General features: G+C 38.1%; 4 protein-coding genes across 5 annotated transcripts; 1 reads left to right on the forward strand and 3 right to left on the reverse strand.

The window, feature by feature from the left end:
- Positions 1 to 8,513: 8,513 nt before the first annotated feature.
- On the reverse strand, positions 8,514 to 13,797 carry LOC105440279. 2 transcript variants are annotated; one of them, XM_030975478.1, is made up of 5 exons: positions 13,419 to 13,797; positions 12,278 to 12,346; positions 11,868 to 11,936; positions 11,131 to 11,226; positions 8,514 to 10,406 (listed from the first exon to the last, which is right to left on the reverse strand). In XM_030975478.1, exons 3-5 carry the CDS (start codon positions 11,924 to 11,926, stop codon positions 10,142 to 10,144), a joined length of 420 nt encoding a protein of 139 aa, XP_030831338.1. In that variant the 5' UTR covers positions 11,927 to 11,936; positions 12,278 to 12,346; positions 13,419 to 13,797; the 3' UTR covers positions 8,514 to 10,141. The 2 variants fall into 2 exon arrangements, with proteins under 2 accessions (XP_030831338.1, XP_030831337.1); XM_030975477.1 differs by lacking the exons at positions 12,278 to 12,346; positions 13,419 to 13,797 and adding an exon at positions 12,199 to 12,270.
- A 20,713-nt stretch (positions 13,798 to 34,510) lies between these two features.
- Positions 34,511 to 38,955, reverse strand: LOC105436801. Its single transcript, XM_030975639.1, has 6 exons — positions 38,633 to 38,955; positions 37,566 to 37,653; positions 37,038 to 37,273; positions 36,366 to 36,530; positions 35,723 to 35,851; positions 34,511 to 35,388 (listed from the first exon to the last, which is right to left on the reverse strand). The coding sequence occupies exons 2-6, from the start codon at positions 37,604 to 37,606 to the stop codon at positions 34,511 to 34,513; spliced, it is 1,449 nt and encodes a 482-aa protein (XP_030831499.1). The 5' UTR covers positions 37,607 to 37,653; positions 38,633 to 38,955.
- A 13,114-nt stretch (positions 38,956 to 52,069) lies between these two features.
- On the reverse strand, positions 52,070 to 57,357 carry LOC577148 (uncharacterized protein C20orf85 homolog). The gene is made up of 3 exons (XM_777397.5): positions 57,213 to 57,357; positions 56,275 to 56,356; positions 52,070 to 55,314 (listed from the first exon to the last, which is right to left on the reverse strand). Exons 1-3 carry the CDS (start codon positions 57,284 to 57,286, stop codon positions 55,057 to 55,059), a joined length of 414 nt encoding a protein of 137 aa, XP_782490.1. The 5' UTR covers positions 57,287 to 57,357; the 3' UTR covers positions 52,070 to 55,056.
- Positions 57,358 to 57,728: 371 nt separating this feature from the next.
- LOC100889835 lies at positions 57,729 to 111,573 on the forward strand. Its single transcript, XM_030975640.1, has 5 exons — positions 57,729 to 58,341; positions 62,904 to 62,936; positions 75,859 to 76,251; positions 89,465 to 89,581; positions 111,419 to 111,573. The coding sequence occupies exons 1-5, from the start codon at positions 58,209 to 58,211 to the stop codon at positions 111,571 to 111,573; spliced, it is 831 nt and encodes a 276-aa protein (XP_030831500.1). The 5' UTR covers positions 57,729 to 58,208.
- Positions 111,574 to 136,701: the final 25,128 nt, after the last annotated feature.

Below are 136,701 nucleotides of genomic sequence, written 5' to 3' on the forward strand. Positions count from 1 at the left end.
AGCACAGCTAAAGCTGGGGTAATAATCTCCAAGTTTGGAAGTGCTTAGTGATTCTAATAAGTGCTATATAAAAACTGAGTATTATTATTATTATTTTAGCTCTGAAATAATGTCAGAAATAGATATACGCATAAGAAATTGTCATCATGTTGTGTCGTAGTAAGACTGGGTTTGTTCATCATGTCTTTGAATACAGTGACCCAAATTCACAAAGGAGGTTTGTCGACAAACCTACGTTTATGAATTCGGGCCAGTATGTTGAAATTGTGTTTGATACTGTGTCGTTTCGTACGTGTTTGATGCTTTATAACTTTTCATTTTATTCAAAATAAAGAAAAAAGTCTGTCTCTGCAATAATTTCAGGTTTTTCTCTGTATTGGGCTTTCGTGAGTTGTGTTGATGGCATTGTACATTTAACTGTCGACTTGTCTCGCACTCTGACTCTCTCTCTCTCTCTCTCTCTCTCTCATATCCATACTCCTTCCTCCTTATACCCATCTTTTTCCCATATATGTATATAAACCCAATACTTCTGTATCCGTTCTTTCTCTCACACTCTTAATCTTGTTCTCTAAATCATTCCAATAAGGGAGTTTACAGATAGCACATGGTACAAATGACCCCCAAAGATCCACAGATCTTTTACACATGGAGAAGTTCCACTTTGAGCATCTTAGAATAATAACTGCCAAAGTCCTAGATGTGCTTCGTGAATACCTTTTGTTTGCCCTCTTGAAAAGAATACTTCCACCTGCATATCTTAGAATGTACCGTTGGCGCATAAATGAATAATGTTACATAACTTTCATGAGTGCATATCCAGTATACATCTCTATGGGTTTTACCTTTTTGGTACAAATGACCTTTATCTGCTCATGACTGCAACCGTAAACAGGCTTATAGTGGTGAAATTTATCTAAATGTTTGTCCGTGTATTCTCTCCGTATCTGCCTTTTTATAATCATTTTATTTTAAACCCTGAAACAATATCTTTTTCCTCGATGCCCTGGGGTAGTCATCAAAATTACTGTTACTTTCAACGAGATATCTATCTCTGAAATTAAAAATAGAATGGATGAAACAGATGCAAGGGTCTGTCTGAGGCATACATGTGAAATACTACCATCAGGGACCCGTTTCACAAAGCCTCAATGACAAATGACAAAAATCAGTGACAAATCTGCTGATAACCAATCGGAAGCAAGGATTTCAGTAGCTTATAACAAAAACTGTCATTTGTCACTGATGACAAGTTTTGTGAAATGCCCCCTGGCCGCCTTTTTTACACCAATTTGATGATACTCTGTGTTGGAAGACCACCTCTCTATAAAGATAATTGTTGCCCCTTGTTGAGAATTTGCTATGGAATCGTGTATTTAAAAGAACCTGTGCATAAAGAGCAGCTTCCTGCAAATAAACTTTTTCGTGTCTTCCTTGAGCGGACTTTATAGGCAAGTTTCACTGTCTGTATTTATCAATAAGGGCCAGAAAAGCCCAACTCGGACACGGAAGAAGCCTCCGTTTATATGAAGGTGACTAAAGCAAGCAAGGGTGACGCACACTGTAATTGTTTAAAATATAGAAGTTTATGTTTACATTTCGAAATAATGGAGTGTTGTGCTCTTATACCTCTGTTACACTGATCAAACCGATTATAGAAGACTGGACATAAAATCAGATTAGTCCAAACGGCCAAGATTTGTCGATATTCAGTCGATATTCAGTTGGTTCGGAGTCTGTTAAGCGGCCGTGTGACTGGGGGCAGTTGCGGCGGAAGGGACCCGTTAGCGTTATTTTTTTATGCGGCACAGATTGGGGCTTTTTTTAAAAAGGGGTCTTGATTTACAGACTAATACTGGTCGTGTGCGTACGAGAGTATAAGTAGTAGAAGTCTGTTTTTAATAGTGTTACATTTAATCCACTACCGCATGGAAAACCATTACATCAACAATTAAAATCAAATTGGAAATCTGAAGAGGAGGCAGCACGTCAATAAGGAGAACATTATTAGTCAATAAAACTTAACTAACTTAAACGAAGAGGAATGTTATCTAAACACATAGTTCGCGATGGATATACAAACTTCTTCGCAGCGCTATTAATGCGCTAGCGAACATGACTAGTCTCACGTACGTGCAGACACTATTCAGAAGGGAAAGAACGTACTTCCCATAGGTTTAACACGCGCCATGCCCCAATCTGTGCCGCATAAAAAAATAACGCGACCCGTTAATAGCGACGAAACGGTCAATTTAGAGTTAGGCAAACATTCGTCTGGGCCGGACGCTGGAGCACTTCGGCCAGCCCGGAAGGAAACTCGGTGTCAACGAACAGACGGACACTTCCACGGCTATAAATGAACCCCTGTCACTTACTCTCCCGCGCTCCAACCAAAGCAGGTTATGAAGAGCAGTTTTGGGTCAGGCTGTGGATAACATTTAAAATCATAGAGGGGGGGTGATGTCTGAAACTTTTATCTTGTCGCGGATAAAGATTTTACTTTAAAAGACTGAGGTGATCCTTAGCGTAAATTTAACAGGGAAATAAATCAAAATGTAGCCTTTTTTGATCGTATAGATATGGGGCACTTATACTAAGATCTCGCTACATACTCTACATGTACCATTAAAAAGAAAACATCAACCAACAAACATACAAGAAATAACATAGCCCCCCACGATAAAATAGCTGCTGTATGAATCATGAAACAAACAAAACATTATTATTAGGGGTTCTAAAATAAATCACAGCCTTTCAAACTAGGCCCATATATCTTGAACATAAAGTGATGAGGACGGACGATAGTAGAGAAAATGTCACCAAATAATTGCTGCACCATTGCCATGGTAATAGTGTATTGTGCTGTCACGTTGATTAAGGACCACTAGACTCGTGGCGTATCCAACTCCAGGTCGAACGGGGGTCTGCCCTCCCCCACCCCACCCTTTTTCTAACCCCCACAGGAGATACAACGTAGAAGGAGGTTTACGGTAGGCAGTTCTTTACAAATACATTCATCATGTCCTTGTCTCCCCCACCCCCCCCCCCCCTGTTTATCTGTCTATGGAATATAACGACACTTCGCGTTGATGCCTTTGGCATAAATATGTACCTTAACTTTTTACACAAGTTTTTTTTACACAAGTTAAGTTAAATTAAAATGAAAAAAAAGACAAAAATGTGCCGGGAAGAGGTTGATCAAGTTGACGGGTTTAGACCTAGCCTATATCTTTTACTTAAAAAAAAAAAAATCTGATATGTTTCTTTCCAAGCATGATGTTCTGTGCGTGATGAAAGCTGAAATAGAACGATACAAAAGAGGGTCAAAACTCAAAAGTTATCCAGGGGCCTATAAATCTGAACTCTTCATTTCAAGAACTGTATAAAGGCCACCAAAAAGTGAAAGACACTGGGATAAAGATCGCATTCTAAATTCTGACAATTCATTTCCGTTTGCTAACTTTGACTAGACAGTCCTGTCGCGGGGGACAATGCTATTGGCTCGCGCCAGTTTATTTTTCTTTTGTGCTTTCCTCAGTCGAGCAAAAAACTTTCTTCTTTGGAATCTGGGGGTACGGGTCAAGTCACTGCTTATTAAAGGTTGCACCTCTTATGCATCCAGACAGAGATTGTTAGAAGGAATATTATTCTCTTTCCAACACGGAATAGTTCATAGCTATAATTGTGAAAGAAGAGCTGTGTAAGAGAAGAATATAAACACAAGAGATGAGAAAACTTGTAGACACAAAATTGTAAACATTAAACCAATATAATTAAATAATAGGAAAGGGTTAGAATTAACTCGAACAAACAATGGAAATGAAGGATGGGAAAATTTAGGCTGGAGAAGTAAAAGAGAGAAAATAACCGCAAACGAAAAAGAACCCCCAAAAATGAAAATGACAAAAAACAAGAACAAAATAGGGGAGAGGAAAAGAATATGAAATTCCAGGCGAAAGGTTAAACAGGACAATGCAATAAAAACAATATCCATGAATTGTCTTAAAAAGAGAGAAGATTTAAAGGATAAAAAACGAACCCATTTTCACCTTGATGAAACGTTTCGAGATAAAATGAGAGTAAAACAACCAAAAATCAAACAAGCATTAAAGCTAAAGCATCGTATACTGAACACAAATAAATCTTCATGGAGTGACGACTATTTAAAAGTTTGCTGATGGATATATATTTATTTTTTTCTTCAAACCAACAACATCGTTTTTGTACAAAATTGAATTGGAAATGTTAACATTTTAGCTCGCCCGATTGCCCAAATAAAATGAATGAATAAAAAGTAAGTAATATTGAAAGTTCTTGAAACTGTGCGGGGTAAATGAACTCCAAATATAACTCCAACGTTCTGTAATGTGTCCTTATAGTCTCGAAAGGCTGTTCGATTGAAAACAATGATTATAAGATCTATTCAAACATTGGTTCAAATTGAAATCACATATAGAATCTAAATTTAGTTCATTTTCCTTTTCCCCGTCATCTATCATTTTACATGTACTTACTTCTTGGCTTGAAGATGCCAGACACAGACTCGTTAAAAATACCTCAGAAGTCCTCAACGGAACCTCTCGTCTCAATCGGTTTCCCCGGTGAGCAGTGCCAATGGTCATTAGAACGTCCACAAAAATATTTAAAATGAGGGTCAGTCATGACTAAGAACGCCATACATCTAGCCTAAACGTTCCCGCCAAAAGAGAACCAAAAATTATAGATTTCAATCCATACAATGATTCATAAAGCTCGTATGATCGTGGATGAATAACGTCTGCGAGAGGTCTTTTCTTTTTTTTCCTTTTTTCCTTTGTTTTTATCTCTTTTTTAATCGCAAGCGTGTAAGAATTAATAAATAAAGACGTTTGTAGCCCGACAATATTCTTTCTTGTACAAAATCGCATGATTTACGAAATAAACGCAATGTCCACCTTGTCCAGCAATTATGTTAAATTTTCCAATGAATTATTATGCGAAGTGTTCGAAATTTCATTTTTTATTTTGGAGAATGTTTTGGCGAACTTGTTTGCAAAATGATTTTTATTTCTGGGGGAAAAAAAGGAAGAAGAGAAATATATTTGTTCTTATAAGAAACAAAAGAGCCTCATTTAAATTGCTTTATTCCTCTGGTCCCCCTGGTTCGAAAATCGAACCACGCAATATAGCCTGAAAGTTAACTTATGAAGTCGGTCGGGTCAAATAAAGTCTGCGCATTAAAGCTGAAGGATGAGGAGGGGGAGGGGGAAGGGGGGTCCAAGCGAAATGATTATCAAATGCTTTGCTTTATACAGGTTTTCACAACGTTTCTCCTTGAATTCACGAATTTTGCAAGGAGTCTTTATATTAAAGGAATAGTTGAGTGTTGGTCAATACTCACATTAGCGAACGAAACTATGATCTAAACATAAAAAACATACAATAAATGTCTAAGAATGCATCATTGAAGATATAAATCCGAAATATTACATTAGAGTGAATTTATATGCAAAAAACCTGTTCGACTGCAAATGATTTTATTTATCAAAAATTTTACTTTCGAGGCGTGTTCAGTGTAATTGTATAGCGCCACCTCTCGGTCAAGCGGCAGCACACCGTGAATTTTCGCCAAGACGACGATCGGATATGGGCGTGCAAGTAATATCCGAACCATGTCTATAGCGCGCTGACTGATTTATATTGTACACATTATGGTATGCGAGGCCTGCACATAATTGCATGGTCTGTGGTACTGGTAGCGCTATTGTTTTTGAGCGCGATATGCGAATACTGTATGTGTATGTAGTGCGAGTACGCTCGACCTAGTAGTAGTGTATGTGTATGTATTGTACGTCGTATGACCCAGTTGATTACTTCTACAGTGTAAAGAAAGTGGCTTACTCTATCTATCAACCAATATGTGAGACAACGCAAGGGCAATTTTGTATTTCGTTTGTAGGAACAAAGCTGTGGAATGATCTCCCAGATGAAATTAGATTAAAAACATCGAGGTTATCTGTCCACCTACCTTCTATGTAAATGACGTGGGCCTTCGTTTTTCCTTTTATATTACTTGTCTTCCTTTTATATGTGAAGAGTTTCATTCCAAAAGGAGCCAAATCCACTTTGGGTACTTCTGAGTAAATTGCCTTTTTTATTTCTCCACTTTCCCTTTAGCCATGTATACCTTCATGTTGTTATATATGTTAAAGGTGTCACCCTGCATGGACCTGATTATCTGCCAATAATGATAAGAAAAAAATCTTCCCTTCGGCTTTTCTGATGTTTACTAAATTTTTAGATTTTTTATTTTCGTGGATTTAGCTCCTTTTGGAATGAAACATGTTATTGTACCTAAAAAAATAAAAAATAAATCATATTTTCTCAATAAAGTCACTGAAATTTTATTCAAATTTAGCAGCAAACCTTTCCTTTTAAATAATAATAGTGAAATCACACATAAATATAACCTTTCGAAAAGAAAGTAAACAACATTATTACAGTTTCATTCCAAAAGGAGCTAAATCCATTCAATTCCAAAAGAAGCTAAATCCATGTTTCATTCAAAAAGGAATTACTAAATCCACATTTTTTTTTTGGCACATATCGCACGACAACCAAATGCCCTAAGATGTTGATACCCACTTTGATAGAAAAATAAGGTTTTACAAAATGGAAAAATACTAGAAGAGAAAAGGTAAGAAAGAGTAAAGACGGATTGAGGACGGTAAACCCCAAACAAGAGACTCCAAAGATCTACCCCAGAATCCTCTCACCGGCACCAGAGTTGCCTAGGCCAATGATGGCCGAGAAGATTGCGCAATGTACCGCGCCGGTCTGGCAGGAAGGTGCCAATTGCGGTGAGGGGTTTTCATGGACCAGTAGATCTGAGATTATATTATCCAAAAAAAAGAGATGAATATGAATTGACAAATAGTACCAAAAATAGAAGAAAAAAAAAGAAATAAAGTGAAAGGCGTAAATATTCTAAAAAAGAATGAAACGCCGATAATACCAAACAACAACAACAACAACACAAAATCTAAAAATTTGATAGAAATCAGAAATAACTGGTGGATTTTTTGTCTTATCATATGTTATAGGTCCAGAGCGACACCTTTAACATATATAACAACATGAAGGTACATGGCTAAAGGGAAAGTGGAGAAATAAAAAGAAATAAATTTAAAAAAATATTAAAAATTGTTGTATCAGTATACTATAATGAATAACAGTAGTGAATTAATTTAACATCTTACTTGATTCATACTTGTCCATAATGCAGTGTTTTTTAGTATTTTTATTTTGGTACTGCATGCAATTGTAAAGTTTAAAAAAAAAAGTGATTGTAACTTCTTGTAAATAAGTTGTGTTCTACAGTGCCTGTGTATTGCATGACCTACGTCAGTACGTGATAACTTGTAAATGTGTAAAGACATAAGATTTTAATATAATTATAGTAATGCTAAAATGAAGATACATAACATATTTTTATGGTGTACATTGAAAGCTTTATTCGGCCATAACTAACAGTTAAATTTACACAACATTATTCAGATGAATACAAATTATACTTGCTGTACTGAAGGCAATATTTAAACGTGATGTTGATTCCAACCATTGCATACAAACAGATCATGTGTATTAAAAAAGGCACATTTTTATTTAGCATCTATCGCTATGACAACTTTAACCGTCGTCATTAAGAAGGAGCAATATACTTTATTTGTATACCACCATGTCTTGTTACTTATTAGTTACTGCTTATTTATATACATCTTATCTTGTGTCTTTCATAAAAACTTGACATTCTCTATAGGCAATGTGTAGATAAGTTTACCAAAGAAAAGTATCTATAACAGTAATGTTTCTACGCGCTTGACAAATATACTATTACCCCGGTCATTTGATTCAGTGCTTGCCCGCACACAATGTTTTGACTAGTACGTGATCATACAAATTTTGCCGAGAAACTGCCTACTAATTGATATATTTGGTAAATTATTATATCTATTTGGACTTGATAGATATAACGCATGTGTCGCGCACTTGTGCGTAGTCCCATATACATCTTTCTGTGTACAGTGCTTGTAACTTTACCAAGACTGGGCCAATCTTTTTATCATTTCGATGATTCTAGAACCTTGCAGTACACACCAAGACTTATATGCTAGATGATCAACCTTTTCTGATCGATTCCACAACAATCCTTTCACAATGCAGTCGCATGACCATAACTGGTTTTATCTTTTAAGTTTCACATCTTACTTTATATATAAATGCTTTAAAAATTGTCTGAATGATTCGTACGAGTATACATGTATACATACTCCATATCGATCTCAAATCCTGAATCACATCAGTTTCAGCACAAAATTAAGTATAGTTAGGTATATATGTCTTTCATCTTCCCTAATGCTCGACTATGAATATCACCTCAAGTGATTAACATCCAACATAAGGTTTTTCAAAAAAATAGCACAGACATTTCAAAACTGGTCATGTCCTATACGCACACAAAAGACAATTCTGCGTTGTGTGTACTGAGTTTCATATGAATCGATCAAACTACTTCCAATAGTTTGCTCACATACTTATTTTACACACTGCACATGCATTGAGTTTTATACTGTTATTATAATGCCTCATCAAAGATACCAAAACTATAAAATTGCTAAAACTTGGAAAGAATATGCTCCACAAGATTATTAAAACAAAATTGTATTCTTTGTGCAAAGCTTGGTTACCATGGAGGTACCTTAACAGACAGACACAACAAATGTGTCTTGCACACCCTCGGGTCAATCGGTATACCAAGTTTTATTACAATTTGCGTAAAAATTGGAAAAAATTTGACCCAGTTTTTTACAATAGACCAACAGAAAGACTCGCCTGCCCAACTGTATCCTTATTCCTTTATACACCCTTTCAAACTACAAAGTAGTTACAGGCAGCATATCTCTTGATGGTATAACCTTGAACCGCAATACTTTGGCGTTGAGCTGATTCACGTTCATTGATTCAAATGATGCATGAAACCAACTGTTTTGCTGTCTTGTGATCATTTCTCTTTTTCGCTTGCATTATTTTAGTCACATTGATTGCATTAAACAAAAAATGAAGACTATTTACAATAAGATATTCTACAAATCTTTCTTCTGTCCATGTTGATTTTCAACAGGTTCCGAAGTATAGTCTTTTTCATGATCGACTGTCACCTCAGTTACATGCACAGTCACTAAAACCAAACACATTGTTGACTCATGGTTTGACCTCTTGGCTGTAAATTTTATAATTACTACCGTAACTTCTTCAAGGAATATAGGTTGCCAAATAGATACAAATTGAAATATCCACCATTTCCACATGAGCAAGCACTGATTTTATCACAAATTATGAATTGTATAAATCACATAGAGCTTTTATACACTGATGTCACAATTTGTCTTTTATATTCCTACATTTCTTCCATTTGTAAACTTGCCAACCTCTTATTGTAATACAATATACAAGTGCCAAGCATGGTGGCTAATCTAGCAACAATAACAATTTATTTCTGGTACATGTATATCATGCGTTATGTGACTTTTTTTTTATACTGATAGATAACCACATCCCCATGATCCCCAGGGACACTCTAGTATCAAGTTTGGTGGTATTTTGTCAAAGGGTCTCTGACATATCAAGAATACATGCTCGTAATGCTAAGCCATGCAATCTTTCACCTCCGGACCACAAAATCATTAGCAACCAAATGAGTCCAAAATGTTAAGTTCCAACCAATCCTCAAGATAGCCTAAAAACATGCCACATGGACAAATTAAATCGAGGCGATTAAGAGTCTTGCATGCAATCATGCAATCATGCAACAATGAACCTCATTTGACCTTTGACCTACTTATGTGACCTTCAACTCCAGAATATCATGGAGGCCAATAAAGGGCATCTACATGTACCAATCAAGTATGGTTACAAACAGATGCAGGGTTGGAAAGTTAGCAACCCTAATTGATTTTTGCAGGTAAGATTTCACATTAGACTTCATTCAAATTTGTGTACAGTCACGGAGGATGGACGGAAGGACGCCATTTGGATCCCTTAGTCTCTGCTCGAAAAAAAGCAGTTCTCAAGTCAGACAATCCCAATTGTTCACTACAGAGGATTACATGGATTTCTCTAATCGGCCTAGTCTCCTGGCTAGGATCACATCAAGTTGTGGTGGAGGAAATGGTGCAAGCCTGGGCCTTGTGTGTCTAGGGTCATCAGGGAGCAGAACAGCCTTCGAGAACAGTGGTCCTTGGTCCTGTTCTCTGCGTTCCAGTATCGCACCGATGAGTCCTTGTACATACATGTAGGGGTAGGTCTTGGGGACCTTCTCCTTCCGGGCCACGTAGTTGTTGGCACGCTTTGACCATACTGCAACATATCTGTATCATAAAATAAAAGAACATGCAAAATGTAACAAGTTGCATTATATTGCACAATCATTCTTGTCAATTGGAAATGATTCATATCTCTTAAAGATAAACTTGAGTTCTGGTAAAAAAAGAAAATGAATTCTCACAGAATCTAACGAAACTTACACTGAATGTTCAAGATTACAAATAAATGTCATGTGCCAAACAATTTTGGAAGAAAATGTATACTGGCTGAGTAATGAGCATAGAAAGATAAGGAAATCAGGGTAGTACTAGCCCCGACAGGCCGACACCATGTGTGTTGTCCCATATACATCTTTCTGTGTAAGTGATTGTTACTTTACCAAAACTCTGCCAAATTTATGATGATTTTGATGACTCCAGAACCTTGCATTACACACCAAGTATATTATTACACTGAATCCAAGTCCGCATGTGCGTCGTGTACAGGGACAACTTCTTTAGATGACGTCATATTTTGGCGATTTAAAAGGGGCGTTCCCAGGAAGGACAATTAGATATTTAATAATTTCCCCAAAATTGATAAATTTCATGGGAAAGAACTGCCAATTCGGATTGCCCTGTCCAACTACACAGGGAAAACAAAAAATCATGTTTTTTTTTTACTCCACCCACTTTGGATTGCCTTGTCCATCTAAAAAAAAATGTCCAAAAAAAATAGGAAAAACAAGAAAGAAAAGAAAACCTTTTTTTCTTTCTAATTTCCACTCACTTTGTATTGCCTTGTTCATCAATCTGGTCGGGCCTGTCCTTGTGTGCCATGTAGTCGATGACCGCAAGCAAATTCCTTGCCCGGTTTGCTGGGTAGCTGGATGGATAAGACAAACAATTGGTATTACCACTACCATGATGAATGAATAGTAAATGCTTTAGACAAATCTCAGACTCATTGGCCCGTAGTCACAAAGGAGGTTTGTAGGAGGTTTGTACAAACCATGGTTTGTACAAACCATGGTTTGACGATGGTTTACATCTATGGAATGCTGTTCGCATACCGTAAATTGTAAATTAACATTGTTAACAAGTATGGAGTTTACATTCCTTCTCCATCAGTTTACAAATGGCATTCCATAGATGTAAACCTTGGCCAAACCATGGTTTGTACAAACCTCCTTTGTGAATACGAGCCATTCACTTCAGTTCTGGATTTGTGTTGTAAATTATTGACTCTTAATTAAAGGTAGTTACATTTCCCTGCTACAACCACTCCAACTTGACTTAACATCAGGTACCGACACAAGTACGATACAAAGTCTGCTGTTTCAAGACTCTGCATGCATCCAAAAGTGATTTCAGCATTTATATAGATGTCATTCATAATTTCTCATTAACTTTGCTATTTGCTTCAAAATATGATATTGTAACTGTAACCGTACTGTAATGATATGTTTCAACTTTTCCACAGACAATCTTACTTCAAACATACAAAATGATACTAAAAATACTTACTCAAAGGAATACCGCTTGGAAGCATACATCAGTATGTGGTTGTGGAAACACTCGAGCATGCTGGTGTGCCTAAGGAATTATGAAAACAAAATAAAAACTGATATAAATGATAGGGCATTTCATTATTTTCATACCACAAAATCAATATTGAAAATCCCATGTCATACACATGAGCAAATAAGATGCATTATCTTGACCTGCTGATATGTCCCAATTTTATAGGTCATAACCGAAAAAGAGCTCAATCTTGCAAACATGTACGTAATGAACGCATTCTCATTAAATTCCTCTCAATTTACAGAGCCTTTCGTACATGTATACAGAATCCTACCTGAAGCGAGCAAATCAGCAGAGTAGGCCAAGTTCTCCATGAATTTGCGGTCAAACGTGACTTGTACTACCGTATTCACCTGCTAATTCCCCTACTGCTGCTTGGAATTTCTTCGCTGGGGATGGATTGTGTTGTCTGTTCTTCATATCTGTAAAAAGTGAAGAAATGAAAGTCATTCACAAAGTAAAAAACATTCAGATTTTAAATCACCAAAAGAAATTATTTTGAAGATGGCATTCTCTAATAATTATCACAGCTAGCCAGATTTGGAATTTGCATGACTAATAACTGATGCATTGGTTCTCTGTCATGTATGTGAAGTTGAGACACTCTTTGGTAGAGATAAATATAGATGAGACAGTCACATCTCAAGCAAGCTATAGTACAACCTTGTCGACTTTTAAAAAGAGCAGGATGTTTACCCGGTTGACTAGCCCTGCACGTCATCATTACGAAGAAAACTGCAGTTGTAACGAGGGACATTAAAGGTAGGGTCTATTACAAAGTTTTGGGAAATTTTGAAAATTGGGTGGATAGTGATTCTTTACAATTTTGATATATTTGGATGCCCCTGTGGAAGTATTATAAGCACTAGAAAATTTAGCTCCTAAAACACTTCTGCTTTCGAAAAAAATTGAATATAAAAATTTACCGGTGCTCCCGGTAAATTTTGATAAATTTAAAATAGCGCCTACGGTCGTACAACGGTAGCTGCTACCATAAAAATCCCGGAATATGTAGTTGTGATATATAATTTCAAAAAGGTAATAGCCAATCGGTCAATTGTAGCTTGTTGTATAGGTGAATTAATATATTGACCTTGAGAGAGAGTTATAGTATACCCCATAAAGAGATTATTATTTACAATTTCATCACTTTAGACTCGATTTCAACGCGACAACGTTCACTGAATATTGTAGGATCGCATATGCTTCCAATATTTTCATTTGAACCAAATTCATCCGGAGGTCTAGTGGAGCCAGACGTAGTCTCAGTGGAACAACCGACGATATAGAGACTGAAGCTTTCGGTCTACTGTAGACCTAGGCTAGACTATCAATATCATATGATTCATGAAATCTGAATTAAAAATCCAAGGCAAGAGATAACAAAACGTAATTTCTTAAATTTGCCGATTCCATGCATCTAGTCTCTAGACTAGATCAAATTAAAACGGTAGGCCTACCCAATGCAGTGGGGCGTATATCATTTCAACTTACCTCTCAGTGAGCTGGCATAGCCATAGGGTCTATGGCATCCTCTAGACTCGGCAACGAGAAGGCCGCCTGCAGCTCGCGAAGTTTCTCCGCCGTACCCTGGCCTTGTTCACAGCCACTCCCGCGCCTCCTCTGGGCCGGATGGTCGAGCTGCCATTGCTTGTTTCTCTCCTTCCTCTTACCGTCTTACTTAGTCTTATTCCGATTTAGCGTAGCCTTAGCACTAGCTGAGTCCGAGTCGGCCATCGTCCGTGACCTCGAGCTCCTTTTCCAATCTCGATCTCGTTATCGTATTTCAATCAAAGCTTGTCTGTAGCTGTCTAGCGTTCGATCGGCGCCGGTGATAATCTGATCTGAGCTGTGCGTGTTATACTTTACGTGAAAGCAGCGTATTGGCTGGATCAGCTGTACTGTATTACTAGCGCGCGGTCGGATACCCGCCTGCTAGCTACCTGTACTGTACGTACCAACGAACTCAAACACTCGTTGTAAATACGCTGGTTGTTTTGTTAAATGACATAGAGGGAGCTAAACACGTAAATTCAAAAAATAAACCGTCGAAAGTCAAAAGTGATGTCCGGACGTCAAACACTTTTATATAATGTTTTGAAAGCAAATTGCACAACAATTAGAGCATTTGATTTGGAATTATTATCATCTCCCATGTTTTTTTCGATGATCTTTCATATGGTACTGAAATAAACCAAATCTGTTTTGGAGGGGCACTTTGGAAATTACCAATACTCAACTATACCTTTAAACTTTGCCCACTCGCTCATAGCAGATGGATCATTTATTCGACTACTCATTTTCTGTTTGATTATCAATCGTCAGGATGGAAATATTGGCTTGTAGACTTTGAATGTTATTACATTTTACGTGCATGGTAACATAATCGCTATTTCTTATAGATCAAGCGATATCATCAATAAAACTTTTCACATTGTTATTCTTGTTCTTGTTTTGTTATTTGTTTTTTACTTCAATTTTGCGGTTGTACTATCGGATAGATATTTTCACCAAAGTGATGATTAAACAATATTTTTAATGAAAAATATGCCTATTTATGTTTACCTGGGTATCCGTTATCTGTATTAAAACATAATGATGCTTTTATAGCTACGAAAACACAGTCACATCACACCAGTCATCAAATCACTCCATTGGTTGCCCATGAGTGAGCGCATTGGTTTTAAAATTCTTTGCTCTTATTTTTCATGATTCTGCTCCAATATTACTGTGATAAATCATTAAAAAATTTGAATTTTGTATCATTAACAAATCATTAACAAATTTGTATTTTGTACATTATAATAATTCACTTTTTTTTCTTCTTATTCTTCATAGTTACCCATACCAATTATGTTTTCCTTTGTTTTGATTTGATTCGTTTATTTTGTATAATTTAATATAATTATGTTCATGTTTTGTTATCTTTTGTTACTGGTTTTTGTTTGTGATATAATCTGTATATTTTTTATTCAGTTAACACAGACTTTCTGAAAAGTCGTTTCTCTCAGCCTAAACGGCTGTTTTCAGAAAGTCCATGTTAACTGGATGGAACTGGATAACAAAATACCGTGTTTAAATAAATAAAGGAAATGAAATGAAACATTCCGTTCAGATCATTACGCTCTCTAATAATATCCAGATATCTTGTTGGTCATAAGCTAAATAGTAATTGGAGGAAAAGAACCTTTGGTCGCGAAAGGCCTTATCTTTGGAATGCTCTCCTTCAAGAGACTCGTATTACAGATCAGTTGAAGTGTTTCAAAATAATCTCAAAACATGTATGTTTAATTCGGCATATATAATTAATGTTCAGTCATTTTCATATATGTTCTAAGTTCTGTTCCTTTGTTTATAATGCAGATGCCTTTCTGTATTCTTATTTGTTTTGTTTTTGTTTCACGAGTGCGCCTTGATTGAGCATTTTGTTTTCAAGTGGATTCGGCGCCTTACGAATCTCATATATCATTATTATTATTAACTTAAATCATGTGATGTTTTTATTGCGTAAATCATACCAAAGATTTAGGATTGACACAACTTCATACAGCTCCACTTTCTATATTGTTCGCACACTCACGTCCTTCCATGTATGCAGATAAAGGCATCATCCACCCGACAACATCCCTTTGCTTGAAAGTGATTTTTCTAACAAGCATTCGTGTTTTACTGAGTTTCTAATTGGATGACATGAGTTCCTCGTTGGCTAGACGTGCTTTTTACGATAATTAGTTTACCGTGGAATAATTCGCTAACGTTTGCCGCCAAAAGCAAGTCGATTAATGAATCGAGAAAGGCGGGGTGATTGAATCTTCGTCGAAGTTGTAAAGCTGTCAAATCAAGTTCATAGATGTTGTCATTTTAAAGCAGAGAATTCCTTTCACATGTTTCACTATGTTGCGCTGTAAAGGAACTTCTTCCTCAACAATTTAGTATGTATTATCTACTCCTCCAGCCGTTAGTTTTCGCCATTCGTATCATTATCCTCCTCATCATCGTCACCACCACTACGCTCATTTTGACAACGATGATGAGGGCGACGATAATGATGATGATCATCATTATCGTCATCATCATCATCATCATCATCTTCGTCACCAAAAGAAAGGGGGTCACGTCATCATTTGAAAAGCTTATGAAAGTGTCAACATTTTCCGAAAATGTTAATATTGTGTTTTTTTTCGAAAGAAAATCTTTTACAAAAAAGAATAAAAAAGAATTGCAAGCAATATAAAAATGATATGCAAGTTCGTATCTTCAAATTTAGCCGTGAGGCATCGCAAATCAATAGAAATGGGACTCGAGAGATCCTGTGAAGATCACTGTCCATGATTGTGATAAGGTTTCAAAAATACAAAGTGCGGTTACTTAATTCATCTCGAAGGCCGTCAAATTGAGGAGGGGGGAAGGAAACACCCCACACCACACCCACTCATCAGCTTAGTCTAACCGTTCAGACCCAAACTACACTGTTGCTCATAAAGTTGGAAAAAAAATGTTTACCCCAATTTATGGAATTATTTTGACAATGATTTATTCCTAACAGATCTAGATAATACTATACATTCTCAGATTTTATTGAATAATAATTTGTATAATGTGTATGCTACTATGCTTATCAACTAGGGGACCCCTACGCCCTTAAGTCATAAATGACAGTAATGAGGATTAATGCCCCACAAATGTTATCTATCCTTCTCCTGTCCTTTTCTGTACAATTTTAGATTTGGTGATAACACCCAAAGACTAAAGCAAAAGATTTTCCCTCTTTAAATTAGATTATATGAAATTAAAATTGACGCACGAAACCCCCAGTAGTTTGTGTATTGAAAGCATAATGTTTTGTGCCTCTTTACTTCCAATTTCAAAAACGGTCACTCAAGTTTCCTCCCATGATTCTCTTGTAAATGATCATTTTATTTTTGTCAATTTTGGGTTTTATCTGTTTTGATATAATATATTATACTTCTTTTAAATCAGTAAACCATCTGAATATCTAAAAAATCTAAAGAATTAAAACTGAAAACAAAATTGATTTTCACCTTGTTCCTAAATACATGATAAGTATACCTACATCATGTCTGTCACAGACGATGGATGTTTAGCCATGGAAGAGGACTGTTATTGAACTATTTTATTATTTTTTTTTTTTTTTTTTTTTTTTTTTTGGGGGGGGGGGGGGGGAGTTAATATTCATTTCTTTGCATACACATTTCAATTAGAATTGTTATTCTATGAGGATTTTCATCCTACAATATCAGTGTAGTACTTTGAAGTTGTGAAGCATCTCACCGGGTCTAATGTGATTTAGACTATTATTCTCTATCACTTCCCTCTGTCTCTTTCAGTCTCTTTCAGTCTCTTTCAGTCTCTCCTAATTCTATCTTTAGTATTCTCTTCTCTGTCCTTTGGTTGCTCTTTATCCCTTCTCTTTTTTCTCTCTCTTTTATTTTTGTTGGGGGGGGGGGGGGGGGGGGTAACTGTATCGGTCATTCCATTTAACTCGTGAATATTAATCGTATATCCAACTCTCTTTCTTTCTCTACACCCTCCCTCCTCATCTCTCTCCTTCCTAACTTCCTTTCTCCCCCTACTTTCTGTCTATTTTCTCTCGATCCTCTTTTACCCCTCTCTCTATCCCTCTCTCTATCCCTCTCTCTCTCTCTCTCTCTCTCTCTTTCTCTCTCTCAGGCTCCCTCTCTCTCTCTCTTTTCTCTTCCATCTCCCTCCATCTCCCTCTCTCTCTCCCTGACTCTCTCTCCTCATCTCTTCTTCGCATCGCGTGCCGTTCATATTTCCACCTCATCCTCAGACAATAACAATAGGCGTGCGTGTCGGGCATTGCTCGAGTTAATTGATCTCCGTGAGTAATGTCTAGACCACGACTTCCTGATAATGAAAGGGGAAAGCTGAGCAAAAACGAAAAAGAACCCAGACTGCTTCAAGAAGTCGACAAGAATGGAAGCCTCGAATATCGTGAGGTAATTTCCCGGAAAATCGGACAAGGCTCTTGGCATCTTGCTCCGCGAGCTGCCAATGAAACGCATCATAATCTGTGCGCCTTCCTATTCAGCGCGCTGAGACGGGTATCCAAGATGTTGTGACGACATCTTATCGTTAAAAGTTAAAAATACTCTTCCGTCTTCACCGATAAGGAAAATATACGTGTTGTAGACTCACGTATTTCTCCCCTCGAGCACAAACGTTGTTTTGCCCTGGTGTGACATCGTTGCTTCAATATTTCGCCAAATTCGTGTACGTGATAGTCTGACTGTTTAGTGGGTGCTAACCTAAAATTATCAATGGAATTCCCTGTTGTTTTGGGAACTGGTATCAAGTTATCAAGCAAATCTTTAAGATTCTATTCGTTGGTCCTTCATAAATCATAATGGTAGAAAGTGGTTTACACCGTAACCGCCAGATAATTATGTATAGATAAAATGAAGTGTTATAATTTATGTAATCTTTGGAAAATGCCCCAGTTCGTCAACTGGTCATGATAAATGAATAGACATCCACGAACATGTATATTTCCTAGAGGTTCAGTGTCTACTTTATTTCAAGGACATAAGACACAGTATACCAAAATCGGTATAATTAGCAAATTTACTGGTATTACCATATTTTGATTATTGCTGCACCTCATGGTCAAATTGTAATCAAGGTCTTCGGGATACACTGATTAAGTGCAAATGCACTGGTATTACCATATTTTGATTTTTGCTGCACCAGTGCACCTCATGGTCAAATTGTAATCAAGGTCTTCGGGATACACTGATTAAGTTGCATAAACAGATGACTTGGATTGTTCTCCAAATGAATGTACTTACACCAAGTTCAGAAATGTTCTCAAAACTCAAGTGGATGAACATGGAAAAACGTTGGCAATTCCATAAATGTAAACTTATGTTCGATATTGTAAACGGTATTTCCCCCTCATATCTTCAAGCAGACGCGTACACAGGGGGGTGTTTGGGGGGTTAACCCCCCCCCCCCCCCCTTGGTATTTTTTTGTGTGTAAACCCCCTCATACCCCCTAAACCCCCCCCCTTGGATTTTTTTTTTTTAATTAAAAAAAAAAAAAAAAAAAAAATTATTCCCGTGGCTGACCTAAAAAAGGGTGACCTCTTACCTCTTAGGTCCTCTTACCGCCCGCCCCCCCCCCCCGCTTATTTAGCGGTCGGCTGAGTCGTTGCGATTTTTTTTATGGGACAAAAAAAAAAAGTGACCTCATACCCCCCCCCCCCCCCGCGCTTATTCAGCGGGCGGCTGAGTCGGTGCGAAATTTTTGGCCCGATTTATAAATGTTAACCCCCCCCCCCCCCCCCCCCCTCTTGAAAAATTCCTACGTACACGCCTGTCTTCAAGACATGTTTACTCAGTCTGCAGCAATACATCGTTATAGCACTAGAATCGCTTATACTCGTAGATTAGTCATCCCCAAAATTAAAACTGAAAATGGTAGAAGGGCCTTTTCTTTTGAGGGTGCAATGACATGGAACAACCTCCCTAGTGAGGTACGAAATGCCCAAACCAAGCAGTCCTTTTGCACCAGTTATTTTAGAAAAATGTAAATATAACCCAAGTACATGCAAATAAGTAGCCTCTATCACAAACATCAATATTTAGTAATTACCTATTGCAAGATCACAGTATTTCTCATAAATGTCCTACAAATTACAAATAATTATGTTTAGACACACTGTCACCACAATATAATATTTTATCTTCTTCAAAATTTGTTTATGTATGATTTTCTTGAAGACTTGATTTTGTTTGTATTTTTTTTGTTTACTTGCTGAGTTGAAATTTAAACTTGAGATTTAATCTGTATTCTTTCTGGTATGTTTACTACTCACCACATGATGATTTTTTCATGTATATGTATGTCTTTATATGTATTTTATGTTATGCAGGGCCCCCAAGAATGAGTATTTTAAGTACTGATGGGGCTACCCTGTTGAAATAAAACGAAATAAATAAATAAATGTTATATCAAACAAGATTACAGCACACAGTTTACAGTGGCGAAAATGATGTAACCTGCACATGGAGTTTTGCAATGTGTTCAAAATGAGTCCATGATTGAGGTTCGAACCCTGATCAGGTCCCGCTCAAATCATCACGTCTACTAAGAACGCAAAAGTATGCGAGACTGTCGTTAAAATAAAAAAGTAATGCGTATAAGCTCATTACGTATCATTATGTTGTGTGATGATAATATACACTAAATAAAAACGGAGCACACTGAATGTGCCCAGTCCCCCCCCCCCCCCCCCGAGGTGGGGGCTTTACTCAGATTTAGTTTGGACATTTGGATGTGGCTGAAGCCTTCAAACCCATACCCACTTTTCAAGGGTAATTTTGGCAAAAAAGGGTGGGACTTTAGATGAAATTTAGCGATAGCTCAGTCGGTAGAGCAGTGGTCTCGTAATCCGGTGACACGGGTTCGAAACCACATCGATGCGCTAGTGCCCTTTGGTAAGGCATTAATCCTCATTACCAGGTCCCTCGGAGAGGACCTAAAGCCGTTGGCCGTCTGGTTGCTTACTTACAAGCATTTATGTTTTCTTAGCAGTCAGGTAAACAAAATAACTACCACCACCACTTTTGTATCTAGGATTTACACTTTATCGAGAATATGGGTGATATATACCGCTATGAAATTGAAATGGTCAACACGAATGAGATACAAAAATATTATTCAATTCAATTTATTTATTTTTCTTCTTTCAATGATTTACAATGATGGTACATTTTAACATATTCACATATTTATATACATATAGATCAATTTGCACAATACAATACATTAAAAAAATAAACATGAAATTGAAAGGAAAGGAGGGCCGACTAAAAAGCAGAGCTTGTAGGGTGTAAGCCCCCCTGTAAAAGTAATTATCATGAATTATTTTATGATGTCCATATGCCCGTCATTGAAATGGAATTAAAAATAAATACATAAATCATGGCTTTGTCTAGACAGATGAAAATGGGAGAATATACGAAGCCGTTTTTTTTTTACTGAATTTGTAAAAGCTAAACATGCACACGCTGGCGACTCGTGACAGCAAAAACAAACAGCGATGTATTGCCAGTTTTACCCACTTTCATCAATTTCTAATAAAATCTACATGTCTGGCTCTAATATTGCCTTTGGTGTCAAAGTACTTTCTTGGAATCAGTTTTACAAAGTTTACATTTGTCAGACATCCAATGGCGGCAGCAAAAACACATCAACAAAATTGTCAGCTGATCATGTTTTATCTTAATACAAAATTCAACAGATATTGATGGTGGTGAGCAGTGATTCGAGCTTTTCTAAATGGGATGATCGAAATGTTCGTGGAGTAATGACGCATTTGTAATCTGTATATCATGTAATATATAAAAGGGGTGCTAGTGTTAGAAGCTGGCAATTTTAATTTGCACAGGGGCATTTTCATGAAGGGGCACTTCGTATTTAGGAATGTAATGTTGCAAACCTATCGATAAGTGTTACGAGGAGAGTCAACTGATCAAAATAGGACGATTACAGAATGTTGCTTCTTAGATATACAAAAAGCTCAGAAATGTATCTTAAAGGTATATTAAAGTAGTATTTCTTAGAATTATGTCACAGAAGTATATTTTATAAAATTAATATATTATATAAATATATCATGGTGCAACCGCAAGCCTACTGTATATCTAAGAAGTTTATCTGAAAATTATATCTTAAAGCATATCTTAGATTAGAAGTATACCATAGAATTATATCTTAGAAGTCTTTCTTAGAAGGATTTTTAGAAGTATATCTTAGAAATGTACATTAGAAGTATGTGTAAGAAGTATGTCTGGTAAGTATATCTTAGAAGTATACCTTAGAAGTATAACTGAGAAGTTTAGTTTAGAAGGACATCATAGAAATGTATACTAGGAGTATTTATTTAGTTATATCTGAGAAGTATATGATGTATATCTTAGAAGTACATGTTAGAAGTTTATTTAAGATGTTCATGCTTTGTTAGTATATCCAAGAAGCATATGTTAGAAGTAAACTCTAGAAGGATATGAAGTATATCTAAGAAGCAAACATTAGAAGTATTTCTTAAAAGTATATCGTTGAAGTATAACTGAAAATTATATCTTAGAAGTATAGCTAAGAAGAGTATCTTAGAAGTATATCTTAGAAGTATATCTTGAGAAGTAAATGTTAGAAGTATGTCATAGAAATATATCTTAGAAGAATTTTTTACAAATATATGATAGAAGTATAGATTAAGCTTTAAGTAAATCTTAGAAGTATGACTTAGAATTACATCCTAGAAGTATGTGTGATAAGTATATCTTAAAAGTGTATCTTAGAAGTTTATCTTAGGAGTATATGTTAGAAGTATATGTTAGAATCATATATAAGAAGTATATATAAAACGTTTATCTGCAAATTATATTTTAAAGTATATCTTAGATTAGAAGTATAGCTTATAATTATATCTAAGAAGTTTATCTTAAAAGCGTATCTTAGAAGTTTATTTTAGGAGTATATGTTAAAAGTATATGTTAGAATTATATCTAAGAAGTATATCTAAGAATTATATCTGAACATCATATCTTAGAAGTATATCGTAGTAATATTATTAGAAGTATATCTTATATAATTATATAAATATATCTTATAGGTATATTTAGAATTATATATATAAAACAATTATCATAGAAGAATATATCTCAGAGTTATATTAAAGAAGTATAGTTTTCCTTAGAAGTATATCATAGAATTATATCTTAGAAGTGTATCTTAGAAGTTTATCTTTGAATCTTAAAAGTATATCTTGGCATATCTTAAAAGTATATATTTGCATATTCTACAAGTATATTGTAGAAGTAACGTTTACAGTCTTCATTAAAGGGGGTTGCAAAGTCATCAATAAACGCAATGGGAAGTGGGGGGGGGGGGGGGCAGTTGCCCAAAATAAAATATTCACCAAATTGCATATTTTAGTGCATCTATCATTCAACAGAAATGCATATATTGAATACAATAATGGGAAAGGATACAAGCATTTTACATGACACTCCCACCCTTTCGAAACAAAATCCATTTTCACCCTTTGCGCGCATTTTATGAGAGTCGATATCTTGCTGTTCATAATTTTCCTTTCATCAGTCATTATCGTCTGACAATATTACAGCCTGCACTTTTTCCTGCGTCTATTCACCTATAAGCTTGGACAAAATTCTATAACTACAGAAAGAATGTGGGGGGGGGATGAAATATATGTCTGTATCTCTCTCTCTCTCTCTCTCTCTCTGTCTCTCTCTCTCTGTCTCTCTTTCTCTCTCTCTCTCTTCCCTCTCTCTCTCTCTCTCTTCTCTCTCTCTCTTCCCTCTCTCTCTCTCTTCCCTCTCTCTCTCTCTTCCCTCTCTCTCTCTCTCTCTCTCTCTCTCTTCCCTTCCTCTCTCTCTCTCTCTCTCTCTTCCCCCTCTTTCATTCTCTTCCCTCTCTCTCTCTCTCTCTTCTCTCTTCTCCCTCTCCCTCTCTTTCTTCCCTCTCTCTCTCTCTCTCTCTCTCTCTTCCCTCTCTCTCTCTCTCTTCCCTCTCTCTCTCTCTCTCTTTCATTCTCTTCCCTCTCTCTCTCTCTCTCTCTCTTCCCTTTCTTTCTCCACCAAGAGTTCGGTGCACAGGATCGTCTTGTATTAAACAAAATAGACATAAATACTGGTAAAGCGATATGGAAATGTCAAGTGATTTGTGCGGCCGTTTACCTTGCGACTAGCCAAACGAACTATTTAAGTAGGTCTAGAGACCATCGGTTGTTTTTTTTTTTGGGGGGGGGGGGGTGATCTATTTTCGGGTTTGATGATGATTTGGATTTTTTGGGGGGTGGAGAGGTGATCAGCTGGTTCTAACGTATTGACAATGATGTATCAAATAAGCAAATCTATGGTAAATGTTTTTTATTTTGTTTTTTATAAGTTTTAATTATTTTCTCACATTAATAACATTGCAAAAAAAGATTCACATTTCATACATTATAACAGATCCATTTTTAATTGACGTAAATGTTCACCTAAAGAATATTACAATTATAATTTTAGGATAGCTTTATCTTCCTTTATTTTAAATATTCTCGAGGATTTCATTTTGGAACGTTTTTTTTTATCTTACTGACGCTTCCATCAGACCCGCATAATTATTATTTAAATATTGTCAGGATATTCATTTTGAAAAGGCCATGGTAAGCTTGATTAATTACAAGGGTACGGGGTCTATGTAATCATAATGAAAGATTTTATATCATTAAAGTGTAGTTTCTCATTTTTTCCAGTTACCGATGGTAATTTTATTTCATGGTGATGGTAGACGCTTCGATTTCGAGAATGTCTATATATACAGCTGCTCCTATACTGTTGAGTTTTCAAGTCTCTTACTGTATTTCCTCCTGTGGCAGAGGCCCAACGCGCCACAGGTTTTGGGTTTGTGCCTCTGGTATTTCTTACTTCTCGTTTGACATCTCGAGCTTGGCCCTTCTTGGATTCGAAGCTTGCTGCACCCTTCCTTAAGGCTTGGCTCCATTTAGATCTGTCTAAGGCAGTCATGTCCCAAGTCTGGTAATTGATGTTGAAGCTTCATGATAAAAATTATCCATATACTGTGGGTAAAAAAAGTATATTATTATAGAGGATTAAATTAGTGTAAAATATATCATTGCGTAAGAAAAAATTATGGTAAAACAAAAGATTGCAAAAGCAAATCATTGTAAAAGTAATTATTTCAAAAAATTAAGTATCTTAAAACATTCACGGAATATGCACAATATCGTTTAAACATAGATAATCGAATGTTTAAAAACGGGATAGGGTTATACGGACATTATTTGGCCAAAGACGGGCCGACACATTTCTTTTCATATTTCGAGAGAGCAAAGCGAGCGAGCAAAAGAGTTGCTGTCCAATTATATAAGATCAAATGTTTTCAAGGGTTACAGCTTCAACGCTTCCGTCCGTTCGCCTCCGGCATGACCCCCCCCCCACCCCCACCCCCCCTCCCATGTGATCCAGTTCACAGACTTCACAAGGTCGGTAACCGTGGAGTATAATATTGTAACTTTCTTAATCATGTCTAACTTTAGACTGAATGTACGTCACACTATACATAACTTAAAGGAGTGCCTTTGCTCCGTTTACATGTCTTGTTTAATCAATCAGGCTTTGAAATGACATTCATGATTGATACGTCATTTTGAGCAGAAGAATATGACTTAACAGCCTCTATGTTTTTTTATTTGTGTCATTCATCAAATTCTATAAGATATACATGATTGTATAATCTCAAGTTATTAATCTATCCTCGACATATATTATCGCTAAAATATAACAATAATTTGACAAGAAAGGCAAACGATGGCGTGATAAATATCATTTTGACATTTTATTTATGGCAAATATCCATTGTAAAAATTTGATTTGACGGTTTTGAACAAACTACTTGCCTTTAACAATGCCTTTAAATCGGTTCCCGCCGCACCCCATTATGAGCTAGCGAGTGCCATTAATTTGTCTGAAATTTAGAGGTATAAAGAAAACATAGAATGTTCAATTACACGGTTGTTGCCTGCCTCTATCATCCGAAAAGTACAACGTAAGTATTTTTTTATGAAAGAGTTTTTTTTTAAAGAGAGAGTGGTGGAAGAGAAAGGGTGATAGAGGATGAAAAGAGCGGGTAAGAGATCAGAGAGAGGGAGAGAGAGAGAGAGAGAATGGCAGACAGAGGTACAGAGAGAGGAGAGGAGGAGAGAGAGATACAGAGGGGAAGAGAGAGTGAGAGAGGGGGAGCGAGAGATAGACAGACAGACAGAGACAGATGAGGGAGAGAGGAGAGAGAGAGAGAGAGAGAGAGAGGGGGAAGAGAGGGTGAAAGGGGGGGGCGAGAGATAGACAGACAGACAGACAGAGACAGGAGAGGGAGAGAGAAGAGAGAGAGAGAGAGAGAGAGAGAGAGGTGTCACATAATCGTTGACATAATCATCTTCGCCATATTTTGATAGTATCATTGGTAACCTTGCATGTGATGGCGGAACCAGAATTACCAGATCCATCATCAGAAACTGATAGGGACGAGATCAGAGTAGTGGTTCTAGAGGGGATTCGGGAGTAAAGCCCCCCCCCCCCCTCCCCCTTTTCAGAAAGAAAAAAATCTTCGAGCACCACCTCCCAACCCCATTTTCGTTATCTTGATTGTAAGTAAATTTGAGCGAGGCACATGTACAAAATTAATGAAAGAATTCCCAGCCAAAAGTCCGGCCGCCGCCCCCCCCCCCCCAAAAAAAAAAAAAAAAAAAAAACAACAACAACAACAACAAAACAAAAATTGGGGAAAAAAAGAAAAGAATCCATATCTAATTTGTTTAGATGTTACAAAAGTCTACTAGATCCAATATCAAATCATCTTCACTGAAATCATCTTGTTATTCCATTTCTCAAGAAACCACTCATAGATCCAACCCAGGTGGGACTACGTTGCAAATTCCCTGCTGCACAAGTTTTTAAAATGCACGCTTAATTCTATGGAGCATGGAAAAAACTACCGATGCATACTCGTGGGAATTCTAGCAGGGATGCAGGCAAGCTTGTACATCTCCCTTTTCCAGTTTAATTACAACAGATATTGGTTTTAAACAAATCCATTTCGGGAGCTGCCTCTTCTCGGCACCTGGCCTTGGACCCTTTATAATCTGTTTTATTTATCTCAGGACAAAGTTTGCGTGTCATATGAGGGAATATCATAAAGGTAACCTGTTAGAATTTGCATAATCATTATAATTTTATTTTTTGTGATTATCGTCATGCTTCACAAGCTTTTAGTCTGGGAGATTTTCGATTCCTTTGAAGAATGAAACTACTCCTATTCACAGCTTCTAAGCTCCATATCTATTTGAATATGGGGATTGTTGAAACCATAAGCATTTGAGAGTGTGTGTGAGAGAGAGAGAAAGACAGAGAAAGTAAAGAGGGAAGTTAGAGAGAAAGAGGAAAATAAAGAGAGAAAGAGGAAGAGAGAGAGAGAGAGGAGAGAGAGAGAGAGAGAAAAGAAATAGAGTAGGATGGGAGAGGGGAGAGAGAGGGGCGGAAAGAGAGAAAGGGTGAAGTTAGAGAGAAAGAGGAAAAGAAAGAGAAAGAGGAAAAGAGAGATACAGAGACAGAGGGATCAGGGAGAGAGAGAAAGAGAGAGAGAGAGAGAGAGAGAGCGAAACAGAAAGTAGGGTAGGAGGGTAGGGGGAAGGGGAGGTCCCTTCATGCCCCCAAACTCCCTGTTGGCACCACCTACGCATTTTGCACGACGTACTTGTCATGGAGTCTGCCCAAATTGTGTGAAATGGCTCAGAAAATAACATGTCTAGACAGATTCAAATCTCCCTGATCATAAAAATGCAAATATATGACGATAGTGTTAGCTTTAAATAAAATAGATGAAAATTTCTCCTCGATTGCTTTTTTTAAATGCACGAGCTTTTTCCTAAATGAGAAGCTTTCACGTCTCGAAGAAAATCACTGAGCTAGGGGTATTTCTATCTTCATAATAATCCAACCGTCTGGTTTAATGTCCTTTGATGAAAAAAAAATCTTACCATACATATTCTATCCCGTTAAATTCTGACGATTCTTTTCAGCCTCGTACATTTGAATTAAAAATTTTACTATGTTTGTTGTTTGTTTTTAGCTTTTTATTTCCATTTATTCAAAAAATACAAAAAATGTACAATTCAAAAGAAAAAGGAAATATACAATACAAGAGAGATAAAAGAGGAACCATACCGCTTGAGACCCACAATCGGCTGCAACAGTATGTTGTTGCTTCAGGGGGGTGTTTCACAAAGATCCCAATTCGAACTTAACTCTAGGTTGGACTTAAATATTATGGAGAGCCATCTGTAGCCTAAGAATACAATTTATTCAAAAGCAAAAATTCAAGTATTTTTATACTTTTTTTTTAAATTCCACATCAAGAACATGAACTCTCCTTGATAATAGAAAATATGAATGATTTGAATCAACATTTGTTATGCTTTTTAAAATAACTTTTACAAAATATTTGTATAGATGCTAACGGCTTTCCATAATTTCTAAGTCCAACTTAGAGATAAGTTCAACTTAAGATCTTTTTGAAACACCCCCCTGATCTTTTACGGGCCCAACACATCTTTAGTCTCATTTTCCCTTCGTTTATATCGTACGCACATCAATTTGTCCGCCCAAGTAAAATAGACAAAAGTAATACTCTTGGGGAAAAAATTAATAGAATAATACACTGTTGCTCATAAAGTTGGAATAATTTTTTTTTACCCCAATTTATGGAATTATTTTGACAATGATTTATTCCTAATAGATCTAGATAATAGTATACATTCTCAGATTTTATTGAATAATAATTTGCCAGTGTTTGTTTTGCGTGACTGCTAAAGCATGAGTATGCTACTATGCTTATCAACTAGAGGGACCCTACGCCCTTAAGTCATAAATGACAGTAATGAGGATTAATGCCCCGTAAAAGGGCACTAATATAGCACATCGACACGGTTTTAATCATGGGGCCTCACAGTTACGAGGCCATTGCTTTGCCACTGGACGAGGACTGAACGCAGCGAGGGCTTTAGGGTAGGGGGCAGTTCCCACAAATAAAAAAAAACAAAGAAAATGCAATAAATTATCAATAACTCATTGCATTTTATCCCTGTCCCCAAGATAAAAAATCCTCTGTACGGCCATGCATTATGGCTCAAGGTATAGGCACATAGAAGACCCTTAATAGTGGGGGATGCCCCTATATTAGAGTTGGTGAGACCACTTTCAGATTCTGATCGTGATGTCTTCTATAATTCCTTAAAAGTCATGATTACCTTTTATCGATTTTTGACACATCCGCCTTTTGTATTGCAAATCAAACGAAAATAAGCGAAATGACTTTACACGTGTCAATAAGGCCTAAAAAAAAAAGATGTTGTATTGCCCTTTAGGTGCCAAAACATGGGTCGGCCGGTCGGAAATCTTCTTCTTTTTAAAAAAAAATACTTTTTCCCTTTTTTTCCCTTCCCTCTTTGGGCTGATATTTTTAGTTTTGAATGCTTTAATATTTTTTTTCTCTAAAAAACGGTAGATTTAACGAATTCGTTTTCACTGATTGCCTGCCGTATCAATAAACGAAATTAACAAAAGACTTAACTCCGTTTCGTTGACAATCAGCCGTAGACGAGAGTCTTCAAGCATGGCTGATTGTCAACGAAACGGAGTTAAGTCTTTTGTCAAATCTGCTTTTTGCTACGGCAGGCACCCAGTGAAAACGAATTCGTTTGTTAAAATTATGAAAATGTAAGGGCTACTTTAAACAAACAGAACTTTGTTATTCCTCGCTCATTTTTCCTGATTGAGGTGTCATATGAAAGGGCAGAAACTCAACTTTCTAGAAATCGTCGCCTGCACCACGAACCGTCCTCTCTGCGCACTTTGATGCGAAAGTTAGTTTCGCAGAAAACGCATTTAAAGAAAAGCTTTTTTTAAACCGGCAATAATTATAACTAAAAGTAGAGCAAATTAAAAACCGATGACTTCATTCGATAGTTCAGGTCCCAAAGTTACATCCCATATCTTTATATTTTCTTGAACTTAATTATTTACGCCACAGCGAGCATTGTAACAGAGAGGACGGTTCGTGGAACAGATATAGTGCGCGATCGCGCCTCGCGTCTTTACCACGAACTGGCCGCTCTCCTGCGGACGGTTCGTGGAAAAGATGAAATGCACAATGCGCATTGCTATTTTCACCACGAACCGTCCGCTCCTATTACGCGCAACTGAAAACCGTACAAAATGAATGGAAGATGAAGTGACTGAGAATCGGAAAGTGTTGTTTACAGACATCGGTTTTCTAATTCACATTTTCAAACATTTTAGGGATGTTGAAATAATCCGGGTGATGATGAGAGTAAAGAATGACACATCTACTCTCACTCAATATCAATTCTTCAAAAATGATGAAATATTTTTTGTCCGTACTGCCTCATAAACAGAGAAGACGGTTCGTGAAAAAGATGAATTCCGTTACAACAGTAATCCATTTCACCACGAACCGTCCGCTCTAACAAGATGTGTACAAACCGAATGAATATTTAAGAAAATCTCAATTAAAGTATGATCTGTGAGCATTCATAGTTATTTTAATTCAATATTGATGATTTTTTTTTGTACTGAATAACAGGCAAAATCCGTTTATTGGAAATCAGTTCATTGCATGCAATAATTTGTCTTTTTCTTTTCTTTTTTCTTTTATTTGAAATTTATTAGTTAGTTTATTAGTATTGCTATCTTACTGGACGAAATCAAAATGCTCTTCTTTTAACATTGTCCAATTCTGGATTGATAGTAAATCTTGCTTTCTTTCTTTCTTTGCTTCTTCTTTCTTTGCTTCTTCTTTCTTTGTTTCTTTCTGCCTTCCTTCCTTCCTTTACTTTTTCGTCTGCCTTCCTTCCTTCTCTTTACATTTTCTTTCTTTCTTTCCTCCTTGCTTTCTTTACCAAATTTTCTTCCTTTCTTTCTTTATTTCTTCCGTTCTTTCTTCTTCTTTTTAAATTTGTCTGCAGTAATTTCATAAGGCACTTTAAATTAAGAAAATCAGATAAATCAGACATGCATGGAAACAAAGGATTTAGATACACACGTCCATTGCCTGCTTCAAATATTAAAAAAAATAAACAAACATAGATTATTTATCAATTGTGTCTTTTTATCTTTTAATAATCATCATATTATTTCATTCCATAGTATTTGCAACATATTTAACAGAAATATTTACAGACAGAACAAAATCTGAAATAGGCAAGACGAATTACAATTCCTTTAAAAAAAAAATCACACACATTGACATTTTGGCATAATGTTTGTTTAGATCTCATTGAGACAAAAAAGAATGGACAATGATGGAATGTTATTTCAATTTTGTTTTTTTTGTTTCTTCATATCCAGTCATAAAGAAGTCCTCGTGATTTGACTCTTTATATCAGTTGTATAAAGTAAAACCTTTGTCTCTATTAATGAAAAAGTGATATATTGGACATCAAATTAGAGGATTTTAATGATCCTATTCCTCACAACTCTGCATGAAATATATTCAATTATGCACATGTCTTAGGAATATTCAAAAGGATATATAACTTTTCCACATTCTATTCATTTTGATTTCCATAGAATCTTGTTAAACTTCATTGTTTGCAGATGGAAATATCAAAATTTCACCAAGATCTCTTTAGTCAGATTCATCACAATAATGAAATATTTAAAATTATGTATCACTTTTCTTCCATTCATGTAGTTATTCTATTTCCAATGTATACTTCATTGTTATTTTTTTAAACTACACTATTTACAGATAGAAACATTAAATTCTAGTCCTTGATACATCTCGTATTTTCCATTTCCAAGTTTACTTCATTATGTTATTTCTAAACTGCATTATTGACGGATATAAATATTAAATTTCAACACATCATTTAACAAATGCATTATTTATTTTTAATTATTGTAATTATTTCATATCCGTAGTAAATTCAGAGTTCTATTAAACTGCATTATTTACAGATAAAAAAAGGAATGAGCCAGATACATCTCATAGGAATGTATTATTCCAAAGAAAACATCATTTATCTTCAACACATGTTATCAAATCATTTCATCTTCATATAATTTTTTTCTCTTTAAAGCTGTATCATTTACAGATAAGAAATACCAATGTTCTGAAAGAGCCAGATACATCTCATAGAAATATAATATTGAAAAGAATGTATTATTTCTCATAAATTCATTTAATTATTTCAGTGTATTACATTTTGTTTTTAAACTGCATTATTTACAGATGGAAGTGTTAAAATATCACTTGTCTTGAGTACAATAAGTATCATATTGACACAATATTCAAAAGAATTGATTATTTCTCGTCAATTCATTTAATTATTTCAGTGTATTACATTTTGTTTTTAAACTGCATTATTTACAGATGGAAATGGTAAAATATCACTTGTCTTGAGTACAATAAATATCATATTGACACAATATTCAAAAGAATTGATTATTTCTCGTCAATTCATTTGATAATTTCATCTCTATAGTCTATTCCTTATATTAAAACTTCAATATTTACAGATGAAAAAAAAAAAAAAAAAATGAGCCAGCTTAATTTCGTAACTATGAATGTAATATCCCAAAGAATGCATCATTCAATACAAATCATTTAATTAATATGTCATTGATATATTATCTCTTGTGCTAGATACATCTCATACCAATGAAATAAGTAATTTTCGTTTCGATGTCATGCAAAAGTATTTTTTAGTCTCAATTGTGAATCATTTATAAACAAGTTCTTTTTTTTTTTTTAGATTTGATTTTCAACAAAAATTCAAATCACTCATATGAAAATACGCAAAGTATCATAATGACAAACACAGCTTGTCACAATCTAGCAGATTCAACTGCATTATTTACAGATGGAAATGTTAAAATATCACTTGTCTTGAGTACAATAAGTATCATATTGACACAATATTCAAAAGAATTGATTATTTCTCGTCAATTCATTTAATTATTTCAGTGTATTACATTTTGTTTTTAAACTGCATTATTTACAGATGGAAATGGTAAAATATCACTTGTCTTGAGTACAATAAATATCATATTGACACAATATTCAAAAGAATTGATTATTTCTCGTCAATTCATTTGATAATTTCATCTCTATAGTCTATTCCTTATATTAAAACTTCAATATTTACAGATGAAAAAAAAAATAATAAATAAAATGAGCCAGCTTAATTTCGTAACTATGAATGTAATATCCCAAAGAATGCATCATTCAATACAAATCATTTAATTAATATGTCATTGATATATTATCTCTTGTGCTAGATACATCTCATACCAATGAAATAAGTAATTTTCGTTTCGATGTCATGCAAAAGTATTTTTTTAGTCTCAATTGTGAATCATTTATAAACAAGTTCTTTTTTTTTTAAGATTTGATTTTCAACAAAAATTGAAATCGCTCATATGAAAATACGCAAAGTATCATAATGACAAACACAGCTCGTCACAATCTAGCAGATTCAACTCTACATTTCAGATATGAACTGGTCAGTGATTACTTTTTATGGAAACAAAGAATATGAAAGCATTAATTAACTGATATCATTTGGGTAGCATAGTTTAGTAGTGAGGCAGCTTATCATAAAAAGCCTGGTGGAGTGGGTGCCAGACTGCAGGTGTAGTGCCGCTGCAGAGGGCCTTGAGATCCTGATATTTACCCAAAGATAGCTTTGGAGGGCCATTCCTGTAGAGAGGCTCGGGTGTTACTTCAGTGACCTCTTCTACACCTCTCCGTGTCTGGTTTGTCCTGATCACATCAAATTCTTCATCAGTGTGAGAATACTTGAAGTACACGGAATCCACTTCACCTTTCACGACCTTCATAGCCATGAATTTCTTCCAGTCTACGGTTTGTCCACCCTCAGAGGTTCGGACTCGCAGAATACCTTTCTGTTGACCAACAGACTTCCAATCATCAATATCTCTTGATTGGACTTCTACTACATGATAAGGATGGGGGTGAAGACGAGCCATCGCACAAATGGTGCTCAATTGAGTCGGTACCATGACTTCTTTCACACGTCTAATGCTTCGTTCTATGACGCTGTGCATGGCATCACCCTCACTTTGTCCGTGGTTTGTAGGGAAGTAATTAACTGTGACCGATTCAACGGACTTAGCCTTTCCGATGAAATGTTGCAGCATTGTTGGGATGATAGAGTTCTTATTTTGACCGACACAGCCATCACAGTAGAACACTACTTGTTTCACACCCCTCTCATCTAGACTGTTAAGGTACCGATGGACGTGTGAGGCAATTTCACAGGATCCTCTTTTTGTTTCGCACTCGTGTGAAAGAAAGCACCATCCGTCCTTGCTTGCAAGTTCATATATCGTGAAGTTGTAGTTGCTGAGTCTACGTTTGTAGAAAATGTCAGATTGTGGGGACTTCGGCAAGTAAATGACCTGCTCCAGATCGAAAACTGCAGAGACAAATGTGTGGTCAACTGAAGCTCTTTCCTTAGCAAGACTCTTCAACTCTCTTACTTTTTCTTTTTCAGCAATGTGAACTTTGTATGCCCCTGCAATTTCTTCCCTCTCTTTGGGATTCCCACGTCTGTAGGTTTCGCACAAGGGGCACATGTCCTTTTTCGGATGATGGAACTTGATATTCATCTTCTTCAGAACCTTCCTGTAAAGAGATAAAGAAGCACATTCCTCTGTACCTTCTGTAGATGAATTGTCCATGCGATACATGATCTCAGGATTGAGATCTTCTGAAAGGTATTCACATCGACTGTTGGCCCGACAATAATGAGATTCTTGACGCGGAAATTGATTAATGTGCCGCTTCACCCCTTCACGTAATGGAGCGTCTCTGTCAGACGTCTGCCTGCCACCCCTTCCTTCACCTTCAAGGCAGCCGTATGGTCTCTTCTTTCCAAGCACGGTCTTCACTTGCCTCTCTGATATACCTAATGTTCCCACGAACATCGCTTTGCATACACGAACTTTAATGCATGGATCACCTGCATTGGCAGGAAATACGCACATTTTCTGATCTTTCTTGACTTCTTTTCTTGAATCTGTTCGGTGTGCCGTCCAATCCATTCTCTCTGCTTTGTCAGATCAGCAAGGTCATAAAAAGCTGATCTAATAGCTTCACGAGTGTTGCAACTAAATGTGTTGCAACTAAGTCCTCTGAAATGACACTTTTCACATGAGGTTTCGTAGCTAGCAAATCTCCTCGCCGCTTTTAGTTCCTTACTCTTTTCACTCTCATAGCTGTAACCAGCATTTCTCCGTTCTTTGACTAATTGATTTCTACTCTTCACCGTCTTTGGCTGCTCTGGCACTTCCAATGCTCTTTCCCCATCTACTTGAAATGATTCAGGAGACAGTTGACTATTATCAGCTGATTCCTGGGGAAGGCTAGCTTCTTCAAGATGCTCTGGAATATCTAATGAGTCGGTCGCATCGGATTGTTTTGATTCCAGAGTCGCCATCAGTACCTGATCTCCGTTCTCTTCAACTCTTGTATCCAATGAGGCTTGGTTTTCAAAGTTTCCTCTTCTTGATTCCATTAACGGCATAACCTCGTCTTCATTGTTCCTTTCTTCTTCGTTGGTGAGCCCTTGGTACTGTGATGCACTTGAACTGATGTCAAGTGGAATTTCACTGAGATTGAATGCAAGATTATGACAAAGGCAATCATCACGTAAGTTAAAATGAAGGAAGCATAAGAAACACAAGCACTCTGGACACGCTGCCCAAACTTCATCAGTACACATGAAATTGTCACATGTTTCAGGATTTCTCTGACCACACTGCATGTTTGGATGGAGCGGAGAATCTGGAGAAGATAAAAAGACAAAGGGAAAACAATGATAGTGAATGTAATGACATAATTTTCGGGACACAGGTAAAGTTATATTGAGCACAACAGAAACAATAAGTGTGATAATAATTGATCAGGATATTGAATAAATGAATAGAAAATCCCTTTTATATTCAGAACACGTACACAATCAATAAAATGAAGTGTGCTTTTTGTCCATTCTAACTGTATCAATATAATTTCACTTTAGTTATTATCATCAGTATAATTTCCTTGTACTGTGGACAGTCCTCTGATTTCTTTATGTTATTATGAATAGTCATGAACTATTATTGGAAGATATTTTTACCTGCATGGCTGTCAGACTGTGTTATCTGGTCACTTGCGATGGATATTGGTTCAGGCAATCCAGATCCACATCCTGTTGAATCTTCAGGAAGTGATGGCGATGATACGGGTAGAGGACCAAGTTTTGCTTCTGGGGTAGGATTACAAAAATTGAATATAAACACTAGTTTTAAACTCTCCGAAGAAGATGCCCCTCCCAAACAAAAAAAATGAATAAGACTACAATAGTGAAATATACACACTAGTTCCAATGCCTCCCCCCCCCCAAATAGAAGACTCATCCCAAACCTGCACCCACCCCTCCCCCCTAAAAAAAGATCTTACAAATGTAGAAGAATCCATTTATAATATTGAACATGCGCTTCGGTCTTTCCTCATTAAGATCTTGTAGGAAAGTTGGTCTAGATTGTTGTTGTTGTTATATTCTTGTACTTTCATAATGCAAACATTCTTATTCATAATTGTAATTAAGTTCATTTGTATATGCATATTCATTATTGTAAATATGGTCATTTTTTCATGCACAAATTCATTATTGTCAATATGTTCTTGTTGAGACTCTCATACTCCCGATCGGGGTTCGATAGAGTTTAATAAAATCTTATCTTATCTTATCTATCAAATTGGGAAAAGGAGTGTAATACCTGCATATTTGTCAGAAAGTCGTGCCAGGGGGATGTCAAATTCCTCATCAGACTGTGTTATCTGGTCACTTGCGATGGATATTGGTTCAGGCAATCCAGATCCACATCCTGTTGAATCTTCAGGAAGTGATGGCGATGATACGGGTAGAGGACCAAGTTTTGCTTCTGGGGTAGGATTACAAAAATTGAATATAAACACTAGTTTTAAACTCTCCGAAGAAGATGCCCCCCCCCCAAAAAAAAAAAATGAATAAGACTACAATAGTGAAATATACACACTAGTTCCAATGCCTCCCCCCCCCCCCCCAAATAGAAGACTCATCCCAAACCTGCACCCACCCCTCCCCCCTAAAAAAAGATCTTACAAATGTAGAAGAATCCATTTATAATATTGAACATGCGCTTCAGTCTTTCCTCATTAAGATCTTGTAGGAAAGTTGGTCTAGATTGTTGTTGTTGTTATATTCTTGTACTTTCATAATGCAAACATTCTTATTCATAATTGTAATTACGTTCTTTTGTATATACATATTAATATTGTAAATATGTTCATTTTTTCATGCACAAGTTCATTATTGTAAACATTTTCTTGACGAGACTCTCATACTCCCAAGAACTGGTTAACACTCAGATGATATCAAATTGGGAAAAAGAGGAAAAGGAGAGTAATACCTGCATATTTGTCAGAAAGTCGTGCCAGGGGGATGTCAAATTCCTCATCAGACGATTCTGAATCTTCAAGATATTCTGAATCGAGAACGATTCCTTGCCACAGAGTCCCTTCATAGTCCATGATCACCTCTTTCCCTTTTGTCATCTTCCCTGTCCACTGAAGGAGTGGTGAATGAACAATGTTGTTTGCACCATTCAAATGCCATTGCACCAAAACATCATAGCCTTTATCCGGTCTAAAAAGGAATAAAAAAAAGAAAGAGAGATTTCAACAACCTTATTTTCATAACAATTTTGCATACCGGTATGTATTCGGTAATAAACATACATATTAAGCTGTTCCATGAGAGATGAACTGGTAAAGAAATTATAGCCTTATTTTTTATAATTCATGAAGAAATTATTATTCTGCATTAATATTGGCCCAACACTTGAAATTATAAAGTCAAAGACATCACCTATATATTGTTTTTTAACACCATTTCATTATTTATAAATATTTATTCTGGTAAACATAAGAATTCTTACCTTGATCCACTTTTCCCTTTGCTCTTCTTTGGTCTTGGCATACCTGCTTTGTTTTAGATATCTCCTTCTCTAAGTTGCACAGCCACATCTGCGATAATAAAAACAAGAAAAAAAATGAGACAAAATATTATAAAAGTCAATGATATACAAATCGGTTTCACAATGATTTGACACATAGGTAGAGATTAAAGTTACAATAATTTTACTACACCATGCATTCAAGTACATAAATAAAAATGTCAACAAGAACATGAACATGAATACCCTGGTCCCTGCCAATTTTTGGGACTGAATAAGACATTTTTTTTGTAATGAAAAAATGGTTAATCTAGATGAAGTCCAACTATTGTTCAGTACATTAATTGTAACTATCTTGATTAGATTACATATAAAATAGAACTTTCAGTTTTGGTCCCCGAAATGGGCAGGGCACAAATGACTTAAGATCTGCTAATGGTGGAGCTCCTAGGTAAAACCTTAACTATCTAGTCCAAATGTTAGTCTAGATAAAATCTATAAGATAGGTTAGTTAGTAACATTATACATCTTAATAATACTAAAAAAAGTTAGGACTAGACCTAGACTCTAGTGTAGATCTACACTAAGACTAAGTTACATCTAGGTCTAATTTGTGTCTTTCTTTGATCAGAAATAGATCTGGTCTAGGCCTAAATCGTCGTCGTTAGTAATAGTATTGTAAGATAAAGACAAAGTAGATCCTAGGTCTAGATCTAGAGTTAGACCTAAATTACTAGTGTTGAATTGCTCTTGTTCTAGTTTTTCCTGTGTTTATCTAATCTACAGACAGTATTCATTAAATAATCTTAGAAAGCAGATATCTTCAGTAGATCTGAAGTTAGTTCTTATTATCAACAGTCAGACAGGATTTCGTGTTAGGTCCAACCAAAAACTGAATAGGCGGGACTGTAACATAATTTTTCGTGAGAATTTAATGATAAAATGAACTTTTTAGAAAAATATAATTGCTATAACCGAAGGAAGAATCTCTTATTGTTTTTTGAAAATATTTTATGTTTTAGAAAATAGATCTTAGAGCATATACTTACGAAATAATTGGATCCGGGCAAACTTTCCAGGGAAGCGGCCGCTTCGTGGTGCAGCAGACGGATCAATTTACGTCAAATTCTTCACCACGAAGTGTCCTGAGCGCGCGAGCGCGAGAGAGGACGGTTCGTGGTACAGAAATATCCAATTTATTGCAAGAGGACGCTTTACGATGACGTCGTTATTACGTAACCGCGCAATGTTAGACTCGGAAATTTTCACAAAATGTAGGTATTTATTAGTACATGAAAAAAATGCAAAAAAATAAAAATTGAAAAAAATGCCGAATTTGGCCAGAGAGGACGGTTCGTGAAACGGGTGACGAAATGTGAATTTTTCTTCGAAATTCAGATACCGCCCGCCAAATGTCTTTTTGGTTTCCTTCCTTCAAATTGCTTTTAATCACTCATGCGTGAAATATGCATCATCTAAGTAGCATCACATGAAAGAGGAGACTCTAAGCTTTCCAAATATGTATCATTCATTAATTATAGTTGTAATTAAGGTATGATAGAACATCGATACTTCTCGGTTTCGTTTTTTCTGGGACGCACTGTATATTATGGATAAAGGGTCTAATTCATTAACGGGGGGGGGGGGGGGCTATGTCGCGACAGGTGTGTAACTATGAACCCACCTTCGATTTTATCTTAGCATAACGACATAAGGACAAGGAACCTGATTTTATGGAGGAAAAAATGCTCTCTCTCTCCTTCTCTCTCTCTCTCTCTCTCTCTCTCTATCTGCTTCTCTCTCTCTCTCTCTCTCTTTCTCTCTGTCATTATGTGTGTGTCTCTCTCTCTTTTCCCGTTTGATTTAGGGAACACCTATGCCATGCACCCCGATAACGCTGCTGCTTATAGTACACACGTACACACAATGGCGTAGCACGGGTCCAGCCATTAAGGGGGGGGGGGGGGGCTGGTACTAGTATCGATTTTGGTTAACGGTTTACTAGACGCATAAAAGATGACCGAAGAACCAGTCCATAGAGTAATGGGAAAGTATGGGAGGGGGTCGCGTCATCTTTTTTTTCAAATTCTTCTCCTTTCTCTCTCTCTCTCTCTCTCTCTGCCCCTCCCCTTCCCCTCCCTCTCTCTCTCTTCGCCATCGATTGTCGGCTCGCAAGTGCCCCATGCACCTAGATATGCCACTGCATGCTCTCATGCATTCGCGGAGGGGGGGGGGGGGCGGAGAGGGAAAAAAAGGTCGTCTCACATTTGAAAATCACCTTGATAATTTTCGTCCAGACGGTGTTTGTTATCTTTTTGTCACTCCATAATTCACTCTGTCATAAATATTCGACTGACGCGTTAAGGGCAATTCAACCCTTGTAATAATTTTATTTGCATGAAAGAGGGAAAGTAAGCGAAACAGAACAGCGAAAGTTAGAAATAAATTGGGCCGATAATAATAAAAAAAGTAATGAGTGTTTGAAATTTGAATCACCAAATCCATGCAAATCACAAATTGGCAATTTGGTCACTGGGTTGTGACGTATTCACGGCCTATTCTCCCGTATGTCGTGTATAAAAATAACATAGATTCATATTTTCTCCCATGCGCCTTCTCTAGGGGCACGTCTCAAAATATGTTGGGGGTAGCATTTATAATGAAAGGCTCTCTCCAAAGAAAAGACCCTCATCAGCCATGAATTGTAAAGAAATGACTATTTAGTAATTGCGTGTGTTGGAACAAATTAAAAAAGTTGTTCAACCAAACAGCCAATTTTAAGTGCCCATATACGTATAGTGATTACAACCTTTACCCCAAAATCATAACTTTTTCATTTTTTGTACGATTTCTTTCAAACTCTCATCAATCTGCTTTTCTGATTTCGCGTTCTGCTTTCTTTTAGGGTAGTTTACTATCAAGATTGGAATTCCCTTTAAACACACCTGTAAACTTTCCAGACGGCCGTCTGCAAACAGCCGACCGACACCACCAGACGAACATATAGGAACATATAAGTGAACGTTTCTTACCGATCTTACCGATTATAAAGAAAGTACTTGTCATTTTACTAGTCACTTAATTTGCGTCGGTTCAGATCAATGATTATAACCATTGTTCGTCGGAACATTATCATTTTTTCACAGTATAAATCTCAAATTGAGTTTTTGCATCATCAAACAGAATATTCATTTTGAATAATTATACTCATTTTTTTTGTCCAGATTTTATGGAAATGAATAATGTTATCATCTTTTACGCCAAAAACTAAATATTTTCAACTTAATGCAAACAAAAATGTTATCAATCAATCCTTTTAAATGTATGATAAGATTATTATCGTTCATTAGAACATTACACCTATGTTAAAATCAGGGGCAGATCCGGCCGGTGGCGAGGGCGGGGGTCCAAAGAGAGGCCCAATTCATGAGAAAATATTAAGCGGCAAATCAGCCGGCGAATAACCGGAGGGGGGGGGGGCGGGGCGGTAATGAGCACTAACTTGTTTGTGTTGCTCAACGGGAAAGGGTGTAGTGAGTACTATTTTGTGTTAATTTTTTTAAAACCGAGTGGGGGCCCTTCTTCTCCTTTTTTGTTTAAAGGTGTTTTTACTTCTTTTATTTTGTCAGGGGACGGGGCCCATGCCTCATTCCCCCTGGATCCGCCACTGGTTAAAACAATAAGTTTACATCATCTGATAACACCCGTACGCGCTCGTACACTTAATAGAATTAGCCCCACAGAATTATAAGTTTTATACATCCTTGCTATACATATTTTAGGTGAATAGTAAAAGGTACAAATATACACTATGATCACCCTTTTTTGTTCGGGGATATCTACACGGGCTCTTTCAAAATGTATATATTAATATAAGAACTGTTAGAAAAGATGTTCCGGACAAAAAAGGGTATATCAAATAAAAGGCGATTTTTACACCTGAAATCCATTTTTACTAGAGAATGATTTTGATATGATTTATTTAAAGATCAACCCCCAAAAAAATAAAAAACGAGGCTCATTGTAGAGTTGAAAATTTGCGATGATATTAAATAGTTTTCCGAATCTTGACTGTGATAGCCTGCTAGAAAATAGGGCAATTAACAGAATAAAAAAAGACTCAGAGTAACACAGCCACTCTTTGTCATTGCGATTTGGCAACCACAATCAATGACAACTTGGAGCGGATGAGAATTTGAAGAGGAAGTAGAAACTTGAGTTAGAGAATGAAAGACGACATTTTGAAAAGAATAACTATTAGCGTTGGTGCGAGAATAGGGGTAACAACCTATGCAGCCCTGGTTACGATCGATACAAAGTGCTGGGATGAATAGAAACAGAGATAGAGGAACAACATGAATGTCATTGAGAAAGGATCAACATAGAAAGTCGTTAAATGAGACGGCTTCTTTCATCCTCCAAACATAATCCTCTCTCCTCTTATCTCCTTCTTTCTCTTCTTCTCTCGGTTTAGTATAAATGGCGGGTTTGGGAATTTGAAAATAGAGGCGGCGCACCTCAATATCATTTTAGTGTATCGTGTGCTCAGATGCGAGCATCTATCCCTTCTAATTCTAAACTCCCCCCCCCCCCCCCTCTCTCCCTCTCTCTCTCTGTCACTGCCCCTGTCTCTGCCTCTCTCTCCCTCTCTCTCTCTCTCTCTCTGTCTCTCTCTGTCTGTCTCTGTTTGTATGTCTCTCTCTCTCTCTCTCTATCTATCTATCTATCTTTCTTCTTCTTCTTCCTCCTCCTCCTCTTCTCTTCCTTCTCTTTCTTCTTATCTTTCTTTTCCTCCTCTTCCTCGTTCTCCTCACCTTCCTTTCAATCTACATCTTTCCTTCTTTCCTCACACCAGCGGCGTAGTCAGGGAGGCTCTGGAACATGACCGTGCCTCCTCATTATCTTAGTTTCTCCCATGTGCCCCCACAACGTCACATTCCCAAATTCACTTTCTAAGTTTTCTTCTCAGTACCATACCAACTTTCTCTCTCTCTCTCTCTCTCTCTGTCCTTCATCCTTTGCCCCCTATCTCTCCCTCTCTCTTTCTATATATACCCCCCCTCTCTCTCTCTCTCTCTCTCTCTCTCTGTCTCTTCTTTTCTCTCCCCTCTCACCCTCTCTCTCTCTCTTCTCCCTCTCTCCCTCTCTCTCTCTGTGCAAGGATTTTGACTGTGTATCAAGGAAAGCTTGGTGTTTGTTATTCAGTATTATCCTTCACGGTCTAATCCTCTTTTAGTTTAAAATGGATATGGGAGGTTATCTTATTGATTGCTACGGGACAACACCATAACTTGATCCGTAGTTACCTTAATATTTCATCGATAATGATGCAAGGTAATGTATGTAGTCTGAACTGAATGAGATCAGACCTTAAGCTATATAAGCCGTGTTGAGTACTTCCTGATCCTGCGATTGCACTGTGTACTGTATTTCAATATTGATATTGATAAACATCGATATGCCGTTCATAAACATAATTCAATTATAATAGGTTACATCGTGCAAGAAACTTTTTTAAGAAGACACTGGAAGTGATCGATTGAATTGATTTCTCTATTGAGATATATACATTTTGTGCGCATGAATGTGAAAGTGGAACATGTTTTTGTTTTACTACAGTATACATAAGTTGAAAATGTGCACACACACACACACAATTTAGAGTTTAATACGCAGAATGTACAATAGACATTATATACATTTTGTGCGCATGAATGTGAAAATGGAACATATTTTTTTACTACAGTATACATATGTTTAAAATGTACACACACACAACATTTAGAGTTCAATACTCAGAATGTACAATAAACATTAATTATTTAATAATGTGTATTGTAAGGTTTGCAATCATCAGAAAGACAGGAGGAGGCCAGGGAAATAACAGTTCATTCAGGATATAGATCAGACATAAAGTGAAAGTAAAATAGGCAAAGGTCTCGATGACTCTTCGGCAAACATGCTTTGCAGGCATCTGCGAGAAGGGCATTTCGAAATGCCTTTTATAAAAGGGAGGTTGCACCTAGTCAAATATTGGGGTAAAAGATTTTTAATTTTTACTTAACCTTGCACGGTGAATCGATAACATCTTAAACATAAATAGGTATTCTTAATGGTGTCGTATTATTTAACTGATTTGAGAAGAAAATGACAGTGGTTAGTTGAATTAAAAAACGTGTTGGTTAGACACAGTGGCGTAGCTTGGGTCCATTCATTTAGGGGCACTAGCGCCTGGTGGGGGGGGGGGTTGCTCTTAAAGGATCGATGAAAAAAATATAAATTAGGAACGATAAGGGGGGTTCATAGATACTCTACAATCTCCTTTTTTAGGGAGTGTGGTTTTATTGTACGTTACCCTTCCCACTCTCTCTCCCTCTTTTATATCTCTTATATTTATTGTTTTACCATTTGATGGGAGTGGGGGGGGGGGGGGGAAGGAGGGACATGCCCCGTGGCCATCCACCATCCGTTCATATCTACACCCCCCCCCCCCTCCGAAAAAAACTTATCATTCAGTATGATAAATGAGTCTTCTGTATTTCGCATCATTTTGTTTATCTTTGTCTCCAGAGTTCGTTTCGTACAAGCACTTCTAAACGAATACTTCATCCCATGTTTGCTTTAATTACGTACCAACATTTATTTGGCCGAATAGGCCTACATCGTCACTGCCTCAAAAAATAAAATGATTTTCAAACCGCTTATGCTTGATTACTAGGTTACATGAGTGTACCATGGACCTACTACGAATTATTGTACACACTTTGTGAGTCAATAGGTGGTGTCACACAGAGGCCAAAAATCCGGATTTTAATTATCCGGATTTTAGTTATCCTCTTAATTGCTGTCTGTCATCAAATATTATCACATTAAAAATCCTCTAACGAAGCAAGAAAATTCTCCCTTTAAAGGATTTTTCAAGGGGTTTTCAAGGGGTTTTTCAAGGGATTTTTTAAGGGATTTTTAAGGGATTTTTCTGTGTGGCACCGCCTTATATCTTCGTTAGATGTAGATACCTCTAGGATGACCCGAAATTTTATGCCTCACAAAGAAGAAATAAATTCCCTCCCTCCCTCTCTCTCCATTTTCCTTTGTTGTCGTCTCTCTCTTTCTCTCTCACTCACTCACTCACTCTCTCTCTCTCTCTCCCACTTTATTTCAGGAATCTTCCTTCTCGTTCTTACTAGCTCTCTATGAAACTAAACCATGTATTAATACCATCTTAGCCGATAGTTTGCCATATTACTTGTTCCTTTGACACATGTGCACCCCTTCTTTTTTCTTCTTCTCTCTCTCTCTCTCTCTCTCTCTCTCTCTCTCCTCAATTGCTCGCTATTTCTCTCTCTTTATACCACTATGTATGACGTATACATCTGCCAATATGTTGCTATCGATCCAAGATGAGCTGGACATATTATTCCCTACGCCAGCGTGCTCCCGGCGACCCTGTTTCATATATAGACCGCCAAGTCAAAAATTAAACGAGAAAACCACCGTCTCAAAAAAAAAAAGATATAATGTCTCTTGTTGTCCCGCGAATTTACACTTCTCAGTCTGATATCGATTGATAAGTTAACTTCTCAGGTGAGTGAAATCGATTGGCTCGTGTCTGGGGGCATAATTAGTCGTGCAGTGGCAAGGTCGAGTATTTTGGCTATAAACGGCGAGAGACAGACGGGGTGAGAAAACACGAAATAAAAGGGATCTATATACATCGGGAGCGAGATTGCGGTAGATAATGGCTCTGTCATTAGCGATCCGGGAAATACTTATTTAATTTCGTTCGTTTAGTCGGTGTCTATTGTTACGTTGGTTGACGTCCTTCGCACATTGGGCTCATCGGGATTTCTCGGCCCTCCCCGTCAAGAAATTGATCTTTGTTGGAACGTAGCTATATACTTAGTGAGCAAGTAAGGTCACGCCACGTTGAACAAATTAATAATAATAAAAATATAAACCACACCACTCTATTTCAAGATAGGTCCTATTTTGTATCCTTTGACTCAAAAAACAAAAAAGCCTCTAAAGCCGAGCTCTTATGCTGATTGAAAAATAAATGTCTGTCCATACATCATACTTCCCCAAATCTCTAATTAGAAAGTCCTTACTGAATCACTAAACATGAGACAATCGAGAACGATCGATTTCTTGTTATGTTCATAATTTTGTTGCTGGAGCGTTATCATTTCCATTCGAAAGACGAAATCTTCTCGTTGTTTTAATCTCGGCACAACAGCTCTTGATACTAAATATAGCGTCCGACAACACTTCTGCGCATATGCCTATCGTAAATATTGAATAGATAATTCAGTCGAAAAGAAGTAGCCTACTTCCTTCCAATATGAATATTCGTTGAAATATATTCTTGATTCTTATCACAAGTTCGCAATATTTTCAACTTTCCTAATCGAGGCGGCCAAAAGTTGCCCAAGGCCTAACAAGGAGAGGATGGGCATTACATTTCATATAAGTAAGTTAACAAAGATGTCGGTTAAGAAATGTTTATTTTTAATATATCATAGGATTAGCTGTGCTACATGTTACAAGGTTTTGCATCTATTAATAGTATAACAGAATTAGGGAGTTAAAATATCTCAAACACTGACATACATTTTCTTGCAAGACTGCACAAAGTAATGGCCTAGAGTTGTTGGCCTATAAGGGAAGGGACCATCTTTTTTTTAATCTTCTCATGTCACATTGCTATATCAGTCTCTCACATGCTATGGGAATTTTTTTTTAAAGTCTGACAGAAAAAAGGAAAAGAAAAAGAAAAGAACAGAACAGAAAGAAGGGGGAATAGGGAAAGCAAAAAAGAAGAAAGAATTAACGACCGCTCGGAGACGGAGGGGGGGGGGGGCGGTGGGTGGGGGCATCGACCCAGTGGGATTTTCAGGTCTACTGGTCGCAGATTACAGACTTTTGTTCTTAAACTATTTGGTTTGGATGCGGTTAAGATAAAACGAAGGATTTTAATTATTCTGGAAAATGGGGGGATCAATAAAACGGTGTCATTGAAGATTTTGTTTTCAATGTAAATACGACAACAATCGAAAACAAGATAGGTTTGTTGTTTCACGATTTTCTACTTCAAATGCTAATTAAAACAAGAGGGCAGTTGCGCAGTCGTTATTTTGTTCATTTATCATGTCTTTGTTTTTGTTTTTGGCCCGTCTGTTTTTGTAAATACATGTACTATATAACACTACATTATACATTTTGTCATTGTGTACAATTATCTCACCTGCCTTCCCCCTCCCCGCTCGTAAATGGGTAATTCCATAATTTAGGGACCCACTTTGTGACATTGTTGGTGTCCCAGTTACATAAGAAACCCACACGTATTTGTTGTTCTCAGTAAAGATTTAAATAGTGGAGTGAGATTGTAAAGTGATTTCCAAGCATAGTAGTGCATCCTCATACCTAGAATCACTTAACAATCTCGCTCCACTATTCAAGTCTGTAATCAGAGCCACAAATACGTGTGGGTTCCTTATGTAACTGGGACACCGAAAATGTAACAAAGTGGGTCCCTCATTATTTTATGGAATTACCACAATGTTAGAATGTTAATCTATATTCAGTCGTGAAATTAGTCACACGACGAAGGGTAATATTTAAAATTAAACAAAGATTTGGACCTCCAGAGCTGAAATCGATTGCCTGGGACGAAGTGTTTTTATCAATCTATCCTAGTATTACGCCTCACACTGTAGAAGGTTGGACTCGGTATAGAATCTAAGAGTCAATGTATGAGTGAATGACAGCTATAGGTGGCAAATGATAGATGATTTCAGAGGATCAGGAGGGGACTAAGACGGAGACGAGGTGATGGATTATCGGTGAAGGGCATTGGCGTAGCCAGCATTTAGGGGGCGTAGCCGGCAAGCACCCCGTATCGCCATTTTTGCAGGCACTGACATTGAGACAACTGCTAAAAGGAAAAACATGTTACTTTGGATAGCAATTGGATTCTGAAATTGAAGTGAAAAGGCTTAAAATATTCTATTATTTTCTGTAATTCTATAATTCAAAAGACCTCGTAATAACATACTCTTTACCGGTTTTTTCTTTACCGGTGAATCCTCATCAGCATCAATGCCGTTCTTTCTAATGCTTTTCTCCTTTCGGCCTTAGAGTCCTGCAATTATCATTGCCAGGTACCCATTTGCATTTGGGTGGAGTGCCGGGAAAATAATGTGGATTAATTTCTTTCAAGGGACCAGGCTGGGATTCGAACCTTCATCCCTATGATTGAGCATGTTGAGAATCAATTGAATGAACCACTCACTGTACCACGAGACCTCTTGCTGAATGATCGAGGTACGGGCCTTACACCTACCCCCCCCCCCTCACCCGTTCATCAATTTCGGGATACGCCATATAAGTGCGTGATCGGCAGAAGATTATTTTAAGAATGATTTTGACATGGCATTCTAAGGGTTGAGTAAAGTGTTACTGTTGTTGTTGTTGTATGTGTTGAAAAGGATTTTACACATTCACACCGATTGATATCAAAATGTCTAGGTCTTCTCCCATACCATGTTTTTTTTTATACACCTCCTTTAGACATAGCCCTAATCCGGGAATTAAAGTCTAGACGTTTCCACATCACAAAGTAAGAACATTTTGCAAACACGAAATGCTATCATCTTTTTTTGTCCTTCTTTTTTCTCGTCTATATTTTTGAGGTCAAACGCGTTCAATTCTCTAACCTTTTGGTGCCTCTATCATGTTAACGCGAAATATTAGTCTTCGTCCTCCCTTTCTGTGTTTCTTTCTTTCTTTCTTTCGTTTTTTTTTTTTTTTAATTACTATAAAATAGCAACTAAAACGATTTCACGAGCGTGGGATGCAGATTTTTCAAGGCATAGTGGGATCCATATAATATACCGACTCGCCGCCCCCTTTTGACAAAAAGATATATAGCCGCTAGCTCATATAAATGTTTGCAAACATTCGCCCCTCTTTCTCTTGACTGACAGTCCTGGGCCCGCCCTTTTAAGGGCAATGCACTGAAGAAGAAAGAAAGAGAGGGGAAAAAAAAGAGAACCTATTTGACTTCCTTTACTGTCTTGGCGCCAAGGAACCAAGTAAAATAGATATTATCACTGCAGTCGTTTCGTTGTCTCCGCCGTATCTTTTGTTTCAAGCTATAGCTGTATTATTCATTGATTTTTATTTTTTTTAAATCGGGGGGGGGGGGGGGGGGAATCCTTTTTCTTTTCCAATAGAGATAAGATTCTGAAGAAGAAAAAAATCACTGTTATCTCATTTTGTGCAATGCAGGGAAAGTGTTTTTTCAACTTGAAAAATCTGAAAGTAATGAAAAGACCCCCCCCCCCTCCCCAAAGAAAATAAAATAAAATGAAATACAAAATGCGATGATTTGTTTCGTTCTAATTGTCTGTGATTTTATGACATCCCCCCCCCCCCCGCGCCCCCCCCCCCTGCCTCAAACGCCAGAGAAGCTTATTTGCCTCTGAAACTGTAATACCTTATCATCTTACTCAGTACAATTCATTCAATCTGTCCATAAATGCCACCTAATGGAAACGGAAACATTCACTGTAGTCAGGTGACCTTTCTAGGAAGGGTATAACACGTATATTTCTTCCTAAATGAGCCAGTCAATATAAATGCCAACATTAGTCAGGTGACCTTTATAAAGCGTTTGAACACTGTGACAAATTCGTCTGCACATATTTGTATGTATGTTCAGATCACAAAGATTTCATTATCTTAAGCCCCTTTCACACCGGGCCACACGTAGAATTGCGTAGTGTTGCGTATCGACTACGCCGAGGGTACGCTGCCCTACGCTGGCCTACGTAACTATACGCTGAGGGACGCAAAGGGGTACGCGAGATGGATGCAAAAAAAATAAACATGTTTAATTGTTTTCGCGTACTTTTGGCATATAGACGCAAAAAGTAAGTAAGTCTACGCAACACTACACGGCACTACGCTACTACGCAATAGTACGCAATAGTACGCTACCCTACGCCAGTCCGACGAAGCAGTAAAGGCGTCCAAGATCCTACTTGCGCGCAGCCTAGCCACGGTGACTCTTTTACACCAGGCCTACGTAAACGTACGCAACCCTACGTCTGTTATACGCAACCGTACGCGTAGGTACGCTAATTACATACGCTGTAGGTACGCGGTGCCCATGCACAAGATAGGAAGCCATCTGCCATCGTTAGCCCGCCTACGCATATCCTACGCAGGGACTACGCCGAAGCAACATTTTGTTCATAAATACGCAGCCTAATTTCGGCGCATTCGGTACGCTACACTATCGCAACTCTACGCAGATCCGGTGTGAAAGGGGCTTTAGCCTCAACGCTGCATATAACCTTTTCATGGAATTACGAGGATTGAGAATTCACCGGGAGAACTCTATCTGGTAGTCATATTAAATCCAGAAAGTAGAATTGATGGACATTGTCTCCAAAATTAGGTTCATATATCGGTCATGGAGTCAGTCTTTAATTAGGATTTTTAATTTATTTATTCTCTTTCAAACTAGGGCTGCATTGTTAGCAATAAACGTCAGGGTGAAATCTATACATATTTTTCGTCATATAAACATAGCCTGACGCCAATATTCGGCATGGCGGGTGTCCGAGCTCGCACTGCATGGAGCCTTCCATGTACAAGAAATGAAGAATGCAAAAAAAAAAGGGGGGGGGAATAGAGACAAAAGCGGAATGTTACATGTAATTTTGAACAGTTTTCATGGTTGTGAAAATGATCGTTGTGTGAATATATACGAGTTGTACCAGTAGAATGCTCTGACTGTCAATAAAATGTTATTTTTATATTCTAAGCACATGCATGACGACGCGCTAGGTTATGGATTTTTTGTCAAATTTCGTATTTTTTCTAATTCTTATCTTTAGGAACATTTGGAATCGTCTCATCCTCTTTCATCAAATTTCTTACCATCATGAATTCAAAATATTAAGCCTCTCGGGCATAAATGTATTGATTTATTAAATCTCAGTTGCCTTTACTAGCTGCCTGGGCCATCAGGTACATATCTGACTAATACGATACAATACATATATTTCACCCCTCCCCCCCCCCCCTCCACAAAAAAAAAAATGCTTATTGATATTAAGGGACATTAAAGGGATTGGGTAACTTTGCCTCAGATTCTAAAAAAAATCCTGGATTTAGCTTATGCTGCAACCATAATTATAAACCTTAGGTCATACATGAAACCCATGACTTTTACAAGCCTGTCTGATTATCAAGATATCTATGATTGGAATTCGAAATTTCAGAATTTGTTTTCCTAACGGTTTTCATAACACTACAGTCTATTGGGGGAAAATGAGTATGGTAAAACCGGTCACACAAAGATTTTTTTTGGAAGCACTTCATGATCATTTTCAAGCGCATTTTGTTTAGGGCTTCAATGTTACACCGTATCACAGACACTGATAACACGTAGGGCCATGCATCTCAGATTTAACATTGTTAAACGATGGAAATGATTTCTGTGTAATGTAGTTATCGACTACTGATCATAGTTCGAGCACGATCGCATCTACTTCCGCAAAATCAACTCAAGGGCAATATCGATACCCTCACTATGAACATGACTGACAAAGAAAGCGGACAAAATATACAGTTCCTCAGGTAGATAAAGGAACATCCCTTCACTGCTATTGTGTAAAAATGTGTAGAACAGGTGTCACATGCATAATTCACTTTTGCATAATAGCAGTGAAGGGATGTTCCTTTGTCTACCTGAGGAACTGTATATTTTGTCCGCTTTCTTTGTCAGTCATATTCATAGTGCCTATTGTATGTCCCATAGAAATTATGTTCGGATTACGTAATACATCATTGTCCTGTTAGTACATTTCAGGAGGTGACGCACGAGGCTACTGAAATTGATTTTTTTTATTCCCAAAATAGATGCGATCGTGTTTTCGGCACATTTTTATAGCCGCCTGTGGTTTTAGTGGGTTTTGGTGCGATTGTTGGATATACACTAAAGCACGCCACTATACCTTAGAAACATAGGACATAATTATTAGTTATATGAGTTTGTCCTTCAATAAACTAGAACTTTTGAATGCATTAATCATTACCCTATCAGTTAACTTGTAAACACTTCGCGTACAGCTAGCAACATAGTCGAAAATGGCGCACGTGATGCTTACTTTTTCGTCACGTGACCTCCTGGCTGGCGCCGCGGCTTGGCGGCTTAAAGTTCATTGAAATCTTACCCAGGACTGACACTGTGTTTTGCGCGAGATTTACAAGTGTTTAGAAATATCTTCCCAATGAAAGCATGTCCAGATAAATCAACTTCACAAGCACATGTTCGGCAACAGTCAAAAACCGTAATTACTCTCTAACATTACACTGATCTCCCTTTTTTCATCAGTAATTTTCACTCACAAATCGCACTCATCAATGGGGGTAAATGTACAACTGATGATAACAAGACAGACAGTCACAATGTGTATTTTTTAATGGACGGTGCCGCTGATTTATTCATTCATAAACTTCGCAAAACACTTCTCTTCAAAACCGGCTGAAGAGATAAATATCACAAAACATTTTCTTTTTTTTGCACAACAAAAAGTGACATTTAAAGCAAAATAAGTCATCCAAGAATGAAGATCTTCAGTAGTACAAAAATAAAACAAAGCAAAAGAAATAAAATAAAAAGTGAAATGGGAAATAAAAGTAGATTCTCCTGATAAAAAGTATACTATTTAAAAATAAACCCAACAAATGTTTTGTAGTAGTCAAATAAAATGACCTTCAAACACTCATCTTTTCTTCAATTTCCAAAATTAGGTGATTTCATCAGGGAGGTCGCGATGTTATTGTCACAAAGAGCCAGCATTGTAACACATCTGCAATTTAAAACAGATTACAAAATCAAACACTGCAAAAAGCAACACAATTTCACCCCTTTCTTGGTTACAATCATAATGCAGTGATTGATGATATACTGCGGTCCAATCGACAGATGTTTTTGGTTTGTTTATTTTCCGTCTTTCTCAATATTTTGGGGATTGATGATTTTAGGAAGTGTGAGTTCTGTGATTAAAATCCCTGTAATAAAAAAAATAAAGTGGTCTCTGTGCAATTTATGATACCTAAAGAGTGCATCTGGCAGATATATCTGGGATGATCTATGAAGTGCTAAATACATTCCCTCATTTGTTTACCTTTGATTTACATAATCCTTAAAAAAAAAACATTTTTTGTTCAATGTAAATATTCTTGCACATGGGCTTTTCCACTATTCTGAGCCAGAGGGAGATAAACTCATATGCTTTTAACACAGAGTTTAATGTCTTTCTGGCCCTAAGCAGATGCATGTTGTTACTGACCAGGATAATATGAGACAAAGCCTAACATGTATTAAAAAACCCATTCAATTAGCCAGAATGATAAAGAACCCAGCTATTAGAAATGATGAATAAATTTATGATCAAGATTATTAGTAGGGCAATTCATTCCCAGCATTACAGTTCTTCATAGTTCATGAAAATATTGATGAATGTATTTACTATACTTTATCAATACATTATCAACTCTTAATTAATCCTTTAATTGCATATTATAACACCTTATACTACATTACCAGTACATATTCACTACCTATCAATATTAGCCATTACATTTCACTAATTAATATCACATATACTTAATATTTTGTTTGAAAATAACCATATCTTGCAAGCACACACATAGCCTGCATACAACTGAGAACAATGAAATAGCATAATATAATTATGTGAAATTGTGAATCCTGTTATAACAAAGCGTAACTGGCATTGTAAAATGCACTTGTATTAGGTGATGAACATTAACAAAGAGAAAATGTTCAAATTATGCAGCATTTTGTTATAACAAGATTTCCATGCATATTGCATAACAATGTGTAAACATTGTATGTGGAACATCAAATCCTCAATTTCAGTGTCATAAAAACTTCTTTATTGGACGGTTCGGTTGCGAATTGCATAACTAGTAGAGAAAATATCATACAGCTATATTTGAATACATGCACATGAATATTCATAACACAATATATAACTACTGTAAGTACCATACAATTTTTCAGTTTAATATGTTAATTCTAAGACAAATATTTTAAAATTACAATTGCATACATATTTTTTTTATCATGAAAAAGATTTGGAGTTTGAGATTACTCAGAGCGTTTTTTGGGAATGCCAGAACTTCTTTGTGCATATCCAGTAAAACAAACAACATGATTAGTTACTGAATGATGTACATGTAGATTTAAATTTTATGCACAAAAAAGAGAGGGGAAAATAGGGCAAACTTCAGGAAGATGCATGTTTGCAATGAAACATTACCTAAACTAGAAAGTTTCTTTGGAATAATGAGTCACATAGCACCAGCTTATGCCAATGAACTTGGTGATCTGAGAAGAGAATGAGGGATTTGCCATGAATGACGATCGATAGCAGATTGGATAGCAGATTGGATAGGTATTAAGATAGAACGACAGGGAAGCTTTTGTCAGGGGTTAAGAGCTGTGAAATCTCCATCAACTGAAAACTATAATCATCTTGTGAGTACTTCCTGATAAAGATGGAGAAGTGGATGAAGAAGAAGAATGATAGCGAAAGTCACATGATCAATATGGTTTCTTGTGAGAGAATGAAAGAATCAATTTTCCTGGTAAAACAATCGTTCTGAGATTTTAAAAAACCATAAAAAAACCTAGGTCACAACTCACAAGTATTACTTTCTCCCACATTAAAGATGTTAAAGTGATGAGACTCGTTAATTCTCTGTGTATCGTGTATGGGATTGTCCATGATTTATGTTTTAAGTTAAAATTTCATGACATAATTCAAAACATTAATTCACTTATTTATTCATGTTTTATCTAAAATACATAAAAAAACATGTTTAAAGCATTAACTACACAATTGTACATAAGACACAAGTCTTGAAAATAAAAAGTTTTTCATAAGGCCATGTGCCCATGTCCATGATAAGGTTTGGTCATTTCCTGTTATACTGCCCTCACATGGCAGCCATGTCAATTTGGGAGAATTAGAAATGATTGAGATTCAAAGACAAAAAAAATATAACCCCACGGTAGCAAAAGATTGATTGATTGTTATACACAGTGACTTGCTCTCTCATCAACATTGTAATAAATTAACCATCTACAACAAAAACATAAACCTGAATAACAACATTCGTATTTATGCAGGTACATGAGAGACGTGAGCTCCCATATATTAAACTCCTTGATGCATAGTTTATTTTTCCTGATGCCTCATGGTTTGTTATGAAGCCTGTACAATGTCATCCCACCATGCAATGTCAAACAAGATACAGCACGTATGGGGCATCGCCGCGGTGATCAAAGTCACGCACAAAGTCATTCTGAATGTCGAGATAAAGAGGCTCGCAGACAATGGCAAGCGCACAATGCACGATGTCTCCTTTATATAACCCCTTCAGGCGGCCAATTGAGCTGTCGGATCAGGCCTCCCTTGGGTCGGGCATACTTGCCGTAGATTTCAAGAGAGTGCTGCGTCTCTGACGATCTCCAACCGATCTTGCCCGCCGTGGTCTTGGGGAAGGGTTTGGGGGAGGTGTCAACCTTGATGTACCTGGAGATGGGTGTGATCGGAGGCAGGACCAGGGGTGGTGGAAGCTCAATCTTCTTCACGTCGCGCTTCACAAAGTCGTCTTTCACAAGCTAAAATGATGACAAATTAAAAGGAATTATCAAATAGTAACAAAGGATATATTTTTCAACCTCAAACTTCACAAGGTTGTCTTTAGCTTTAGCAAACTACATGTAAAAAGAATTCATAATGACAATGAAATTGAATGTGTAGGATGAAAGTAACTCCACATTGTTTTGATATATTCTGTATTATAGTTACGATAAGTATTATACAAAAACTACTTACATAACAAAGAGTTATGTTAGTGGGGATAACTAATGATATCTATTAACAATGATAAGAATATAATGAAATATACTGCAAAAGTTTTTGTAAAGAAGGATATATATATAGCTGTTTGAAATACTGCATTTTACAATATATTATGTAATTCATACTGACAAATAAACAATTTTTTAATCATTCTATGACCCTTCATTAATAACTTTAAAAAGACTGAGCAACAAACTGCATTTAAAGACCACCTGTTCATTACGACTAAAGTGTTAATTAATTTTTAGACATCAAACATCTAGTGGGGAAAATGCAGTTCATGATAATAATCACAATTTTAAACTACATGTAAATGCACATGTCAGTCAAAAGTATGAACTAAACTTCTTTTTGCTGACATAAAAATTACCCATTTAAGAAGTGAATTATTAGCTCTTCCTTTAAGCAGCTTTAAATCTACACCTGTTAGAAATAATTGTATTTCAATAGTCAGAATGCAAATTGTATACATTAATTGTTGGTAAGTGAGACAAACATTATGGCTTTTCTACCTAACAACAAAGATGTATGGAATATATATGTAATTTACATCCTGGCTATTGAAAGACAATCTTTTGAAACAGGTGAATGAAATAATTTGTAATGAGGCACTTAACACAGATTTGTGCATTTAATTTAACTGTATTTCAAAAACAGCCTATGAGTACAGAGAACATAGATCATATATGTCACTCAGTGTCAGAGGTCAAACTTACATCTTTGTAACTGCCTCCAAGGAAGCCCCAGTATTCTGGCCATCTCTTTGATGCTGTTTCTTCATATCTGATGTGGTCCTTCCTAGAAACAGATTAAAATAAGACATACAATGATTTATGATGATTAAAAAACAAATACATAAAAGTTTCCACATACAAGAAATACTTTAGGTTATGTTTACAAATCCACTCAAAGGTACCTCTCAGTTGCACGCTGCTTCTTGGATAAGATTTGTTTAGGATTAAGATTTAGATGGGTAGATTGAGAAGGAAAAATAATAATCTAGCCACAGGTCGATGATGATGATGATGATGATGAAGAAGATGTAGAGATATACAAGTAACTAGAGTCAGAACATGGCCATTGCCAAACTCTGATTAATAAATTAACAAAAAAATGTATAGCTAATGAATAGACCCCTACTTCAATTTTGTTTTAATCCTTGTAACTATTAGTATTAGTTGTACATGTCCTGAAAATTTGTCTCCACTTAATACAAAAAGTATCAAAAATATGGCTTAGGTAGACTATTCAGAATCACCAAGATATTAATATTTTCATGATATTTGTGACCGATACTGTCAGACTTGTAAAAAGGGAGGGAGGGAGGGAGAGAGAGAGAGAGAGAGAGAGAGAGAGAGAGAGGGGGAGAGAGAACAAGAATATGCCATGACTGTCCAATATGGCTTTACACTATCTACAGTACACAAAACTAAAAAGTTATTGAATAAAACATATCAAAATTATGCTGTAATAGGTATAGACCCTACATGGAATAATATATTTTTATTTCAAGCGAAAACATGAGTATATATCACACAAAATGAAGTATATAGTTCTACCACTACCCGGTATCATATTGTAGGCTTTGCATTTATGTTACTCGTGGCATTATAAATACAACAAAATTACAACAAAAATGCAAGCTAATACTCACCAAACTTGGTCATTGGCCACGAAGTTGAATCCAGCAAGGGCTTTGCCGGTCGGTTGAGAAGGTTTCTCCGCCATTTTAGTCCCCGAAACCAGCAAAAATCACAATTTTCCTGTCGAAATGAATCCTCTGCCACCTGCAAACGCACAAGTTGTTATCTTCTACCTTCTATCTTCTACCAAGAATGCATATACACTACACTCTATTTGTATGCACCGCATGAGTATCCATAACAACTGGACGCCCATCAAGGTCAAATGGTCCGTAATGAATTGATAGACGCCTCCATTGCGTGCAGGGGTGGGAAATTCAACGGAGGGACAAACTTATGGACATAGTGGTACAATCGAAAACGATGTATTGTATGATTAAAATTTATATGAAATAACGATGATGAGATATGTGTAGTTAATATTTCATCAATAAAAGAAGGACTTAATGTGTTTTCTTGGAATGATTTTAACCGTCTGCAGTCCTCTCTGTGGTTTATCGCCAGACATTTTTATACCTTACCTGTCTGCATTATGGTAGCCACCCGTCTGGAGAGGCTACTCATTTTCCACACTCGGTACTCGCCCCATTTGCATCGAAAAAATCGCCTAATACTTAGGAAGTATACCATCTGGTCGTACGAATTGGATAATTTCATGTTCTGTGGTATCGCAGCTTGGTGCTCCTACTGTGAATTAACGGGAAAAGGGATCAATTTTGCCATAATTCTCGACTGAAACTGGGAGAGGTGTGGACTATCGGGACGTTTCGGCTGCATTCGGAAAACCTGGCTAGACTTCGGCCTTGCAGATATTATTAGCCAGACTGGTGCAAATATACATGGCATGTATGCACATACAAACGTGGGTATAGCAGAATGCACCCCTTGTAGCGAGCTTTCTACATAGCTAGCTATCCGTGCATGTATAGTGTGTGCGCATGCAGCAATGTGTGCATGCAGTAGTATCATCGGTCCAGAAATCATGGCAGGCGCTTAGGTGAAGCCACATGAGAGGTTGTAACGAGCGGAGGTTTCGCCGTTTTAACCCGGGGAAGGTGCCTAGCCCGGCGATTTCTGCATACATTTGTTACATGAGTATGGACCGCCAAACCGAGTCTTTTGTATGCCTAGGTTTGATAGGTAAGTTTCTGAACTAATGAAGGTTTTTTCATCCCTGTCCCTGTTTACAGTGTTTACTGTTTTTCTTTTTGTCATGGATTAGAATGAAGACTGAGCTGAATGAATGACGACTTTTCACGCACCTGGGCCGGGGAGCGCGAGCCTGGACTAGAGCATTGATGACGTGCGCTATTGTGTCTGTGGACAGTGGAGTTGTCCAGGCCAGGACTCAAGTCGGCCTTATCCTGCATGTTGCAGGCTAAAAAAAAAAAATCAAACATTAAAAAAAAAGTAAAAATAGAGGCTAGATCTAGAATAGATCCTAGATCTAGCCTAGAATCTAGGCGTTTATTAAAGACAGGTGAGGTCTGTCGAAATCTAGCATAGATCTAGATCTAGATAACTAGATTAATACTAGATTCTAGATTGTCTGATTTTTATTACCGATACTCGTATAGAATAGACCCTAGATAGACCTACTCAAGGAATTGTTATCGCCAACCGATACCGATATGATCGTGATCGGGAGTTGTAAAAATGGAGTTGCCTGTGAGATTCTGATCGTTGTTTCGGAGGTCGTTGTCGCCCGATTAAAGGTGTTTTAATCTCCAATTCCTGTCTGATCTCTGGTCATTCCTGTTTGTACTTGGTGAATCCCCTACATTGGCGTAATCAGACAGGAATTGGAGATTAAAACACCTTTAATCGGGCGACAACGGCCTCCGAAACTACGATTAGAATCTCACAGACAACTCCATTTTTACAACTCCCGATCACGATCATAATCATATCGGTATCGGTTGACGATAACAATCCCTATATTTGGAAGGCCGATTTATTCATTAAGTCTATTCCTATGGCTAATATCCCATGATGACTCTTCTTTTCAGCATTTTAATGTTGTTAGATTTAATATTTGTGTTACCTAAAAATGCAACAAACCCCCCCCCCCCCACCAAAAAAAAAATAAATAAATAAAAATGAATAAACACAAAATGAATTGCGTTAGGGGAGGGGCAAAAAACTAACCTAATAACGTAGAACAAGATGGAAATAGTTTTTTTTAACTGAGTTGATTGAATTTTTTCTTCTTCTTCTATCGCCATAAACTACCTTAGTAACAAATACTGATCTCCAATGTCCAACACGCGACAGGAAAGAGGTGAAAAAAATTATGCTAGTAATGCAGATCTGAATCTGTCTTGTTCCTGGTCCAGCTTCAATTTTTTTCTAGTCTAACTTAAAAGCTTGAAAAATTACTGAAAGTGGTGAGCGTGATATGGCCCTTCAAGGTCAAAAAGAGCTCTGGTAAAAAAAAAAAATTCACAAATTTTTAGTGATGAGACCAACTCTGGTTCTGTATTGAAATCTTCACTTTTTTTTTATTACACTGGCGAGAAGGGACTTCACTTTAAAAGAAATTTTTTAAATAGCTTGTTATTATTCTTATTGGAGAAAAAAATCAGCTCCTCTGATTACAGATCAGTTTGCTTAAATTAAATGTGTTAGGATCAGTTCGTTGTAACTTGTCTGGCAGAATGCTGTACAGTACATCTACAAATTCCATGTCAAAAGATTTGACCATCTAAAATGAAACAATACATGTGTAAGATGTAATGATCAACAACAAAAAGAGGGTGTATAGAAGTGAAAATTTACACAATGGCTTAAATGCTCTTATTCTCTCTAGTAAGGCCAAGTTGGAGCACTTGTTTTGTTAGATTAAGATCCTCAGAGCCAGTCGTATTCATCGCCAGTGAAATTGTCTCAAGGCAGCGCTGAAATGGTTCATCAGAATTAGGTTTGGTAAGCTGAGCAGCATACTAGTTAACACGATGATAAACAGTAGTCTGCTATCAGAAAGAAATGAAATTGGCCAGATTGACTACCTGATACCATTCACAGCTCACACCAGTGATTTATCTCAATGCAGTGCCTAAGGTTCATTGGAAATAACTTTGGTAAAGCAAAATAATAGTAATAATAATAATATTTAATTTTTATATAGCGCTTATTACAAATGTCTCTAAGCGCTTTACAAATATACTATTACCCCGGTCATTGGATAAAAGCAGGAGTTTGTGAGCAGAAAGAAGAGAGTTGGCCAGGTTGACTGACTAGCCATTACCAGCTAAATCTCATGTCAATGACCGTATCGTCAGGCGCCGCTGAAAAGGTTTGTTGAAAATAATTTTGGGAAAGGCCAGGTGAAAGCAGGAGTCAGCTCTCAGAAATAAGAGAATTGTTCAGATCGACACTTTTTTACATGTACCGGTATGTACCTTCCACCAAAGGAGATGAACTTACAAAGTTGTCCTCTTCATTCAGGTTTGGCAGTTGTTGCAACCAAGTCTCTACCTGCACCCAGGAGGTCACACAATAAGAAATATTCCTCTATATTGAAAATCAGATCTTCTTTTTATTCCTTGTGAGGATACATACAGACTGGAAACTCTTTATCATGTATTGTGCAAGACCCCAAAGCATGATTCAATGCTCAATTGTGACAGCATTATCAGCGATGGTATCTTCATCACCAGGCTCGTATTTCTGTCAGTGCGTCAACTTGTATTAATCCCGATCGATTCCCTAGAACAGGTCTCTGTAAATTCATTGTGTATGCACAGAACATATTACCGGTATGCGAAACTTTCACCCCTGAACAGCACCAACTTATTTATGCAATTTAGGTTCTGGCCATTGGAGTAAAAACAATAATAGCAGGTGAATTAAAAAGAAAAAAAAATTGCAGGTGAATGAAATGCTTCATCACCACAAACACCTGGGAAGGAAGCATCCATAAATTTGAATACATTTAATTGATAAACGACTCCGCATAGTAAGTCATGCAATCAAGAAAATGGCGATGCCCATGTCTTCCTGAGAAACTGTACTTTATTCTTGCTTTATGCCTTTCTCATACACTTTGGTGGGGAATCTTGTAGATTGATGGGCAAGAATGCAATAAATCTCTCAGATCAACAAAAGTTGTTTCTTTGGGGTTAGTTCTCCATTAATGTGCTCGCCTGTAAAGCCCAATTGGTTAGAATGTTTTCTGAGTTTAAATGGAATGCAATTTGTATGCAAACATGTACAGTAGTATAATCAAATGGTGACACAATTAAGTTTCACAACAGGAACAATGATAATATTCATAATCATAATCATTACTGTACGAAAGTTCACAGGCAGCATGCATGTGCAGATTAATTTGTATGGACAGACATGTAATGGAAGGAGCAGAAAAACAGAAAACATATCCCGACATCATGGTGGTATCCTCTTCAATATAGCTATTGCTTTTCTCAGAATTTTCTTGTTTTTTGTTTACTATTCTACATGTAGTACAAGCATTTGTGCTGCAATTAAAGAGCACAAATGGGTCAGTTTGTAATAATACTGGTATAGCTGCTTTCTCCATATTTGCCTTTTTTGCAGCTCAGATTGAGAACAAAGAGCAAAGACACAGTTTGCATTTAACTGTTTGCAGTTATTTGTCAAGTGCAAGTTCTTTCAGACTGGAATTGGCTTTTTTATCCTCTTGTCTAGGTTTGAAATGTCACAGTACTGACAGTAGTGATAGCACCCTACAGTGTACGCAGCGATAAGCCGATAACCTGGGTATTATCGTCAAGACACCTTAAACAATTCCAGATATGAGCAGCCCTTGATGTAATAGAACCATGGACTGATTTGACTTTTAGCCTGTTTAAAATCCTGAACTTTCTGGTTTCTGGTTGCCCAAGATATGGTAGACATTGTGGCTAATAGTAATGGCACGCTGTAAATGATTCAGTAATTCGTCCCGTCTGTAGACTTGTCAGTACTACAAAATGGCAAATGAATCATGGAATTCTGTCGAAACTGAAAGTCAGCATGGACCGCTCAGAAAGGCATTTGCCACTTGAAGAATCGTCTAATAATGTGATGTCAACAGCCATTCTGATCTTTATGCGATGACCTAACAGTAGCTATTAAAGCCTGTGGCATCATTTGCTATTGCGACATTTGCTGTGGGCTTTCTTACATTGCAGATACTAGGGCTAGCATGAGCGTTGCAATCGGTTTTGGGTTTGGGACAGGGTTGTGTATAATATTTGGTCCATGGTTGAATTTTGGAATTTGCTTTGTGTAAAAAAGTTAATGCAGAGCATCGTCACTGAAGCATGTGTGTTACATCTATTAAGTGCATATTTGCATCTTCATTCTTTATTTTTGTTTTTATTTCTCCTGGTATTGACTCTAATTGCATCAAACGTGTGAGGGAATGAATGAAGTACCATAGTAAATAATAATAATAATAAAAACCTTGCTTACACATGTAAATTTTGAATCTTTAATAGTAGGAGATAACTAGGACTAGCTCAAAAGTGGTTAAAAATGCACTTTATTCAATTTTCACTTCTGTGCAGTTTCGCCAGAAGATGTAGATTTAGAATAGATACCAGTAAATATATATGTGGACATGAAATATAACCTTGATAAATGAGTCAAGAGCTCTCATTAACATCTGGTTTAAACAAAAAACATTACTAACATGTTTTTCATTCTTTCTCTCTCTCTCTCTCTCATTTTATCCACAGTTATCCTGCTACAAAATACTGGTAGATCACAAGGTAAGATTTAAAATAGATTTAATATTTATTCACGTACCTCGGACGATTAACGGATTTACATAGATCGCTATTGTATTCTTCCCTCTTTTGCAGTTGTGCATGTAAATCTCAATTTTTGTTTCCCCCGTCCATGAAGGTGCCCCATTCTCTGGCTAGACAGGCAGCGTAAGGCATTTATTAGCATGCAGACATTTTACACTGGATCAAGCCAAGTGTAGGATGCCTACACACTGACTACTGTACTCTAACCCCCGCGAACAGGCTGTCATAATTTTTCTTGGCTAGACGGGGTCGGGTCGAGAGACGTTATCTCTCCCTTATCCCCGCTCTGCTCAGTCTGGTCCATGGGATTTGGATGTTCGGATTGCGACTCGAAAGGTCTATCGCAAAGCTTTATTCAACGGTGCTAATCCGTTCCGAATCCTTACATGTTCTATTCTCATATCAGACTCTCGATTTAAGTCACTGACAATCTTAGTTTTATATACATGTAGTGCTTAGCTAATGGGTATAATAGCACTTTCTATTTTTTGTTTATATTTTTTAAAGCATTTGTGTTGTTCAGTGGGTGTAAGGACGCCTTCCTGACATTTCCGGATTGCTATTGTTTTATAGATTCATATTAAAGTAAGATTGCAAGGTACTCCTTTCACATTGTTTATCTTATATGAACCTAAAAGCTGTTAAATTTGTATTATAATCGCTAATTTCTCATATTCTGTAGTTGAAAAAAAATCCTACTGTACGTTAAACCGGCGTGATCAGTTCACGTGCTAGATTGATCTCTGCAATATGAAAGTGGGCATGGTCTTATTGTATTTGGTTGATGTATGTTCCTGTCCCTTGTGTGATTAATCCTTTAATGTGAAAGAAGTCTTATGACCATGTATGAAAGGGGTCGTTTGAAGCTGTGTCAGCCCCCAAAATTCTCTTCCTCTGGAAACTGCATTTTTGATGTGAAAGGGGCATATTTCTTGTACCATCAACCTTCTTCCTCAGACAAGAAGCCAAGAAAAGAAAGGGAAGATGAGTCGAATCGGGTGACATTTGACAGAGCACCAACTTATTCATGCCATAATTTCCTTTCAATCTGGGCTGTTGCAGTTTCCTTTTAAATTCTCTGCTAGTCGTATTCCATGATAGCATCATTGTATAGATTTATGGAATTATGGAGTTTCAAGTAGGAATCTGTTGAAGATTACCTCATATTCTTCTTCATTGCTCATGGAATTGAATTGGTTGCAGGGAAAAAAATACTTTATAAATTTCGGGGACTACTTTTCAAGCTTGCTTGCATGAAAATAACACTCTTTATTTTGTTTTGCATTTAACTCTATGCAATTTTGGGGGGCTCTTTTATGACTTTCAGGGGCTCTTTGGGCCATTTCAGGGACATTTCGGGGGCTAATTTTCCTGAGCCCCCATGTATTTTTTTTCCTGATTGGTAGCCTCTGATTGGTATATTTCCATATAATCCCAATTTGAAATGTCAATGAATATTTCATACACATGTAATTGTGCCATATAATTTGTTTTCACAAGAAAAGTCTAAATTTGCAAGCAAAAACAAATTTTGTGTTACATACCGATACATATTATAATTAAAATCCTGGATAAGAAAGAGATTGTGTTATGCAGAGCAAGGCAGTGCAACAAAGGAGATGATAATTTAAGCACCATATAGTCTTAAGAACACTATCCGTTATTTTTTTCTTCTTCTTTTTTACTTTAGTGTCATATAAAAAAATATGTATTGATTACATACCACTTATTAAACACAGAATTCGTCAGATTTCACCCATATAATATAACTTATAACCAGTACAGGAGCCTAATTTGTTGAATAAATCAAGAATTTTCTTTAACAAACTTTGACACAAATGGACTTTAAGTAGTCCAAGTACGGGTGATAACGTCAGTTGCTTATAACATGTACATTGGTAATTGCTTGAAGCATGATAAAGGGGCATGTACCTTGCAGAGGGTGTTTGGATAGAGGATTTACTCATTCTTGAGGATGTTTCACAAAGATCCTAAGTTGAACTTATCTCTACATGTAAGTTGGACTTAACAAATATGGAAAGCCGTTAGCATCTATGAAAATATTTTGTAAAAGTTATTTTAAAAGGCATAAAATCATACATGTTTTTTATCATCAAGAAGATTCCAGGTTCTTGGTGTCGAATTTATATATAATACAAATGGCTCTCCATAATTTTTAAGGCCAACTTAGAGTTAAGTTCGACTTAGGATCTTTGTGAAACACCCCCTTTGCCGCCATCATACAAAGACATGTCTCCAGATCCCCTTGGGAAAGTCTACATGAAGTAATAATACATACAGAGATTCTACATACATGTATATAGTCAAACCTGCTTTTACAACCACCTGTATAGAAAGACCACCTGTCTACAAAGTCCACATCCCCCTTGAAAATGGTTTCTCTTTGAAACATACAAAGGAACCTGTACTTAAAGATCATCTGCCTATAAAGGCCACTTTTCTTCTCTCCCTTGTGTGGTCTTTATGGACTGGTTTCACAGTACATGTATTCTACCTCTTCATTTAATGTGCGGTCAGGGGGGCAACTACTACTAAGTTTGTGTACACTTATGGCATAGCCCAGATATGTGGGAAATTAATCTGTTTTCATTCTTTCTGATTGAGGAATATATCTGTATATTTAGGGGGACTATTTTTAGTCAAGCACCTTCCCCCATTGTAATACAGGCTTTTTTTTTGTTGGTGGGGGGGGGGGGGGGGGGGAAGGGGGGTTTAAACCCTCTTTGTTTAAAGTGTACCGGTAAGCCAAAGTGCCAGGGTAAAAATTAAAATTTAATATTTATTTTTCGGGGGCTTCTTTTCAAGCTTGCCTGCATGAAAATAACATTCTAAAATTTGTTTTGCTTTTTGCATTGAACTCTATGCAAATTTACAGGGGCTCTTTTCTGATTTTCGGGGGCTATTTTGGGCATTTCGGGGGCTAATTTGCAAAGTGCAAAGTGCCCTACTAACATGTGAGGTGTATGATAGCAAATATGAGGTCATTCAGCACACAATTATTAGAGAGGGAACACAATTTGTACATGTATGTGTCTATGAAAGAGAATTTTTTTGTTTGTTATAGTGTTCATTTTCTCTCTCTTTTTTATAAAGTTTATATTAACGTATTGAATTAACTTAACAAAGGAACAAAAAACAAAAATAACTCAATGTTTTTATTTAGATTGCATTGTTGTTTATCATTATCATTATCATGGTTACTTTAATTATTCCTTCCTTCATTTGCTTCCACAATGGCAATATAAATTTCATTTCATTTTATCATCATCGATTGAAAAGGGAAAGAGAGAAAAAATAAGGAGTTCTGTCTGATTGTATTCAAATTTGAATGCCGTTGTATCTTAAGGGATTCTGAGTGAAATTATATTTAGCGACGACGATCGACTTTCAGACTTGCGTGAGGGGGCACCGAGTTCACGAGTTTGGTGTCATTCAAATATCGCTGCGTTGCTCAAAAAAATATTTCCCTGTCAAAATTCATTTGCAGCTACTCCAAGACAAAATGAGAGTCTTTAAAAATCGTCGACCAAGCAACGCTTGATCAATCATCAATCACAATTTTGCAACGATGTTGGACATGATTAAGTGTTCAGAAAGCCTGTTATTTTATAATATTGAAGTTTATCTTGAATTCTGTTCATGGAATTGCATTTCAATTCAAGTAAAACTCACTTGAAAAAAATTAATTGTGGGGTATACATGTAGTAGAGGAATTATGTGAGCCTGCAAAATATGTTTGAAAATAGAATAGACCGAAACATGCCAGGAAATTAGAAATAACAATTTAGTGAAAAGCACTTCTTGCATTTGCACATCAGCGATCACATGTCATGCATGTGTGTTAAAACTACAGGATATTTTTCGTAATGTAACTACATTTAATGCCTACATCGAGTATCTTGATACAAATCATTTCATTTACTTGTTTTGAATAATTGTATTTCAATTGTAAGAATTAAAATAATATATGTATATTATGTGTTTACTACGAAGTGATATCAGATTGAACCATCATTTACTGGCGTATCAAGAGATATCCATTTTTGAATGAAATAAGATACAAAAGCAGGGGGGGGGGAGAATACATGGGGGCCCGGGCAAATTAGCCCAAGAAATGCCAAAGAGCCCTCCCCCCCCTCAAAAAAAAAAATAAAATTGGATAAAGTTCAATGCAAAACAAATTAAAGAGTGCTATTTTCATGCACTGCAAGCAAGCCCCCAAATTTTTTAAAACATTTTTTTCCTGTTTAACAAAAGACGTATTTTATAGCAGACACATTGCATTGAATTGCCTCAAAAGAAAGGACAATCTACACAGTGCGTTTGACCTTGTATGCTAGGACCCAGAAGGTCAATATTTTTCATCTCAGGACAGGGTTTATTCTTAGGCCTAAACTGATCACATACTCTTCTTCAAATTGGCAACAATAATATTTTTCTTTTATTGCTCCATCGTTAAAGTAAAATGTAATGTCTCTGAAAGCAGTAAACCAGTACATGTACATGGGAGACAATTTGTTTGAAAAGTTCAAAAATATGTCAATTTTTATTGAAAAACAATTTTAATCTCTTGTTTTGTCACCAATTTAAGGATTTTTAAAGCTTATTTTCCTCTTTTAACATTCCTGGTATCAAACGCAATATAGTGTGATAGCTCGGAAATAAGCAAAGAAATTATTAAATGGAGCTATTATTGTGGTCTTCACTTACATCACACTGACCTTCATGTGTACACCTAAAATCATACTACTAGTACTAATAGCACTAATATATGGTGGCCCTGAAGGGACATCGCGAATAGACTAAATCGTGAAAAATATGCGATAAAATTCACGATATCGTCAATTTTATCGCATATTTTTCACGAAGAAATTCACGAAATTGACGATATCGTGAACTTTATCGTGAACTTTATCGTGAACTTTTCACGATGAAATTGACGATATCGTGAATTTTATCGTGAAAAGTTCACGATATAAAGTTCACGATATCGTCAATTTTATCGTGTACTCTATCGTGTACTCTATCGTGTACTCTCCTGACGGGCGCTTCGTAAACAAAACCAGCCCTAGCTGGGGGAGACAGAGAGAAGGAAAAAAGGGAAAGGGAAAGAGAAGATAAAAGGAAAGAAAGAATAATAAGAAGAAAAGAGGGAAACGGGGGGGGGGGGGCGAAGGGCTCTTGCCTCCTCCTCACCCCCCCCCCCCCCCCCGCCAAAAAATAAATAAGGAGAGAGAGAAGGGAAAGGGAAAGGGAAAGAAAATATAAAAGGAAAGAAAGACGGAAAGAGGGAAACGGGGGAAGGGCGAAAGGCTCTTACCTCCCCCCCCCCCCCCCCCCGCCAAAAAAATAAATAAGAGAGAGAGAGAGAGAGAGAAGGGAAAGGGAAAGAAAGAAGAGGAATAAGAGGGAAACAGGGGAAGGGCGAAGGGCTCTTGCCTCCTCCCCCCCCCGCCAAAAATAAATAAGAGAGAGAGAGAGAGAGAAGGAAAAGGGAAAGAGAATAAAAAAGGAAAGGAAGAAGAATAAGAAGAAAAGAGGGGCTCTTGCCTCCTCCCCCTCCCGCGCCAACAAATAAATAGGAGAGAGAGAGAGAGATAGAGAGAAGGGAGAGGGAAAGGGAAAGAAAATATAAAAGGAAAGAAAGAAGAAGAAGACGGAAAGAGGGAAACGGGGGAAGGGCGAAAGGCTCTTACCACCCCCTCCCCCCTCCCGCCATAAAGGGAAAGAGAAGGGAGAGGGAAAGAAAATATAAAAGGAAAGAAAGAAGAGGAAAAAGAATAAGAAAAGAGGGAAACAGGGGCGAAGGGTTTTTGCCTCCTTTCTTTTCTTTCTTTTCCTTTCTTTCCTATTCTCCCTCTTTTTCGTTTTTCTCTTTCTTTCTTCTCTTTCCCTTTCCTTCTCTCTCTCTCTCTCTTATTTATTTTTTGGCGGGGGGCGGGGGACGAGGCAAAAGCCCTTTGCCCCCGTTTCCCTCTCCTCTTCTTCTTCCTCTTCTTTCTTTCCTTTTATCTTCTCTTTCCCTTTCCCTTTCCCTTCTCTCTCTCTCTCTCTCTGATTTATTTTTTGGCGGGGGGGGGAGGGGGGGGGGCAAGAGTCCTTCGCCCTTCCCCCGTTTTCCTCTTTTCCTCTTTTCTTCTTCTTCCTCTTCTTTCTTTCCTTTTATCTTCTCTTTCCCTTTCCCTTTCCCTTCTCTCTCTCTCTCTGATTTATTTTTTGGCGGGGAGGGGGGGGGGGAGTAAGGAGGAGGCAAGAGCCCTTCGCCCCCCCCCCATTTCCCTCTTTTCTTCTTATTATTCTTTCTTTCCTTTTATCTTCTCTTTCCCTTTCCCTTTTTTCCTTCTCTCTGTCTCCCCCAGCTAGGGCTGGTTTTGTTTACGAAGCGCCCGTCAGGAGAGTACACGATAGAGTACACGATAGAGTACACGATAAAATTGACGATATCGTGAACTTTATATCGTGAACTTTTCACGATAAAATTCACGATATCGTCAATTTCATCGTGAAAAGTTCACGATAAAGTTCACGATATCGTCAATTTCGTGAATTTCTTCGTGAAAAATATGCGATAAAATTGACGATATCGTGAATTTTATCGCATATTTTTCACGATTTAGTCTATTCGCGATGTCCCTTCAGGGCCACCATACTAATAGGATGGTAGACTCGATTGAGCTTCTCGATATTACACTCATGAATAATTTACAACTGCATACCGGTATTGTTTACTTGTATTATTATGCTTCTATGTTTTGTTATCATGTAAATACTCTTGTAAAAATATTGTACAAGTGAAATTGGTAACAGGGTTCTCATGTTTTTAGATGTTAATTTACCCCCAAAAGAATCTGTAATAATCAAAGTAAAGCAAAAAGGAAAACGATTAAATTAGATATGCCACAATAGGGCTTTAACTTTTAAGGGGGAAAATTGTACGGGGCCCCGTTACGTATATGGTAGCCACTGATCTGTTGGTTTCTGTTTGTCCAAGTAGGCCTACATTGACCAGTACTGCATCTTTTCTTTATTCTGTCCCTGCTACCCCCTTCCCTCCCCCCCTCCCCCCAATAAATATGTACGCATGTCCCTGAATATAAACACTCAGGACTGTTCAAGGGGGGGGGGGGTTGATAAAAGCACTTGTTCATCATCGTCTCTAGCTATCTATGAATGATGTGTATGACGAGCTAGATTGAACAAGTTACTCAAGATTGTTTGCTCTTGCCAAGCCCCTTGAATGTTTTCTTACTAAATCTCTTCGAAGTTTAGGTTGGTTAGATATTTGTAAGGTGGAATATATGGGCTGTAATTGTTTTAAAAAGAAACAGCTATATCTTATAATGTTAATAGTAGAAAGCGTGGAGTTATAAAACTGGATAACCCTACTCTGTCATGAAAATATGTTTGTTTTTTTTCCTTCTCATGACTTTCTTTGTAATCTTTTTTGTTGTTGTATTCCATTTCATTTTTTGATGGTGGGCCTACATTACCTTTACCCACCCCTCTTTCACACACATGCACCCCCTTGTCATACCATGCCGGGCCCCCCTCCCCCTTCCCATTTTTTTTAAAGTAAAAAAGAGCTTGTGAAGAAACATATCTCAGCTCGGAAAACACACTCAACACAAGAACGAACATTCAATGGGGGTAACAAAAAATCTGCAAAGCCCCTGTATTGTAATGCTGTGTCTGTGGTTTGTGTGTATACCTTGTATGTCTGCCAGACATGCAAATGAACCCAATGCTATAACCTTCAAGCCAGCTCATGTTAGTACAGACATCAGTGTGTGTGTCTGCTGTATGTGTGTCTGTGTGTATGTGTAGAGGAGGAGGAGGAGCTCAATGCATACATACATGTGCAGGGGAATACATCTACCCTCTCTAGATCCGTGCATGTTGGCTGGCTGGCTGGCTGGCTGGCTAGTATGTGGCATGCACACTGAAAAACTCTGGTTATAATAAGAAAGTCGAGAACTACATGTGTAGCTTGGCGAAATGCTATGAATGTATTCAAGTCTGCTATTTAGTAAAAAGAGGATGACAGTTGGAAATATAAAAAAAATATTGTCAAGGCGTGTCACATATATTTCCAGACAGACAAAAATGTAGGGCCTACAACAAGATATTCGGTAATACACAGAATATTATAACACGGGTGTACAGGACGATTTGCCATAATAGCTTTTTAATACTGAATATTGAATATTGACATGCAGTGTTTATAAAATATGGGTAGCATTCATACATGTAAATAGAATATAGAGTCAACAATTAAGACTAATGATATTGACGACAGTCCAATTTATTTTTAAACAATTTTTTTTTTGGGGGGGGAGGGGGGGGGGGCTTCAATCATTGCTTGAAGCTCCCTTATTCCACGCCTGCAGGAGCTAGAAATAAACGTGTTTTCATTTATATTTCTAAGACCTTTTATCTATCAAACTTTCATAGGCTGAATAGATTATCCAAGGAAGATCATTTACAGGTGTATAACGCCAAATACAGCATCCCTGTGCTCGAGCACCTGTATGTTTTTCCGTATTTTGGTACATGCATATGTAGCCTATAGTTGTGTGTACATGTATGTGTGCATAGGAATTGTTGTTGTCCTGTTTGAGCATAGATATTAATTCAAAAGTTGGGATGTCAATTTTGTTAACATAGCTGCTCTATTAACAAATGATAAAAAGCAGCCCTTTTCTGTTTTTTCTTCTTTTTCTCACCGTTTACAACATAGGAATAATCATCAGTACGTAATGCCGTCTGTGTAGCATTGTAGTTTTTGTATATGCATAATGACTTATATAGATCCATGTTTTGTAATTTACCAATTCCTACTCGTAGTAAACCATAATGCCAAGATAATAATTTCAATTATCTGTGAATTCTAAATTCTTATGAAACCATCATGAGTTTCGGTTTGGTTAAAGCTAAACTTTAGTACTGGTAATGCGATTGCATTGTGAAAGAAAAGGTGTGAAAGGATCAGAAACAGTTGATCATGTAGCATGTAAGTATTGGTGTGCACTGCAAGGTTCTGGAGTCATCAAAATCATAATAAATTTGACCGAGTCTTGGTAAAGTAACAAACACTCACATAGAAAGCTATATATGGGACAACACACATCGTGTCGGGGATGGTACTACCTTGGTTTCCTTGTCTTTCTATGCTCATTACTCAGCCAGTATACATTTTCTTCCAAAATTGTTTGGCACATGTCATTTATTTGTAATCTTGAACATTCAGTGTAAGTTTCGTTTGATTCTGTGAGAATTAATTTTTTTTTTTTTACCAGTACTGGAGTTTATCTTTAAGTCCAACAAAATGCAAAGAATTAGCGTAAATGTGCTGAATACCCACCGAGTACTCTTAACCCTGAGAATAGTTAACACGGTAATGCACAAAAGACATGGGGGGATGGACGATTCGCCCCCGTGAGCTGTAAAAAAAAAAAAAAAATCGCCTCCGTCAGATTGCTCACATGGACTATTGCAAAATTAAAAATCACCCGTGGAATTATAAAATAAACATTATCTTTTCTATTATAACTTTCACACATGCCTTTGAAATTCTGCCGGATGAACTCAAAATTTACATCAATAATTTTGAACACTTACTTTTTAGAAATAACATACAATTTTTTTCTTTTCTCCCCCTTTTCTCCCCCGATCACATTTGCATTATGCATCATTAATGCTGGGAGAGTCTAGGGAAAACCCCTTTCCAACACGGAGATGTTGAGATGGATAATATATAGAATTTTAGATGGGTTTCGGCTCAAGATTGTATCATATATCAGTAATGTGTGCCAATGTAGTAAATTCCTGTGCTTGTAATGAAAACCGCTCCTTTTGTGTTTATGCAAAGTCACACAACAGGTGTTGAATTATCCATCCATAAATGTACACATTAAAAAAATAAGAATTTCCTTTTTCCTTTTAACATAATATTTTGGGTCAAATTTGCGTCTGGATACTTTGGAAACCAAACAGTAACAGAAATCAAGATCACATTACTTTTATGAGGGGTTACTAGGCCACACAAGTTTTTTTATGTGGGCATGAGTCCCACAACAACATCGTTTTGAGGAACATGGAAACATATTTGACAGCTTTGTATTTAACCAGGATTCGACACTGGCGGGTGCCGGAACACATGGGTGCCCAAAATCTAGGTCCAGACCCCCCCCCCCCCATTTTTTTTTTTACATAGGGCTCAATGCACACATGTTAACCCCAAAATTTCAATCCTGCCCCTTTAAGTGACTCGGTAACATTGTTGAATGTTGATGAAAAAACTGCGTAATTTTTGTGAGAAATGTCACTTATTATATTCCTTCTACTGTACTAACCCTCTAACGTGCAAAAAAAACCTGACAAAATTCTCAAACAACAAAGATATATGATTTTCTTTGAAGGTGTCAGTGTTCGACACCCTCTAACAATAAATCTCCCAACCATTTATGAATTTTCCCAACCATTTTTCTATGAAAATAAGACATAAAACAGGCTTTTGAAAGTTTCTCAACACTAATATTTCTGGAATGGTATACTATAGAGAGCTGATTCATTGCTTTGACCATTTTCATTTACTATTAAATTGTAATAATAATTATAGTTGGGAGAATTAAGGAATCAATCAGATCAGTTTTTTCCAATTTGTATCATTAATAATGGTCTGTTTGCACTCAAACTTTCAGATTATCTTTAATTGTACATCTAGCATTGAAGTTGCTACCTTAGCACCATTTTCTCTCATCGGAACAATGTAACCAAGTCCCTTTAACATATATACAGTTAATGTGGAGCCCTGATTTAGCACTACATAGATACAAATGTCATCATTAATATCCTCTAAATCAATTCCTACCACATTCATTTGCCGTTCTGTAAAGGCGTTTCATACAAGGATCATCATGCGCTAGAGTTTGGCTCGGTGCTACGAATACTCCTGATCGATCGCTGTACGGACAGACAGACAATGCTATTTTGGGTCAAGGCGTGGAAGGATTTGCACTGTAATAACATTTCTCCCACAATCCTCAGATTCTCTCCCTTCGACCGACCTTCCCCTTGTTGGGGCGGCTCGTGTTGACACATTTCTTTCTTCTCCCCTCTTTTACGGTACATCAACCAGGCCCTCATCCGCTATACTAGCCTACATGGATTCACTCCCATGCCTTCATCTGCATATAGTGTGAATGTTTAAAGACCTCATTTTCAAACCAACATGCACTTTGTTAAAGGTAATATAAAGTTTTGGGAATTTTGAAAATTGGGTGGATAGTGATTCTTTACAATTTTGATATATTTGGATGCCCCTGTGGATGTATTAGAAGTACTAGAAAATTTAGCCCCTAAAACACTTCTGCTTTCGAGAAAATTTGAATATAAAAATTTACCGGTGCTCCCGGTAAATTTTGATAAAATTTCGAATAGCGACTACGGCCGTACAATGGTAGCTGCGACCCTGAAAATCTCATAATATGTAGTTGTGATAACTAATTTCCAAACGGGAATAGCTAATTGGTCGATTTTAGTCAAGAAACATTGTTTTATAGCTTAATTAATATCTTGACCTTGAGAGGGAGCTATACAACATAAATAGTTTATTATTTAAAATTTCACAACTTTAGACTCGATTTCAACTGCGCCAACGATCACTGAATATTGTAGGGTCGCATATGCTTCCAATATGTTCATTTGAACCAAATTCATGACCCCGTACCAAAACTTTGTATTACCTTTAAGGTTCATTCTGTTTCAAATATTTCTCTGATTAACTATCTTCTCATCATCGTAAAATCCATTATAAACAAAACTAAACTAAACTATGTCAAACACTAAGGTACTTTCTAGAACTGGAAGTGGGAATTCTTTATCAATAACTAGTGGATGTGGGCAATGATCTCCCCAAATATCTTTGTACACGTGTGTCAAAACCACAGTCTTCACTTTCAAAACCGCAATATTAGGCAATGCTAACCGCAGAGTTTAAGAATGTCTCACCGCAAAGATTACACTCGTCGTCGGGGACCCTTCTCGTAGACTGATCAGTATATTACGAGGATTCTCTGTAAATGTAATCGTTGTAAAGGGTGTCTGGTATCCATTGAAGTATGAACCCTCGGTCCCGCCTTATTTGTTCTTGCGTCAGGAAGAAGCAGTGTGTTGTAAAATGCCCATGTTATCAATAGGACAAAACCCACAATGTTTTTTGACTTGTTAACGTCAACCACAAATATTTGCTCTGTCTGGCAAAGTGAAATCAAGAGCTTGATATCTTACATGCCCTCTTGTACAGGAATGTAGTTTCATTTTGAAACTTAATAAATCTATTGTCTGTTAAATTTGTAGATTAGGGAACATTAAGTGATGAAATTCTGAGAAATTCAAGGTCATAAATCCACGTCTTGTACTGAAAGTCAAGTGGAGCCCACATGTGCAATAAATGATAAAGTAAAACCCTGTCAAGTGTCAAATATTAATCTTGTTTTAAACTACAGCATGTTTCTTTGATTTAATTTGAATTCATTACTTAAAATCTACAATGTTTCTTTTTGTTGGGATTTGCTAAACAAATTTAGGTAGGTACGTGAGAGATGTGCTAACAGCCTATAAGATACATGTAGGTGCATATCTAACTAATCTGATTAGTCATATATCCAATGCCTTAGATATATGTCCATTGATAATTTGTCCTAAATGATCAATAAAGTACTTCCGGGGGGGGGGGGGGGGGGGGGGGACCACGGAACTGAAGAATTTTGAGGCTTGGCCCATGGTCTTTTAGTGTACAGTACGAGAGGTAATAGAATACAACATAACTTATTGTTGTTTGATATGTTTAACATTGCAGCTGAGTGCTCCAAGAGATTCACCGACCTGTCTGGCCAAATCATTGACACACTTCACAAAGACAACCGAGGCAACAACAACCGAGGTACCTCCCACACGTCCACCTGTCGCTACCGGGTCTGCGCCCCTCCGGACCACTACATAGTGCTGAACATAACCCGGCTGGAAGGGACGCCCCTTCCCGCCGCCGGCCGCTCCTGCCTACCAAGGGCGGTGATAAAGAGCGGCGGCCCCCTGGGTAAGGCCGCTACCCCGCTGGCCACGCTCTGCCAAGGGGAGCAGCCCCTACCTCTGGTGGTGCAGTCACAGGGTAACGAGCTCCGCATCGTCTTCAGGAGCCAGGGCTGGCAGACGAGCACTTTCCAGGCTTCCTTCACCTTCCATAAGAGAACAGGTAAGGCCAGGCGCCATATTTTTTATGCACAAAAGTTTAAATTGGGGATGTTGAGGATAATTTTGCTTCTTTCTTCTTTTCTGAAAGAGATTTAGTCAAGAAGGTTTGGGCTCACTAGCAAAAACATCCATTAATACAATTTGATTATTTTTCTCCTTGTATATCTTTATCTTCGTAGTTCATATTATTGCTTGTGATGTAGTAGGTTGGTGTCGATGGAGCATATATCTGTACATTGTGGCAAAACCAAAATATGGACTTGTGAAGGAAGAGGAGGAGGGTTACTTCAGTTCAAAGCTTGTAGAGGGGGTACTGAGGTTGTCATCCAGTGTGTTTGAAGGCATGCGATGAAGATCAAGACATTAGAGCAAGCAAGATCACAATGCCACCACTTTATCACAGAAAGTTTGAGAACTTGAAATCCTGCATTTTATTACCACCCTCGAGTCATCTTGGTAATGGAGTGGGCTTCATAAATGGAAAATGCTGAATTAGGAATATTGTGGAGAGTAAAAATCAATTAGCCTTATCAGAGAGGCAAAAAGAAAATCGAATTTCCAGCTCTGCCTGCTTAGTGCCTACGATGCTCAATTAGCTTTAAAAGTAAACCACAAGCTCATGTATGATTATGAACTTGCAAAGTACATTCATGGAACATTATTGAATGTTGTCATTATCCCCCCAAGCAGTTATAGTTGAATGCCCCCTCGCTTCTCTCTCTCTCTCTCTCCCTCCCTCTCTGTCATGCTCGCTCTCTCTCTTTCGCTTGCTTGCTTTGGTTCATATTTTCTTCATTTGGGTGACAATATATCTTGAACTTTTTCAGTCGCTTCTCTCGTCCCATGATCTCTTCACCTGATTAATTCTAAGACGACTGGCATGTTTTGGAAAACCTCGTTTGCCCAACTTAAGGTAAGCCCGACTGTCTAGTCACGAGTGTTAATCCGGCTGGGTGGCAATGAGGCAGCGGAGCAAGCCGTTTCACGTTTTGAAGTATGCCGCACCCTCAGACAAAACAATTACAGAGAAATTACGGGCTTGCCTGTCATTGCCAGCGCAATGCCCGGATTAATCAAGGGGGATGTCTTTCATGGCTCTGTGGTTTACATAATTCCGACATTAAAGATAGCGTCAGACATTTGCAATCCTTGAAATCTTCAAAACAAAATGAGGTTAGGATCATTAGGGTAGCAGGAACATGAAACGAGCAAACCGTAAGTAGAGTACTTCATATAAACATGAAATTTGCCAAGAATTGGGGCACATTTTTCCTTGGGCAATTTGTGTCTCAAAGGTACAGCAAGGTAATTTCTGCTTACTGGCTTCTACATTCAATTTTCCTGATATAAGTTAACTTAGTAAGAACCCTGCATGCGTAGAGTGAAGATATCAATTTTTCTGCACAATAAACACCACACTGCATTATAGCATGCTTCAAAATGACCCCATAAAAAGTAAAAACCCAATTAGATTAAAAAAGAAAGAAAAAAAATGAGGCTATGGATCATCAATTGCACACAAATTATTTGATTCTCTCACGGAAGATGCATTTTCATGTTTTCTCTTAATTGATGACAAGTTGCAGACTAAGATCCCTGAGATTCCTTGGAAGTCTCCTCTGCAGAGTCAGAGTCAGAAGGTGTAAGTGGTTTGTGAAGGCTCTGGTACCACATGCTCGATGAAAACTTGCTATTTAGTATTTACCATGGCGATAGGAAATACAAATGTTCATGATTATTTTCCAAAAGGTCCTTCTGTCTGTCTGTCCTGCAGATATTTTTAGATCTGATGCATTCTTGAATGAATATTTGAATGGATTTTCATTGAGCAGGAGTTTTAAGCTTTAAGGAGCTTTAGTGACCACCTGTCTACAAAGACTACACTTTTTGTTTCCCTTAAAAATGATTTCTTATTGAAACTTATATACTGAAGGAACCTGTCTACAAAGACCACTTTCTGCGTTTCCCTTGAAAATGGTTTCTCATTGAAACATGTACTAAAGGAACCTGTCTACAAAGACCACTTTCTGCGTTTCCCTTGAAAATGGTTTCTCATTGAAACATGTACTAAAGGAACCTGTCTACAAACACCACTTTATGCGTTTCCCTTGAAAATGGTTTCTCATTGAAAGATGTATAAAGGAAACCTGTGTACAAAGACCACCTGTCTACAAAGACCACTTTTTGTGTTTCCCTTGGGTGGTTGCTTTAGACAGGTTTGACTGTAATAGTACATGTACCAGTATGCATCACTATGTGCAGATGTTCTGATAAGGTTGGAGGGTCATCAGGTGTTAAGGTCACCCCCTTGATTTACTTCACGAATGGTTAGGTACAGTTATCGCACATAATGGCATTGTCATGTTTGATTAAAACATGAATCATCATGTACTGTAGGGAGATTTACGCAGTAGGCCATTTTCGTAATGTAATCAAATGTAATGCACAAATCTTTGTTAAGTGCTTTATTACAATTTGTTTCATTCACCTGTTACAAATATTTGTATTTCAATAGTCAGAATGCAAATTGCATAGATTACGTGTTGTTAGGTAGGAAAAGCCTTAATGCTTGTCCTACCTAGCAAAAATTAAAGTATGCAATTTCATTCTGCATTTATTAAAACTAACTAGATGCTGGGTGAACTTTCTCTTTATAATTGCAATTTCTTGCAAAATATTTGAAACGTGAAATAAGATTCTAGATTTTTGTTCTTCTAATATATAATTAGCCTCAGTTATGATGATAGCTCAAGCTTTGATGGCTGTTGAATCCGTCATAACGATTCGCAGTGATCTGTAAAGAAAGAAACAGATGATAATTTTATATTGTGTGCTATGAAATCTCTTGTCTACATCACATACTGTAACAGCCACCACGCCTAAGATTTCTTGGGCTGAGAGCTTTGAAATGGATGCTCAAAAATCAAATTGCATTTCTGAGGTCAAAGAGAATTTTTTTTTATTTCACAAGCTCACGTAACTATCAATGCGGTATTGCCGATTTATCCCGAAATTTACTAGGAATGAAACTTGTGACCATGTGAGCCAAAACTGGAAAACATAGTAATTCATTGTTTTTTGAGAAAGTGAGCATGTACAATGCAATACCAGAAGCATTCCAGACGCAATTAAAAAACAAACAAAAAACCCAGCAATCCACAGGTTAATTTTTAAATTCAAGTATTTCATCAGCAAAAGGCCCATTTGCATTGCAGAAAGACCAATTTAAAAAATCAGTCTTTTGAGCTACCATTCTGTTATTCTGTTTTTGTTTGTGTGTGGATTGTGCGCATGCATCACTTGTTGCTGCTCTGCGTGTATTAGCACGGAAGTGAAGAGAGTAATGTGAAGGAAAAGCAGAATCGATCACTGGTGTTTTAGTGCGAGCATTGACACTGCAAAAGCGTTTCGGCCGGAATTTAAAAAAAAAACTTTGAAAACTTTGATTCATGTTTTTCATCATGCTTATGGGTAGCTGCCCCATTCTCAAATTGCATCTTAGGAAAGTCTGACAAAATTCCAGAATGAGAGAAAGACGTAGGGTTTATGTTTGCAGAGGAAGACAGTTGCGAAGGTTCTACTGAAGTTTTTACGACTCTGGCTTCGGAGTTTGGAATTGCATGAATTTATCTCTCTAATGAAATGCACCAGGTACCGATCAAAATAACGATGCGTAAATGCTCATATGGTATGTACTTGAAATATGGTTGGTAGAGTGTTTGTGACGTAACTTGAACTTATCCAGTTTCTGGATTACTGTCTCCCCAGTAAGAGATGGAAACCATGGATAACATTTTGTGTGATTTTATAAGTCAATAATATCATTGTGTTACAAATCACACTTTTCTATGCTATGTACTAGGTACGATGTATTTTATGATTGAGTGCACATGTACATTGTAGTTGTGGGTCGGAAATCTGGGAAGAATTACGGACGACACTTAGCATTGAATATTGAACACAAAACACTGTATCATGAACTGGGTGAGGGAGGCGTAGCATGAGCAGCATTTAAAAGTGAGATCTCAATATGTATATATTTTGTATAGCTCTTAAGTGATCCTTCATTTAAAGCCGCTATACATGGGCACGGTGCAAGTGATGGAGATGTTCTTTCAATAGGCCTTCTGTAATTTTATCTGTTCTCAAATTGCCAATTTACATCAAGGAAAACTGAAATGAGCAGAATCAAGATCTTTACATGCTTAAAGTTTGAAATTCTGCGCCAAACATCGTCAGGAAAGCATTTATGGATAAGATCGGTGCATCGATGGAATGTAACGAAGATGAGACGGGATAAAACTGCGTGGGTTATTATCTGTGCTTATATGTATACGTGTTTGATTGGGGCATGTCTCGTAATGAATTCTGAGGACCTTGGAAAGTACGTGTGATGAATCATTTGTATGTAGCTGTTACAGCACATGAACATCTCTTATCCTAAATACGTGTCGTCAGCTTAGGAAAGTCATGCAGGGTTTAAAGTTGTATGACAGTTTATGTTTCGTTGATACTGTATGGAGATTTCTGAGACAGTATTAACAATAAAATAATAAGGTGTTTTTCGTAGAGCTTTTAGAGGTTATTGGACTTTTTCAACACTTCAATGTTTATTTTTTAAAGATTTGTAATCAGAATTTCTGTTTTCAGCTATAATTCAGTTTTGATAATCATAATAATAATAATAATACAGCATTTATTTGTATACGCCATCGATCTAGTAAACTATTCTGAGGAGCAGAGAGATAGAATTAGAATGAGATACATATAGAAATGAGAAGGAAAAAAAATGCATAGATGTACATTCAACATTTAATTAACTAGCTACAACGTAGACTTAAATTGGATTTGGATTTGGATTAATAGTAAAAGGTCTGTATGAAAAAAGTGAATGAGTAAGGAATTAATGAAACTAATGATCATTTCAAAGTTGCTGTACCGGTATACAGAATTGATTTGACATTCAAATTTATAAGTTGGTCATGTAAACTAAGTATTTTGCCAATTTTGACTTCTGGGTATTCCTTTTGTCCTTGTAAAATGTGGCTTTTCTGCATTTTCTAGAATATAAAAAAAGGATTTATGTTTGTCAGAGGAAATGCAATGATATTGAGAACAGCACAGAGAGAATAGCTCTTACCTGGGAATTAATGTTAATAACATTTTAGCAGAGCGGGAAGAGAGCAGTAGGTGAAAAAAAATGTGTATTTGTTGTAAAAAATACTGATCATATTTCCAGTTCGAATCAGTATTGAAATACACTGAAAGCCTTTTATGTGCGAGCATCTTTCATGATTTGTCACGCTCTTGCGATTTAGAAAGGATCATTATTGATTGCTTGAATAATTGGCCTGATACCAACAAACTCATTTAGTATTAAAAACGTGCGGATGTCTTCATCATAATGCACTTACAGTTATGTGGTCACCATGTTCATCTACATGTATGTTTGGGCCGGCCCTGCATGTTTCTTGTTTACATGCAATGAGCTATGAGTCTATGCACGGAGGTATTAACTGTAATGCCCCCCAATAGAAGAGTCCATGCTCCTGTGCGTATCGGTGTGAGGTGTATACAAACACGATACAAACGGCAGCAGCAACAGACCCACATTGGCAACCCTTGTTTTCTCACATGGGGGCACTCAGTGACCCCTAGAACCTGTGCGTGCTGGTAGTATGCACCCCTGCCTTCACCCCTTCTAACTCTCACTCACGCAGGCACTCACCACTCGCATAATATCCATTCTCACGGCCTTTGGAGACTGAAATCGCATGGGAATGTATGGGAACCATGAATGTTGAGAAATGAGAACATTCTGGTATTTTTCTTACAGAGGCCCTGTGGAATGTGGCATTTGCCATATGATGATGATGATTCTTTGCAGTAGGAAAAGGTCGGGCGTTAGTTCAAGCTGTGGCTAAAAAATGATGATCACTTTTCAGAGAAAAAAAATGTTATTCTTTCAAAATTGAAAATGATCATTATAAATGTACAGTATTACTGGTACATTGTGTAAAAATCAAACCAAAATATAACCAGCTTTAAGTGCTTTTCAATTCATGAAAAATAATTTACTAACCCACCCTCATTTTTGTTAGGTATGTTATGATAGGTATTGAAACACTACATCTGGCTTTTGCAGTAGGAAAAGGTCGGGCGTCAGTTCAAGCTGTGCCTAAAAAATGATGATCACTTTGCAGAGAAAAAAAATGTTATTCTTTCAAAATTGAAAGTGATCATTATAAATGTATTACATTGTGTAAAAATCAAACCAAAATATAACCAGTTTTAAGTGCTTTTCAATTCATGAAAAAAAATTTACTAACCCACCCTTATTTTCGGTAGGTATGTTCAGGGAGGTGTTTTATCCCTGGTATGTTATAATGGGTATTGAAACACTACATCTGGCTTTATTATGTGCAAGCATTCATATTCTATTGATTAAAATTTCAAAGTGATCTTTAAAAAGAATAGAAATTTAGTTTGGATATATGAAGTGACAGTATTTGGGTTTTAAATAAATACATGATGTGTTTTTCTTGCTCTTTCTTTGGAAAAAACTTGGAGTAAACAGTTGCCTCTGTGCGTTGACCTTGGTTCTCCACGGTAGGGTTACCAACCGTGACCTATGACCTTTCAGTGTCAAGTCCATGCACAATGCATCATCGCTTGCTCAATGTTCCATCATGTTTGTTTTTATTGTGTGGTAGCTTAAAAAGTTGATTGCGAGTCTTTGCAATAAAGTTTATTTTTTCTCAAGAAAATATTTTTAAATAAATCATTGTAAATTGTTATCATGTTGGCTTAAGTTGTGGTAAAGTTTAAAGAGAAGGTCGAGTTCTGAGAAAGAGTTATTATGTGTGTGCATTATCATTGTTATTATGCAAGTGTGGAAGAACATCAGATAAAAAATGTTCCCTGAAAAGCATGTCTCTTCAAATGCCTTAATATTCTAATATGGCATGTAACATCATAACAATCGGGACATGTTCGTGTAGTCCCATATACATCTTTCTGTGTACAATGATTGTAACTTTACCAAGACTGGGCCAAATTTCTTATCATTTTGATGATTCCAGAACCTTGCAGTACACGCCAATACTTATATGCCAGATGATCAACCTTTTCTGATTGATTCCACAACGTTTCTTTTACAATGCAATCGCGTGACCTGAGCTCACATTTATCTGTAACATGAGACTACCGGTAGAAAGAACCTTGATCGATACTCAAACCAAGAGATGTTCCATATTTTGAAGCAATAAATGATAAAGACCCATATCGTATATACACACATGGCACAGAATCAACCTAGACATGTAGATCATTGTTCATTGCAGACACTGTCTTGGTACATTTTACATACAGTACAATGAGTACATGTATGTGCCATGTTTATTACAAGTAGCCATATGCTGTAGATGGTTGAGATGTTTCTCAATACACTGTAGCTACATTGTGTAGGATGCTGTTTGAGTTCTAGAACAAGGCCCTGAGAATGTTGTGGAACGTTGCTACGTTTAATGTTGTGTTCGACATGGAGGAGTGGGCAGGGTGCCAATATTCTTTTGCTTGTATATGAGTTTAGTCTAGCTGCAATCAAAAGGTTGTTATACATCCATCCACTCGTATATATGTAACATTTGAGCAGTTTGATTTTGATTTATGATTTTTTGATGGAACTTTTGGCAGGGATGAACGAGCAATGGAAAAGCCTTGTATTTTTTTAAAGGCGGGGGGGGGGGGGGGGGGGGGGGATTTAAACCAATAAAATGCATGATTTGTTATTTCTTTAAAACTGAAAACTGTTTTCTAAAACTATACAAAAGCGGTATATGGACAAGCGGTTGAGTATCCTGCAATTTTCATACAATTCTTTTGGTCTTTGTTGGGGGGGGGGGGGGGGGATGGTCGTTAAAAACTAGAAGTAAACAAATAAAATATTGAATTCTGAAATCATGTAAAATTGGTGCAATTTTTTTATGGGTGATTAGTCCAAGAACAGAGATACCTGTTTTTTTTTTATTGATGTAAACATTTGCTATTCTTTACTGACATTTTGTTTTAACTCTGTTTGAAAATACAAAAAAAAAATCATAGCTTGAGTTCTCTTGAGATGAAATGGACTTCATGAAATCCATCTTGTCCAGTTTGAAGCTCATTTCATCAGCCTGCATACATGTATGTAAATAGATGAAACACAATAGGATGTGTGCATGATGACGTAAACTATGAAGACATTAAGGATCCATGTCCAAATGAAAAGACAAATTAGACAGACGGACAGACAGACGAATGGACAGATGGACAGATACATTAAGGTGTTGTGCTACATCACAACCTGTGGGCAAAACTCAGAGTAATTATCCTTGATCCAGAGAGAGAGAGAGAGAGAGAGGGAAAGAGGGAGAGAAGAAGTAGAAAGAAGCCCCAAAGAAGGGGGAACAGGGGGGATAAGAAATGAGAAACGTAATAATATGTAAATTGGAGTCCAGTGTCTAGACATGGTTCTTCATGACTGCTGTAGGGGAGCGCTTTCTGTCTCGTTTGCATACAGAATACCTTGTCTAACCTCCCCGCTCTTACCTCGTTCAACGTCGAACGTTACATCACATTACGTATGCAATCTTTTTATAGAATATCACTTGTTTCTTCCTCTTTTTTTCTCTTTCTGATGGCTTTGGCTGTTCTATACCCTGGATACTCTATGAAGAAAACATGTAATCATTATCTGAATGTCGATGAGAATGCAAGGGAAAGTAATTATTAATCTCTATTTCCATATTCAATACCGTCCTCCACACTTATTCTTTATTGCGTCATATCCTGAAATGGGAAATGAATTAATTTTAGGATAAAAGTGTTTCCCAGTACCTGGAAGTATTGGGTTTATGATACTTGCCTATTCCTTTTCTTCTGCTTTCTTCTACAGTGAGAATGTGATGACAAGTTACAACACAATGAACACTTTGCAAAACAGGCTTATTCACACTATTGAAAAATTACATATTTTTATAGATTTTACAGTGAACTTGTAAACTGCGTATTTAATATGTTCCGGAGTTCTTCGAATGACCTGTTATGAATATATGATCAAGGTATCAAGAATGGTATTCTATTTAGAAATAAACAACTTACAAGTTTTGATTTTTGTAAATATTTCACTTTGAAGCTGTGCGTTTACCTTTAAAGCCTGTGTGCACTAGTTTGGCCAGGGGAGATTAGACCTCCCTGCAAGGTCACTGATGGGTGGTTATCTCATCAAAATCAGCTCTCAATTAACAGAAGAAAAAGGGGATCATGGGGGACCAACGGGTCCCGATTAGGCATTGTTTGCTATATAGAGAGCGCAAGTAGCTATTAGTAGTGCAGTGGGGCTTTAATATTGGTTGAAAAAATGCAGCAATGCCAACAAGTATTGAGCCAAATTAAGGAACGGTATAGACCCCTGCCGTAAAACTCTACTGAATATGTTATGACCCCAAATTGCTCGATCTCACGTCTCTCTAGACTTGACTCTAGACTTGACTCATTTTTGACCATGAATTATTAATGAGAAAGATCACCAATTCTAACTCTTCACTCCTCGTTGCTGTCGGGAATGTGCGTGGTAACGAGGATCACGATAAAGTGTTGAGGTTGGACTGCCGTACTCGCCGCCCGCCGTCTTGTCCTGGGAAAATTGAATTTAGCGTGCCATTTTTATTCATAGATTCACTGTGTGGAAGAGAAGCTGCAAGATCCGAGTACATTGTATTTGTTAGGCTAGCTTTTCTCTAATGAATGCTCAATAATGTAGTGATATATTGATGTCTATCTTGAAGGTTGCTTCCCTACAGAGCATCCATTTTTCCGGTTAAAGGGGAAAGCCCGCTCTTTTTTAGTGATGATGCAAGATGCGACTATATCTGTCGAAATACCTTGATTTCTTTTTAAAGGCTACTTTGCTAATGAGCACCCATTTCTCCAGTTATAGGGGAAAGCCCGCTCTGGCATCAAGCTCCTTTTCCATTTATATTGTTGTATAATATCTAAGAAGAAAAATGTTATTGTCTCGTACTAAAGATCAAAATTAGACAATTAATAGACCTGTTCCTTCATCATCAAACAACAAAAATGGGAAAATAATGGAATTTTTATTATTAAAAAATGGGGTAAATGACAGAATTGCCATTTTGTGTTTGTCATTGTCAGTTTGCGACAGTGTTGGTGTACAAAAGGTTTTTTGTTCATAGGAGCCCTTGTAATTCATGTAGAAGTGGGATTTCCATGATTTATTATATTAATGGGGAAAGATCACTTCGCTCATGATCACAATTTTATTCCTTTTCCGAATGAATCACGTCTTGAGTGTAAATGGTAAATTGTTGTGTGTTCAGTGAGACAACTGTGACAAGCAGCCCTCTAATGGTATTTTTCATTTTTGTACTTGGAGAGAGATAGAGAGGGAGAGAGAGAGAGAGAGAGAGAGAGAGAGAGAGAGAGAGAGAGAGAGAGAGAGAGAGGGAGGGGGAGGGGGAAAAAGGGGGGGGGATAGGCAGCCAGTAAACACAGACAGATAAATAAATTGATGTACAGATTAAACTATAATGGTGTAGACTTCAGGAAAAAGTGAATGAAGGAGAGCCACAGAAAGACACAGAGAGAAACAGACAGAGAAAGAAAACAGCAACAAGAGTGTTCATGTACTAGGGGAGAGGATAAGCCTAATATTTGTGTGTACAATTCTGTGTGTATCTCATCAGAGTTGTATAGCTGAAGAAGAGACGATTTTATGTTCTACGTTCATTTATTTGGTCCCTGGATACATTGATAAAATTTACAGGCCTAGGGAGCTAGCGAGCGATAGCTGTCTGCAGACATTTTGCTATTTTTAATGCAGGGTAACAGTGTTTGTAGATACAAGATTTCAAGAGCATGACGAGCACGGATATCTCTTGTATTGTCTCGTCGTAAGTAGGGGAAGGAAGTATATATAAAACCCCCACCTGCCCCCTCCCCCGTTCCTTCTTGCATATGCCTCTATTTAAAGCAGACTAGACAAGCTTAACATCCCCACTTTGGAATGATTTGAGCTTCCTCTATGTTTCGTCGGATGGCGTTGAGAAGTATCGAAAGGTTTCTTCTGCAGTTAAAATAATTTCTGTATTGTGGTTTAAGGGTTTCTTTACTGAGATGCTCGCTTGCATGCAAACAACCCCACTTAAAGGGATCCGGTAACTTTGTCTCAGATTCTGAAACAAAATCCTGGATTTGGCTCATGCTACAATCATAATTATAAACCTTTAGGTCAGTCAGGAACTCCATGACTTTTACAAGCCGATCGCCTGTCTTGATTATCAAGATTTGTATGATTGGAAATGTAATTAGGAGAGAAGCAACCTCTGAAATGGTTAATTTACTCATTATTTACTTATTTCTAAAATCAGTCAGGACTTGGATTCGTCAAATGTATTACGCATGTAAAAATTCTATCAATATTTCCCACTGGACGTTACTGATCAAATAAGATGCAGCATTCACTCTAAAAAAATAAATCTCTTGTGTTTGTATGAGATATACTCAGTAACTCTTTTTTCAGTCATCACATGGATCTCCAACGAGGACTGAACCCCCTCCCCCTTTCCATCAAAAAGGACTTTTAAATTTGCACGTCGACATAGTAGACAATGTGACGTCTTTATAATGCCTTTAAAGGACGTCACACGTATCAGTCCACTACATGTATGTCGACGTGCAAATCTAAAAGTCCCTAGTAATATCATCCCAAGCACATCTTCACGTAGACTCATTGACTAAGTGCAGTAGCGCGAGCCGAGTGAAATGAGCGAGAGAGAGGGGGGGGGGGGGGGTTTGCTCCACGAAGACTAACCGGTATTGGAGGGGAAAAATTGGTGATTATGCGTAGCCTGTCTAGACAAGATGTAGCTTGATGGAAAGCAAAGTTATTAAAATCCATGGAAATTTCCTGTGGCAGTGCCATGATACATGGGACTGGTGTGTGTTCTGTGTGCTTGATAAAGAGGGCAGCCTGGGGTAGACCCAAGCCGCTATCGCTGCTGCTGAATAGTTCGGTTGACGAATCACCCGTCGGCAGCATGTAGGCCTATATGTGTATACATTGGTCGCCAGGAGGCACCTGTAGGGATCGATTATTAAGACAAGGACACGTAATTTAAAGTAGAAGGTGTTCTGTTTGAAGATTCGGGGTAGAATCTTTATTGTTCGGTGGGTACAGAGGTGTATGTGTCAAGTGTTGCAAATGCGAAGCTGGTATGTGCTGATTAAATAAATCACATCTATTTCAATATTTGCCATCTTGCTCTATGATTTTAATTGCTGTGTGAATATTTTCTCAGTAAACATCTTATTATTGTTGCAAAAAAAAAGGAGCATAGTGAGAAAGACGGATACAAATTCTTGAGAGAGCAAAAGAAAGAAGAAACATCGAATGTCAAGCCAGTGAAGGGACATTCCTAATCTTCTCTCTTTCTCTCTCCCTCTCTCCCTCCCTCCCTCCCTCCCTCCCTCCCTCTCTCTCCCTCCCTCCCTCCCTCCCTCACTTTCTAGTCTAAACATACCCCATTAGATGTCCCTCCAAGTTCATGAATTTAAATGACCCAAGACCATCGCTATCTAGAGCATATATCCTCAAAAGGCCTATTTGTCTGACAGGTATACTTTGATTTTATGGCATTGGGGATGGACGAGATGGCCTAGATGTTGTCGAAGGCTATCAGTAGGAGAAAAAACGTTATGTCTTTTATCTAGATTGTATACTCAAGCGACAATTGCTCCGCCGTCAGCTTCTGAAACTGAACATTGTTAAGTTCAATACTGGACCAAACAGTTAGGAAATCGGTTATAGTGTACAAAATTACGGTGGAGCAATTTTTGTCGGAGCAGGAATCGAACCACCATCCGACGAACATGATCACGCTTTTCCATTTCTCTACATCTGCAAACGTGATTGCGAAGACTTTCAATAAATTAACTGCCTTTTCCATCACCTTTTGAACGTGACAAAACTACAATGGCAAAACTACAATTACGTCACCCGAAACATGATTTCTATGAGATATACAAATAGAGTATTGAAATTGCCCCTCCAGTTGATTTCTTGAAAGTCTATGCAATCTTGTTCTGCTTTTGAACCTAGATCGTGGTATCATAACTGTTTTTCGTTTTATTTTTCTTCTGACACTTTGCAGGTCCATCTTCTTGTATAGCATGCCCTTTGGTGCAAAAGCTCAGCGAGTCAATGAATGCTTCTTTCACGTTGCAACCTCAGAACGAGTCACAGAACAGTCATTTGGAGGTGCCAGATGGTGAGTTTTTAAATCCTTTAAATCCTTTAAAATTTGATCACATGCTGTACTTCAAATTGGCTACAATATTTTCCTTTCAGTGCTACATTATTTTGATAAAATGCAATGCCTTTGAAAGCAACCCACATGAGTATGAACTTTGTTGAAAGGTTCAAATCTTGGACAATTTGGATTAAAAAACAATGATTTTGAACCTGTCAACGTGTCGCAAATTGAAGGATTTTAAAGCTTATTTTCATTTGAAAAATGTCTGATTCCTGAATTAGCTGCTTTGAATTTTCACATAGTAAACATCTGAAGACGCAATTTGGGAATGTTCGGTGACTCTTGTCTATAAAACCTACTACTCCATCTAGCTGTTTTGATGAAATTGCAGCATTTTCTATTTATACACATTAATCTTCCAAGCTAAATTTGAGGATTAGGCATTTCTCAAGTGGAAATACGATCCATAATAATCATGTTCGAAGCAGCATTACGGCAATACTAGGTATCTTCTACGTGGGTAGTTTCTTGAATTGCCGCCGGGGATATGGATCTACCAGTAATCATTTCACAACAACAGATTTTCCTCTGATACTGTTTGTTTCCCTGCGTCACGTCTGTCTGTCTGTCTTCACGCGATGCATCCGAGGTACGAGACATACGTTTGTCTCGTGGAAGTCTGAGATTTTTATCGATGGGTATGGATTACAAAACAAACGGTCACGGGAGGATTGCTTTACCACCCGCCATATTGCATTCAAGATCGGGAATCAATCAGGATTAGATTACATGGATAATGTGAAATTAGCATGAATGTAAAATGTCATATGGTGGTGGTGGTTATTTTACCTGACTGCTAAGAAAGCATAAATGCTTTTAAGTAAGCAACCAGACGGCCGACGGCTTTAGGTCCTCTCTGAGGAACCTGGTAATGAGGATTAATTCCTTAAAATGAATGGGGTTTTTTTAGGGGGGGGGCATTGCTCATCTTGTCCAATAGCGCCAGAAGGGCAGATGACACAGTGTAAATGCCCTTCTGGCTCTCAACAGGCAATCTGATGTATTTCAACAAGTAACGCCCGGCTGGAATGCTCCCCAGGGAGTGGAGATTGTGCACATAGTGTGTGCGGGCAAGCACTAAATACAATGACCGGGGTAATAGTATATTTGTAAAGCGCTTAGAGACATTTGTATTAAGCGCTATATGAAAATTAAATATTATTATTATTATTATTATTATTATTATTATTATTCAGCAAACATTGATCAAAGCGAAGGAATTAGGTCGATTGCCCGTTTCATTGAAATTACATGGATGACAAATCTCGGTATTTCCCTTAAAAGATATGTGTAGGTACATCGTACTTTGGTCACTGGGGGAGGGTGGGTACCTGTACATCTGGGACTAGGAGTGCAGTTCATTAAAAAAAAATCATTTAAAAGAATTGAAAGTCTCAATATTTCCTAGATGCATTTAGAAAAGAAAAAAAAAACATGTTTTTATAGAAATCCAGTGACTGGAACAAAACTGACAGGGCCCTGCCAAAGTGAGATGGAAATGATTTCTATGAGCAGTGCAACAGACGAGAACCTGCTTGCTCTTTCAGTCTGCAGTGTCCAATCGGTATAGCCCCCTCTCTTGTCCAGAGAATGCCAACAGGCTAGACACTAAGTAAATAAAGGATACCAGACAGCTATCTACATGGACTTTGATATTGTGTTGTAGTAATAACTGTACATGTACATGCTACTGTATACATACAGTCTTTGGGTGTGTTATGTGACTGATACCTACTTTTGGGGGGATATGTCTGTAGGTGTTTGTCTTGGGCGGGTTTCGATCCGGTTTGTTATATGATGTGTTGGGGAGGGGAGGGGTAAGGGAGTTACATAAAAGTGTTGTTTAAGAACTTCTAAGTTCAAAGGGCTAAGGTGGGATCAGCATAGGGTCAGAGTCCCTCTACTCGAGAAATTGCTATGTCATTTTTGTAAAGTTGTCTATTCCTCAGATTATTTTGTAATATATACTGTCAGAAATCTATTCCCTTTGTCAACCTGCTTAATAGTAACCACTAACCATTCTATTTGTTCGCGTTTTGCTCTATTTTTTAAATAAAGAAAAGCGGGGCATTCTTCTTCTTCATATCCGGGCTGACTGATTAGGTCTTCTCGGAATCATGGCGTTACTTATTTACAGGTGCCCCACAGTGCATCAAAAGGTGTTATGGAAACAATGAAAGACGTAATGTTGACTGCCACATGTCGGGGAAAATCACGAGGGGGTTTCCCCTTATTGAGTTCGGACACGAAAGCAAACCTCATTGTTGACAAACTTGTTTGAGCATTGAATATTGTTTTGTGCCTGTCAATGCCAAGATTATAAAGCTTGGTGGAGATTATACTTTGGAGACAGGTGTTATTATGGAACATAATGTACATATAATGTATAGAGTTTGATTCAGGTGTTATCGCCCTATATTATTAATAGTTTATTAACAGTCTTCAAAGTATTTTTTTTGGAAGGCTATTTTCTTGATCTGAGAAGGAACAGTTTGGGAGCTACATGTATTTTTTTGGCGTTCTTGGGGTCTGTGGTTGTAAATAATGATAATCAAATCACACTGAACTGTGTATTATTTGCTTGTGATATTCCTTCTTTGATAAGCTTTTGTTATGTCTTGTAATGTTTTATACGTGGTCATATGTAGGTAATTTGCTTTTTCTTAAAATGAATCCCATTAGCTAAATGGAGCCAGGTTATTTTATTGCAGCTTTCCTACAAGCCGGATAATTTACAGAGATGCTGTGGTCATCCTTGCTGAATACCCAGCTTTCTGGTTGACCATTAGCTGGACATTCAAAGTCTGTTCAACCCCTGTGTCCTGAAATGACCTCATGCGTTGGCCCCCCAGGTCATCTCGGGCTATGCATGTCCAGGTGATCGGACCAACTGACCACATGCTCCCTTTGTGCTTCAGTCACTGACCATGAGTGACCAGTGGCCTTAGAACAGAAGCAAGTACTTGGTCAAACCCATGGCTGATGGACTTTGCATTGTGCCCAAGTAACAAAAAGACCTCACCACATCTGCTGTTTTAGTGAATTTTTGATGACATAGATGGCATTGATGAATAGCTTCAATGTACATTTGTCCATTGAAAGATGGTGAATAATCCAGATGGCTCATATCTTTTGCCAAAAGTGCAACTGTATCTAGAAGGACCATCTTTGGTAGGATGAGGTGTTACTTTATGCTGAAAGTGTAGAGGGGTCACGACCCTGATGTCATTTTGATGGCAACTCTAGATTGCAGGCCTCATTGTGGTGGATAGTTCAAGAGATCACCCACTCTCTCTCTCTCTCTCTCTCTCTTCTCCTCCTCCTCATATAAAGAAATTAAGTCATAAAGGTCCGTCAATTAGGGAAATGTCTCATGAAACCAGCTATTAAAGTGCAAGTTTGCTGACACTTATGTTGAAAGCATATGTCAATTCTGTAAGAAAAATGTTTTAGTGCGAAATTGGCAAACTCAGACTTTCAGCGTTTTTTTTAGACACTACATTCTTGTCTTTGTGATACATTTGTTTTCCTTCAAGAAAAGATTAAATTGAAAGATTAGGAAAAAGATGATGTAGGAAATAGTTTCTTAGATCCTGTACACTGTACAAGTAAAGCACTGTCCTGTGATCTAATATGTTGCTAACAGTAAGGCGCTAAGAATAAATAAGAGGCCAACATACTTGGTGTTGACCTGATACGAGATGTCATGATGTCATAACCCCCTGTTAAGAGGCCTTTGAAATCAGCCATAACTCTCCGGTATGGCAGCCATTCTGGCGTTGTAATTCAGAGGGTTTGCGTGTGGAACTGCTCTTGCTTTTAACTCATCAGCCCCGATCCGGAGAATGTGCTAGCTCTGGATGATAAGCCAAATGCTGTTTGTGTCTGCTGGGCTCCCGCTTGATTTCATTAGGTACGAGAGGAGCGAGGATGGTTTTAAAAAAAAGAAAAGAAGAAGAAAATCATCAGGGGCTCCCCGTCAATGAGTGATTCTGCAGGCGTGCACTGTGCATCGGGCTTTAAGTGAAAAAGGTGAATAATCGCTGGAGTAATTTTGCTCCATAAAGAACACCCCTGTCATCTAGGAAGAGCAATGTGAGTCGGGATCTAGACCGTTGACCTCACTCCACCTGTGTGTCTTGCTCTCTGTTATCATCTTCTATCCATCTCGGAACAATGTTGCAATTTTCTTTGTCGTGTAAAACATGTCCCGGTTGAGACTAGGGCATAATCTCTTCAGTTGATTTCTTGATGCTCTTTTTTTTCTTCTTGCCAGCTCGTTCGCCTCTTCTCGTCACCCGATATTTTTTTACCCCATTTAATTGCTTTTTTTGCTCATCTTCCCTATTATCTAGCATGTTCTAGGACAGTTTCTTTGGAATTTAATTGCCCATTTTCTTGTGATTAGTGCAGATACCCTCTTCTATTTTGTATTCAGCTATTGTATCTCTCCTTGATCTTTTTTCTTTTCTTCGCACAGCCTCTCTCAACTTCATTCCTCTTTGAAACTGCGTACCTCACCCCGTACCCACCTTCCGCTCTGGCTTTACCTCTGCCTGGGTGACTGACGGTGCCCCCCTGTAGGCATCTCGTACGTGCTTCTCCCCCGTCTTTGTTCACCATGTATATGTTACCTTCCTTCCATTATCTTGTTCTTTTCTTCTGCCCCTACCCCTGCTCGATCCTAACCCGCCCGCTCCCCCTTCTCCTGTTCTCCGGGGCAAGAAAGTTAATTAGCCAGGGTCACTCCGGTACAATGACACGGGTTGTACCTCTTGCAGTTTATAACGCAGGAAGAACGAAATAAGTAGACGAGATGTAATAGAAGGTAATAGTTTGAAGTGGAGTGGGAGAGGGAGAAGAGGAGGAGGGACAGAGAGAGATTGGGGATAAAGCAATGAAGTTCATTCAAGATACATTGTCTCTCCACCCTTTCCTCTCTCTCTCTCTCTCTCTCTCTCTCTCTCTCTCTCTCTCTCTCCCTTTCTCCCTCTCTCTCTCTCCCTGCCCCTCTCTATATCTTTATCTCTCCGCCTATGCCTTTCTCTTTCATTTACATATTCCAATCCAACATAACATCCTATCAACATTTTTTCTTGTCAAGGCTTTATAGGAGGTACCGAGAATACAGAGTGCATAATTGTTCCAGAAATGAATTATAAATGTCACCACACCTTCGCAGAAGAAGGGAACACCAAAAGAATATCAAAGCCAATAAGCTATCATGAATATATGTCTGCTTCAACATGGGCGATGTTGATCAATTGGACATTATTTAGGAGCATCAACGGTTCATTTAAAAAAAAGAGATGAAAAGAAGTATTGTCTCGCTTGGAAATGATTATCAATCATGTTTCAAATAAAGAAAGTAGTGCACCCACCCCTTTTTCATGACTCTATGGTGACGGAACAATTATTTATATAGATGATAAGCTGATATGTCATATAAAAGAAGAAGACTTCCAGAATTTTTTTAACATCCCCATTTCTCTCCATCTCTCTTGCGTCTGCTGTGAATGTAAATTTATATTTAATTAACAAAAATGGGCGTACCATTTCTGTTACCTCCAAAGTTGTCACTTTCAGAGCTGTGTCTTTTGAATGATGTAAAGATCGTGAACCCTTTAAGAGAGAGAAGCCTAAGCAGGGAGGGATCGTGCCTTTCGAGTTAGAGACACCCGATACGAGCAGCACGTTTGACACTGTGAACCCACCCGCCTTGCTTTCTCCTCTCGCTTCTCCGCCGACTTCCACCCTCGGAACTTGTTGACAAAATAGAAGACACAGGAGGAGGAGGAAGAAGGAGAAGGAGGAGAAGAAGAGAGAGAGAATGAGAGCGAGAGACTGGGACAGAGAGCGAGGGAGAGAAAAATATCGAGGCAAGTTGTGAAACTGAGCAGGAGACAAGGGGGAATCCGTCAGCTCACGCTAAAGTGTGTGATGATGTAACGGTAGTCGTGCCTCCCTCGTTCAGCTGGTCGCTTGCTCGCTGTTGCTGCTGCTGCTGCTGCGTCTGTGTCATGCAATGATATTCCTCATGCATCGACGTGTGAGCCTTGAACACGTAGCTCAGTGCTTCGCCTGTGCCTTTCACTCGTGTTTCTCGTGTGTGACTTGTCTGGCTCAACGTTTGGATGTGTCATTGGTGTTGCTACTGACTGTTTTCATCAATGTTCCAACTTCGGGGTTCTGTTGCCTTCCGTGTACCCAGCTGAGTTGCAAGTAGTACTGGTGTCCCGAGTACCTTTTCAAGACGTCCTGTCCTTCAGACACTTTTCTCCTGGAGAATCTTGAGAAGGAATTCTTCATTGTTACAAGTCATGGTAATATTTCTCCTGTATTCTAGTTTTGTTTTCTAAGTTACCATGTCTTCAAACTGACACGATCTGGACAGGCGGGTGGTGGTGTGTGTGTGTGGGGGGAGGGGGGGGGGGGGTAGAATGCGAGGCGGGCGTGACATGTTCATAATATGTACAGATTGTGTGGTGTTATGATCTGTTGCGCAGCTAACTGGATCTAGGGGATGATCATGAGTGGCTTTTGACATTGCGTTTCCTAATTTTGCCAAGCAGTTATGCCCCTGCAGCCCACATATGCTTTCAAAACAGTCTGGAATTCACGAGACTATTTATATCTAAACTCTGCATGTTTCGAAAGCAAATATTTCATTATCATTTATCAACTGATGTGTGTTTTTCCCAGCTTTGGAGTAAAATGTCCTTGATTTCCAGCCTCGTTATCATTAAAGATGACATGATTTTAAGGTCTTATCCAGCTGTCTGTGAACTCCTTTCTGACATGCTGGCAGGCACACATTGATATATATCTAGAGTGATTTGACATTCTCTCTTGAATTTATTTTATCAAAGATAATGTAGGGTTATATCTCAGTCAGTGACACTTGGCTGATAAAAACAGACCAAGCAAAAAATTAAATTGCCCTGAATGGCCAAGAATCGATCGGTTTGGAGTCTGTGTAGATTCAGATTGGCCATATGACTGAGATATTAGGGTTAGGGATGTGCTTGGGTTTTAGGTTAGGTTTAGGGATAGGTTTTAGGAGAGTTGTAGCGTTGAGTCACGAATGAATTTAAGAATTTTTTGCAATGTATAAAAGTGATCACGGAGCAATCATCTTACCATACAACAAGCAGTTCTCTCTCTCTTCATGATTTTACATAATTTTCACTAATTTGCATGAATTAACTGATTATATGACAGGAATCGAGCCAAAATTTGAGCTAATGCTGAATTTTGTTAAAGTGTTGTTGTGTCAGTCAAAAGTTGTTTTCTGTAACCGGTAATTGGATGGGGAATTTTATGTTAAAATATTGTGCAATATTCAGTAGCCTAAAGAAAAAAAATTTAAGATTTTTCGGAAATATTATTCTGTTAAGTTGCCCACATCTCAAATGATTGATTGATATTCCAAAGTCACAAGGGACATGGAACTTGTGTTAAATGTGTTGATCTGCTGATAACACTCCACCTAATTTCATCGCTTGTGAACAAAGTCCATGTCTGTGTTGATTGTTTATCTCATACATGATGTAAGGCTGTGATCTTTTAAAGAAGATTAATGTGAGCATTTGAAATGACGAAGTTTCCAAGAGCACTTGATATATCTGCATGAAACCATTTGTCATTCTTTGCATGTGTTATTATCTTGGCTTCAGACAGTCATTGATTATGATATTGATATGTGTGTATCGAAACCCAGTTGGGGGTGAGTTGATCTAGATAGAAAGAAAAGATGCACGTTATGGTAGGGAATTAGGAAGATAGAAATAGAGACAGCAAGAAGAAGAGAGAGACAGAGAGACACAGAGATACTGTTTTCACACTGGCAATATTTTGCTTATCCCTGTACTATAAGTGGGGTTAGGGGGGGGGGGGTCTTAGCCCCACCTATAGTACGGGGTTAAGCCTATTCCACTTTCTGTTCAGACCGGCTTTTACCAAAGTGGGCTAAAGTTGGCTAACCCCACCTATAGTACGGGGTTAACTAACCCTGCAAAATAGCAGGGCTTACCCTGCAATTGCGGTGCCAAGCAAATGAATGAGAACAGAAACTAAATGTAGTCCGTTACTATGCAATGGAGTGTATCGCAGCTGGCCAGATGCGAAGTATGTCCAATCATAACACATATACGGGACTAAAAACAGCGTGTGTGAAAAGCCAAAAAAAATAGTCCGGGGTTAAGGATAGTACGGGGCTAAGCAAAGTACGGGGCTAAACAAAGTACGGGGCTAAGCAAAGTACGGGGCTAAGCAAAACCAGTGTGAAAAGAGTAAGAGACAGAGACACACAGAGACAGAGAGATACAGAGAGAGAGAGAGAGAGAGAGAGAGAGAGAGAGAGAGAGAGAGAGAGCGAGTTACAGATAATGTAGGAGTAGTAGAGATAGAGAAAGGGTTTGGAAGTATAACGCCCTTGTGGCTCTCAGCCGTCAAAATAGTAGGCAAGAGTCAGAAGTAGAAAGAGAAAATGCAGGACAGATTGACAAAAGGATAGATCTAGAGAAGAAGACGGGGAAAGAAAATCATTTATCAGTGGTTCCCCCTGAATTGGATTGTATGCCCTGGGCTCCCTCCATCACATGGGTCTGAATAAGGCTGATTAAATGCTACAAGAAAATCCTTTCATAATGCCATGAGTCAGGCACTTTGTCTGTCAAGCATTCTCTCTCTCTCTCTCTCTCTCTCTCTCTCTCTCTTTTATCTCTCTTTCTCATACACACTCTCACTCACTCTCTCCTTGTCCGTATGTCCCATGTCCCCAAATCTTCTATTTTTTTAAAAATCTCTCACTCCCTCTCTCTATCTCTCACTCCCTCTCTCTGTCCGAGTGCTCGGAACTTCCTCCTCTACAACGCTGTCACACAGTGGAGAAGAAGTTCAATGACCTTTCCAGCCAGCCAGCCAGCCAGTTCGTCCAGTGCATGACCTTTATTCAGAGTGCATGTAACCGTGTAAACATTGGCATTAAGAGGGCACGGAATGTCATTGGGTTTCATCAACCCTCAAATTATGGCCCACATATGAGAAAAGCATATCAAACCATTATCAAGGTACATTGGATTCGGAGTTGGATGAGGATTTAACAGGTACCATCCTTCGAATTGGGAATTACCCAATAATTTGAACTGGGTGCTAGACTTGAGACTTATTATTAGCGTAGTGTCAGTCACCTAGTCATTGCCTTTCTCTCGATATATTTTAATTCTTGAGTACTCTTGCTTCTTTCAGTCGTTGAGAGGTAGGACATTTTTCTACCAACAATCTGTCAAGTGTTGAACATTGACACGTGATCTTTATTTGGTTCTTTTGGGTTGTCAAAAAAATGTATTTTCATATAATTAGATGAGAGGCTTCTTATTGAATTGGGCCAAAGAAACTACAGAGAGAGAAGAGAGAGAGAGAGAGAGGGGGGGGGGGTAGAGAACGATGACTTGAGTACAAAGATGATCATTGTGTAATTGTTACTCAGACATCCAATTCCGCAAGCTTTTAGGTGCAATTGATGATTGTTTTTTGTGTCTGGTATGTTACTGTTACCTGGTAGCAGATGCACTCTGTGGTTGACAAGCTATTGTCATACTCTCTCTCACTCTCTCTCTCTCTCTCTCTCTCTCTCTCTCTGTGTCTCTCTGTCTCTGTCTCTCTCTCTTTCTCTTATTCTGTCCCCCCTCCGCTTCTCTTTCTGTTTCTCCTGCATTCTCCCCTAGTCTTATACTCCCTTTCGTATTTCAACACTCTATCTACATGTACCTTCTCTCCTTCTTATCTCTCTTTCTCTCTCTCTCTCTCTCTCTCTCTCTCTCTCTCTCACGCACACATGTACAACTTAACAAATCTATCTTGTGCTTTGTCTGCTGCTTACAAGAATGCTGTTACTGCCAGTACATAGCTGGTACAGCCTTCTGTTTCTTAACCTCTCTCTCTCTCTCTCTCTCTCTCTCTCACATCTCTTCATTCTCTTCATTCTCTCTCTCTCTGATTCTTCCTACTCTTTCTCTCTCTCTCCCTCTCTCATTCTCTCATTCCCTCTCTCCCTCTCTCATTCCTTCTCTCTCCCTCTCTCATTCCCTCTCTCATTGCTCTCTCCGTCTGTCTGGCATCTTTACACGGCCGACCACAGTCTGGGAATGGGATGAAATGTTCATTAGTCACTCGCACACACTCACTCCATCCGAGAAAAGAATAGCTGCTGGAATTCCAGAAATCATTCACCACAGGGAAATGCCAGACAATGTCAATAGAAAATGCCTATTGAATGTAGGGGCTTAGAAAGTTATTTATGTCTGTTCGACCATTGTACGTGGTGCTGCACAATTGATTTGCTTCTGCCAACCAAGTCTGATGCAATTTAGAACATATAATTACTAGTTTGTAGTTGTAGGTGGACAATAAAAATGAGAAGTATTGGATTGGAAGGGTAACAGAAATACCATGTAAAAAGCTCTGTATTATTGATACTGTAATAGTTGCTGTGCCCATAGTTGGTGCACTGATATTCCTGTATTTAGGGAAGAACATGTTGTGTGATAGGGAAACGGTTTAATATGCAAGTTGTCCACTGTTTCTTTTCAGAGTGCAAAGAAATCGTATGAACCACTCGTTATGTGGTCAGTTCTGTAGACACCGACTGTATCGGTCAGTGGTTTCTATGGTCTGGGTGTCATAGAGTGGTGGCACAATCATCATCTTAGGATTATAGTCTGGCCAGAAAACCTTTTGTAAATCATTCATGGAAATGAAATGAGATCACTGAAAGTCTTCCTACCTGAGAGCTTCTTTATTACGACCGACGGCCGTTAGTCTAGAAACAAAGTGTGACCGGAATTCGACCTTTACCAAGCCCAAATCAGGTGTCACTTTGCACGTTCTTCACTTCATGCCTTTTGCCATTTTTCTCCTGCACTCGCTTCCATGATTTCACGTTTAATCAACGGTGTTGGGGTCACATATTCACAAAGGTATTTCTGAAACCGTCAAACGTATAATACATGGATTGTGACAGAAATTGTGAAGAAAAGGTGGCATTGGCTGTTCATAATCTTCTTGAAGATCATGAAATAAAAGAATCATCTGTTTAAGAGCCAGAAAGGCGTTGATCCTATGTCACTTTGTGCTAGTTCATGCCCTACTGGCTCTTGGCAAATGATGTCGTCGTTCCTGCTCAGAAATCTTGCAGGCTTGTTCTTTGTTCCTATAATTTGATAGAGATGTAATATTGCTGACTATTATGCATCTTGTTGACTGATTTTCTCTTCGTGTAATGACATAATAACATAATTCCTGTCACCGTGCGGCCAGATTTAATGCGAAATAAGATCCACTTTCCGACAGAGGGAAACCCTGTCCTTCGGTCTGCCGCAAACCTTGTTGGCGTGATCCGTTTTGTTTACTTCATTCGTTAGATTATTCTCGTGGTTCGTCCAAGGGGATTCTGGGAACCAGGGAATTGCATCGTTATCCGCTTAACTGCCGCACTAATTGACATGTGACAGTAAGGTGGGAGAAAGAACGATGTTTAGAACGTTAGCACCCCCGGAGCCATGATATTGGCTCAACATTTTCCCCCCACAAAATAGTTCTTCCAACCACATTCGGACTTATAATGAGAGAAGCTGAATGTGAAATAGCAAATCCACACATGGAATTAGTATATTGGTAAGTCAGAATGTTGGGTCCCTGACTGAATTTTGTACAATTGTGATTGATATGATTTAATGAAAAACAGAAAATTGTGGTTACGAAATGTGAAGTGTGTTTCATTTGTGCAACATTTTTCCATTTCCAAGATTTGAATTTAGACTGGTTGAAGAAATAAATACAGATTGTATAATTCAATTCAAATTGTTTATTTGCCTTCCAATTTCTTTTTTATTATTCAAAAATGCTATTCAGGTATTCAAGGAAAGGAAATAGAATGAAAATGATTTCAGCATTTTGAATTCAACATTTTAAGATATATTTTGATCACCATAAGTCTGTGTATTTTTTTGTAAACATTTACATGTTAATTTCTTAGCACACGGTATAAACTTAAATCCTGGTTCAAAGTTCGTAGGAACCTCGTACAGATAATGCAGGAAGTTGGATATTTTTGCCCCGGAAGTTTCAGGGAAGTCTTACAACGATTTGAAGCTGGCGGAATTAAGTCACTCACGTTTCTTGACATTCCAGGCTTGAAGCTTGAAGCATGGATGTATGGATGTAGAAGGGATAAGGATACTAGACAGACATTATCATTTCTCCTATTGTTCATATGTTTCCTCGTTTACCAAGCTATATTGCCGGTCTTACCCTAAACCTCATCATCATGTGAAACGAGCTTGTGGCAACAATCCTTATCGATATTGTTAAATGGCTCATGTTTATCAGCTCAAAGCTATTCCATTTCCAAATGACAATGCTTCCATTTTTTTTAAAATTCAATTTAATTTTGTAACCACATGCAGACAATAAAAACAAATGGGATTTTCATGCATGGCTTGCGTGGGAAAACATCCTTAGAAAGGTAATATTGTGCAAAAGGGATGATATTTATAACATGTAATATTCATAAGTGCATGATGTAACTTCATTGTAGCCTACCCCACGCTACCTCTCCCATTCTTTCTATACTCATTCACTTTTGTTTGATGTAAGATCATTTTCCAATCCCTATGTTTTTAACATTATTATGTTGTTCCACCCTCTTGTTACACAATTCTGAGCTTTTGAATGTGCTCTTCGTTCATAAAACATCGCTTATCTTTGATAGCAAAGTCAACAATATATGCGCTCAACCAGAACAAAAATGTGATTACAAAAATGTGATTACAAAATCATATCCTGCACATACTTGGTCTGAATGAACCACTGAAACAAATGCACATCTAGTGCTTCCATGCCAGGCTTCTTCTTGTTTTTCAGCCTTGATACTAAATCTAATTTAGTAAAATCAGGGCTGTGTATCTCATCCTTAAAATTAATTTGTTTTAATTTTTGTTGTCGGTATTTGTGTCACATTTTATTGAAAATTATATTCATTACTTTCCTAGATTTGTCAAGAGTGTCTTTCTGGTAAAATGTTATCATTAGATTGTGATTGGTCTCAACGGAGAGTGGTTTGTTAGACAAATTTTGAGAAGCTTTCAAAAGATATTGTTTTTAAATACGGTAGAGATTTATTGGCTGATATTTGAAATATTCACATGAATTGACAGTAATACAGTTGTAAATGTACTGTTGTTTTCCCTCTTGGTTGGGGAAGACCTGGTCTTGGTTTTCATTCAAACAATCATTAATCAACCACAAATAAAAGCAAGCTTAACTCGTCACATATCAAAACAAGTCTTCTTCTGTTGAACCACATGACCCTGAACTTCAAGGTCCTTGCTACGATATTGACGTTGGTTAAATCCACATTATTATTTTCTAGTTGGAGGCAGATGTTATGCAGTAAATAGGTTTGGGCTACTTGTTATTTGAAGAGTACTTACTGTAGATAATTCAATTGTCTCGAGATTCTATTGTCATTCAAAAACAAGTACAGTTCTAAGTAGGATCGAGGTGTTAGCTCCTTGTAGGGTAAGTCCAGCTCAGACAGGTAAATGAGGTGGTAGTCTCTGACTTCAGACCCTATCTACTGATTGGCACTGGAACTACAATGCATGCACACTCAATTGGAAATGATTTTCTTGTGCTACATACAGGAAGATTTGCAATATGAAATATCTGGTTATTAATGCTGTGTCCTTATTCATTTCTATAAATGCTTTTAAAAGAAAAATCATAGCGAAGCACCGTACTGGTTATTGCAATAATATTGTATATTCCAATTTTCTTATTTCTTAGCAATAGGGTTTAAATTTTAATTTCAAAGTATTTTATTTGCAACGACCACCTACATGTAGATGGTAGTCACTGTATGAAGCAAACATTAGGGGCAATTTTCCAGTTTAATAGACCATTTGTATGCGTGCCAGTGGGATTAGGTTTTCAGAATGTACATACCGAGAGCTAGGGGAAACAATGGGAGTGTCCCTGTCTGCTTCCCATTTGAAACAGGCTTCTGTGTTAATAGGGTCTATTTATGGAGAATACAAACAATAAGTGGAGCTAGTGCACAGTTGACTGCACAGGGATGAATAGGGGGACATGAAGAGGGCCATTGATGCCCCTCTCTCTATTCAAACTCCTTGAACTGACCAGGCCTTGGCATGGTCAATCAGTCTGTTGCGCCGACTTTTTTGAATGGGCCCCATAGTTGCAGGACAGATAGCCAGCTACCAACCTGCAGACACTGACCACAACTTACGTTTGGGACCTCCGACCTGGACTAACTTTAGCCACACAGGTCTTTGATAGACTTATATCTCCCTGTTGTTGTGTACATGTAGGACAGTTACTGCACATCTTGGTAAATCAGGACCTGGACCAGGTTCATAGCCACACAGGTCTTGGATTGGCCTCCCTGTACCTGTTCATTATCTAGGACAGACACTGCACATCTTGGTACATATAGACCTGGACTATTCCTCACCAACCCTAAAATAATTTGGATCTAACAGAAGTTTGTGTGACGGAACAGGAACTGGTATGCCAACTCTTATCCAGGTATCGTAAAGTTTCATTGATACTAACTAAACCAAGGACCATATATATCGTTTGGTCTTGGTATAACATGCATTTTCCATAGAACATATTAACTCATACATGTATTGTTGATAGACCCTGTCAGAGAGATCTCTAGAACTGTTGTCAGAGGCTTAATTCATGTTGTCATGTTGTCAGATCGCTTCTTCTTCTTCTTCTGCGTCGGGTTACATCTGCCTCCTTCAGGCTCGAAGATTCTTGCTGACATTTTATGTACCGGTAGATAAAACCACCCTCTAGTAGAAATGGTTGGTTTCTGTATTATAGTGAGAGAATCCTGTTGTCAAAGGGTCGTTCTGTAGCTAGAAAACATACAGGTTTGTACATGTAGTTTGTGACTTGTGGCATCTATGAAGAGAGGGTCATCAAGAGGTTTTGTAAAAAACCATAACAAGATAGTTTAGGTGAGAGATCATGTAACACTATTGAAGGCCTTACTGTGAATTGACTTACATGTCATATGTAGAAGTAAAACCATGGGTCCACCCATTGTCATCATTAACATGGCACTGTTCCAGAACCACTTGAAAAGCCTCGCCCTTGCAGAGCTCTTCATGTTGTGGGGAGTATTCTGAATTGTTTGAAATCCAGGGTGAAGTCAGGGTAGCTATGTTTACATGGGACCATCGCAGTTTTAAACTTTAAGTTTGGCAAACCTCAAAGTTTTGGACAACGTTCCACTAACAATCAGTGTTCAAAGTCTTAAACTACTAGCTCGGCAAGCAGCCATTGTACATGTAACGACAATCTGATTTAACTTTGAGAGAGGACCCCCAATAGCTTGTAGTTCTTGCGCTAACCATAAGATCACTCAAGGTAACTTCAAGTAAACCTTAACTGTCATAACTATGAGTGCAACCACACTGACCCTAACTACAAGATGACTTTGGAGTTTAAAACCACAAGCTAAACTTTAAGTTGACTAGCTCCCGTGTGAACTGTTCAAATGTCTGACATGTAGGTCATGTTTAGTCTGAAGGCATGGAGGTCAAGTGAAAGCGGCAATGTCAACGGGGTCTGCTTTATGCTTTCTCTGTGAGTCTCGGATTCCAAAGTGAAAAATACAAGATAAACAAAGTCATCAAAGTGCATCTAGATCCTAATCTAGATACATATAATGATGTTGTGGTGGTTGTACTTTCCTTGGTATTCTCAAGAAGTCTGAAATTCAGAAGTGGGATGACAACATAAAAACCATCATGATAATGCACTGAAATCTATGCATTTAACAAAGAATTACCATTGCTTTACAACAGAAAATCATTTCTTAATATCAAGATATAGGAATAGATGTTAAAACGGCTTGCCACAAATACGCAGCAATACGCAAGCCAAATACACAAAGGTGTAACTGAGGCATTACCTTGACATTGCCTGGATACCATGTATACCATCAGCAGCAGTCTTTCCTCTATTCAAATTCTCTTTTTAGATGAAGAAGAACAAAAAATAACAATCCAATGGTTGCCAACGGAATCATCTCCCTAACCCTCTTCCTCAACCCCTTGTTATATCTTTAACACCTACACTAACAATTGTCATCTAATGTTGTGCCACTTGGCAATGCTCGCAGGCTCTCCTTCTTTCCCAGTATCCATGAGCTAAAATGTAATGCCAAGAAGACTTGATCATGGAGGGGGTTGATTGTAGGCAGTCGTTATCACTTTTTTTGGGTGAAGATGATCCTGATGGATCTTGTTAAATGCACACTCACCTCATCGTCCAGCTAGAATGTTACTTAGGAGGACAGGACAGGGCCTGCATCCTTCCTCAGTTCATTCTTGGAAAGTTTTGATTGCCAGATTGAAATTGAAATGACTTCAAGCCAGAGCACATGACTTATCCAGAGCTGCCAACCATTCCGTTTTTGCCAGAATTTCTGTTTTTTCCTCCAAATTATGGTATTACGTTTTTTCTTCATAAAATACGTTTTTTAATAATTTTTTTAATTTTTAATTTTTTTTTTTTTTTTAACCTACCGCACGTCAAACAACTGCCCTAAAATGGTGATTTGATCAAAAATTCAATAGAAAACTAATTTTAAAACATACTTGAAGAGAAAAATATTCTAAAAAAAATGAAATGCCGATCATACCAAAATAACCACCAAAAAATACCTGCTTGTATGGAAAAAACAGCATGATGAATGAACATTTCTGCATTGGAAGTGTGTCGCGCCTGGTTGTAAGTTTTGTTTTCATGAATTCCTTTTTTTTTGCCATCATGATTCCTTTTTTTGGTCGCACAAGGTTGGCAGCTCTGCTTATCAACCACCCCTCCACCCTCTAACCCCACAAAGCAGGCTGTAGATGAATCATGGTTTATGGGCGATGAAACTGTCAATTGCCCCAGTTCTTTCAGTATTTCGAAGAGCATTACTCCAAAAAATGATGTACTTATGTAGGAACTTCCATTAACCGAATTGGTGGATGGTTGTTACAAATTCATCTAATTTTTAAATTTCATAAAAAGAAAAATATCCAAGGCTTTTAAAGTACCGGTACAGAAGTTTAACTTGCTACTCATTTGAAATATTGTTTTGAAGGAAGAGATGTACTTACATGTATATTCCATGTCCTCCTATCTTATGTACTTCAAGGCTACACTTATTTCAGGTTGAGACAAGTATGTTTTGTTCAAGGAACTGGTGTAGAATAATCATAATTCAATTTTAATTTCAGTGTGGAAAAAACTGAATTATAGATGTTGCGTTATTTACAAAGGCAAATGCTCCACATACATTGAGTTAAGAACAGGTATGGGGTTAAACTGTTTCCAAGAACGAACATCGTGTTTTCCCCTCTCAGCACAATTGCACGCCCTGGTTTTACCTGAACTCTCGTAATGAGGGCACCATGAGAACACCTTGTTCTTGCGTTTCGGTACGCCATGTTTTCTCATCGGAATGTCTACAATCTTTCTACCCCGGTGATGTTTTTCAGCCAGGTTGATTGAATGTATGTCGGGTTGATATCGGAGGGAGACATTTATAATAGGCCACCAACCGTGTTCTACATGAATGTCTCCTGAAAACCCTAGGAAGTATATCTACCCACGTTACTAGCTTTCTATTGCTACCAGTACCATGTCTATTTCTACCATTGATCCCCCGCATGAACCCTGGACGTAGCTCTGCCCCATACATTAATACGTTTCCGCCCGTCTTCGAAAAATCCAAGTCCTTCTGACGAAATTGCTCTCCCCTTCCTTCATCTCTGCTCAAATATCCTGCCCCTTTTTGCATCGCCCATCTATATACAATATCAACCTCCCCTTTTATGGTACCTCAATTCCTCCTCACCTGGAAAAAAAAGTGCCCATCCCATACCGGCATCCACCCCTCCCCCCCCCCCCCATCACACACACACACACCACTACTGGCCTTATGACTATGGATACCGCCATTAGTCAACCCCTGGCCTGGCCTGGCGCCGGGGCTGCTAGCACACCTGTGTGAGGTATTTGCATGTGACCTGTACTATGTGTGCATGGATGCAGCCGTGCTACTCCTACAGATACAGATATTATGCTTCTCCTGATTCCTGGCCACATTCCCACTGCCTCGCTTGTGCGTTAGCATGTATGCACATGTCTTCGCAAAAGCATATTACCGATGAGCATGGGGATGCACCCTCGTATCTTCACAGAGAAACAAAATTGGGTGTTGCATTTCAGGGACTTATTGGAATGATGATGCCGAGGGAAAAGGGCCCCTCTTGCTTTCTATTATTTCCATAAATCTACCTGTCCTCCTCCCGCATCCCCCCCCCTCCCCCCTCCCCTCCCCCCTCCCCTCCCCCACGCCTCAGACCCCGATTCCGTGCTTACCTGTGTAATATCTGTGGCTGTTGGGTCATCACACCTGTATGACTCATGCCTATAACTACATGCACACAGGTATAAATTGCCCTTTCTGGCTGCCGGCCCACAGCAACGAAGATATAGCATGCCACAGAAGAAGAAAAAAAAATCTAGGTCCTCATGAATTTATGAGCGCTCCAAATTTCCCTTCAGTTGCCATACTTCAGGATACTTATAATTTATTCATCAGGTATGTGTGCCTGTCAGCATACTTGATGTAAGATAGCATGCCAAGCCCCTCACATAGAAAAAGGGTACCAGAGGTTGATTTTTAACATTTTCAATTATGGGAGAAGGGAGGGGAGGGGCATTAATAGCCATCCCGTGAAATTGCTAATATAGGCACAAAGGTAAATGGAAAAGGGTACCTAAAGGTGATTTAACATTTTCAATTATGGGAAAGGGGAGGGACATTTAAAGATAAACTCCAGTACTGGTAAAAAAATAAAATAATTCTCACAGAATCAAACGAAACTTACACTGAATGTTCAAGATTACAAATAAATGACATGTGCCAAACAATTTTGGAAGAAAATGTATACTGGCTGAGTAATGAGCATAGAAAGACAAGGAAATCAAGGTAGTACTAACCCCGACACCATGTGTCTTGTCCCATATATAGCTTTCTATGTGAGTGCTTTTTACTTTACCAAGACTCGGTCAAATTTATTATGATTATGATGACTCCAGAACCTTGCAGTGCACACCAATACTTTCATGCTACATGATCAACTGTTTCTGATCCTTTCCACACCTTTTCTTTCACAATGCAATCGCATTACCAGTACTAAAGTTTATCTTTAATAGAGAGGCAAGAAGGTATTTTAACAAGACTTCACTCCTTTCTAGCAGCTCCCCCTGTCTGAAAATTCATAAGAGAAGTAAATTCCCCTCAATTGCTACTTGTACAAAAATTGTAATTTAATATCAGATGCACATCGGCACACTTGATGGCAAATACTTGGTATTTTGATGATGAGATGTAGGATTTGGAATTTAATGAGGGTGCAAAATAAACTTGAAAAAATGGACAGGGGGGATGGCTGAAACCGAGGACAATGTGCCTCTAAAACTATTGGAAGAACTCTGTTTTTAAACAATATATGTCTATGGGTTGTAATGCATTATATCACCCCTGTCTTCCAGTAATATCTCAGTGAACATGAAATTTGGATGAAGTTCCTTGATAGATGAATAGTAGCTTTCAAAATTGAAAACGAGAGTACCTCGCTGTTGAGAATCCCTATGTTCTTCATAGCTTTTCTTGATGGATAAGTAGCATTGTGCGTGTAAGGTTAGAGAGATAATGATACATATTTCGGGTGATGTTTAGAGGCATATGGGTTGTTTACAGTCAAGTAAAGAGAGGAGAGAAAGATGTCGCAGGATTTCCTGATTCCTGACATCAAATAGATATTTTTGATAATGTCTTTGGACATAGGATTCCTTTTGTGGGAAAGGAAGGAGAAAGAAAGGGATGTTGCATAAACTTCCTAAATTCCTGACATCGGTTCTCTCTTGCCAACCCCAAGTTCATGTCTGACACACCTGTTTGCTCTGACTCACACATCACTTTATCTCTTGCTCTCTCGATCTATCGCTTTATTTTACTTCGCACTCTCTCTTCCTCGCTCTTCCTCTCTGTACATGTATATCCATATCTTTTTTTCGTGTGTATCTCGTCTCTGTTAATATCTGTCGTTCTCTCTCTCTCTCTCTCTCTCCTTCAGTATCATCATTATTATCTCTACCTGTCTACAATGTATCTACATGTATCTATCTATCTTATCTATCTTCCTATCTGCAATGTATCTATCTATCTGTCTATCTATCTATCTATCTATCTTTCTCCTTCTCAAACTTATTTCCAGTTGTGTTCTCTGTCAAGTGTCAATTTATTATCCATCCCAAAGCCCCATTTCGCATTGTCCCCCAAATCTTCAGGTAATCTTACCTCTAGTAACTCTCCTCAATTTCCCTTGTTTCATATACTTTGGATGTGATTGGCATTGAAACCTGCCACAGCAATCAATCTCTCTCCTAATTTAAGAAAGGGGGGAGAATATGATCCACAGTTCGTCTCAGATGTAGGTCTATGGTGTAGAACACCCTTCAATCGTGTTGGTCTGTTGCTTTACAGTGCCCTACATTCAATGCTCTACAGTGCCCTACATTCAATGCTCCTCCCCGACCATTTGGACCTCTTCCTCTTAAAGGTAAAGACCAGTATTGGAAACGCCCCAATTTCAAAAAATGAAATGGAAGCTCTTATTACCAATCATGTAAAAGAATATGTTTTGAATATTACATGATAACAATTTTGATGGGAAACCGCCTACTAATTAATATATTTGGTAAATTAATGTATCTCTCGCCTGCTGAGAGATATGAAATGCAAGTGTCACGCACGTGTGTGTAGTCCCATATACATCTTTCTGTGTAGTGTGTACAGTGCTTCTAACTTTATGAAGACTTGGCCAAATTTCTTATCATTTTGATGATTCCAGAACCTTGTAGTTACCTTTTCTGATCGATTTCACAACGTTTCTTTCACAATTCAATGGCACGACCATAACTGGTCTTTAGCTTTAAAGACAGACTAATTGCACTTTCGATTTCTCCAACATTTGCTTCGTTCTTGGACATTTGGATTTTCAGGTTTGTCCTCCTTCTCACCCTTCATTGAATAATTAAATAGTTGATGTGAAGCAGAGTTCGCCTCCTGATATGAAGTAGTCTGCATAGACATAAGTGAGTTATGCTATGGTCACATTACCCAAAAGTAGCCTGCTCGGCGGCCGAGCGGCGAGTTTTTAACCAATTCTGCCCGGCGGCTGCCCGGCCACCGAGCGGCGGCCGTCCAGGCATCGCTCGTTTTTAGGGGATCGCTCGGTCGCCGCCGAAGTTTTAGCGCGGAGTTAAAATTTGGGCGGCGCCTGCTCACTTTTCACTCGCCGCCCAAAATACGCTCGGTGCCTGGGCGGTCGCCGCCCGGGCACCGACCTAATTGCTGGGCGATGCCTAAATTCCAGCAGCGACCGAGCAGGCTACTGATCGGTCGGTCGCTGCTCAGATTTGTGACCATAGCTTAAGGATGGCAGTGGACTGTTTAAAGTAGACATTTTGGTTTATCTGTCTCGTTTTTTAAATTTGTATTTCATCGTTTAATGTTGGAGGATTTGTTACAATTACGTACAAATTAGTCCTTTCTCTGCCTCGCTTCCCAAATTGCCTCTTTCTCACTCTCTTCATTTCAATCTCATGGTTCACTACCTACCCTAGTCCACCCACCCATCTCCTCCACCTCTGTACCACTTGACATCTTTACACCACCGATGTCCTTGCCCTACCTAGCACCATCGATCTTCTACACCCTCTACCACCTCATGCCTCCGCCCTTCCAGTCTCCTATGTCTTGCTATGACGGTCCACCCTGACCTACCAATAGGGACTTTTAGATTTGCACGACGAGAACATGGACTGCCACGTGTGACATCCTTTGAAGGCACTGCCACCTTACTAGTGATCTACAGTACCTCTCCCTCTTCCTTACAATTCTTGTCCCCACCTATCTGGTAAACCTCACTGCCATCTTCTACCCCATCTGACTGATGCTCCCCTTTTATTAATTGTCCTACATCTAGAGTCCTGCCCTTGTTTCATAACTTTCAAACACCTGCCTCACCATACCAATGCCAATCTTATCCCATTTAATTTCTTGGACCCACCTATCTCGTACACATCTGTACCACCTTCCAGCCCCACCTGATCAATGCTCCTCCCCCTTCCATACTTATTCTCCGTAGGCCCCACCCATGTCCCACACCTCTCTCCCATCTGCCTTGTGCTACCACCGCCGATCTACCCCCTTCCAGTTCTTGGTGGCTCCACCCATCTCGTATACCTCAGAAATGTCCAGCACCTCTCTCCCATCTGCCTCACGCTACCAATGCCGATCTTCCCCCTTCCAGTTCTTGATGGCTCCACCCATCTGGTACACCCCTCTACCACCCCCACCCTACCCTACCCCACTCTACCAAGCAAGAATCCTCTAGCTTCCCCCTTCTACTTGCCCACCCTTGCACACCTGTCTGACTCATTGCCGCTTCACCCCATGCTTCCAGCCCGCAAATTATAGGAAACGTGATAAATTTCCTCATCAGACTGGGCTCCCCAGGGGTGGAGGAGAGCAGGACATAGCCGGGATAATACTGGGCTTCCTGCACTGTGCGGCAAAGGGTGTGCTTCCTTCACGTGGGCTAGCTCTAGCTACGCATTCTTCTCTCCTTATTGTCAATTTTCACTTTCTTTTTCGCCGACCTGTCCTCCCTCCCCCCACGATGAGCACACATTGAGTGCAGTTTCTTGGCAAGTTGAGCGCTGAGGCCGGCCGAGTAGATGTTTGCGCAGCAAGTAGTTTTTGTATCTCTCATGATTGGTCACGGTTGTGGATGTGCGACATGGATTAGGCCTACTGTGTCATATACTTTCAGTACAATCTGTCACATTTTTTAAAGCAGTATGCCACAGATATATCATCTCTGAAATATTTTCACAGTATAAATGTAACAAATCTGCCACAAATTAATGACTCATTTGATATGAAATTCTCGTGTCTGATCTTGAGTTTTACGTGTTTCTTGTCGTCCATCGTTTATCGGTGTTGACTTCTATGCCCATCTTCCTAGCATTTCCTTTAAATTTCACTGTGTTGAAACAGCTGAGTCAAAGGTATGATAAGTTATTCACCCCTTTCTGCAAAGAAATAATATTGTTGTTAGTAGTGCTTGCAGTATAAATACATCTCTCGAGTTATTTGTTTAGTAATAAGTCAAAGATTTGCTTATATAGGAAAACGTGCCTGGACGATGATTGCTAAACCTGCTAATGTCTGGTAATTGTTACCAAACACTTCCAATTTTTGTTAATGAAGTTTTCTGTGAATTTACACGTAGCTATGGGCCAGTCTTGTGTTATTTTATTAGCATGTGCAAAAAAGAACTGGTTCTTCAGAGTAGCATATAACTGCTGCCATGTTTTGAGCTGACTTTGGTGTCATCTGAGAGCTTTGAATCGTACCTTGTTTTTCCTCTAATTCTCTTGTCATTTCTTTGAAAAATCAGTCTGAATTAGGTATCACCTCTTGTTAGCCTTGCAGTTTTGATGTCCTGTGGTTTCCCCCTTTTTGTCTCGCCTGCGTAGCAAAAAGCGAGACATAGGCGCCGCTTTTCCGGTGACGGCGGCGGCGACGGCGACGGCGACGGCGACGGCGACGGCGACGGCGACGGCGACGGCGACGGCGTCAACATCAAAAACTTAACCTAAGGTTAAGTTTTTGAATTTTTGGTATAATTTTTAAAGTATAAGTTCTTAGTCAATGAAACTTTGACTATAGGGTAATCAAGTATCCCCAATCATGTGAGTAGAATTTCAGATCACAAAGTCAAGGTCAAAGGTCATTTCAGGTCAACAGACTTGGACTATGTTGTAGCATCATCATCGAAAACTTAACCTAAGGTTAAGTTTTTGAATTTTTGATATAATTTTGAAAGTATAAGTTCTTAGTCAATGAAACTTGGACTATAGGGTTATCAAGTCTCCCCAATCATGTGAGTAGAATTTCAGGTCACTAAGTTAAGGTCAAAGGCCATTTAAGGTCAACAAACTTAGACTTTGTTGTGGCATCAACATTAAGATTTTCAAAATGCTTCTTCTTCGTTATTTTTCAACCGATTTTGATTCTGATTGTTTCATATGATAGGGCTAGGAGGGATTTAAAATTTCTACACAGAGTCGTGAAATTCATTATCTATGCTAATTTATGCAAATTTATTCGAAATCACAAAAAAGGCTTCTTCTCCTTCATTTCTCGACCGATTTTGATTTGGTTTGCTTTATATCGTAGAGCTAACTTTGGTACACTAAACTTGTACACAGAATTTTGAAATTGTTCTCGATTAATTAATTATGGTAATTTATGCAAATTTATTCCAAAAATAACAAAACTTGCTTCTTTTCCCTCATTTCTTGACCGATTTTGCCTTATCTGGTAGAGCTTAATTTGGAACAATAAACTTCTACACAGAATTGTGAGATTTTGCTCCATTGATTATTTATGGTACTTTATGCAAATGAAATGAAATTATGTCCCTTCCAGGGCATCAAATTTCTATTTTTTGACCAGTTCAAAAGTGTACCACATAAAATTTACGATATTTGTTGTTGTGAGATGCGGATGAGCGCTACGTCATTGACGTTCTGGTTTATCATATTGAATTGCGTTATGCAGGCGAGACCGCCGAGAGCGTTTCCCTTGTTTTTATTTCTGTGACTAAAGTAAGTATTAATACTAGACATGAAAGTTTGCACGTATTCAGTTTCATGACAATACTTTACTATTTGGATAAGTTAAATTTATCAGTGGTTTACAGATGTATCTGAAGATTGTCACGTTTCCTATGGAACAATCTGTACATGTATCTTTGTAGAGTCCATGCGATCATTTCATTCTGTATCTCTCTCTCAACTCTAGGCCTGTCGAAAGCAGGTTGGGTTGTCGTTATATCCTGATCAAATACATCCCCGTTCACCTTTCAGAGAAAATCAGCGGCGAACGTGAACTGTTGGAAATGAACTTTGACAGTGCAAACGTCGCAATGGTACGTGTAACCCATTTTCATCAATGGCCACTTCCAGAACCGGAGAATCATCGATGAAAGTTGCCTACAATCATTCCATTTTTTCTCCTCTTGACTTCTCCCTTTCCTCCAGTTTGGGCGTTCGTCTAGACATGTTGTAATCAAATTATGCAGCCTTTATGAAGTGTGCAGAAAACTTCAACAAATTTGCACTTTTTTTCCTGCTATGCATTCTGCTCTCTTTCTCTCCCCCTCGCTCCCTCTTTTCCTCACTATCTCCAACCCCTCTCTCTCCCTCCTCTCCACACATGCATAATATTATGCACATCTGTGGGACAGTCGAGCACGAAACCTTCCACATTCACCTTTTGTAAATGCACTTTTTGAACTTTTCCTTTGACTGGTCATGAGTTTTATGAAATGATATTTGTCTGACATGAAAGCCAGAAATATGTGACCCCCGTGACCCTTCCCTGTCAACTTGAGCTCAAAACTGTTTGAGTTGAATCATTCCTATCCCCTTATACAGTAGAAGGTATTATCACATACAAAGTCATGCGCTGTATTCTTTTGTGGGGCTCCAGATTGAACAGTGTTTTGGGGAGATCCATGATTATTCTTTAAAGCTTTTTGAATGGTATGATCATACAGGGATGATATAATTGACATGAACTTTATGTTAAATACAACTGCTGTGGTAGGAGCTACATGCAGGTATACTGAGATTTGTTAAATAGGAAACTGTTTTTAAGACAAAGCACCAGGACCAAGTTAAAGGTCTAGTAGGGTGCATCGGTTTGTGGTTCCTGTCCGACTCACATGACATACTTAAATTTTGCGCAAAGCAAAAATTGATCGATTCTGAGAGAATTAAAACAAATTCTTTACAAATTTCTTCTTTGAGGATTCTCACATGAAATGCTTTGTGTTTTGTAATATGCTGCACGATACATTCACAAGATGTAATGAAGAAAGAAAAAAAAAATCTCTGGTCTGATGTTTTTATTGATAACACTTCTCAACTGTGTTGTCTAGTCATGTGAAGTGGAAAAATCACACGTGTAAACAACCACTTGGGAAAACACTTGTCTCTCTCATTTTAACATTGTCCTCTGTCTCGAAGGGGCTGTTCACACCAGAGGAAATTGATGCAAAACTTGCGTAATGAAATGTTGTATAGAGTATCATTTTATAGCATAAGGGGCATGCACACTGGATAACAACATCGTGTAAAGAAACTAGTATGAAGAGGTCACATGGCATGACATCAGAGCGTGCTTACGATAAGCCACGCCCTTCAATCAGTTTCATTCGATTTGACTTTCATACTATTACAGGACCCCTATTCTCCCGGTTCGAAACAACGATTAGAACATTTAGACTAGAGACAATTGCTTTATATCGTATAGCTGTGATTTTTTTGTACAGCCATACAGTGATATCGGGTGGTCTGAATGGATGCGAAGAGAGGAGCTAGCAACAACGAACGTAAAGATCAATTGCTTTCCCACGCTGTAAAACAAACACTGCAAACTTCAAGTTTCTCTTTCTCTGAAGTAGGGTTTTCCTCCCCGTTTATATTTTCCCTCGCTTCTCCCTTCCTGCGTCGAGGCTCATCTTTCATTATTGTCTGAGGATGATATGCCTTAGGATGAGACAAACATTTCCTCTCAGTTTGGTAAATGATCTTTTGTTTGGATTGTGTTGTGAAGAGATTTCAAGTGCGATCATTAATTAATGCTGGACTCTGTTCGGCAGGTAAAACAAAAAATAGACGACAAACAAGGAAGATAATTTAATAAATTGTGCCAGGAACGTACTACGTGGAGCCAATGTGCCGGCCTGCAGATTTAAACTCTTTTTGAACTCTGTTGAAGAATCCTTGTTTGTAATATAATACCAGAAGAAGGAAAAAAGCTTTCAAATTTCTAAACCACACCTTTTTTTTTAGGTACAACAAAATGGACTCATATGCAGCTCACAGAAAGGCTTGGAAGTTTGTTAGCCATACAGAACTTATATGCCAAGAAAACAAATGCAAATCTCTATATTTTCAAAATATGGATAAAAGGTTTATTAGTACATGTACATGTAGGTAAAAGCCAGAAAGTTGGGTCTTATAAAGCCAAAGCCAAAAGAGTTGCTACTTAAAAGGTTCACTGGAAGTTAAAAGACAAGGAAACCACAATTAAAGAAAAGTATAAACCATTAGATACAGTGTACCCAAATTAAAGGTTCAACTTCATATAAAAACCAGAAATCTATAGGATCACCTCTCCAGAAAGACCCAACAGCTATTTATTCTGTCAACCGACATCTGTCATAGAGATGTACAATGGCATCATTAGACTGTATCACTAGCCATGTGACAAGTCATATTGCATCTTTTATTTTGCCAGGGAGGCTATGTTACTGTTGAAATCATCATGAAATTGCGTTTTGTATCGCCTTGTCTGACTCTGTGAAGACAGCTAGAGGGGTGATGATTGTTATCTCTAACATAACCATCGACTAGTTTTTATTTTTTGCCTTCAATCACTGATAATAAGTGATAATTGCAATCTAGAAATGATATCATGTACATGATGTATGTGTACCTGGCAGACAGATGCCCTAGATTTGAGAGATAGTCTTTTGCATTATCCCCCTATCTGCTCTAGATCTCGGGGGCGCTCTTATTCCAGTAGGAGTATCGGTAATAAAAGACCATTATTTTGCTTTTTTTTTACATGTGTACAAAGAAGTATTTTGCATGTGATGTTTGTGCACATGATTTGAAATGTTGTACAGGACTGTTTTTATTTTTTATTTATTTATTTATTTCTGATATTTATACATGGTGGCACATATCAACAATTTGGTGGTCTTCCATGAGGCCCTGTTTGTTCATTTGAATATGTTACGTTTCAAACACTCTGCTGATAGTATTGCCCACCCAAGAGTGAAGACAAAATATTGAACATGTGGGACTTATGTAACAATACTAGTATTAAAGCTCCTGAAATTACAGATATCGTGATGTATCTGTAATGAGCTTGCATAGTCCCGTAATTGTTGCCTAAATCCTTTGCTTGTGCCGACAAATCCCGCAATTTGCTTTAACACCGGCTTAGCCCCATTTTCTGCCCCCTATACACACTCCATTAGTGAGAGCACTCTCCAGTCCTTTGTCATAGCCCAGTTAACTATTTAGAGCTCTTGTTAAAGAAGAAGAAAGAAAAGAAGTCACGCAGTGGACATGCTGTTTTGACCAACTCCTTGATAGATCCATTGCATGGTCTAATTTGTAACGAGATACAGCGCCTGCCTGACCCACTTTTACATGTTCATGGCCTATCTTTTGTTGTTGTTGTTTTTGGTTACATGATTTCAAGGGCGCCCTCTATCGAGAAAACTTAACTTCAATGAATCCTGTGTCCTGGAAAAAATATGCCTTCTGTTCAGTGGCATTTGCCTGTTTTTATGTCCCTTGTGTTCGCTTGCTATCATATGTTGTTTTTAAAATAGACAATATTTTTAAGTACCCTTAAATTAACTTTTGAGGACGATTATTGTGAAAAAACATAACTGAAAATGTTCATGTGTCATTTTTCTAATGCACATCTAGAGTATTCAATTTCTTTCTCATTTTTTTTATGGATGAAACTGTCATTCAAAACTTTTGATTTGCATTTAAAGCCATTTATAGACCTTCAGTTCATACCCTATTAAAAACTTATTGTTTCATTCTAGAAATTGATGCCAAGAGCTGTAGATTCTCTTTCCATTTGATGTTACATCAGTAAACTTTGAACCGCCTACCGGTACTCCATCCCCTAGAAATCATGATCAAATCCCAAACGATCAAATCCCAAACGATATAATGACTACTTCCAGACATGATGCTCAGAACATATTTAGATTCGTGCGAGATTAAGCCTGAGCTCAGGGATGGATTAATGTGCTTAGACTTGATTAATTTGTTTTTCTCTCAAAAAAACTGTGTGCTCTCCGCACAAGTCTGTGGTTAGCATGAAGAGAGTGTTTGTATCTAAATTTAAACCATTTTTGAGCAGTGAGTCATCATGTCTGATATATTCATTTTTGGAAAGTCCATGGTTACATTAATGTATTTTGGCATGTTATGTCTTCTTGTCTATCTTGTATATATCTCTGTTTACCCCCCCCCCCCCTTTTCTCTTTCCCGCCCCTCTACCCCTCCTCTTTCCCCTCCTCTTTCCCGCCCCTCTCCCCCTCCTCTTTCCCCTCCTTTTTCCCGCCCCTCTCCCCACCCCTCCCCTTCTCTCCCCACCCCCTTCTCTCCCCCCTCTCTCCTCTCCCCACCCCTCCCCCTCTCTCCCCACCCCTCCCCCTCTCTCCCCACCCCTCCCCCTCTCTCCCCACCCCTCCCCCTCTCTCCCAGCCCTCCCCTCTCTCCCCTCCCCTCCCCACCCCTTCTCTCTTCCTGTCCCTCTCTTTTCCCACCATGTCTGTTTTCCCCATTTTTCTGTCTCTCATCCTTCATTTTTTTTTCTTGACCCTGGTATGTTTTTCTTAATGAGGTTAATAACCTTTTCATCAAAGAGGCAGAGCGGAGCGGAGGAGATGATTCGACTTGCAGCTGCTGTTCCTATGTTTCACATCGCTTTGTTTACCCCCCCCCCCCCCCCCCCAATTTGTAAATGTCGCCAAACAAATTGCCACTACATCATGGTTAAGGATTTGTGATTTGTTGTCTTTTCTAAGCTAAATGTGTGTTCTTCGTTAAAGACCCTCAATTCCCTGCTTCCACGCTCGTTAAGGGAGAAGGAAATATTGTCCAGATGAAAATCATGAGGGTTCTAGAACTGTGGTTTGAATAATCGGGTGGAAATTACCCATGTAGATGAGGAATAGATAGGAAGAAAAAAAGGAGAAACATAGATAATGGTATTCATCATTAGTAGATCGATTGTGATTTTTTTCTGTTTTAGTAAAGTATCAAGTAGTACTACTATCAACCATCAATGTAAACAAAAGTATCAATCTTTTTTAATAGACTTAGGGCGGACAGTAAACACTGTCCTCCTGATCACGAAGAGTTATCTATCTCTCTTTCGCTTTTGTTGCGGTTTGATGTTTCAAAAGATGAGAGGAAGTTGGTAACGAATAAACGACCAAACATGTTTTGTATCGTCCATGTCATGATTGTGGTTCAGGCTTATTACTTTTGCATGTCACTATTAGAAAGGCCAATAGAAACTGTAAAAAGATATGTTTTGTATCGAAAATAGCTTGGGGTTGGAGGAAATTCAATTGAGGTTTTTGTGAGTTGTTAAGTGATTTGAATGATATCTTGATGAACTAAACAGGAAACATAATGTCATTTATGCAATGTGTTTTTGTAATGTAGTGGTGCAGCTCTAGCCCTATATTGTGAGTTACTGACAGCCTTCTTCCTGCATGGACTACCATATAATACCTTTCTGCTCTTAAGCAAGGAAGTATTTGAAAATACCCCCTCCCTAAGAAAAGAGAAAATGATAAATTGTTTCATATACGTTTGGATGTATCATATATGGTGTCATGTAAACTTTTGTACTTTCTTAAGAAGTTTTTGAAAGAGAATGTTTACAAGGAGATGTTCCCTTATTGGTCTGATCAAGGAGAGGGAGAGGGAGATGGAATGGGGGAGGGGGAGGTTGGCCACAAGCAAAGATTCTTCGACCTTGAGGTGTACCATGATCTTGGTTGTTGTCACTGCGGTGACAGAACTGTTTCGAACAGTGTCATCCTCACCTGTCTCTCCTTGGTAAAACTTGCCAAGATGTTTTTTTTCTTCAATTTTTTTTCTCCCTGGTATGTTTCAGAAAAAAGAGACCAAGCGATTAAGGGAGAATTTTTTTTGAGGGCAATATCATGGGGAGGTCCTGGGGTAAGCGTATTTTTCTTGGAAAACTGGAGTATGTCACTGCGATTCAACCCCCCTCCCTGCAAAGTGCAACTTGAGGTTGAGCAAGGAGTAGGCTACATGTAGGAGGCAGAAAAGTGACTCATGTTAAGGGGCAGAATGCCATAGTGTGATATTGGACAGAGACAGAAATATTGTAGTCGACTAGAGAGTCAGGGGGAGGAATGTTTCTGAATTATTGCCAAGTAATTTTTTTTGCAATAAATCGATCATTATCACCTTTAATAAAACATAAATCCAGGCTACTTGTTTTTAAGAACAAAGTACACAGTGATTTTTTTATATTCACATGAATTTTTAAAAAGTAGAATGAAGACAGACGTTTTTTTTTAACGATGTACATTGGCTTTCATACAAATATTAAGCTTGTCTTCTGAAAATAATCATGCCAATATCAGAAAAAATGTGTACTGGTTCAAAGAGAGGGTGAAAGGAGGCAAATACTTGAAATTGAGTTTGTTTTTAAATGCTTGAAAGTTTAGTAATGATATTTCTGCATGACATGATTATTGTAATTGTATTTAATTAAATCATAACGGATATCTTATGATATGATGAACGTTTAATATTTAACATGTCTAAAAAAGCAAAAAAAGGTTTCATGAATTTGTTTACAAATTGAAAGCAGACCATTTGATATTGTCATTATTTTCAAGGGGGGGGGGGCTGTGAATTAATAGAGCCTGGAAAGGGGCATTGTTTGAATCAACTGTTAACCATTTGACCCCTGAATCCATTTTCTTTTGTAACTTTTGCCAAAAGATAGAACCGAGCAAGAGATGGGTTCTGACTCTTGTATGACCTTTTCTCAAAAGCAACAAATCCATCCGGGAGGCATTCATATTTTGCCTGCCATTCACAAAACTATTCATAGCACTGTCTGACTGAAGCTTCACAATGTACAGTAGCAGTCTGGACCAGATATTTCGGGATCTACTTTGTCTAGTTGGGGCTCTGTCGGGCACATTTATGCTCCATTGATCAAATTTGCTGAGAAAAGTTCAGAAAGTTGAATTGGAAATGGAATAGTAAATACATGTAGATCTGAACTACATGTAGTATTCACATTGGGACAGTAAGCTTCATGAATAATCCATCTAGTAGTTACTTTGCTGCTAAATCTTTGGTTTTTCTGCTATCATATCTAAAGTAGTTTTGGCTTAGAATAGCTTAATAGCTGTATCGTAAAGTAAGGATATATATACATAACTTCAGCTTCAACTTCAATATACTTCATATAGATTACCATCTATTTCCATCTTTTAAAGGGATTGGGTAACTTTGTCTCAGGTTCAGAAACCTTTAGGTCAGTCAGGAACCTCATGACTTTTACAAGCCGATCACCTGTCTGATTATCAAGATATTTATGATTAGAAATATAAATTAGTGGGGGAAATGAGTATGGTTAAACCGGTCACTCAAGATTTTTACTTTTTGAGGCACTTCGTGATCATTTTGAAGGGCAATTTTTTTAGGGCTTCAATATCACACTACCATATCACAGACACTGATAACACGTAGGGCCATGCATCTCAGATTTAACATTGTTAAATGATGCCTTTAAGCTATTTCTTGCTGGTAATACATGTTTTCCTTCTTCTATTAGTAATCCTTCTTTATGAATCTCTTCATGCTTTAATCCGTTATCAGCCTGGTGGAACTGTCCTTTCATCAATGTCATTATGCCAGCCCATTAAGGGCGACCTCTGCAAAAGACTTCACTGCCTATCCTCACTTCAGGAGAACTCTGAAAGGTCTGAGGGCCATGTCTGTGTTATGTCTGCACACGGGACAGACGGAGTGGACACGTAAGCCCAAAAGAAACAGCAACCAGGAATTAAAACTCCCCCATTTGAAAGGGCACTTAACCCTCATTCAGACAAATAAATTATGTGACGTTTTATAAACTAACTTCTTGTCTTCTGAAGGTTGTATTTCAAAAGTCATAATCGAGGCATGGTGATTGTTTCTATACACTTTTGGAGACATCATATGTAGCATTACGCCTTATCAAATTCAGTTTAATTATATTCAAAATTATTGCGCTTAAATGTTAGACCATCTTGCGTGGTATTTATGAATTCATGTGTGCATACGATGTGCACAGGTACATGTACATGCAAAGACAGCGGAAAATGGTGAAATAAGGGGTATGGTAATATACAATGCAATTTCCAAGGGGTATAATCTTTGACTGTTTTTTGTACAAAAATCCTCAAAATAGATATTTTGTGCTGAATTTAATTTGAGATGAATATGAAGAAGAAAGCAGCTAAAATATGTGAATCATGATACAGTGTACATTTTTAACATTAATGGAGGAGCATGTCTAGCTTACTTTACCATTATATCTTTTTTCAAATCAATAATTACAGAAATTAAAAGGAAAATATTCTGACTCTTATGATTTTTTTCACAAGAAAAAATTAGAATAAAAATATTGATTTAGGGGGGAAGAGTGAGTATGTTATGTGAGAGAGCGGGTGAAGGAGAGAGTGAGGGAGGGGAGGAGAGGAGAATTAAGATCTATGAAACGATTGACAAAATTGAAGGAGGAGACAAAATTCCATTATTAGATTGTGAGTGGGGATGGGCGCTGCAAATTAAAATATCTCTCAATATTGGAGCACTTTCTCTCTCTCTCCTCTCTCTCTCTCTCTCTCTCTCTCTTCATCTTGTCCTTAGTGCCTCGAAAGATCTCATTTACACTGACCTTGCATGAGGCCGAATGCATTGAGTGACCATCAAGCCAGGACATTTAGTATCTCCTTATTTTCTTTTCTCTTTACTCTGGCTTTGTCTGGCGGTCAGTCTGTGTTATGTCTGGCTGTAATGGTGTGGTCAGACTCCCTCGGGACAACGTGAGCTGAGAGAGAGAGAGAGAAAGGTCAGTTGAGGCCTGTCGAGGGAAGCCGAAAGCCTGTGGTCCTGCTTGTAGCCGCGCTTTGTGCTGTGGTGCTGTTTTTTTTAATAAAGTGAGCGAGGAAAAACTGGCCAGCTTACTCACCGAGAATTATGACAGTTGCTGACCCTCATGTCTCATTTTGTAGGCAGTTGTACCTAAGTCACACCAAAACCAGTACAGATAGAACAAAACTTTATATTAACCCCCCCCCCCCCCTCCTTTTACCCTCACCCATACCACAAAATAGGTCATCTGCAGACAGTTTTGAGTCATAATGATGGCATAAGTAAAGGGTTTACTATGTTGGTCAAAAGGCATCATAAGGGTCTGAACTGTCCAATCTGTAGACTACGTGTACATAGGCTGTGTAATCTTGAGTTGAATCATTTTCAAGCTGGTTCGAGTCATAATGAATTAGGATAAATGTCAAGTGTATAGGCCGTGCCTGCAGACCATTTTTTTCGAGCATGAAATCTGTGTTTTTCGTCACACAATATTCAAATTGTCTGTCATCATTTTCAATGGAGAAGACATGAAATTCCAATAATGTGTGTCCCCAATTCTTGAAAATACGAAACAGGAAACCATGCATTGCATAATCCCGTTCATTTTTACCCCGTCCTTGCACGATGAGGTCTGCAAATCAAGACTAGGTGTCCTAGATGTATTGGTCAGACCAGGGAGGTGATAGTACAGCTTGCATGGTCAGCTTGACCTGCAAGCAGATTTGTGCATATCATTGATCCAAGTGCCAGACGGATTGGTCAGGTATTAGCATTATTTGTTGGTGACACACACCCATGCACGCATACATACGCTTACCATAGAGTCGGTGAATATGTGTCAGACAGTATAAATCCAACCTGCATTCCCCATAGCATTGAAGACAAGGTGTAATACTTTTATTACCTCGATTGTGTCACACTGTCTGGAAAATTAAAGAAAGATTGTGATTAATTACAAAAGGAGAGACCTGTATGTGAAAAACGATTCATAATTTATATAGATCAAGCAAATGGAGAATTTTTTTTTCACTTGCAATCTAAACTCTCCATTTTATTACCTCGATTATGTCACACTGTCTGGAAAATAACAGAAAGATTGTGATTAATTGAGAAGGAGAGACTTATACCTGTATGTGAACAAGGATTCATAATTTATATAGATTAAGCAAATGGAGAACTTGTTTCTCTTGCCATCTTAACTCTCCACTTTATTGCCTCGATTATGTCACACTGTCTGGAAATAACAGAATGATTGTGATTAATTGATGAGAGATGTATACCTGTCGTGAAAAATGATTCATAATTAATATAGATTAAGTAAATTGAGAAGTTGTTTCTCTTGCAACCTGATTCTCCAAACTACAAGTATTATATATATATTAAAGAATGCCAAAAAATAGTAGAATAGTCCACTATTGATAATGTTTATCATGATCTTTGTGTGTATGTGTGCATTTTAGAAAAAATAGGCAGGCCTAAGTTTTTAATGGTTTATTCATTTTTCATTCACATTTCCTTTTAGAAGAAAATATGTAAGCCTATAGTTTTTAATTGATTAATCATTTGTAGGTCCTGAAGAAAAACCTGGTAAGCTAGAGTAGGTGAATGATTTGGGTGACCTTTTGAAGGCCATCATGATCAGGTCTGGGTCATGCTGTGGTCAAGGTGAGCTATCAAGTTCTCTCTAAATGTTTGTCAAAGTGGGTTTTAAGAAAATTTTATGAAAGTTATGATGAATGAATATGAATTTAAGAATACGTGCAGGAGATTGTATGCTAAACAATGTATCCTTTTTAGACTCAGAGGGGTGTATCCAGAAAATCAAAAAAATGGGGCACAATTTTTTTCTAAATTTCAATCAGGTATACCAATGGGATTTCAAAGGGGATGAGGACTAAGGCCACTTTATGTAGGCTTACTTTATGATGAATGATGGGAGAGAGAGGACGATATGGTCAACAAAAAAAGAGAAAAGAATGAGACAAAGAGAAATGAAAAACCAGGTGAACACTGGACAACGGGTAGAAAAATGAAGCAAAGAGAGAGAAACTTGAGCTTGGTTGAGTGCTGACTTACAGGCAGCTATCAGACCATTCTATCTACCAACCAGAGCAAATGGACTTGACCAGCTCTCATTGTCTGGAGAAAATGGCCCCGAGAGGATACTGATACCCACACAGGCGGGTCAGTTCAGTTCATGGCCAGTCTGGCCAATCTGGACACAGAGAGAGAGGGAGAGAGAGGGGAGTAGCCAACGGCCGGCTAGCTGTCAAGCTCTAATGGTCAGTACAGCCAGTTCCACTGACCAGTCACTCTCTACATGACGTAAACCACAGACGGGCAGCTGCTCTGCACTCGGACCAGAGACATTCTCTGTGTTAGCTTAGCCTCGCTTGGCGCAACATTGATTTTACTTAAAATATTTCCTATCTAGTATCACAGGAATTCTTTCAGTTGCAGAGTTGTGCCACTTTCCGGGTGAGTGCTGCCTGTATTTGATTTGGCTGTTGTAGTGTGACTGATGCAGTTGTGTTTGATTGATTTTTATGACTGGTATACATCTGCATGTTCGTCACACAAAGGTAGGTAGATCTATGTGTCAGCCTTCATGAAAAACTACATCGGTATGTTGTTACTTAGTAGAAGGGCAAGGTGAGCTACCTGGTATTGAATATATTGGTATTCAGAATACTCCAAGATTTCCTTTGATAACTCCTCTTTGAATTTTCAAATTGTCAAATTCAGTCACGACTTGATTTGTGATAAAAGTTTGACTAAGACCATCATTCATCACCATTATATTCATCGCCCTATAGACTATCCATTCACCAACATCGTCCTGTAGTTGTACCCTCCCTCTTAATCATTGGTTTCACCACCTCTGTTCGGTACTGAAACCATTGGCGTGACGAATAATGACATGAAACTTCAGGCTAGACCAGACTCTGTAATAACTATGTTTATAGACCGAAAACCAAAAAATAATAATGATGCATGACTCATTTCACACTGTCCAAGTTTATCAAAGTATGCCGACCAGCTAAAACTAGGTAAGGCAAAGGAGAGAGATAAAGAAAGGAAGAGATAGAGAGAGAGAGAGATAAAGAAAGGAATAGAGAGAGAGAGAGAGAGCGAGCGAGCGATGAGAAAAAAAAGTTTGGTGTATCCATCTGTCTCGTCTGAACACCACTCAGGTGCTTGCGTTTCAGCCCATTGAGCAGACAGACACGTCGCAGTAATTGATTTTTCTCTCCCCGTCATTGCGCAAGATACCCCTGGTGTCATTTTTAGAGTCATAAAAATGATAATCACTCAGGTTTTTGTCTCGGCCCCCCCCCCCCCCCTTCCAGGGAGTGTCAAAAACTCTCTACACTGAAATCCTACTGTACAGCTTTGTACAGGGAATTCCCTTCAGCAGGCAATGGTAGGGTTAATGTTTTAGGGAGGACTCGTGCAGATGTGTTTAGTCCCAGCTCACACAGCCATGTCGCATAGTGTGATAAGCATCAATTATCTTGTCATCCTTTGAATGGAAACTTTAATTTCAAAATTAATCATCTCCTTTTTTCCCCCTTCATGTTTAAACATGTCCTATTCCAAGCGCATCACTGTTCAGGGAATGCCTATCACCCATCAATCCTTCTCTTTATTACGTACCAGTCTTTGGAAGGAAATAAGACCGCATTGGTTGATGGAATCTCACCAGAGAAACAGATTTCTTGTTGGGTTTAAAAAAAAAATACTTTAAAAGATGAAAAAATAAAGCAAAAGAACTTGATTTCTCGTAATGGACATATGAACTTCATCTAAAGAGGGTCAGCCATTTGAGACACACCCTAACAATCTCCAAACAATTTAATTCTGAAGAGATACATGACACCCCGGCCTTTCCGCACTTTTCCTTCAATTCGGTCATTGATTCTGAGAGAACGCAGTTATCAAATGATAAATCACCTTTGATGCAACGATCATTCGGTGTTATCAAACTTCATGGGAAGTGAGCCGTCATTAGTGTTCAGAAATGGTACGAGTGATGCCGTAGTATTGGTAGATTTATGGTTCACGATGACAGAAGTTGGTCAGAGACAGTGTGATGTAAATGAGGTAGATGGTCTGTCGGATGGCAAAAGGACGTTGACTCTCTGGAAAGAGAATGGAGAGAGTAAAGGTGGTAACGCTCTTCTAGCTCTCATTGCAGATGATAGTACGAGGGATAAGCATTATTTTGATAGAAAATGGAATAGGAGGTGGCCATTAACCTACATGCCCTTGATACAGGAGTTTAAAGCCTCAGTCACAAATGCCATTATGAACTGCTACGAACGCCGTACGAACGATTTTCAGACAATGGAAATTCGAAAGACAATGGAAAAATGGAGATTCGTACGAAATGATCGTTCGTACGAACCTTTGTGACCGTAGCATAAAACAAATCCACACTACCATGTGATAAGTTGTCAAAGACCAAACTGGATTTGTTTTATTTTCCATGTAAGTGGCACATGAACCTATATTGTGGGACCCTCATGCGTAGGTTGTGGACATCATCTGATATGAACATTGTCGCACTATGCATGAAGCCTGTATTGGATGGTGATTGAAAGGGGGGTGTTTCTATATTCCTATTTGACCACCTCAGGTTCGGTTTGGGAAGCTGAAAAATCCTTCAGTTCTGTTTTTATGGCTCAAAAGACAACCAATATACATACATGTATATATACACATTGTGCAATCCTCTGCATATACCGGTATATGACCATTCAAAGCAGACATTTTGCAGTTGTCTATTGTCTGTCTGGGTGGCAACTCAGAGGAAGAAAAGTTTTGAGCAAAGAGCCCCCTCCTCCTCCTCCTCCCTCACCTCCCTGGTTGGGTGAGCCAGACAGACGGGAGCTAAACAAACTGATCGGTGTAACCAGCTCAGACTGCCGGCTAACTCGGCAGTGTCAACTGTTGACATTTTCTGAATAGCCCGTCACATTCTTGAATGATTACCTAGCACTGTCTATCCAGGCTGTCATTCAACTTTGCTTTCTTCATTCACTTGCACGTTTCTGATCCTCGTCTTTGATTTCATCATCCTCCATCCTTCTCCTCTGTTTTCTGTCTGTCCCATGTCGTCACGTTTCTTCGTTTCTCTCTCTCAGTATTCGGCTGTGATATCTATTTTATTATTTTTTTTTTTACTTCAATCGTGCAAAGGCCCCCCACCCAACAAACACCCTTTTTTTAACCTGGTAAATCATTTGCCAGTTGTGGTTGTCTGTATGATAACACCTTAATTATTTCCCAACTTTTCTGTAGATGAGATAAACCTTATGGCCCGAATTCACAAAGGAGGTTTGTCGACAAACCTTGGTTTTCGTACGTCATAATGACGCATTTTATGCGTTTTTTTACAAACCTGGTTTGTAAAGAACAAAAGGTTTGGCGAAACAAAAGGAGGTTTGAGCTCAAACCTTGCTTTGTGAATTTGGGCCAGTATCTCCTCCCGCCCCTCTTCCCCTCCCCCCCCTCACTCCCCTTCTCTTCCCCCCCCCCCCCCCCTCTCTCCCCTCTCTCTTTCTCTCTCTCTCCCCTCTCTCTCTCCCCTCTCTCTCTCCCCCCTCTCTCTCCCCCCTCTCTCCCCCCCCTCCCCCCTCTCCCCCTCTCTCCCCCTCTCCCCCCTCTCCCCTCTCTCCCCCTCTCTCTTTTCCCCCCTCTCTCTTCCCCCCTCTCTCTTCCCCCCTCTCTCTTCCCCCCTCTCTCTCTCTCTCTCTCTCTCTCTCTCTCTCTCTCACCTGCACATGGTGACACCTCGGCCTCTATTTACATCCCAACATCTATCTGCCCTACATATTGCGAAGTCATATCAGTATTTTGTTCCTCCTGCACCGTTCTCAATACTTCGTTTTTCTTTTGATATCTTTCAGTCAGGTATAATGACAGGCATGAACTCCTCCAACTATTCAGGTCACATAACCAAAGCTGCCCCCTATATCTAATCTAGTCAGGTGTGGGGCAAGACCCTATTTAGCGGAAGAACAATCAACTCTCTCTCTCTCTTTATTTTAACATTCATGTAGCAGCTGCCATGACGTATCAACCCCATAGATTTGTTTTAGCAGGAATTTTATCATATTGTATTTTCATTCAGTGGAGAAATCTAGAGTTGTGTGGGCAGAGAGGTGCACCTACTACCTACACCAAGTCTTCGGATACGAAGGCGGACATTATCCAATTCTGTAGAGATAGAAACTTTAAGGAGTTTCAAGTGCTATGAGGAAAATCATCCTCTCTGAATATTGCCAATAGTCCAGATTTGCAAAAGACTGATGCCTCAAAATAATAAGCATACCGTATATGGCTTAACTTTCTTTAATTCATGAGAATTCCATATCACAATTTTTCAGGTTTGATAATGATCTGTACATTTGGTCGTTACTTTTGTTGTATCGGGTTGTGTGATTCGTACAGAATGAATCTCTCACATAACACTCTGCACATATGGTTTATAAGTGCCGACAAAGGGAAATGAAAATTGGCATTTGCATAATGAATCTATTAAATGATTTTTTTTAATAGAATTTAATTCTAGGAATGCCAAGGTCAAGGATTCTAACAGGTGTTCAGTTCATAATTTGAAGGTCATCACGTACCAAAACCGGATCTATGCACATAAACATGTTAGGACTGTCCTCATCAGCCCGCAGTTGCAATTAGCTGACTTATTTGGTCGAGAAGATATCCCAAGAAATGTTGGTCTTGATTCCAAATAACCCTCTATTTGGGAAATAGCGGGCTATTTTGTACCCATCTTCATCTAGTTTGTGATGAGCATATTGGTCTGGTGAAGACACAATTTCGAGCTTCGGGAAAATAGCCCGAGTCTGAAAATAGCTTGTTATTTTGCAATTTCTGTCTGATGAAGACAGGCCTATAGATTGTTAAAATATGAATTCATACCAGCTAAATACACACTCCAAGGACATCATTTATGTTCATGATTGGCAAAGATATATGTTATTTATATTTTTTTCTTTAAAGTAATTAATAATTTCAATTTTGAGTAAAGACGATATGTCCCTCTTTGAAGTTTCTAGGTCTACATGTGTATCTATCTCAAGATAAACTACTCAGACTGCCTTTAACAACTACATGTACGTTTTTTTTAATCCCCCCCCACCCCCTCTCTCTTTCTCTCTCTCTTTCTCTCTCTTTCTCTCTCTCTATATCTATCTTTTCATAAACATTTTTTGTTTAAATGAAAGACGACTCTAGTATCCTAGTTTACTATGTTATTGTCTAGCAGTGTTTGTTATTATTATGTTATTTTTAGAAGTAGAATCAATATACTTGTATCTCGTACGTCAACGAGAGTTGTATGAAAAGTAAGGAAACGGGTAAAACTTTCCTCAGCTAATTAGTTTCTTAAAGGCTGAATGCTGTTGCAATTAGCGGCATATATGTCTGCCCCCCCCCTAATTATCTGTAGTCATACATGAACACCACAGCAATTTCAAATGATCACCTTTTAAAGGTATGATGCTGTTTCTTTCTTTAGAAACCAAATAATTAACCATTTGTGAGGTTAATGAGTCATCCCACAACCAAAAAAACTGTCTGCCTTCCATGTCTCTTTTTTTCTTCAATTTTTATTTTCTTCTTCTTTCCCTAATGTATTTTAATGTGCTATATACATGTAGCTGCATTAAGAGCCAGCCATTCCGATAGGCTTTTCATCACCGAGCGAGTCCACCTTTTTAATGAAACGTATAACCTCCAGACATCATTGAGACGAACCTTCGCAAGCCCTCTTAATCACCGGGGATTTTAACGAAGCAGGAAGACAAAAGCCTCGCTAAACAAAAGGACACAGAACAGGCAGGGATAAATTATTGTGACCACAAAAGTATGACAGAGAGAAAGTAGGTAAGGGGAGGGGGCTGGCTGCGTGGGGGCAGGTTTTTTTTAAACACACCCCCCCCCCCCCTACCCCATGTTTGTTCTTGTTGCTTAGTAATGTGGTGTACATGTGTGTTATTTGGCTAAATTTCTTAGCTTAATCATGATAGTGTGCATTTATTTTCTTCTTGTCGTATTCATGCCTGTGATATTTAGAAGATTTCCTTGAATAACAGAATGATCATCCTCCTTTACACATATCTCTACATTTTGTGCAGTTTAAAGTCTGCGTCCATACCAGATTTTGAAAAGAATAATAATCAGTGACTAAAACGACAGTGAGTTATTGGAAAAGTACATATTGAATATGATGTGGTGTTGCCTTTGACAAGTAAACTATCATCTAACTTTGTGCATTAAAATACATACTGCTCTCTGAGGAAATATATCAAGTGATATGAAATTAGATTTTTTTCCCCCTTCCACTAGATTATGTAAATAAAGGTCTTCAGTTGCATTCAACCATTTAATTTGCCTTTTGAATTGAAATTGCCACATCACTGTATGTTTTGGCAGTGAATCTTCTGTTTACTTTCATGTCATGTATGGATTTGATATCATGCACTCAAAGGATAGTTTTATTTGTTCAGAGATCAAAGGGCATTAACTCTGTCTCGAAATACACAATTTAACAAGTTTATGGATTATTCTTGTGTTTTAGAGATATATTACCAATAAACGATTGCTGATTTCAATAATTCAAGGTGCCCTATAAAGACTAAAGGGTCTTATCAAACAAAAGCATCCAGCGTATGGTCACCGAGTGACAATGGATGTAATGGCGCCTGCGGAATCATAGCGAGACGTACTTCATGAGAATGCGTACTTCATCACGATTGCAGATCTATAACAAGGCAAACTTCATTGTATAAGAAGGTTATCAGAATGTTGATCTATGGTGTATGGATGATTGATTCTGGGAGTCAAGGTCTACATATATTCATGTTGTATTAATGCTTCGGTAGGTACTGAATGACTGGGAAAGTAGGTTGGGTTGTCTTCCTGTCGAGCTCTTGTATGCGTTCCGTCCACGCTACCATATCAACACGGGCAAAGCAATATGTTTCTGACAGTTTCCTACGCCCTGCCCACAGTTGCGTATAGAATCGTAAAAGATCAGGTCGTTGCACGGAGTTGAAATTGGCTCAGCACGCTGCAATGTGTCGTTGCACATTATTCATGAAGAATGAGAGAGGTTTAAAATCAAACTTGGTAGAAAACATGTCCGTTTTGGATTGCGATAATATAGTGAATGCTGAAGATGTGAGTATCTGGTGCTTGATTGCCGGGTACATCTTACTTTTAACTGATTAAAATTTGTATCTCCATGTTGTGCGTGTGTGTTGCAACCTCTGTTCTACTCATTTCTTGTCAATTCTTGTTAATTTATGCTTTCAAATTTGTTGATCAGCTTAAATGTTTTGGTTCTGATCAAGGCAACCAAAAGAAGAGTCAACTGAATATGTTTTCCGGGATTTAGAAGTGTGTAAGCTTTATCCGTCACGTTCTGCTTTCATCCTTCGCACTCCTTTGACGAGTAGAAATGACCGACAAAACAATTACATTCAACGGTTCCTTTAATGTTGGGTTGCTAACATCACGACCTAGATTCATGACACATTGCCCTCCATTCCCCCCCCCCCCCTATTCAAATTAGATCACAACATCATTAAATCATGATGGGAATGGTTTGATGTTTTGTAAATCAATCTCTTTGTAAATGGGCATGGCATGTTGGGAGAGGGGGGGGGGGTTGAGTTGAGGTGAGGTTTACACTAGTAAATAATGGATTTACCTGGGGGGGGGGGGGGGAGAGTAGTATGTTATTCTTAGAATTTATAAAAGTGAAGTAATCAGGGGCTGGGAATATAGTTACCACCGAGGTAATGAGGATTGCTTTATCAAAGGGTTTGCTAGCAAAAGATGCCAATTGCCTCACTGTACACTTTGAAATTGTAGAAAGCATATTATATATTAATTTTTTATTTTTTTTAAAAACTTTACTTAGACATAGATGATACATGCACTGGGTCACATTGAGAAGGCCTGAATGATTTGTCAAGGTCATTACCTGCCCTCAAAATGACTCTAAATTACTATAGCAATCACAGGCTTAGCATCGGGAATCGTAAGCCTAAGGCATCTAGAAAAGGGTTAAGATTTCATCTTCTGTCATCCCGGCCATCCTGGGGAAAAACAACGAGACGAGATGCTAAAAGATGCATGTTGAGAGAGTTGAGATTGAGCAAGTCCAAATGACTCTGCAAGTGATAAGTTGCGTCCTTGACTTTTGGTTATAGTGTAAAGTCTCCCTAGTGGTAGGCAGGCTACGCTGGGCTTGTACAGTGTAAAACTAGATTCGTAGTCGTAGTCGTAATGTGAATTCAGTGCTTTTGTTGTGGGTTGGCCATTATTGAATAATGAGGAAGTGCAGTAACCAGACTCAGAAAGATGAAACAGAAGAGAGAGAGAGAGAGAGAGAGAGAGAGAGAGAATGAGAGAGAGGGAGAGATAAACAGACAAGAGTCACAGAGATAAAGAGAATGAGAATGTTTGTGGGGAAAAAGGTTTGTTTACCAGGTCACAAGCAGAAGAAAAGTGCAGGTATATTTTTTGAATACCTTTTAGTTGGCATGTGATGTATGTCCATGTACCGATAGAGATAGAGATATTAATACGAGGAAATCTTCAATGAGATTAGCGATGTTATGGCAACAGGATGTAGAACTAGGATCACAATTAGAAACAAAATACAGATAGAGTATGTAGGCTTATACAATTGCAGAGCAAACTTTGTGTACTAGAACGGCTCTTTCAACACTGCTAATTAATTCTTTGAAATGTCTGTAGCTATCTGTAGATACTAAGAAATACTTTTCAATTTAACATTAATAATGATGTTAGATTAGAATATGTTGTCACTTGTGTATGGTTGCGCTAAGCTGCAGCGAGAATGCCAGTGAAACCATGAATGATGACATTTTTGTTGGATGAATGTTTTCATTTTCTGTCTGAAAGAGACAAAAAGGCGGCTTACCAGTTAATTAATACATTCAATCTTGTTCCTCCTCTCAATGTAACATTTTACTTTCGATTCATGATGCATGGCCGAGCCTAGCTTGTAGTGCATGAAGGGATATCTAGTCCCACTCACTGGTTTGCATGTCGGTGAAGTGAAACAGATTGTGCATTGAGAATGCCTTTTCTGATAGATTGGTTGTGTTTAGTCAGGATATGAGTGGGACAGCATACTTCCCTCTCAGACAGAATGGTCTGGGATCAATCCTGATAGATCACCAAACTTTCTTTCAGTCTTTTTCATTTCTTCCTTTCCCCCTCCTTTTTTCATGTTTTCTTTTCTCTATTTCTATGTTTTCCCTCCTTTTCTCTTTTTGTGTCTCCTCCTTCCATGTCCTCCTTATATCTCATATTTGTATACATGTAGGTCTGTTTGCTCTTTCTCATATTCATTTTATTCTTCTGTCTCCTACATTCCTATCTCTGTTCTCTGTTTCTTTTACCTCATGTTTTCCCTTGTGTCTTTCTTTCCCCTCTCTTCTGTCTCCTTCTTACCTTCTTTTTCCTTTTCTTTTCACTATTTCCACTTTTTTATTTGTATCTTTCCCTCACATGACCATTCTTTTTCTACCTCTGTCTTATCCAGGCCCTCTTTTTTAACGGTTCTATTTAGGGTTTATTAAAGGCTGTTCATTTTTAATTTGAAGAAAGTAACAACTGCTGGTTGTAATTATCCTTGAACGTCTTCTTGATTTATAGATTTGACCCCAGTTTTGGGTATTCTTTTAATTTGTCTGTAATAATCTGTATTTAGTACTTTCACCTCAGCAATAAAGTATTCTGAATGGAAATGCTAGGTTTTATACAATTCTTCATGCAATATCTACATGCAATATTTGTTGTTTTGGGTGTTTTTTTTAATAAAAGAATCAGTAGCTGACAATGATTTGAGATCTTCAGTGGTAAGCGCTTTATAAGCACCATTTTCATTATTATTATCATTATTATTAAGTTTGTGGGAGAAGAAGTTGCGATGATAAACTTACTTTACGAGACTGTTGGTAAGTCACGTAGCTATCTAATCTTCTCAAAACAAACTCAAGTAGTAGTAATCATGTTATATGGGCTGCCTTGTAAGTTACATCATTTGCCTTCGCTCCATGCCATATCCATGCTAACTATAGTATCAGTTTAATGTCCAGGATTTATAGGCAGAGATGGAGCTTGTATACAGAGCCAAGCAACAAACAAGGCTAGGCAAGCAAACATCATTCGCAAGGCCGGCAATAACGTGTGAGGGCAGCTATCATTTTCTTTCACGGGGCACCCCGATCACCCGGCATCGCTGCAAAATCAATTTTGCACCGGCACCCGTATATTTTCATCGCGAGCCAACGTGCCAATAGGCCATTTTGGTTACGCGTTGCTTATTAGCGTAGGGATTATTAACGCTGCATCCTCCTTCTTCCTTCAGTGTTGCTGCTGTCATTGAAGTCAGAAGCGTTAGACTGGGTTTTTCTATAAATAATCAAACCGTCCGAACGAACGGTTCGATGGTAGGACTAGTTCTGCTGTAATGAAGATGAAGTGAGGTCACTCAATAATATCAGGGGAAATTCTTGTAACATATTGATTAAAGGACATGGGTAGTCTGAGCAATTTAACAGGTGTAACTGACCCAGTCCTCTTTAATGTGTGACTTCAAATGGAGTTTACAAAGCTTCATGTATACTGTACATAAAAGCCAGGCGAATTATGGGGAGCGCCAGGAGTGTCAAGTCTGACAGATATGAGCGCTATACAAGAACCCAATATTATTATTATTATCATTATTAAAAAGAGATGTGGAACTTGCACTAATTTGGTTTAGTTTTTGATATTTTCAGGTGAGGGCCTGAAATGAAATGAGTTAATTACTCTCTGGTAGAAGTATGGTCCATGAACAAGAATAAAGAATTGAAGAGGAGCAGGAGGAGAGTGAGAAAGAGAATGTAGACAGGGAGGAAGAAGAATCTGTAAGATTTACATCTGATAATTACAGAGCTCAAAACTATATGATGAATATTTAATATGATAAGTTAAGTACAGGTTTTATTAATTTTCAAAACACTAATGCACCGTACCTG

The sequence above is a fragment of the Strongylocentrotus purpuratus genome, unplaced genomic scaffold, assembly GCF_000002235.5.
Source record: "Strongylocentrotus purpuratus isolate Spur 01 unplaced genomic scaffold, Spur_5.0 spur5_scaffold_8, whole genome shotgun sequence".
Classification (NCBI taxonomy): domain Eukaryota; kingdom Metazoa; phylum Echinodermata; class Echinoidea; order Camarodonta; family Strongylocentrotidae; genus Strongylocentrotus; species Strongylocentrotus purpuratus.

Bases quoted from the DNA above. Each gene is read 5' to 3' on its own strand.
- LOC105440279 (XM_030975478.1), bottom strand. From the start codon at position 11,926: ATGCTCGAGTGTTTCCACAACCACATACTGATGTATGCTTCCAAGCGG. The intron at 11,227-11,867 runs GTAAGTATTTTT...TTATCCATCCAG, and splicing joins TCCAAGCGGTATTCCTTTGA to CTACCCAGCAAACCGGGCAA. The intron at 10,407-11,130 runs GTGAGTGGAAAT...TTTATGATACAG, and splicing joins GATGAACAAGGCAATACAAA to ATATGTTGCAGTATGGTCAA.
- LOC105436801 (XM_030975639.1), bottom strand. From the start codon at position 37,606: ATGCCAAGACCAAAGAAGAGCAAAGGGAAAAGTGGATCAAG. The intron at 37,274-37,565 runs GTAAGAATTCTT...ATTCCTTTTTAG, and splicing joins AAAGGGAAAAGTGGATCAAG to ACCGGATAAAGGCTATGATG. The intron at 35,389-35,722 runs GTAAAAATATCT...TATCTTCTCCAG, and splicing joins ACAGTCTGACAGCCATGCAG to ATTCTCCGCTCCATCCAAAC.
- LOC577148 (XM_777397.5), bottom strand. From the start codon at position 57,286: ATGGCGGAGAAACCTTCTCAACCGACCGGCAAAGCCCTTGCTGGATTC. The intron at 56,357-57,212 runs GTGAGTATTAGC...ATCTGTTTCTAG, and splicing joins GTGGCCAATGACCAAGTTTG to GAAGGACCACATCAGATATG. The intron at 55,315-56,274 runs GTAAGTTTGACC...TCATCATTTTAG, and splicing joins TTGGAGGCAGTTACAAAGAT to CTTGTGAAAGACGACTTTGT.
- LOC100889835 (XM_030975640.1), top strand. From the start codon at position 58,209: ATGAGAGGTTGTAACGAGCGGAGGTTTCGCCGTTTTAACCCGGGGAAG. The intron at 58,342-62,903 runs GTAAGTTTCTGA...TTTTATCCACAG, and splicing joins TGTATGCCTAGGTTTGATAG to TTATCCTGCTACAAAATACT. The intron at 76,252-89,464 runs GTAAGGCCAGGC...GACACTTTGCAG, and splicing joins CACCTTCCATAAGAGAACAG to GTCCATCTTCTTGTATAGCA.